At 41.7% G+C, this 106,534-nt stretch overlaps 3 protein-coding genes and 1 long non-coding RNA gene across 9 annotated transcripts; 2 read left to right on the top strand and 2 right to left on the bottom strand.

Moving 5' to 3' along the window:
• The first annotated feature begins 385 nt into the window (after positions 1-385).
• LOC308194705 lies at positions 386-4,395 on the top strand. The gene is made up of 3 exons (XR_013950819.1): positions 386-471; positions 2,392-2,473; positions 3,374-4,395. It is a non-coding gene; the product is annotated as an uncharacterized lncRNA (long non-coding RNA).
• Positions 4,396-10,185: 5,790 nt separating this feature from the next.
• Positions 10,186-11,913, top strand: SOD3 (superoxide dismutase 3). The gene is made up of 2 exons (XM_080590884.1): positions 10,186-10,567; positions 11,012-11,913. Exons 1-2 carry the CDS (start codon positions 10,365-10,367, stop codon positions 11,739-11,741), a joined length of 933 nt encoding a protein of 310 aa, XP_080447010.1. The 5' UTR covers positions 10,186-10,364; the 3' UTR covers positions 11,742-11,913.
• Positions 11,914-12,769: 856 nt separating this feature from the next.
• Positions 12,770-66,694, bottom strand: CCDC149 (coiled-coil domain containing 149). 4 transcript variants are annotated; one of them, XM_080590871.1, is made up of 13 exons: positions 66,234-66,694; positions 55,201-55,362; positions 54,627-54,665; positions 44,773-44,880; positions 38,847-38,963; positions 37,166-37,338; positions 35,760-35,832; positions 34,390-34,474; positions 33,024-33,168; positions 26,515-26,591; positions 21,131-21,238; positions 16,474-17,067; positions 12,770-15,835 (listed from the first exon to the last, which is right to left on the bottom strand). In XM_080590871.1, exons 1-12 carry the CDS (start codon positions 66,327-66,329, stop codon positions 16,475-16,477), a joined length of 1,776 nt encoding a protein of 591 aa, XP_080446997.1. In that variant the 5' UTR covers positions 66,330-66,694; the 3' UTR covers positions 12,770-15,835; position 16,474. The 4 variants fall into 4 exon arrangements, with proteins under 4 accessions (XP_080446997.1, XP_080446998.1, XP_080446999.1 ...); XM_080590872.1 differs by having other exon boundaries at positions 12,770-17,064; positions 66,234-66,692; XM_080590873.1 differs by lacking the exon at positions 66,234-66,694 and adding an exon at positions 63,507-63,665 and having other exon boundaries at positions 12,770-17,067.
• Positions 66,695-87,204: 20,510 nt separating this feature from the next.
• Positions 87,205-106,329, bottom strand: LGI2 (leucine rich repeat LGI family member 2). Of its 3 annotated transcripts, XM_080590876.1 has the most exons (9): positions 105,838-105,887; positions 102,625-104,634; positions 102,481-102,537; positions 102,313-102,384; positions 98,920-98,991; positions 98,296-98,367; positions 97,011-97,180; positions 93,021-93,185; positions 87,205-91,296 (listed from the first exon to the last, which is right to left on the bottom strand). In XM_080590876.1, the coding sequence occupies exons 3-9, from the start codon at positions 102,492-102,494 to the stop codon at positions 90,479-90,481; spliced, it is 1,383 nt and encodes a 460-aa protein (XP_080447002.1). In that variant the 5' UTR covers positions 102,495-102,537; positions 102,625-104,634; positions 105,838-105,887; the 3' UTR covers positions 87,205-90,478. The 3 variants fall into 3 exon arrangements, with proteins under 3 accessions (XP_080447002.1, XP_080447001.1, XP_080447003.1); XM_080590875.1 differs by lacking the exons at positions 102,481-102,537; positions 102,625-104,634 and adding an exon at positions 106,114-106,329 and having other exon boundaries at positions 105,838-105,909; XM_080590877.1 differs by lacking the exon at positions 102,625-104,634 and having other exon boundaries at positions 105,838-105,909.
• Between the last annotated feature and the right edge of the window lie 205 nt (positions 106,330-106,534).

Here is a 106,534-nt window from a genome sequence, read left to right as displayed (position 1 = left end):
AAAATTTCACGGAGGCTCATATCAAACTAAGGCTATATCAAGCGTAATAGCTAAAGTAGCTCAAGTTAAAATATCTCAAGTGGTACAAAATCACTAGGATTATACAAAAGAACCTGAAATTTGAGATGAACTTCCTCGAGTGAATCGCACATGTACAAGTTACGGTAAGAAATTTTTCCTGTCGTAATTATTTTCTTTTCATCTCCAAATCATTCCTTCCTAGAAATTACCGATGCAAATGTGCATGTCTAGTTATGCAAGCACAGGCACATGCAAATATATATTATTTGGACATGTTCTTTGTTACCACAACATGTGCTGCTGATGAGAATTAATTATTTTTCTATGTTTTACATTCTCAGGATCCCAAAGGACTTCCCAAGACCGACATTGGTCCCAGGGATGCTGACCTTGCTCTCACTAAAGCAAGAGAAGTTTCCCCACTGTCCTTATGGATAAGAGAATGGGCAGGTACTTTGCATTTTGCCTGATGATATTCAACTCGTACGTAGCATTGGCTATTCTAATCTTTTTTTACAGGGAAAGTAATACTGTTGGGGGCTGGAGATTTTCTATGTTTTTAGCAAAATGCCAGGGAATCTTTACCTTCCACCTGGACGGCCACCAGAGACAAACAGAAAGGACCTTGGGTTTAATGTCTCATCTAAAGGATATTATAATGTGTTGGCCTCATTATTCACAGCAGAAAAGGCCTTTGTCATGGTCAGATGGCTTTAATGTGTTTCGTATGCTACATAAATTCAAACTTGATGGCTCATTTATTTGTTGGATTGCAGCGTTATTCAACCTAAATGAAGCCTTGGTATTTACTAATAATTTGGGCTCTGGCTCTTGTTTATTTAGGTAAGCAGTGTCCACTGTCTCCTCTGTTGTCTGTATTAAGTTCGAACTCTACCAATTCAAGCAATATTATAGAGGGGGCCAAAAAAAATGCAGAGAAAATAGCTTTTCATTTGTGGACAATTATTTATCCAAGCCTTGCAAGATTAGTATTCCAATATTGCAGTTTCTGACATCAATTTTCTCAGGGTCAGAAACAACTTCTCAGACTTCAACTAAGCCTCAAAATACCCTCATGAGGAAGTGAGTCATTGTTATCATCACTTTGAAAAAGGGCAAACTGGAGGTAGTAGGGGGTTAGGCAGCTTGTTCTATGTCCAAAAAAAAAAAAAAAAAAAAGACACTGACTAAAATGCATCCAGAATCCAAATCTGCCTTTTAAACTTACGGCCATATTTCCTGTTGTGATGCGACAATGTTATGTTCTTTGATGAAACTACGTGCAGCAATTTTCAAACTATGTAGTCACACCAAATCTAAAAAAATCAGAACACAAAGATTCTCTTTTATTGTCTGAAAACAAGAATATATGGCTATAATAAGAAAAGTGTAACTAGTCAATTACTTAAAACGTATAGCCTTTATTCTATCTTATATAAAGACTTGCCTTCTAATGGGATGTTTTTTAAATCTGCATTTTTTGTTGAAATTTTAGCTGAACTTCCCCCCCCAGCTGATTTTAAAATCTGACCCCAGATGGATATTGTGAGAGCAATGTCAAAATTCAAAATTATCCATTAAATCAAAACAAAACTAAGAATCCATCCTATATCTAGACAGAAAGATGAATAAATATCCTTAACCATGGCAAAAGATACTCATCCTGCCTGCAGAAACATGCAACTGGATTTTAATGAACTGAATAACCACAAGAACACAAACTGGTGAATAGTTTCAGAGTAGGACAGGATCGTGACTGATTCACTGATAAGAAATATATACATATCACATAAATACCAAACATTCATTTATGGCACTAATTATACTTTTAAATTGTTTACACGGACCCCAAAATTTCCCTTTTCCCTGTTGATGCAAATAGGGAGTGACTTTAAAAAGGCACCTGCTGCATCTCTAGCCAGCTAATAATTTGCCACTCTACCAAATAAATATTTAAGGGATTTATTAAGCAATTAGGAATCTGCTTGGACAAATCAAATGGACTTTTGGATTTGTGACCAAAACTGTGCTGACAACACAACGATGTTTTGGCTGTTGCTGAGCGGTGTTCTCACAGTGTCAGGGGCTTCTCTGTGTCTCTCCGTATGCCCCAGTGAGGAGGCAGGGGTGGGCAAGAGGCTGCGAGGGGACACCCTGGGGACAGCTGACCTGGAGTGACCAAAGGGATGTTCCATGCTACATGATGCCACGCTCAGCAATAAAGCTGGGGGGAGTTTTCTTGCATAAGGGCCTAGCATTGTGTAGGCGTATGCAAGTTATAAAAAGCTACAAAAAGTGGTAGATCTTTTCAATGTATTTAAAACTGAAATGAAAGCACGTATCTCATATGCTGATTTTATTTTGTTGTAGCTTTGTTGTCTGTAATATGTCCCAGTAGTAGAAAAGGATTCTGAAGTGAACAAGAGACTAGGAGGATATCTGGCACTTTATGGTACGTAGATATTTTCTGCCATGGCCATGCCATTTTCTTCCAATGAAACCATTATATATTGTTTGTCAGTGGTCCAGCTTTACGCACCATGAGCATGAAGCACGGCTGGAGACTGGGACCTGGCTAAGGTGCAGCTCTACCTCTGCTCCAGGATCAGATGTTTCATAACCAGCACGGCAGAACTTCCACCAGAATAGTTCAAGCTCACTCCTGTTAACAAAGTTCAGTAATCCTCTAACAAAAACATCCAATCTGTATCTGGCTTCTACAACACACTTCATAACCTTATAATCCTCAGTTTTAATAACATCTGCAGGCTTTGAGAATAAAGCCTTGCAAGTGACAAAACAGATGATAGCTCATAGGAGGAAAACCTGGAAGCTGGAGATGGAAGGTAAATTTGTAACAAAATAAAAAAGGACAGCTTCAAAAAAATAAGAATTTTTTTTCCTTGCATCTGTTAGAGCCGTTTCTAATGCATCTGAAGAATGGCTTTCCCTTCAACAGGGCCACAGTGAAATATTTGCTGTGTTCTTATTCATTTACTACAGGCATCCTAACACTGAGAGTAGGAACAACATCCAACCCAAGGATTTCTCCATGTGCTCTAGAAAACAGCTGGTTATCCTATTTAACTGGAACTGAAACACTCCACATTCATAAAACAGCCCAGCAGGAGCCTTATTCTGTACAAATGTGTACCATCTTCCTGGGGGAAATCTGCACCACTATTCCCCATTATAGCTAATGGAATACTATTAAGAACTCCATGCCCTGCAAGTTGAAAACCTTTCTGAAAGCAGGTGGCATTCTCAGTCTTGTTTATTAATGCATACATTGGAGCTGGTAAAAATGCATTACCTTTATGTGCTTTGCCTTATACCAGCTCTATTTTTCTAGACCTGAACGTGTGGCTTCAGAGATACTTGAATCCCTTGTACTGCTGGGCTGGAACTAACGGGATCCACGGGGCTGAAACAGAACCAGCAGAAACACCTCACGTCTCTGCAGAGATCCCAAAATCTGACAGCATTTGGGGGAACTGGGTCCCTCTGCACAGTTCAGAGAAGGAAGAAGAAAGAAAATAAAAATAAACAGTACTGAGAGCATCTTCAGATGGAAGGGACCGTTCTTGCGTGCTCCCCCCAGGCATGGCCTCTGTCTTTAATTATTTGCTAAATGGGGAAGTAGTCTTCCCTGGGGAGGAAATCAGGTGCAAATATTTACTTCAGAGTGGGCAAAATATTTATGTTGGAATTCTTCAGGTGGGTCAATTAGAAACTTAGGTGCTTCTATTTATTTTTTCTAAAAATGGTTCACCCGTACTGTGGCCCATTAGACAGTTCAAGAAAACAATCTTAATGACTTACACCAAAATGTCAAAATGATTTTAAACAAGGTAAGAAAACTCTTGTGTTCATAATCCCTGAACATCTGATCTCAAAAAACATTCTCCACAGGAGAACTTAAATATGTGCACAGGCTTACGAAAGCCGCATGAAACTAAAAGATGTTAAGGTCAGATGAGGGACCTGGAACCTCTGAAATTTCAGAATGTAAATAGGATTTAGGATCCCATGTTTTCACTGAGACAACAAAAGTGGATATAATTAACACACACTGTTAAACTTCATTAGTCTCCCAGGGTTTCAGTTATGCTTACAAAATCAACCCACTAGAATAAATATGGCTAAAAAAGTGGGGAGCCACTTGACCATGGAAACAATTTTTACTCTGCAAAAAAATGCAAGTTTTTATTTTTTTCCCCCTACTAGTGTCAAAAATACAAACACAGTGGAATTACCACCAAATGTTTCAAAAGCACGCAAGTGTTCAGGCCGTGATCTACCTAGTACAATTTTCAAAGGAAACAGTTATCCAACAATAAGCCATGCTTTTCTTTTTTGCTCTTTCTCTAATAGCAACATACCACAAGGTCTGTAGTGAAAGGCCCACTTTGAAATAGCCCCCAGGAGTTCAGCCAGCTCCCCTGCACCTTGTAGCAGTCGTGGAGCAGGAACCTCCTCGGGAACCTGCTGGGTGCTGCTGGGCTCCGGCTTTGTCCCAGCCCAGGGCTGCTGCCCCTCACAGCTGCTGGCCAGTGCCTGCCCCTGCCCCATATCAAAGCCAGGTGGGCTTTTGTCTTCATAAAACGTGATTGCCTTCAGCTTCTGCTGAGCTCTAGTTTGCCCCTGTGCAAAGTAGAGCCTCTGGCTCCTGCAGGAGGAAGCAGGAATTTAAATCCTAGTGGGAGGCTTCTTGTTTGTGGCATGGGAACACCAGGATCCTCCTGAGTCTAGGAACAAATCCTTATTTTTTCTCTTTATCTAGAAACTTGACATGCACATACAATTCCACATTAGGATACAAACCCAGGAGTGGACACTGCTCCTCTGTTTGTGGTGGGTTGTGCCTTACTGGCAACTGTAAGAAGGTGGCGAGGAAGGTGGACAAGCTGGGAGGCTTTTACCTGCAGGTGCTGCTTACAGGAAATAAGAGGATCAAAAATGTGAACCTTTGGAAAAGTACTTAGTCTAGTTAGCATGAATTAACCCCATCTCTCCTTCCAAAGCTGATGTGACATTAAAATACAACAGGTCAGATTGACGGTTTTGGCAGAAGGGAGATAGCAATGTGAGGATGTGTGCACAAAAGGTGGCTTTGCACGAGCTGTGGATGCCTGAGGGCTCAAATACCACTTGGTATCAGGCAGCACTTCAAAGACACTACATAATAATATAATAATGATAATGCAGATATGTTGTGATAGGGCCAGTGAATGATTTTGGTTCCTGTGAACTCTGGAGATCCAGGGAGAATAGGAAAAGCACAATTCAGAAGTCACAGCCTCAGAAAAACCCTTAAAAGAAACAAACTTTTTGCATTCACCTGAAGGCCAAAAAGGGAAATAAGTAAAAGATATCAGGAAATATATTTATTTATTTATTTTATATAATGATATAAGAGAATAACAAGCATTGCATGTAGAAATGAAGTAGAAGTGAATCTTGACTTCAGGTACTACCTCACACGACATTCTTGCATACAAGCTAGGGAAAAAGAATGGTCTTGATCCCACTGCTACAAAGATGATGATGGTGGGAACTCTGCTCCCAGCCTGGTGACTTGTCGGTTCCCAGCGGGGAGGACAGCCTGCCTCGGATGCACAAGTTTGTCTTTGATTCGGCTTTATTCAACCCTTCTGTTAATGACTTGGATGACAGAACAAAAAAGTAAACTGATTAAATTCACAGCTGATACCAAGCTGGAAGGGCTGTAAATACACTGTAGGGAAGGATTAGAATTCAAAATGTTCGTGACAAGCTGGAGAAACAATAAGGGGTGGGGGAAATGAAATAAAAAGGAGGTAACTCAATTAGAACAAAGGTAAAATCCCATGCTTGGCAGGAATAGCAACCAGAGAAATGTAAAATGGAAACGATTGCATAGACAGCAGTTCTGCGGGCAAGGCTCAGGCAAATGCCATGTTATGATGTGGAGAGTAACAGAGCTTGCAGGACAAGTGCGTAGTCCATTTTGTCCGGCTGAGGTGCTGAGGTGGTTGTGCACCTCCCTTCCAGAAAGAGGTGCGCGCTCCATGGGCACAAGTGACACACTCACTACAGGAGCCTGAAGAAGTTGGGAGGAAAGCTTAAAAGGATTGGGACTGTTTGACCAGCTCCTGAGGACAGGGATGAGCCTAGGCCAGGACTGGGCCCCTTCCTGCAGGGAAGGACTGAGCTCCCCTGTTGGCCCTGGGAAGCCCTCAGGGCCCACAGGCCTCGAACCTGCCTCCTGCTTGGGTAGGAGGCCTCTGGCTCCAAGAAGGACCTGGCACCTGTTGGTACCCGCAAACCAAGCTCTCCTTAATGGAATAGTAGGACAGAAGGATCTGAAAATCGTGGTCTCCTCATCCATGATGACCTTAGTTAGTCTTCTGAGATGCGTAGCTGTCACACCATGCCATGGGACAGGGATCATTTAACTGCTCGTATGCGGCTGCTGCTCGTATGGCTGACCTGCTGGCCCAGCTGCCCCGTGGCTCCTGAGCTTTGACTGGGAGCCACACACAGACCTGCAGTTGTGCAAACATTCACATGTTGTGCAACATGCACGTTGAATCTAAAAAAAAAAAAAAAAAAACCAAGATCTTTCCATACATGGCCAGCGGCCACTGAGCTGGAGGGCAGTCTTGTGTTCGTTCCTTCCTCTCAGAGAGCAAAACCTTCTTCAGATTAATGCTGTGCAGCAGAAAGGATACATATTTAATAAAGGGTCAATAAATTAATACAAACACTAATAATAACCTAAATTATCTAATAGTTGGGTTCCATCCCTAATTTTTATGTTACATATTTATATTTTATATCCACATGTGGAGATGAAATTCTGTTAAATTAGGCTGACAGAACTAGAATGGGTTTCTGAGTGCAGCTTTGTCAAAAAGCTTACTTACAGTTCCTCTCACTCTCATAAAATGATTTCTTCTCAAGCTATTAAAGAGGAAGAATTTCAAGAATTTTTCAAATTGGCTGATGGAAACTAGTTTGACAGTTGCATGATCTTCTATTTTCAAGAGAAATTAGTCCCCATAGAGAACAGTGTTGTTTCCCTTTTGTGTATTTATCTAACTTGATTTTTTGTATGGGTAATGCCCTGAAAAGTTGGAAATGCACATAGCTCTTTTGCAAGAAGATTATAAATGGATGCTTATCTCAGGCACTAAATATCTTTATTTCTTTAAATAGAACCACCAAGACAAGGAATGGGAATAAACAGGAAGAGTAAGCCTCCACCAGTGGCAGACTGCCCCTGTGCTAGAGCAAGCTTTCTCATTCTCCTGTCATTTTTTTCACCTTACAGCAGTTGCAAAATGAGTTCCTCCACCTTGATTTCTGCAGGAGGAGGTGCTGCTTGCACCCCAGCACCAGCCCTGTACTGCACCACATGGGCAAAAACTGCTCACCGACACCCTGATGGCGTTTCTCCTCTTTAAATCCTAACTCGTCACCACTGCCTGTAGCTCCACAGATCCTGATCATCGCTGCAGGCTTACCTGCAGACCCGCAGGCAGGTGCCCGGGCACAGCAGACACCACGCGGGGCTGGTGATATGCTCGCAGGAGATTGCTGCGCAGGGCGCACACAGTACTATGCCATAGGCAATGCATGGAAAATCCGGTGCCCTGCAGTCACTCTACAGCAAGCACGAAACTCCTGCACAGCAGCACAAGTAGGGTTCAGACTGCTGCCTGATGACCTGCCAGCCTCACTGGCTCCCAGGCTGGGACCATGACTCAGAAATGGCAGGGAGCGCCCCGAACCGAAGGAGCACATTAGGTTTCCAATGATCTTGGCTCTGCTTCCCTCAGGCTACAAACATCCCTTTCTTTTAGCGGCTCCAGCCTCAGCCATACGTGGAGAAGAGCAGTCAGCTTCATTACCTGCAGCGGAAGACGTAAGACCTGCCTTCCCTGGGTGTCACTTTTATGGACAGCCATCCTGCCGTAAGCCCGCTGGGAGCCGAGCCGAGCTGCAGACAGAGGCAGGCCACTGCTGGCTACGATGGGTGCTCTCCCACGCAGCGCTTCTGCATCATGTTGAGTCTACACCGGGCAAGTCAAATGATGTCAGGTCACGCAGCGGTGTGGTGCAACAGGACAACGTCACCCCCAAACCAAGCGGCCAGCCCAAGGAGGTCACGGCATGGACTGAGATTTCCGTTTGTGTTGGGAGTTCGAGTTCCTCTGGCCATCAAGAGGTGACAGGGGAGCGAAATCCTGGGCCCTGAGGAACGCAGGCAAAAGCTCTGCCCTTGTGTGGAGCTTACAGCCCGGTGAATAACGGTGCCGGCTTGCTTGGACAGCTCTGGCTTGCAGAGCCCAGGAGATTCTAGGACATGGCCTGAAATTCAGTATACCCCAGGTCCTGTACACTGTGGCTTTAAAAAGAGAGGTTTATTTTGTAAACAGTGCACGGTCAGGTCATGGGGGCTTTCCTCCCACTGCCTGCTGTAAGGGCCATTAGCCCGTTATTCGTCGCCTCTTTTCAAATAGAAAAGTAAAACATGGACAGTGGGTAGCAACACGCTTTAACGATCCACCTGGTTATTGCTTAGCTACTTCCAGCGTTCAGAGCCGGAATGAATGCCAAACCACCCTGGCAATTGCATTTCTTGTAGTTATCAGTCCTTCTCCTCTTTAAAATACATCTTTCTGACAGCAGCCCACAGCTACTATTTCCTTTGCGTTCTTTGAAGTGCAGAGCACTACAAATACATCATTTAGCTTTGCTGCAGTCCTCTCTGTCCCTTTGATCATCTCCTTTACACCTGTCTGCATTTCTGCTTGGCTCCCGCGTGTGCAGTACATCAAAGAAGAGCTTTGCAGCAAGTACCCTGGGCTTTTCAGGGCTTCTCTTTTTTTTAGGGACAGAACCCCAGCTGGTGTAAAACAGCACAAACGCCACTCAAGCCAGCAGCATTACTGCATGTACAGCAGCCACGATTCTGACCCGAGTTCCTGCTGTAAAATGCATTACTGCCTTGTGAGGGTGCATTTCCCCAGCTTGGAGGCTGCCAGGAATGAACCTGGGGAAAGGCAGGGCAGGGGGAAGCGCTGGCTCAGCCTCACAGGGCTCCCAAGGGCACAGGGATGTGAACAGCTCGTAAATACCCCGAATAAAAGAAACATCAGTTGTCCTGTTTCGTCGATTAGGAACAGGAGCCCAGGGCTGAAGTACCATGTTCAGTATCGCAATATCCCAAGCAGAATTATCTGACCCTGTGTTTCCAGTGCCTGGCAAATGAGCCAGGCAGGAGGCACTCCTTTAGCTCTACTTGCCCTCATACCAAAAGAAAAAATAAATCAGCTTGCAAATAACTGAGTATCTTGGGTGTGATCTAGCGTGTGATACCCATAAGATAACGCACGCATTTCTACCATTCCAGAAGCTGACAGCCACATTCCTTTCCCAGCTGGCAGAAGACAGAAATTGGGAAAAAAGGCTTTTCTTCGCAATTTTCTTACGTTGAGAATTGTTCCCAAGTTACACGAGCTACTCCTCTCTCCCTACACAAATCCCAGCCTGCTAAATTGCCCTTGTGGTGGCTGAATCCACGTTTCAGGCACAGCTCTGCAAAGTGCCACAGCCAGGGCAATGCCCCCTGGAGTAGAGCAGGTTTCTCAGGTCGGAGGATGATGAAACGTGAACGCTGCGCGCGCCAGCCAGCTTCTGGGAAACGGTCTTGCTGTGCCTCCATCTGACGTCGCAGCGCCTTAGCGCTGCTCACTTCACCCTTCGGAAAGAAATCACTGATTTCTCAAAAAAAAAAAAAGAAAAGAAAAAAAAAGAAAAGAAAAAAAAAAGAAAAGGAAAAAAAAAGAAAAGGAAAAAAAAAGAAAAGGAAAAAGATAAAAAAAAGAAGAGAGAGAAACTTAGTGAAGCAGATAACTTGGCAAGTAAAGCAGCAGGCAGTAGCCCGAAAACTTTATAGAGAAGCATCACTAAATGTGCCTCAACATCTGAGAGTTCGGATTGTGCCTTCCGCGTTTTAAAACCACCAAAACTTTGGTACACGTCCATGTGCAACATTTTCTGTTGCTGAAGGACCAGTTTCAGTTTTGACGAATGAAGGAATGGAAATGCAAAACAACTCCATGACAACCAGCGCAGAAGTGACCGAGCCGTCCGACCGTGCCTTAGCAAAGCTGCTGCTCTCCTCGCTGCCCGTGGAAGGTCGCTCGTTTTAGATAAGCACACGAAGTCATCACCAGGCAAGTCACTTCAACCGCTTGGAAACTTTTTTTCCTTCTGTTGCGGGATGGTGGTGAGGACCGAGAGCCAGTTTCGCAGGCGAACAGAGCGGGGGCAAAGAGTTCGCCCTGCCTGAGATGAAAACACTGGAAACTTTTTCCCGTCCGTCCGTGCTGTCCCGCAGCCCTGCGGGTGACCCCTCCCCTGCGCAGCGTTACCCAGCTCTTACACAAGCACGCATCAGCCTCCAGCAGCTCAGCGCCGGGGGCTGGCCGCACTGCACTTGGTGGGAGCAGAGGCGAGGAGCTGCCACTGAGGGGTCCTGCAGCGACCGGGAAAGGTAATCCGCTCGCTGGCTCGTTGCTTTCCACTTGTAACGCACGGCTCGGGTGTGTGGAGGTGGACCAAAACAAGCCTTCTGGCAGACGGTCCTGCTGGAGTTTGTAGGAGGAGGAAAGTCTCAATGCAAACTCAAAAACAGATTAAGCAGCACTTCAGATTACTTGATGTCTACGGGGAAAGAGGCAGTTTTTAAGAGCAAGATCTGGTGCGAAATACTAAATCGCTGTTTTTTTAGTCGTGGGTGACAACTGTCTGTGTTTAAAGGGGCGCGTTTTGCTTTGGTTTCCATTAATCGCGTTAGCCAGATTTAGCAGCCCGCTGGGACCAGGCTGCAGCTGCTGTGTGTGCTCAGTGCCCCCACGGGCTGCGTGCTCCCCTCCCTCCCCAGCCACGCTGCTGCGAGGCGCCTCTCACTCCTGCTGGCTTCTTGTGCACTTCGCAGGCTCGGCATTGCCAGGATGCTTCTGCTGCTTGCTCTGCTCACTGGACTCGCCCTGTCTGCCTCTGGCGTCGCGGCAGAAGAAGAAACTGACCCAAGCAGAGAGACCCTTCAAGAAATACAGAAGAAAGTGAACGACCTCTGGCAGAATTTGCTCTACCCAGTAGTGGCCGGTAATGAGACCGACGGGATGACCTACGCCACTTGTGAGATGAAGCCCAGCTCCAGAATAGATGCCGACAAGCCACAGGTGACTGGACAGGTCTTGTTCAGACAGCATTACTCGCAGGGAAGACTGGAAGCGATTTTTCACTTGGATGGGTTTCCGCTGGATGACACCCAGTCTGGCAGAGCTATTCACATCCACGAGCTTGGGGATCTCAGCAACGGCTGCGACTCCACCGGAGGACACTACAACCCCTTCAGCGTCAACCACCCCCGCCACCCGGGGGATTTTGGGAACTTCTCTCCCAAAGATGGCAAAATCAGAAAATACAAACCGAATCTCTTCGCCACTTTGTTCGGCCCGTACTCCATCCTGGGCAGATCCGTCGTGATCCACGAGCAGGAAGACGACATGGGCAAGGGCAACAACAAGGCCAGTCTGGAAAATGGAAACGCAGGCAAACGCCTGGCTTGCTGCGTGATTGGGGTGTGCAACGGGAACTTGTGGGAAGAGAAACAGTTTGAGGCCGCAGACAAGAAGAAGAGATGGCTCAGAACCAGGCTTTAACGAAGGCCAGAAAATCACTGGGCAGCACCAAGTACCTTGGGCTGCGCCGTCGGCCACCACGACACATGGCAAAGGGATTCCCACCTCCATTCTCTTGCTTCTCTAACAAACGTGTATCACTTTGTAGAGCCGCCTTTCTGTAAGCTGGTCAATAAAAGCAGCATCAACTCAACGCCGTGATATGTTTTCTTGAAGATGAAAAGCTTCCCTTCTGTGCAGTTTGGGGGTGGAAGGCATGCCAGTAGGAGTGCTGAGTTACAGGGCTGATAAAGCCTGTAAAGGGGCTGCGCATCCTGAGGGGCTCTTACGGGACCAGAAGTCAGATACCAAAATTTACAAAAAATAATAAATATAAGTGAGGAATTGCCTCTGATTAGATGCTGTCCTTTATTTAACTGCAAATCCGAAAAGGTAAAAAGATCTCAATGCTTTCAACAGCTTTGAGTGTCGTGTTGTAAGACTTGGGTCATGGACTTCCCCTAAAAATAGGGGAAAGTACAGACATTTCTATTTCAAACGTTAGGTTCACTATGTTATTCTTGTTGTATTTTCAGGTTTTATTCTCAAACATGTTTGAGCTTCTGTTTGAGTTTAGGCTGTCTACACATGTGCCTATAGTTGAATACCACTGAAAGCAGACTTAAATATTCCAGCTTTCCTTTACCCCTCAGCAAAAACTCCTGAGCGCCTCCAGTTTGTGACTGGCGGTAACTGGGTTGTATACGGAAGATTTAATGCTGCTTGGACAACGATGATAGAATTAGCAGAGATTAATATTACTTTCAAAGCCAAAAAATACTGAGTGTGTTTCTTCACACAAAAATTTAGGAAGTAAATCACTCAACTGAGACAGGGAGATGTGACAGTGAAAACATTTCAGCCAGATAATGTTCAACAAACTTAGAGGTCTCGCTCTATAAAGCTTTATTTTTCTGTTTTAACACAACTCTGGAAATACTACAGCACTAACTCATGACTATCATTCATCTGATACTGAGCAAAGGAAATAAGCAGGTAGAAGAAGCGTATCAGGAAATGTATGGTTTTATTAAAGATGACAAAATATATTAATATAGTTGAACTATGTTGCGCAGTTAATCCAGGCAGCAACAAAAGAAAGGTTTGCAAATAAATTAAACTGCATCATTTAAAAAGTAAAACTACAAAACAGAGGCTGGTAAGCAAAATCCTATCTTTTAGAAACGCAGCAGACTTTCAACTTAATCTCGGTTAAGATTTTGAAATACATTCCTGAGCTCATATGGATTAAAGAAATTCCACTGTCTTTATTATACAAATTACCATATGCTTAAAAATAGTCTCACTTAGAAAAGACACAACATTCTAAAAGACGCTTCTTCAGCTGTCATTTTCACACAATTATTTTACAAATTCACTGAACGTTGTTTTTCAAATAACCACAGCGCAGTACTTTCAAATGAAATCCTTCTCACAGATAACGCATGGATTTGCTCTTAGGTGAGACAATGTGCTTAAAATCAATTTATGCAACGCATCTCATCCATCCCCTTCCCACAGCATTCCGCTTCCCAGTTTGCTTCCCCAGAGCCCAGCAGCAAAAGAGCTTACAGCAGGATGTAACTTCCCCATTCCTAAAGTCCTAGAAAAAGGGAACATGAGTCTAAAAGAAACCCAATAAAGTAGTGTTGACTCCACAACAAAACATGAACGAATTTACCCAAAAAATCACAGTCCTAATAACACAACAATACAAATTTAAACAACATCCAAGAAAGATGCTGACACGACTATTAAATTAGCTACCACGTAGTGCAGTCTGACTTCTACAAGCGTCCTGGAGTGGAAATCTTGTGTTCCTGAGAGAAGGCTAAACCTGCAGCTAGAATACACATTAACTCGGGCACAACGGACGGGACCAACATCGCAGTACGAATATAGCACTCTAAATGAGATTTCCAGAGATCTAGGTACCTTCCATGAACTTAATGGTTGCAAAGACCAGGAATTAGGAGGAAATTCTCCACGCAGAGGGTGGAGAGGCACTGGAACAGGATGCCCCATCCCTGGAGGTGTTCAAGGCCAGGCTGGATGAGGCCCTGAGCAACCTGATCTGGTGGGTGGTGTCCCTGCCTACGGGTTGGAGTTGATCTTTAAGGTCCCTTCCAACCCAAGCCATTCTGTGATTCTATGAAAGACACAAACATTGCATTTAAGGAGAGTTACCCCGATGACCTTGTTGATACGGAGTTGTACATCTCCGTTTTCTTCTCACAGAAAAAAGCACACCACAAAGAACCAGTGAGTGAGGCACTGAACAGCAACCGTTGGTCCAGCACTGCTTCCACCTGCTCCAGTTTCTGCACCAAGCTCTTCACTAATTAATACCATTAACTGGCTGTTGAGGGAACAACAGCAAACATCAACTCACACATTTGTGGGTCAGGGAAGATTTAGGACAAGGAAACAACGGCCGTAAAACACCCTGAACATTTCACCTGGACATTTCAGAGCTCGGCTACATGAAATCCTGCCCTTTTTACTGGCTTGCATCAGCTCTGACCGCATTGATATTTAGCTCTGTGCAGGATTAGTCTCTGAAAGATGGAGAAGAACGTATCTTGAATAAAATGGTACTTCATGCAACATTCAAGCATTACAGGAAAAAAAAAATCTGCCACATTCTCCCAGAGATTTCAGTTTCTGCAGCTATTTCTCTTCTGACTTGTCAGTACTGTCATATAAATGAGTCAATCGTGCAGTCAGTTACAATTAATGGCAACAGCACAACAATCTTTCAAATGCTTAAACTCTTCGTGGTTTTCAGGTTATGAGGAACTTAAATTGTTGTCAGGATAATGAAAGAAAAACTTTTTACTGCTTCATGTTCCTAACGCACTTAAATATACAGATGTTTTTTTCCCTAAGGGCTGCTGCTTAGCATCAGTGAAATGCTGCAGTGTCAAAGAACCTTTAAAGAGGAAGGAAACCCATCCCAGGAGCACCGTGACTATGGGTTTACTGCCTGCAGACAGACGCTGAAAGGGTTACACGAATGCACCTGGCAAGGAAAACACATGAGAACAGCGACAAGCCACATTTTTCACCTTCCCACTATCATTCCTTATATTTATATGTAATCATTTACATACAGCCCTTCTTCTGCTGAATACAAACTGCTCACGGACTCTGACACCTTGATTACGGCAGCACCTGCTAGCTCAGCTCCCATATACAGAAGAGTTTGTCAGTATTGCTAATATAAACTCTGTTTATTCAGTGGCTGACAAGTGGGCTGTAAAAATTTGCAGCTGGCAGTTATTTGTCAAAGGAGGATTCAATCTGGGAGGGATTTTCCTTTTTATTAGTAGTATTTTATTAAATTTGTTTTAATTCTCTCTGATTGGTTTCAAGTTCTAGGAGTGAGAAATGAACATTTACAGACAATTAGTTCCCAAGCCAGCAGAAAAATTGCCTTGACGGCTGCTGGCCCATAGAAGCTCCACAGCTGCAGAGACGATTCCTTATGCTACGAGCAGGAGAGGAAGGACGTGCCTCCCCTTCTCCAACAGCTGCTAACTTCACCGTTAAGCATTCCCTTGTTGCTGCCTTCCGAGGGGCAGAGTGGCACAGCTCCAGCTTCAGGAGCGAGCTGGGGAATGACACAGCAGCCTCCCTCTTCCAGTTGTTACAGGAAAGCTTTCCTATGACTGAACACCAACAAGGGAAGACGTTTAAGGAAGCAGTAACAGCGCAAATAAACCTACCACCAAGGAGTGGTGAAATGAGGAGGAAACATAAACACGATTTTTTTTTATGTTTTCCAAAACATAAAATATGAGACAGATTCTTTCAAAAAGGAAGGCACAAATAGAGTAGGCTGGCATCTACCACCCGTTATGGTCTGAGGGCTGTTGCAGCTCCTGGAGGCTGAGGGATGCAATTCCAGTAACCCAGAGCACCAAGCAGGCTGGCAGGGCGTAACTGGTTCTCCTCCTGCTGTTCTCCTTGCTTTGGAACAGCAATGCTGTTCCTCGCAAAAAGACTTCTGGCTCCTCTGATGTTTCTTCAGAGCATCATTAGTTTGGGTTCTTAGTGTCTGGTGAAGTAACTCCCTTTGTTTTCATGAGATGAACCGGGAGAGGGAAGTAAAAGATACAAAGATACAAAAGATACATTGAAATGAGAGAACAATACACACGCAGGGATGGTTCTCAGAAAGCATTCTGCTTCCCATTACTGAACAGCGGTCTTATTCTAAGGATGTACTCGCAGCCATTATGGACAGAGAAACAGCATGCAGTCTGAGAAACTGAGAAACCCTATGACCCTAAGGTACTTCCCAATTCATCATTCCAAATTTTCCATCACTGGAAGACACTTCTAACCATTAAAGCGAAGTCCAGCACTAAGACCCCACGCCCTCCAGAAGTCCAGTGACATGGTACAACGTTATCACTGGTCTCTTTGCTACACGGCTATAAATGACATCCATCTACATAGAAACCTCAAATCATTACAAAGAACCAAAATGATTAAACCTGAACAGCTTCAAGTTCTTCCCCTCAGATTATTTACATTTTTGGTATACTGCAGTCAAAACTAGCAGAAGAACACCATTATTAGACAAATATTAACAGACTCGTGTAAAAAAATCAGTCCTCTGACAAACTTTCGCTGGTCATAGTCACAGCAGCACAGACCCACTTGCAAGAGGATTACAGTGAGAAGCACAAGGGCACGGATGTCATACCTCAAGCCAAACTGTTATCCAAATATTCACAGTTTTCAGCATGATCAGACGGTTTCATGTTCTCAGATCCAGGGAGCTCCTCCAAGCTGCCATGTGTGCGTGCAGTCGTAACGCTGAGACCTCCGTGCCTTCTGGGGTCCTCAGCACCCACCGCATCCACGGTGATGCCGTTCCGATTCCCTCTTCGGTTTGTGATCTCACAGTCACTCTCAGAGGTTTCATCGCTGTCCTTCAGGGTCTCAGTTTCAGCTGTTGGCTCACTTTCCGAAGTTGAGGGATCTGTAGGGTTGGATGTGTCCGGGCTGGAGAACGGGAAATCTCCCTCCGACGAACCATTAAGCTCTGCCCCAACCACTGCGTTCTGCTCCCCAGCTGCATTTTCTGTTCTCTTCCCTTCCAGTTCTGAAACTGCCTGTTCTGTCAGTTTAATTATTTTGCTTTCAAGCTTGTTTATTTCTTTTTCCTCAGAAGGTAACTGGGGTAATGAAGGATAAAAATGTTTATTTTGGTTTCTGTTATTCAAGTTTCTTTCCTGTGGAGCCATGGACTCACTTGCAACAGCACGAGTTTCATTACGTTCTGCCTTCTGTTCTGCTGAAAAAGAAATGGAACAGCGACATGCCTCACGTGTTTGTATGTCTGACCCGGAGACCATCACAACAGTGTCACACCACAGAGACGTCTACCTCAGTAAGAAATTTCTACAGTGGTTCTCTGTCGCGCCCCCGGCCCATTTTTTACATTATAACTAGGAATATCAACTTTAAGCAAGGCACTTAACTGCAGAATTTTGGGGCACAGTTTAACATTAATCCCCACATTAGTACCACTTTCAGGGGTTAACACAAACTCCATTTTTTCTTTTCGCAGCCTCTCGTCCAATAATTCTGTTATTGATCCTGCAACATTTCTCCTAATGTAGAAGATTACTCTGATTTGGGTAGTGTCATAAAACAAAGCAGAAGAATATGAAATATACTATTACACCGAAAGCCAAACGCTGAATAAAGTGACAGAACAGAGAAAACAGTGATGTGTAAACAAACAGCTCTGTAAGAGAAAGAATTCGTCCTCGTCTCTGTTAAGGACAAAAGGCCTCACTGCAAATCAGCTTGTGAAGTCAAATAAGAAAAATTGAGGAGTGCCAGGAGTATGGCTGCTCTGACAGCTTCAAATGGCTCTTGCAGTGCATATGCATTACCTTTTAGTATAGGAGCACTTACTCGATTTCTCCCACAGGAATCCTGCCTTGCTCAATGCACGGAGCACACTGGCTGCGGGGCGGGATCTGAGCTACACAATACAGGAGCCTACTGTCTCTACCAGACCTGCCTCATTTGTAATTTGGGAGCTGCTGAGTGAGTGAGACGAGGGCTGGCACGAAGGGAACAGACAGTCTAACTACCATTAAGGAAGCTGGGAAAGTCACTCTGAAGAGCTGAGGTTTAAGTATGTGGAAAAGGCAGGGATAAATTAACTTTCAAAAGGTGATCACCCACTGGATCTAATCCTCATTATCTGAGTGCTCAGCTGGAAACTAGGAGCTTGATTTGCAGTACCGCTGTGCTCACATTATATATTTGAACACACATACTCTAAGAGCTCTAAAAATAGCTAAAACTTAGGCACGTCCAATTGGCACTCAAAATTAGAGGGGACTCTACATCACTCTCTGTGGTACGGTTTCCTCCTACAGAGGGGTAACACCATCCCATCATCTTGCTGCAGTTCTGTGAAGATAAATTGTTCATAGAAGAACAATTTGTGTGGAGAAAAGTTCATAGAAAAACAGTACTTTTGTCTTCAGAGAATGCTTGAAATGGAGCACAGGCAATACAACAGGAACAATGCATTCACCAGTGACGACAAAAAGAGAGCTGTTCATTAGCGGCTCTGATGTTCAAGTACAATCCATCACACAACACCATATACTGGGTGCGTTGGGTACAGTGAGGTTTTGTGGCAGGACAGTGTCTTTAATTCATGTGCCTGTACTATATCATTATGCATTTTCACACAGGAACTGCATAGTATATCCTACAGACTTCTACCATCCAGCCTAATTGAAACTGATAACATTTACAGGCTAAAACAGGGCTTGATGAGATCAGGGTAAGCAGATAGATTAGATCCAAAAAAGCCTGAAAAGGGGCTTCTAATTATCTGTTCATCTAGGTAGAGCAACATTTTATGTATTACAGAAGGTTCTGGTAAAAAATGTGTGTTAGCTCAAAGGATAAAAAGATTTTCTGGGCCAAACACTCACCAAATATCAATGGTAGTGTTTATAGGACCATGGTTGACTGACCTCAGGCCTAACATTTAAAGATATGCAAGAATTTCATTTCTATTCCACTTATCTGTTGTCATTCAACTGATCACTCAGCTAATAATAAAGTAAAAGTGGTTTTGTTTTTATTGCTGGAATACTTTTAAACTGAGATCATACTTGCTCGGTAAATAAAGGCTGATGAACACATTCCTGTACCCTTCTTAGTTGCCAAATTCCCCCAGACTGTGGAGGCAGGCTGTAGAGATCAAAAATTGCACTGTGGAGCAAATTCCTAAAACTCAACAACAGGCAGTCATCCTCTATGTAAAGCAGCACAAAAATTGACAGTATCACTCCCATAGAGCTGCTGACCGCAGAAGAGCTGTCAACTCTACGCAGGAGGAGACACCCTGCAGCTGAAAACACACTGCTTCTTTTCCAGGCTTCGAAGGGAAAATGGAAAGCACAAAATCCTCCAGAAAACGGATCTGGGACAATGGAAGAAGTTATTGCTCCATCTACTGCTAGAAGGTGTGGCTTCCCCAGCAGTTGGCAGACTGGTCTATGTTTGTGCTCATCTGTGTCACTGAAAAGTTGGCCTCATTTATTTAAACTGTCACAGAGGTGGATTTTAAGTTTGTCTGAGTTCTCACTGCAGGTTATCAGGTACACTGTGCCACATACAAATTAAAACCAAGCTGTTTGTGCAGGCAGAGCAGTAATTTCTTAATCCACTGCAGTTTAATCACGGGATTTCTCTGTTACACGGGATTTCTCTGTTCTCTATTACAGTTATGAAATGGGGATGGGTAAAGAGGGTGACCTACTGGGAGCCAATTTTTCTGATGACTGCCACAGGCCTAATCCTTGTCTGTCTTCTCTTCAAGGCTGTTTTCTTCCAGTGATCTCTTCCTGTTGAGATCTGTGCTCCTGCACAATATCTCTTTGTTTACCCAGTCCCTCCGTATACTCTGCCCACTTCTTATCCTCCTTTTAGCCTTTATCACCACATCTTGCTTTCAATGACAGAATTTGGATTCCTCAGTCCTGTGTTTAGAATGGGATGAAAAGTCCTGCCTACCTTCTCAGGGGTGGAAACCTTCTCCCCGTTTGCAAATTCCTTGTCTATTAATTATAGATATATTACATGTTTGCATGTTTTTTTATTTAAAAAAAAAAGTGGTTATCAGAATTAAAGACACAAAGAAGTTATTTGGCTGACATTAAAAAAAATCAGCTGAAGTAGAAAATACATCATGGAAAGCTTCAGTCCAGAGTGAATGTTTGGCAGTGCTACACAGCAACAGAAACAAGGTCTGATGAGATTTGACAGGCAGCTTTAATCAAAACTGTAATACCAACCTCACCTAGGACAGGAAAGGAAAGAACGTAATACCACCAAGTAAATACCTTCAGTAACTGCAGATTTAATTAAAAATCAATGATTAAGCAGGCAAAAAAATGAATATTTATGAGTTATTACTCACTGGAGAACTACTCGCTATAGTTTCGCTCCTTATTTTTAGCAAAAATATCAGCTGATCAAGATTATAAAAAATGATCAGTCCGGCTGTCAAGTTTTATCGGATGATGATATGGATAATAAAGTCAAAATTAAGCCACAATCTATTTAGTTTCAGGACTAACAAATAAATTGTTTATGATGCTTCATGGTTAGCTGAGTAAGATCGGGGCATACCAGAATATGATGTCCATTAAAGACCTTATCCAAATGCTGAGAAGCAAGCACAATAATTTATCTCCTGACCATTATGAAAAACTCAGGAAAAAACTGAGGTTATCAGGAAAACACTATCTTTTTGCTACTCTCACCTAAAGTTAGGCTTGACTTTGGAGAGATGTTAATGCTTGCTATTGGGAAAGTTTTGAACAAAACACATGCAAGACTATAAAAAAAAAAAAACAACACAATCAATTTATCCGGGAAAATGAGGGGGGCTTATTTCAATTTACTGGGTGCAATCAGGAAGCCTTTCATCTAGGTATCAGCTATAATGCAGCAAAGTGCTAAGCCAGTTCCACAGACTGCTCTCCTACTGCGCATTTTAACAGAGGGAAAAAGAGCAGGAGGCTAACACAGAAGGCATGAATAACTTTTCACAGTATCAAGTTATCTGGCATGAAAATTCCTGGAGGTGTACGACCTGATGCCTAGCACTGTGCAATCTCTTCAACAGTCATTTTTCAGTAGTTTCTTTGCTATTTGTACAGGGACCAGCTATCCATTTTACTCGTGGATGATTTATTCAATCTCAGTGACCACTGAAACTTTGCCTTCTGCTATCCCAGCATGAAAATTACATTTTATTTAGAAAGAAATGTGTGCTCAGCTCTCATCATGTTCCGTATGTTCCAGGTGCTCACCTTGTACTTCAGTTTGCTGTGGCTTATCAGTAAATGCTAACAACGGTGACCTAGACCGCTGTATAACAGGCAAGGTTGGGTCACTGAACGTTATGGTATCCTTTCCACCTGAAACAATGAAAGTGTTAGAACCATTAATTCGCTAATTACACTCATGGTTCACTAATGATATTCACACATATCCTACAACTTAACTCTTTTTTTTCCAGTGCCATGAAAAGAAGTACAGAACCAGAAAAGCATCTCAAATGATCAAATGATCCTTCTACAGCATGGAAATAAAGTATTTTATAGCAGAGCTGGAATATGTAAGTCAAATAAAGACAAATAACGAAAGGCTTTTTTTTTTTTTTTTTTTTTTACACACATTACAGAGCAAAGGACAACCTTTGAAAGAAGAGCAGGTGCTGTATTCAGCAAATTGTATTCACCATACAATTCAGAATATTACTAACCAGATCATACCAAAAGTTTTACAATAAGTAATTTGAGGTAAAGCTTTATGCTAATACATGGATCATTTGCATGCCATTGCCAGCAAGTGTTTGGCACTGACTCTGTACTCTTATCGCTCTGCCTCCTATCACCTATGTGATTTTACACTATAGGCTCACACATGTACTACAATGTTTCCTTAAAAAAGTAAAAATAAATTTAAAGATTAGCACAACTGTGAGGCAAGCCAGAGCTGAGGCAGCAAACCAGCAGACATTGCTAGGGAACAGGAGGGATTTTAACCTGAAAATTTCCCAAACCCTTCTGAGCATTTTTGTTTAAAGCCAAATGCACGAGGGCAATTTTCCAGCTCTTTTGCAGAGAAAATTGTGCAAGAAACTCTTCAGCTGAGGACTCTGCTGTAGATGCCTAGTCTTTACATACGTTAGCAATACAGAAAGCAGCACCTGCAGACTCTTTAGGAAGTCCTCCACTATTCAGGATGCTTATGTTCGTAGTGACTGACATTACCTTAAACCTAGAGGGGAGGTGGCAAGAAATTTGCAAGATCAGCTAAGCGTGGTGTTTGCGTGGCCTCCAGAACAACTGCCAACCGATAACTAATGGCTGGGAAGGTGGCAAGCTACTGCTCTATTTATCTCCATAAGAATGGACGTTTATGTAACAACCACTTCTCCCCTCTAAATCTGCTTGTACATTGCACCTTAAGGCAACATCCTAAATCTAATCACCCATCCAAGACAAGGACTTTTGAAAGGGCACCAGGTCAGGAGATACCCTGAATAAATCCTTCCCTGAGAAAGTTCTGGTACCTCCTGAGAAAGAGTGAAAGTCAAGCTGTTCTCTCAGCATCACACTGGGCTACCCCAGTCTCTAACTGCTTTGGAGAACGCTGTCTGTAAAGACCTTGATACTGAAGGTATTAATGACTTTTTAATATCCTCAGCATGTTGGGGTATATACTGCAGCAATACAAATGCAATGAATGCTTTAGAAACATTGAGCTTGTCAAGCTTTGATCCCACTGTCAAGTATGCATCAGAATTCTGCCTTCGCGATAGCAAGTATTAAAAAATAATAATTAACTAACAACAAAGTACAGCCCTTGCCCCAAGTGTAAGGCAAAATTAATTAAATTTAAAGGAAAAAAAAAGGCAAAACAAATCTGATGGCTATTTCAAAATGCAAAAGCCCCTAAAAGAATGCACTTCCCTGTAACACTGAAGGTATTTTTGCGTTGGAAGTAGAATTAAATCAAACAGGGAACTAGTAGTACAGAAATATCTTATATTCATATGCATGGTCAGAAGTAGCCAATGTCTAAAAGATCCAGAAGAATCCAACAGAAGAGGCCAAATTCAAAAAGATTATAAATAAAGAATTTGGGGGGAAACCACTCTTAACAGTGGAAAGCAGAGAATTATTTTTTTTGGTAGAATGAAAAAAAAAAAAGTAAAGCCTCAACTACAGACCCTTACAAGACAAGCTTCAAAAAAAGAAACTTCCTGACTTCCAGCCAGCATTTACACAGTAAACACATTCACTTTCACATTTTTCTCTGGAAACCAACTTGCTTACAGAAAATAGACCTAAGTTCAGTATCCACACAGCTTAGTAACAGATGTGGCCCAAAAAGCCCTATATATATTTATTTATTAACAGTGACTCACATCCACTCATGAAGGAGGGACGTGGCTGTTGCTGTACAATATTCCTTGCATCAAGATCTGAAGTTGGATTACACATGGGGAATTTTAATTAGCTGCCGTGGAAGCTCAATTTCATAACCCATACAGCTTCATGCAGAGTTGCTCTATTTAATGAATTTTAAAGGACTTTGGTGAAAAGCATACAGATCTCAAAATAGGCGGACAAACAGGTTTTCAATAGGAGTAAATTCATTTGCTTTCTTCTCCAGGAGAAATGGACTTCTCTACAAGATTCCCAGGCTTGGGGATCCACATATAACCTCTGCTCCACTCAAACAGCCCTCCAACACAGCAGCTGCTGAGCCTGTTAATTCTGCCTCGCCACTGCTCCTCGCTGATTACTGAAGAGCAAGAGGCAGCACAGAAACCTTCCTAATAACCCTGACAGGAAAAGGCTGAGTCATGGCCCAATCTTTCCTTTAGGCTTTTTTTTTTCAGTGGAAATCTGGAATTTTCAGGAACTGATACATTTTGAAAAATATAGAATTACTATAGAATTATTATATATATTTTATATATAGAACTATTATATAGAACTATTCTATTACTATAGAATTACTGAATATCTAGTGACATCTTATTGTAAGAGGACTAAGCTGGTGTTTAGTTCGTTTTAATGCTGAGTATACTTAACATATTACGTATGCATATTTGAATCAACCATAACGTATGTAAGACAAGGCAAAGAATCTAATGCTTCTGTGAACATCACATTCTCTGCCTCCTTCTCAAGACAAGTGGGCTCATAAAAAGAAAACAGAGTTAAATCTATGACCAAGATTGCTTTATTTTTAGCAATGAACCTCCTAAAAAATTCATTTAATTAAAGCCCATTTTCCAAACAGGGGAAGCTGAAGTTTGCAATAGGCAGAACTACGGAAACTGAACTTATGCTACCAGATTAACCATTTCAAAAATTAAAATATATGCTTCCTCTTGATTTAGCTTCCCCATAGTTGATTCATACATTGCACAAAAAGCAGATGACAAACACGTCACCTCACAAAAAAGTTAGAAGCAGTCAAGCTCTTTTTTTCAATAGGATGAAGTTTATTAACATCATTTATTAACAGCATTTGGGAGGTATTAATATCATGGTGACAATGGATGTTTTTAATGTTATATGGACAACGATGCCCAAGTGGGAACGTTGAGTTCAGATTAAAACCCTGCAATTTATAAAGTGCATTTCTTTCAGTGGTAGACTGAACATCAGCTTTCATCTGCATATTCTTCCAGAGACAGAAGTTCAATTCACAACCATATAATACTTCTCTTTGGATTTAAGACTGACTGGGTGGGATAGCCTCTATGTGCTGCCTCTCACCCAAGCTCACATTCAGCCGCAGAGTCCATTATGATAATTCCTACGCTATCTATTACATGCTGCAGTTTTATGGAGCAGAAGCTGTCCACACTCTGAAAAGAAACGTTGCAACCCACCAGTTGTTGCAAGGCTCTTTCTGACCACATTGGGACTACAGTGCATTTGGAAACAAAACTACGCTCTTGATTTAAAAGGGAGGCAGCAAATTAACAAACCAACCTTGGTGTTCAACAGAATTCATAAGCTACTGTAAAATTCATTTACAACTATTAAGGATCATCCTTTCTTACTATTTTCCTCAATTTAAACAAAGTGCTTGTAGAGCAGCCTCTGTTTCTCTTGTGGTCATCTAATTCACTTGACTGAACACCTTAACCTGACAGATATAAAAATGTTCAGATAACATTCCCATTTATTTACATGCAGTCATAATATTTAATGTACTGCTAGAATCAGTTACTAAAAATATATATGTCAAGCAGAACCTACTCCCAAATCCCACTGAGACATTGTAGCTCAGGCCTTCAGGCAGCAAAAGAAAAGAAGGAAAGAGACAGTTGTTATTGTATAAATATTAATTTGATGGCTTACCTACACAGACCAACAACGGAGCAATTAGTTCCCACTGTTTATTGTTCTTTTTAATACATTTTGTAAAGATTATAAACACTGCTTTTATTACTGTACTAATTTCATGGAACACAATTTTTTTGGGGAAAAAAACCACAACCAACCCTACAGCACATTAACCCAGCGAGCTTATGATACACATTTGTACTAATGTACAAAACTCTATCAGCAGGATCTTGACAAATATTTCACCTGCACTTTTTGGAGAATGTGGGGAGGGACAAATGCTCTCAGCACTGTATGTACGTTAGATGCCTAACTGAAAAGTAACCCATGGGAACAAATTTGGGACTTTCAGTTCTGGAAAACCCCAATGAAAGCCAGTTCCAGAAAGATGATTCAGAATGCCTGCAACAGGCAGAAATATACCACATTAGGCCACAATGCTTTTTCACTAGTTCTCTTCAGCTTTGTCAAATGTTTTCTTCTAGATTAAAAGCTTAGGTATATAAAAACAGAGCCAAAAACCCAGAAGCCTAAACCATACTAGCTCCCACCCCCACTGATAGGAAGCTGTAAACAACAATGCCTAATGGTGCAAACACCAACAATGGAGCAGCATAATTTACAGTGGTTAAAAAAGATACAATTAGGTGTAATGGGAAGAAAAGAAGCAAAAGGAAAATGTAAATTAAATATTGCCCATTTTCCTAACAGCAAGGTCTATTAGGAAGCAGATTAATCTCCCATTACGTGAGTAATTTAAACCAAATACAATGCTTAAGATGCTACAGGGAATAATCCTGTTCTGGAGAGAGGGACTAGAAAATTTCAGATCATTTACATTTCCAGTTTCTCAGAGATTATCATTCTACAGAAAAACATTATAAAATACAGCAATAAAAACCATGGAAGTTACAAAAAGTATAAAATTAATCAAAAAACCTGTTGAAAAACATCATGGCTAATATCCTACGTGTATCATTTTATATAACTGTTTAAATAAAATAGCTCAAAGTTTTTGCCTTTTTTTTTTTTCCTAACTTGCAAACTATGGAAACAATTTGATTATTTCCAATACTTACTTTGTAGTATTGATACTGGAAATATGGTTTAAAGAGCCTCGCGAGTTTTGGTTTCAACTTACTGTTTATTAGAGGTTTCTAATTTTGCAAATGCGCTTCACAAAATACTGTCATTCACAAAATACTGCACATTCATAAAATAACTGACATTTAAAAAATTATAGCCAAGCTTTTCTTAAATGCAAATATATCCATGAAAACTAAATAATTCAAGCTGTTCTCTTGAATTTTACTAACCTGGAAGACTCCACAAACCAGCAATTTCCAAAGTTCTTAACTTCTTTTCAAGTTCTGCCACTCGATTACCTAGAATTCTTTGGGAAAAAAAAAAAAAAAAAACAAGAACAAAACCCAGAAATACTCAGGTGAGATGAGATTCCTTGTTCTAGTAAGGTAACCAAAGCCTACTTGTTTACATGTCTGCAACTGAATTTTTAACTTGTTACTTAACTAGCGTAGTAAACCTGTTAACAATTACCGCTTTTTACTAATGCCAACAGACAGCCTCCCCCAGACTTTACCGAAAACGCAATATAGTTGTCTAACTTATCCCATGATTAAAAAAAAAGATTTAAAAAAGATCTAGGATGTACCAGACAGTCAACCTTTGCACATTACAGACCAAGAATAGCAGCTCACAGAATTTCTATTTCCCTTGTTTGCAAATCTCTCTTCCCAGTTCCTTTTACTTTCTCTGCAGCTAAAATTGGAAGGTAAGAGCTATGCGATCTAAATATGCAAAATTCAATACATAGATTGATTTTGAAGTTCTAGTCACAATTTTGGCCCACTCTTATTCGCAAAGGTTTGTCTGTCACTAAGATTGCTTATTGCAGGAACAAATTGCCTTGCTGCTACATCTCTCTTCTTTCACGTGCTGAACTCTTTTCTTCTTTAGTAAAAAGCTTCAAGCTGTTTAGTGCCTTCATCACCCACCCACTCTTAGTTTTCGCTGCATTTCTTGGGTCATCTCTTCTTTTCTATCTGATTCCTACATAAATACTACTTGCAGTTAGCTCTCCTGCAGGATTTAACTTTCAGTTTTAATTCTCTCCCAAGATCAAATGCGAGATTCCTATCTTGCAAAGAAAGCTCTTTTTTTTTTCTTTTTTTTTCCCCATGAATTTTTGAAAGTGCTTCTCTCACAGGCACAGCAAGTCTTCTAGAGTCGGAAGTCTTTAAATAAATCCCAAACAATACACAGAGTGAAAAACCTGAGTTTTTCACTCAGACAGCAATTCTAAACATGACAGCAGAGATAATGGACAGCAAGTTTTACTCATCAAATTACAGCAACAGGATAAGTCAGTTAAATTTGAACTGAATGCTGAGAAGCAGCACAACACAACACAGCAAGGCAACAATATCTTCCCAAGCTTGCCAGAGCCGTGTAATACTGCACTGCATGCTCTCCACCTAGGGTTTTATGCTGCAAACATCTGAGCAAACTGACAATGTCATTACTGACGAGATGACAGAGTCTGGAACATAAAGGACAGCAAAACCAGCAAATATTAAATGGGCTAGAAAAATCGATTAACAAAGACTAAGTATTTTTGAAATCTCTAATGTGAGGGCTCTGCAATGACAGAATGGAAGCCTGCAAGTATTTTAAAGACTGCAAAAATACCAGGATGAGACAGACTGTAAAAGAGAAAGCTCACATTGAACATCGAAGCAAGCACTGGGTGGTACAGGGGTATGTGACAATTAGAAAGCAAGCAGCCCGTCCTGTTTACTAGCAGAGGGGAGAGTGTGGCAGCAGTTATTTCTCCACTGAAATTCAGTAACCAACCAGACCACCAAGGTTATGATGGATCTAATACTGTTGTCACCAGTAACAATCAAAATTTTCCAAGTCTAGATTTTGCTTTCAGAGTGCTTCCTTCTGATACAAGGGACTCAGCCTTAACAACTCTATGTTCATATCCCGGTGTACTGCATTGCCCTAAGGGCCTGCTGAAGGTCAGCTGAAGGATATGGAGATCCCCTGGCTTAGGGGTAGGGAACAAAGAAATCATGCAAGATTCCTTCCAATACATGTTAACTCTGCCAGGGAGCCAACAAAACAAAGCTGATGTGGCTAACGATTATCACTACAAATGGGTCACACTTCATTATTTTAGTAAGTAGTTCACCAATAGTTCCAAGGCAGAAAGGGAGGAAAAGATACTGCCCTCCATGTCAGTTTCAGTCAGCCAACAAATTCCACTCTCTAGATTAAGTTCAGTTACTGTTACTGCTCTTGATATTCGGACAATACCAAAGTCACTCTTCTCTTGCTTCTCTTAAACTTTGTAATTCATTTTTTCTGCTGTATTACACTACTTCTAAAGATTCTGGAGCAAATCTATCCTGGTAATTCCTACTGGAGCCTCAGAAGAGACAACAAACTTTTTTTTTCAGCTTTGTTGCAGGTTTTCATGCATGAGGACCATCCTGCAGCTCTGAACACTGCTCAGCAGAAAGAGAGGACAATACTTAACGATGCTGCTTTCATTCAGGCACAGAGCAAAATACATTCCCTGTTGAGTATGATTCTAGTTCGCACCAAACCACATTATTTGAAGAGAGGTATGGGAGAAATTAATCCTACAAAAAGCTGTGAGTCTTAAATAAATGCTTATTGGAAACCCTGAAAACAGCACAGTTTGCCCCTTTCCACTATGATCATCCAAGTAATTTGGCACCTCCACATGTGCCGTGGAAAGACTGAGCTGTGGTGGCCTTGACCAGTAGGTATTTTGGAAGATGCTGCTTGGCTAGTATCTGATTAGCATCCCTAATCTATTTTCTATCTCCAGCCATAATGGACCAGATCCTTTGACTAAAACAGGACTGTGTCACTGACAAAGGTGCCTGTAGCTATTCCCGTTGCTCTCTGGTCATGCATCCAACACGACAAGGGAGGTTGTCTAAGCCTCCCTCCAGGATAAGGTTTTAGAGAAATCTGTTGGTCACGTAACTGCAGCAACGGTCCCACCTGAATACAGAAACTCCCTTCTAGCACTCCCAGCGCTTCCCAACGCACATGAGCATAGCCTCAAGGGAGCTGTGCTGATTTACAGCACCTGAGCTCTGTTCAACCTCACCTTCAACTTAGTTCTAGTTCTGGAAGGCATGTACGTTCCCAGAGACACAAGCACCCGAACACCTGTAAATACGGCCTACCACGGTCACATACCTGGCTCTACCTGTCACATGGAAACATTTACTCAGTTACAGGTTGGCACAATCCCTTCTGTACTTCTGGCCATGACCAAGCTTACCCAAGTAATGTTAAAATTAGTGCAACATGTCTAAGCAGGAGAGCAGTTTCTAAATTCATCTGGCTTGCATGAGTGCTGGCAATTTCATGAACAAATTGCACTAAGAAAGAACATATAACAAACCGTTTATTGCTGGTGGAAGCCAAAAAGATTTTTATCCATTTTCTAGGCAGGGTTAGGGCTGTTTATTTTCACATTTATGTAACTATTTAATCTAGCAACACATTACTGCATACAGAATTCATTTACAACTGCTTTTACAAATTAAGCTAATGTGCTTGAGAGGAAAAAGATAGGCTGTTACTTAAACTTGGCAGTAGTAGTTACCAATCACATAGGCAAACTGACCCATCTTCTTGCCATATACCTTTTTTTTCTTACATCATAGAACCACAGAACTTGGGTTGGAAGGGACCTTAAGGATCACACAGTTCCTGCCCATAGCAGGAACACCTCCCACCAGACCAGGTTGCTCAAAGCCCCATCCAGCCTGGCCTTAATACTTCCAGGGATGGAGCATCCACGGTTTCTCTGGACAACGTGTTCCAAAGCCTCACCACCCTCTGAGTGCACAATTTCTTCCAAATGTCTAATATAAATCTATCTTCTTTTACTTTAAAACCATTACCCCTTTGTCCTATTGCTACACTCCCTGATAAAGAATCCCTCTCCAGCTTTCCTGTAGGCCTTTATCTTGTAAAAATGGAGCTAAAAAATTACAGGCTGGATTTATCCCACTCATTTCTAGGCATATACTCCCACAGTTCCTTTTATCATGCCACATATTTAGAAAACCAGCAATAATGAAAGTGTGCCTGTTCCAAGAGCAAGTGGTAATAATGGATGTTTTTAACAACAGGATAACAGCAGAAAGTCAACTTCAACAGCACAGCCAAATTACAATCTAACTAAAAAAAAATAGTCTTGTTATTTCTTCATTTAATCAAAATGCAAATCTACTATCCTGTTATTTAAATTTACAGAGCTGTATTTCGATCTTCAAGCAACAAAACAGGTTTTGACTTTGGACTACACTAACTGTTGGGAGGGAAGTAAGTTCATATGGTCTCATAACAGAATCGCTAACAGATTAATCATCTATCAAATATCAAAAGTACAACTTCTTCCCTGAATGAAACAAACACTCCAAAAATCTCACTTTCTCTACCCAACTGAATCTCACCTTCTTCACATAACTATCTGAAAGATTAACTGTGTTCTCCAAACAAGCTCTTTGCACAGGACAAACAAGACAAGAGGGTTTTTATGTAAAACCTTCTGTCATTCCATTTCTCTCTAGCCCCACTTCCTTCTCCTCCTTTGAACAGTACGATGATGGATCTTCTACTCGTACCAGTTTTCTGTGGACCTGCCGGTTTCACCTGTGCAGTGACCTCAGTCTCACCTCCAACCTGCTCCAACAGGTGGCCAGTTTCTTACCCATTTTCAGAAAACATCAGCCTTTACTCCTCTAACTTTTTCCATGGTAATTAAGAGACCCCAACAACCACATACTGCACCTGAAATCAAGGATAGTTTTCCCTGATGTTCTACCTGCATGTCCCTTTTTCAATTTAACCCTTTTGTGACTCAGGTGCTTCTACATGAAGTAGTTCCCATTCTTCCTAGCTCCTTAAAAGCTTCCTTAATCCAACTAAAGCCAAAGGTGACAAAAAGAACAAGCATACTGCATGGGAGTGTTGCTGCTCTTCACTCAACCTTCCCAGGATTTATGATTCTGTTTTTTTTTCCCCCTGAAGCATCCTGAGCCGAATACAACACTGCAGTTCTGAGCACACTTTGTATTTTGGAGGGGGGTGGATTACCACCGCCCCCTAAGACCTCATCTTCTGTTGGGCACCACATATTCATTTTTGTGTATGTCCAACCTCTACTTCAATAGCTATAGATGACCAGTTTGGCGCACAGATAAAATAGTATCTGCTACTGAAGGCTTATCTCAAGAAAGCTCATACTCAATAGTTGAAAACAGGCACTGGCATCAGAAGGTAAAGCCATCACTACAATAATACATTTGAGAGATGCAAGAGACTGAAGAGATGTAAAATTAGAAATTTGCTACAGTTACAGGCAAGAATATGCAAATAATTACACGAGGTCATGACGCAGTATCAGGATGCAAAAGGCAAAGATCAATTATACCTGAGCTACCAAAAGTTACTTGCCAGATGTTTCTCAGCTGATGTTACACTAGCAGCAAGAAGGGGGTAAGCAGGTGTTAGCCCCTTCAGTAACACTGCTCAGTGCAGGAACTCCCCTTACACTTCATGACATACAAAAGGCATGAATTGACTGAGTTGCCATCAATTTGAGCTGAGCTACGTTCTCACTGCTTTAGTCTCCCTTTAGCTGATCAGGCATTTGCTTTCTCAACAGTATTTAAGAGCAGCTATAAACTGCTCCTCCACTTCTGTTGCCACATCACTAAGAATTATGCAATGGAGTCTGCCTAGTATCAGAGTTATGAATTTTCAAAATGAATCATCTATTCTAGTGCAATACAGTTCACTTCAGTACTACTCCTTCCTTTCCTGAAAGATGTCTGCCTGTCTCTGACATCTGGTCCTGATGTGCTTTTGAAAAGCCTGAATAACCTCTGATTACCAGTAGTGACTCAGTGTTGCAAACAACCCCTCCAAACAACCAAAAAAAGCCAGAAAGAAAAAAACAAACAACGAACTAAAAACCTGAGCGCAGCATCAAGGAACGCTTCCTAGCTCTGATTTTCATACACTGTATGAGGACAATAATATCAGAATGTCAGAAAATGTGTCAAAACCGATGATATTCTGCCATGATAGGTGCTGTGCAAGGTACAAAGAATTCTCCTGATGAGAACAGCTAAGGGTAAACAAATTCTCCTTGAAAGTTCAGTTCAGATTAAAAAAAAAATAAAATAAATCATATAGTAGCAATATAACTGCATTTATCTCCTAAAACTTTTGGCAAGTAACTACAGGAGCAACAGCTATCATCCATATGACACACAGGCTACTAGCCTGTGACAAATGTCACATTAAAACTTTTCAGACTCTTTCCTAGGTGCATCATTTACTATTCTCACCAGTGTTTGTTGTTAACAGCTGATTTATCACATATCTTCTCCGTTTCAAAGGTGTCCTTCCTCCTGGATGCTTTTCTTTGGCTCTCCCTACAGACTACCTGCTAGAAATGCCACTTCATTACTAGAAACCAAAAGGTTTCCTATGGTTTATCTTCAACCTGTAAACCAATCCTTGCGTAGCAGAAGCAGGCAGGTCTCTTTAAAATGTATTTTTTTCTCTAAACACATAGCTGATCTTTCAGTTCTAAAACCTGAAGAACCCACCTGTTAGCAACGACAATGAATTCTCTCTGAAAACAGACCTTCCTTTCCATTTCCCTGAAACTCCCCCAGAACTATGACTTTTCCATAGCTTGGTAAGTTCTATTTTACTTAGAAGTCATGCTACCTACTTGTTCGTTTGCCTTTGGTGTTGTATGACCATGTTTTTTTCATGGATCGTTTCCAACAATGCAGTGGCCAGTGATTTGAGATCTGAAATGGACTGTGGCGTGGCTGGAAGGCTACATCCATGATCCTCTGACAACAACTCTTGGACTATAATGTTAAAAACACAAATGAGTTTTGGCTTCTCATGCACAGAGATGTGACACAAACATTCACTTAACATCAAAGAATTATTACTTAAATGAATACATATGATTTTCTTTCAACTAACAAACAATGCCAAAAGACCAGAAATATAATACACAGCTGACAGAAAAACGGTGGCTTTTTGAGCTGACTGTTATCCCACAACAATTGCCAGAACAAGAATAGGCAGACACATTTTCTGTTCATTTAATTCTGCTTTTGGAAAATGACTTTTGTTCAGGAGGAAACAAACTCATTCTGCTAAACCATTGAGGCCTACAGATGGTAAAAATGGGGTATTTCTCTCTCACTTACATTAAAATATAAGCCCACAAGGAAGTTTTTATATTACTTTTTGTAAATCTTATATCCTTCAGGTTATTTAAGATTGATGTGAAAAAAGTCACCCGTGAACTTCCTCTGCAGCTTAGAGCCTGTTTACCTTTCAGTCACATCACGAAGTTCACTAGTTACTTCTGTAACTAGAATCTGGCTCTGCCTCTTCATACACAAGTATATGAAGGACACAAGAGGAGTCGAAAAATATTTTCAACCTACTACAACAAATACTACTGATCTCATGTGTGTGTGTATGAATGTACCTGCACCTCAACAGCAGGGTGGTACAGTGGTACACTGCTTGGCACAGTGAATTTTCTCTACTATTCTGCTTTCCCTTCTTTTGTAATCTTGATTTTTTGTTTGGAGGGGGAGATTATGCCATTTTGCTTCCCGAAAAGAACCATGGGACAAGAAAATTTTTTGCAAAACATCTGAATATAAGGAGCAGAAAATTTGACTTAGGGCCCCTCCTCTATCCCCCTGTATATTTTTCATTGGATTATGAATTGAGATTGTTGTTGTTAGCAGAGCAGAGAGAGACTGAATAAAGAAGTGATTTGTCAGGGTCAAAGTTGCAAACAGGCTTACAGTTAAGAAAGAATACATTTGATCCAGCTGACTGGGAAACGAATGGCAAAGGAATAACAAAAGGAGAAGCAATACTCAAGAGGCAAATTTTGTATCAAGTCAACTGAGAAAAGGATGAAAAAACAGCACGATAATAAACACAAAAGAAAAAAAAAGATTTCGTTCTTGTTGGTGAGGAAAGTGTTACTGAAATTATGAGGTAAGATCAGAGGAATTCAATGAGACATGCAACACCATGCTGCGTTTATGTAATACCTTGCTTTGCAGACAGGACTCCAGTCAGAGCACTGCTACTGGATCTGCCGTGAGTCTTTGAATTTTTTCGTCTCTCTAGTGCATTCTGAGGAAACAACAAATATCTTACTTACAAAAACAGCAGCCAAAAAGTTCTACTTTACTCCTTTCTCCCAGAACTTCCCCACAGGGCCTGACGCTACACTGATAGTATCCTATGGGGTAGTATCCTATGGAAGTGTGACCTTCCTGGAATATCACAGCACAAACAGTTTTTGCAATGTTAAAAGACTCATTCTGCCTCATTGCAATCGCTTTATTGTAGTCTCTCCAACCCCTTACCCTAACCCCATGCATTTTTAAGACCTGTCTATTTTTGAATAAACTGATGAGTGCCAGTGAAGATGCTGCAGTATTCTGTAGACAGTATCAGTCGGGAACAAAAGCAGACCTTCCCCAGCATTTCTCTAGATAGGGTTCAAACGGAAAACTCAAACTCCTCCTATCAGAACTTCTAGAAGTCCTTTCAGGAGGAAATACTGACTTTCAGGACTTAACAGCAGAATGATCCTTCTACAAAAGTCCAGCTCTTGCAAAACAACTACAGTTATGTGAAACCCCTGAGACCACCAAGATGTTCAGTTCTCACCCATGAACTAACTTAAACTCTGAGATACCATGTCATAAACGTGTACAGACACTGAAATGAACTTGGCAATACTTTCAGAATTTTTCATCACACGCAAAAAGCAATTAGTGCTACGACTGCTTCACAGTGACCTAAATGGTTAAGCACTCCTACTGATGGTCCTAAGACAACCATTCCCATGCCCTGACAAGCAGTCCTCTCCTCCCACTCTGCAAAATCACATGCAGAAGAGAATAAAAGTGCTTGACTTCACGAAAGAGCAAGAATATTTTGCCCTTGAGGTTCAGTCCTGAAGGGTTACTGCAAAACAATATAGAGCTTAACCCAGGAACGAAGGAACCATGAAGACTTAGCACTCATTGGGAACAAACAGTGGTACCATTAGGGAACAGGGAGGCAAGAACTGCTTGTGACAGGAATGCAGCTGCAGCCATTTCCCACACACTGTGTGACTTGCTACTTTTTACCTACCAGCCACAGAACCTAAAAATAAAATAAAATAAAAATTGCTTCACTTTTCCGAGTGCCCCTAATAGTTAACATGTCGTTCACCAGCTGAAAAGCCTACAAGATTACCGAGCATGTAATATGTATACATGCTAATATTGTCAAAATGTTAAAAGTGATTTTTCTTTGAAAGCATAATTTTGTTCTTTTAATGCATATAAACCCAAGAATGAACAATAACCTCCATGAACAACAAAGCACAGTTTAGATGACAGATTCACTGAGAGGATTTTACCTTATATTTAGTAATATTAGACTTAAGAAGGTTGACTTCCTCTTGAAGTTGCTTTAATCTCTCTTGAAGATACCTGAAAAAAAAAAGTCATCTTTTACATCATGTTAGATTCAGTATTGCCTCAAGTGCTCCTCTTTACTATGTGGAATGTCCTCTCTTTGAATTACTGAGAACTCTTTTCCCTCTACAGTTTTCAGAGGGATAAAATAACAAAATCTTAACTGCTCTTGACCCCATCAAAATTTAAGTAGGGAAACAAATTGTATCAGAAAAGTAGGGTGCCCTTCTGTTACATTTTTCAAGAATCTTGCACAACCATATTGTTTCTCAGGATTTTGGGGTCCTCTGTGCCTGAAAGCTTGTAAGATGGACACTTAAGATTTGTATATATGTCAACACAAGAGTCAACAATGCAGAGCTTTTGCATTGCAGTTATCACTCACTCACATGGCACTTCTCATTAGCAATCACAAAGCATAGATGGAAAATGGTTTACAGTAGCTAAAACAATACTATTCTTCCTTACAAAGTCTATGCACTTGGGTTAGACAGCTATGAAATATATTTTTGGGGTATAAAGGGTTTATATAATATCCTCTTTTGTAGTGCTATTGCAGCTGCATTAGGGTTAGTAACAATTTAAAAGAAAGACAAAAATTGACACTGACATCAGGAGCAGGGGGGCTTAAATTGATACAGAACTTGGTAGGCCATACAAAACAAAACAAAACACTGGAAATGCTGGGAGGAAGTAATGCCTTTGGTATTACACTTTCCTACCTGAAGTGTAAGTCTCTGTAAAGGGAAAGTGTCTTACAAGCTCTATGTCACTTTAACGTACTTGTTGACATTAAGGGAGGTACCTGCCATAGCTCTGCCAGCAACTCTTCTCTGTTGCCCTTAGCAGAGACCATAAAACACTTTTTTTTTTTCCACAGCAGAGACAAGAATATCTACATGAGTAAGTTCATAAGCAAAGCGCTGTTGGGAAATCGTTCCCTGTTGACAACCTCTCCCTGTGGTGAGATGTCCAAAATTGTTAACTACGAGTACTTGAAATCCATGTTTACAACTCAGGCTTAGCCCATTACAGCTCACTAGGAAGTTCTTAAAACACTGATTTTTAAAATTCTTGGTTTTGGTCCCATACAATGATGGGGATGAGAAGGCCTGCACTTCTCTTCCTTTTCCACATTTAGCAATATTTGGGAATATCACTTACATCTCTGTAGCCAAATAAAACATTAGTAATTTCCTGCAGCTTGACTTTCTCAATATTCTTTGATGGTTGGCTAGAGCAGAAACAAAATATACAAAACAAATAACCGAAATCTCTTAGCTATAATTCTAGGACGTATTTTTGTTACGGTTTTGTTGTGACTCAGTGAGCTTTGTCATGCGCTCACCTGTTCTCCATGCACAGAGCATCTATGTCGATGATACGATTCTCATGTCCTCCTAAGACATGATTAAGTTCTTGGTTTAGTCTATCAGACTTATCTTGGTAAAAAGAGCGTTCTTCTTTAACATCCTGTAACTCATCCAGTGCAGCTTGAAGATCATGTCTCAGAGTCTCGATCTGAAAAGAAAGGAACTGTATCACTGTTTTGAAGTCTATAAAAAATTGCATAGCGCACAAACTGAAAACAGCAACAAGCACTGTGTGTGTGTACAGGATTGATTTTGGACAGTCAAAAGTCTTTCCCCACATTATAATCCCCAGTATTTTTACCCTATTCCAGTATTATTTTGTTAATTTGAATTTAAATAACTTTAGCAATTAGACTTGTTTTACAAAATTTCTACAAAATGACTAAAACCTAACAGCAAAATAAACCTTAATTCATACACTAACTTTGCTAAGAACACATTAAGCTTGTTTTTGGACACAATTTCCAGGACTCCAAGGTTAAACTAAACAAAATTAGAATTTTGCAAATTTGGAGGATGAAATAATAAAAAAAAATCTGTAATTTTTTACAGGAAAAAATACAGAAAAAACAGTATGGGGCATTTGTACTAATTACAGAATTTTCAGCAATAAAGCTCCACAGAGTAAGAAAAGGAACTGAGAAAAGTACAAAATAAGCCAGCATGGAATTGGCAGAGTGAGCTTTGGTATTAAACAAAAGGGTGAAAGAGCCCAGTATAGAAAATACTCCGGGACAAAGAGCTTCAAACTTCCAAGGAGAGGAAACACTGAATGTTGAATAAAGCCTGCAAAGAGCTGAGAAGTCTCCATGTGCAGCTCAAAAAACTCTGATAAGCCAGAGAAAGACACCAGAAAAACAGGTGACAAAGCCACGTGCTGGACAGACAGAGAACTTGGGAACAGAGGTCACAGGGAGACTCAAATTGGGAAAAGAGCAAGTGCAGGCAACAGTCCTTCTGGTAAACTAGAGGAGTATTGCATTTGGAGTAAAAACTGAGAATAAGAAATTTGCACCTTCTCCTGGATCACAGAATGGCTCGTTGAGGGTGTCATTGGTAGGAATGAGCATGAATCAACAGAAAACATAAACCCTAAAACCGACTCAGAAAGCTATGAATCAGTATTAGGGAAAGGTGGGCTGGATAGTGCATGGTACATAATATTAATGCAGACCTGAGGTAGGAAGAAGAGAGGTCTTATTCAAGATTTTTTCCAAAGGGAGGAATGAATGGCTAAGACGTAGGAGGAAGAGCAAACAACCTTAAATCTCCTACTGAAAACTTGATTCAGAGGAGTTTGATTGAATTTGATTCATCGCCCACGACATATTGTGTTGAATACTATGCACAACAGCTTACACTAAGTCTCTTTCATCGACAATACTGTTCTCACAAGTTGTTGCTGTACACTACAAGAAGAGGATCATCGATAATCTTGAGAAGGAATTCCTGAGATCAGTAAATTCGGTAATTACCATGCATGCATGCTTAAATTAGTGCTCAATAAGAACAGTACCAGTAAAAAATCCCACCACCTTCACCACTATGTGCAGTGCTAATCAGCTACCAGCTCTCAAAACACAAAAGCAGCTGTCATTTACTTGCTATTACACAAGCTCTGTAAAACACGACAGGATGTGCCCATTTCGTTATTACTTGTTCTCGAGCCTTCTCCAACTGTTGAACAAGATCCTCACGTTCATGTGCTGCAAAGTGGCGAGCCCCAACTTCATCATCTCCAAGTCTTTGCTTTGCTATTGTCATTCGAAGGAGCTGTAATTACAAAGACAGATTCCATTAGCAAGAGAACACGGGCTGTATCATCAGAGTACACCTGTGTTAGAAAGTAAGGCTGTCAGATTTCATCTCTTACAGGGCAAACAGCTGGTATTTAAACCAGAGGGAATTTTCTGAGCCGAGGGCTCCATCCTTGTCTCAGTGAAAAATTCCAGACAAACACTCAAACATAACATGAGCTGCATTAGGCCCTGCAACAATAGTCACCAGAGCATACAAATGATGAAAGACCATGTAAACATGAAAATGCGGTCAATATTTTTTAGAAGTGACAGAACAAATTCTGGTCAAACAAAGGAGACAATTCTCAGAAAGCCATTTTCACAAATTTCATAAAACCTAAAAGGAGGCTATAGCAAGGTGGGGATCGGTCTCTTCTCCCAGGCACTAAGTGATAAGACAGGAGGAAATGGCCTTAAGTTGTGCTAGGGGAGGTTTAGGATTGTTATTAGGAAAAAAAAAAATCACTGAGAGTGTTGTGAAGTATTGGAACAGGCTGTCCAGGGAGGTAGTGGGGCCACCATCCCTAGAGGTCTTCAAAACACATGTAGATGTAGTGCTTAGTGGCATGGTTTAATGGCGGACTTGGCAGTGATAGGTTAAAGGCCGGGTCAGATGATCTCAGAAGTCTCTTTCAACCTAAATGATTCTATGATTCTACAAGCAGATCTTAAAATTATCTGCAGCAGAAAACAAGCAGTTAAGGAAAAAAGACACAAGCTAGCTTGCCCAGCTTCACTTTACCTATAGCACTTAAAATCCCTGCGCTATACCAGTGCAATTTGTATTAACACCTGCTTACCTGTTTATATAATTTGTTTGCGTGGTTTTTGATTACTCACAAAAGTTAATTCATGCTAAAAACAAACAAAAAAATGGGCCAACACAAATGTGTTGGCCCAGATGTGCAAACATCTAATGAACTCATCAGCTTTGTGCCTGCTGAAAACCTGACTTGAATTAATACATTTGCATGAAATATCTGAGGCAGACACCAACTACCTTTCAAGAATTGTGGAGCATTACAATAACAGTCTGTAAGGCACTCCACATTTTCAGTTATTTATACTGTGTACAACTAGGCAAAAGTGTTGCCTCCCCGTGGCCTAACTTGTAGGAGCTCCACAGAGACTAGAGCAACTCGCCATGATAACCAGCCTGACTTTCCCCATATTCGACTGCACCCAGGAATTAATGTACATCATTATACTGCAGAGTTAGAAAAAAATGAATCTTCTGAAGTAGAAGATTGTACATTAAAATCTATCTTTGGTATTTATGGGATGCCAGTCACTATAGCTGCAATGTGCCAATTAAAATCCTGCTGATGCAAGACAGACTACCAAAATCATCCTCCCCGCTTATTTCAGCTCCAGTTCAGTGCAGCTCAGTGAAGCCAGTACCACTTGATCTGATAAGCAGTTCACTTGCTCAGGGGAAGCAGTGCACCCCCACTTAACTCCTTTTGGCAAACTGCATTTCCCTCTCCCCGCAGAGAAGCTACAGCTCAGTCAGGAAGGCTGAATGGATCCTAGAAGATACAATTCCTATTAATTTTTTATCAAAACAAATAGCGAACTATTAACTCAAAAAGGCTGCTAGCAAATTCTGGAATGATTTTATAGCTATGGGATTATTTTTTTAAATGCTAAAAGGCTGATAAGCAAAAGGCATGGTAATGTGATTTAATTCAGTTAGATTAATTAAATTCCTATAATCTTTCTCCGAGATTATCAGCGACAAAGGTAGTTGGAAACAAATGTAGTAACATTTTAAGGGCTCAACCTTGCTCAGAAAAACTGGAAACAGGAAGAGGAAAAAAATCAGTTTACCAAGGCACTCGATGCCTGCAGCAGAGCAGAACTCTGTAATGCCAAGCACCAGGCTGGGAACTGTATCAGAGCTGTGACTCATGCACGAAGACTAACCCTCCTCCAGCCCGGGAGAGGGTGTGCATCAGGTGCAATTATATCCGCAAGCAATTATTACTTGCAAGGTCAAACAGTCTGCCAATAAAAGGAAAACTCTATTTACTAAGAACTTTGAGGGGAAAAAAAAAAGTATGAAGTCTTACAAAACGAATGCTTCAGAAACACAAATTTGGTCAGTAAAAGAAGCACTATAACCGTGCATAAGACAAAGTAAAATACCAATCCATAAAACGAGAGAGTGCTTCTTCCAGACAGTTGGCCAATCAGAGAGTTGACAGGGCAGAACAGGCCAAGTCCTCTAATTCTGCGTTGCGAATGTCTCATGAGGCAGCACCACCTGCTATAAAATTCTCCCCTTAAAACGCTGTGACCCAAAGAGACACTAAGTGTTATGCCAGAGGGTGAAGGGTTTATTTCATATTTTAGTGTTTTATCATAAATTTTATACACCTGCCCTCTGGCTGCTGTATTTTTATTTCTATCATTCAAAAATCACTGATGAAAGAACCAGTCAACTTCATTTTGCAGCCACGGAATAGGTTAACACTACCCCTCAGGAAGCTGTAAACAGTGTTCATGGCAGAGTGGATTTAAATTAATGGCACCTTACCAGAGGCAGCTCCTGTTTGTCAAGAACCAACGTATTGTTAACCAAACCAATCAGTGCTTCAAGCCATCAGTCTGTATTACTTAAATATTACACCTTTCTCTTAATCAGTGTCAGCTAAAATAATTATCCATGAAGTAGCAGCTCTGTAGCAGTAACACAATGCCCCAGACAGGCATCGCTGTGATAGCTGGTGTGCAGGCTAGGAGTCAAAAGACAATGCCCGTGCCAAAGTTTTTTGTTCTCGGTTATCAACAAAACATGCAGAAGAAAAAGGGAAACAAACACAAAGAGTAAATTCTTCGTGGAAGGCAGAAACCATCGTGTTTAGCCACAGTTGCTGACAGCAATTATCTTCACCACATTGCCTACAAAATCCTAAGGGGTTGACCACAACTATGCAAATTTGCAACATTAAGCCCCAGTTCTGCCCAAACATATGCAACACATTTAACATTTTGCACTGTTGCTGCCTTATAAGAAAGAACTGTCAGTAATACAGCAGCTATCGTTTTCCATGCATCTTCCTCTCACTTAGCACTGCCCTCGACAGCTTACAAAATAACTTCTTTCCATGGGTAGGAATACAAGTGAAGGCAACCGAGTCACCTAGTCTTCCAGAAGCCTCCAGTTTCTTTTGTGCCTTCCATTTTCTGCCCTTTATGAGAAAGAAAGAGATTTCGTAACTATCCTCCTCTAAGTTTCAGTAATTGTTCTCCAAGCATTGCTGCCAGAATGTTAGGAAAGACAGGATTTACAAATAACTGTATCATAAACATAGAATAGCTTTCATGTGTCAGAGCTGATAAGAGATTGTGATCAATCATACAAATAAATAGTCTTACATATCTGTTGCTGGAGTGCTGCAGTCTAACTACTGCTGTATTCCTGAAACTGCAGCAACAAATCCTTCCAGAGACTTCCTGGATAAGTTTTATTTCTGCCTATTTGACTCTAGTTGAAACTAAATGAAAAAATTAGTCCATTTAAGCCAAATGCAAGCAATTTGTCATTGCCTAACTGATGACGTACTTAACATGATTTCAAAAACACATAAACTATCGGCAGTTTAAGGTCTTCTTGCTAATCCAAGTGACTGTACCCTACTAGTAGCAAACATTAAAGCATAAAGCTTAAACAAGTCAAGCCTTCAAAACATTTTATTATCAACAGAGCTAATGTGTGATATTTAAAGAGTATTTTTTTCTTTTTTAGTCCTACAAAGCTCTTGCCATTCAGTGACAAAGCCTGCATGAGTCACCCCTGCTCAGACATAGGCAGAATTGTTCATCCATAAGCAGCTTCACTTGCTGCAAAAGCAGCTGTTTGTTCATCTCTTGCCAGAAGTAAGGTTGACGTAGACCAGCTGGGCAAGATGCCCTCCCTCACTTTGGAAAAAGCAAAGGGAAGAATGGAGGGGAAAAAATGTAAGAACAAGCAAATTATTATAGTTCTTTGTTTTGTTTTTATATATCCCATGCATTATCTGGACTTCAGCGCCTGAAGTAACCCAGCTGCCAGTACAGGAGAACTGATGAGCAGAACAGAATGGCTTCGGGAACAAGTGTAGAATTTTATCACCCAAGCTACAAGGCAGAAAAATCTGACACAGGAGGAAAGTGTTAAATCCCTCAGAGAGATGGCAATGCTTTTTTAGGCACTTCAAAAACCAGCAACCTGACTCTAAAATAAGCTCTATTTCTCCTTTACTAGAAAAGTGAAAAGTGTGTTCCAAAAATGAAAATCCTAGTCTAAATTAATCCGTCTCTGATGCAATCCATTCCTCCCCCTCTTTATTTAGTGATGCAGTATTTTGCACCTTCTGGACAGGGGCATGGTGGGTGGAATGACTCTTTTTATGTTCTTCCTTTCTTTATGAGAGTCACGAATTTAAATTCATGCCAAGAATACAGATATTACAAAGACAACCAGCTAGTACCAAGTTACCTTGCAAAGGCAGGTCTAAACAATGCCATTTTGATCACAAAGCAGCAGGCTCTGTGTTAACCAAGATGATGATGTTATAAAGAATTAGAACAGGTGCATAACCTCAATATTTAAATATGCTTTAATTGTACTACCTTTGTGTTCTGTTTGGATTAACAAATCCTTGTTACTTGTTCAGGACTGGTTTGGGAAAGGCTGTATAGTGTAACATTCATACCTGAGAACTGCAAGGCGCTGCCTTCTACGCTGTAGTATAGTTCAAACAATAATATATAAATAAAAAGAGCCCTAGGGAAGCTGGTCTCTGAAGACTTGAGGGAGTTACACAAAATGCTATGCATACTACAAATTCAGGTCTCATATGACCATTTCACCAACTCCCTCCACCCTTCCAGGGAAGACCTTTGTGACAAACAATGAGTAACACTGCATTATCACAACATGCTTATGTTTGAAATAAAATGAAAAGAAAAAACCCACCTGAACAAGGAAAATAAAACTATTTCTATTCACATTTTTAAATCCCTTAACATTAAAACAGTAGTTCAGGGAGGAAAAGTTACTGCTCAATGTTTGTCTCATTTTTTACTTTGTGAACCACCTCAACTGGTCTCAAATTCACCCTCTCACTAGTTTGATCTCTGAATGTACTTTTGCATACGCTCCAGCTGTGAATGTTACACACATTTGGCTTGAGTTTAAATATTTCAATTAACAGAGACAACAGGAGTTTGATTAATACCAAATGGCAGATTTTGAGCAATGTTCCACATAACTTGCTAAATTTAGCAATAAAATAAATTGTTTATGTAAGGGGAACAGGATGAGGGCTTAATACAAAGATAACTATATATATTGGTGATCACCTGCTCCATATTTTTGAACGGAAAAATTACGCCTCTCCTGGTTTTATCATCTACTAACATTTTGCATTTTCATTGCAGTGAAAAATATTACACAACAAAGATGAAATGCTTATGCGTATAAGGGGAAATATTACTAACAAAATATATTAAAAAAAAACAGCAACCCTGAGATCACTAAAGCACAATGCAGTATTTATAATTAAGGATAAGTGAGCAAAAGCAGAATACAAAAATATAAAATAAGCTGCACTTACTGGTATCCTACACATGCTTCTTTTGTTCTGCTGTTTTGAGCATTTACTGTAACCCAAATATTCTAGAAGTACTGTAACCCATTGTTTTAATTTACTTCTTTTTTCCTAAGAAGTAAATGTAAAACTCCAGCACAGTTTACATATTCCAGGCTATTTACTGATAAAGTAAGTTAGTAATACCTTATTGTCCCCTTGTACTTCTCCCAGTCTCTGCTGAAGCTCCCTAATCTCTTCTCCAAGATGCTTATTTCGATCTTGAGCCTCACTCAGTAGTTGAGTAAGATTTGCCTAGAAAAGAAGCAAGTATCAGTCAAAAGTTAGTGCCTATGGAGAAAAGTACAAGTGGCGACTGAAACAAAACACTAGATTTACTCTTCATCTGACAACAATTTTTATTGTTGTTGATACCCAGACTTCATACTTCATTAGAGAGAGAACAAAGGTCACCAGGGCGCCTTCATCTCTAACAGCAGAAAATACACACAGCATGTGTGCATTCACACTTCCAGAACAGCATACAAAACCCAAGCAAAACAAAGTGAAAATATCTATTCTAGTTCTGGTATCTTGGCTGGCACAAAGAACAAAACAGAGTGCTTTGACAGTATTTATATAAAGTTGCCAAAATTATAGTTTTAAACTTACATATAATTAGACAAATGGCATAGCTGAGAAATAATTATGATCTGATTATATTCTCTCATAGTGTTTCAAGCAGATTCCTATCCAGTAAGGCAGATGCCAGCCACAGTCCCTGTCCCAGTGTGGAGTTGTACCATGGATTATCCAGCGGCACAGAACTTCAGACATGGTGTGACTTGGAGTGTTAGGCAGTAAGGAACCCTCAGCAAAAACAGAAGTGAAAGCTAGAGGTGAATTCACTCAGGGAAGAAACAAACAAAAAAGCCCCCCAGGTAAGTCAAAAGTTATCATTCACGCTACCTTACGAAGTCGTAAGGTGAGAAGTCTGGTCTATACTTTTACAATTAAATTCCATCAGCTTGATCACTAACCAAAAAATAAGCACTACCTTCCTTTCCAATCTATGAAATCTGAAAAAGAACAAATACTACAAATAAATGCATTATATTTTCCCCTAAAAATATCCCAGAAATACACAAATATTGACTCAGCACAGGAAAAGCGCATCAAAATTACATCTCTTCTAAGAGCATTATAATAATCATGGTGGCTAATACACAGTCTTTCAAGACATTTCCTATGGTCAGGTAGGTATGTCATCCCCTGCCATAAGTCTGAAGGGTATAAAAAGAAATAGAAAAAGAATTTTCAGCTCTTCTAAGCATGACTTGGTAAAGCCCCATGAGGCAATATTTCTAGGTTAACCTTACACACAGTCCCTGGGTTTGAGGCCAATGCATCAGCTGACTGTTCCCAGTTCTCTCTTAATACCTGTGGTTCACTTTTAGTGCCCCTGTTTGGTGTTCTCCTCTTTCTACTCCCTCATTTCTCTATTTTGATCTCTTTTTCTTTTGCAGTCCTGCTTTTCTACCCTGTCATTCTCACTTGACAGTCTCATAGGATGTGTTTGTTGAGCTTTCTCTTTAAAACCCATACACCATCAAACCAACAAGGTATCTGACAGCCATTCCTGCAATCTGCTTGTTTACTAAATGTTATTTCCACATGTCTTGTTTTGTATTTGAGACAACTGTTAACATGAATATAGCTATGCATGCATCCAACCAATTGCAGGATCAGACTACTATACTACAATCAGCTGGAACTTTTGTACATCGATATATGAAGAAGCTGGCTCCAAACTCCAACTGGACCAGAAGAGGCGATAGTTTCAAACTTCTGAACAGGAAAAATAACTCAAGAAACTGATGCTTCCTACTAGATTCACTGTTTCAAGCCTGATTCACTGCTACAGTGTCTGTTCTTCTGGTGGTCTGAGATCAAAGGCTCAGAAGAAAGTAACTTTCCCACAGTTCTGGAAGAGATTAAAGCATTTTTTAAATTACCGATAAACCTAAAGACTACAAATAAAATAACTCGGGAGAAGACTGTAATAGCAAAAACTGTAAATATCCAAAAACTGCAGGGCCAAAATTACCTGCCTGTCATTTTGTTTTCAAGACAGCAACCACTTAAGCAATGTGAACAGTTCCTCAAGTGTGCTTTGGTAGAATTCATTTTTTTCTACACGTGAAATAAATGAGTAACAGTCATTTATACACCGAATGAACCAAGAAGCTTCAGAACACATTCAGTCAATGGTTCTGAGAGGTACTTCTTAATGGCTGTTTAAAAGAAATAAAACAAAAACCCCATGTTTGCAGGAAATTGCATTTAAGCTGAAGTATCTATGGCTAATGCTAGATGCAATTTACTTTGAAGAAAGCTTACTTTCAATCAAGGCCATCCAACAACCAGACTGAGCTAGTTGAAAGGAACACCATTTGCACAATCCTCTCCAAAAACCTTCTATTTATAAAGTCCTTTTTTATGATGAATCTGAACAACTCCTAACACTGCAATAGCACATGTAATTTCAACACCTGGGAAGAACTCAGTCTCACTAATCAGTGCTTACAGCTACAGCACCAGGATTCCAGCAGTCTGTAGTCAAAATCTGGCTCCCAGTAACTGCAGAAATGCATTACCATGCATATACTAAATCTTCCTGCTCAGATTTATTTCCTTTAAAACCATTTCTATGGGATTGCAATTCTATGCTGAATTTTATTTGTCAGTCATATAAATGACTTAACGTGACAAAAACCTCTATATTCGAGACAGGGATTTTGGAAGAAACTTTAAACGAAGAATTTTAGACACCAAAATAAAACAGCCTCATTTAAGTATGCTAAGAGCATTACAATGAGCTAAGTATAGACGTGCTCCTTAATGCAAAGCTTCGATTCTACTTCTGCTCGACCAAAACAACCGAGCGATGTCACAGAAGCAGTCTCCAGCAATTATTCATTTCCCTGCCTTAGAGGTTCCATACAACATGTAATTTAGATTGTTCCCAGTTTTAAAGGTTTTGGCAAGACCTCATTAAAGCTCTCGGTTAAGAGTAGATAGAAGGAGAAATATTTGATTTTCAGGTGCTCTGCTGGGCTTAAGGGAGCCAGCCAAGAAGATACTTTGAACGACACCTGGACTTGGTAGCACTACTTTGGCACATACAAGCAAACATACCATATGGTTGAAAGATGATAAAGCTAACAATGGAGGACTGGCTTCGTGAACCTCTAAGCGTGTATTTTTTGAAGAAAGGGGAGAAATCTATGCAAGGAGAAAGGTGATTCATTTTTCCACCTGGCAACTTCTCAATATTCATGGACCAAACACAGAATTCACTTAGAAATTCAAGACAAGTTACTTTAGCAGACAATAAAGTTCCTTTCATTTACCTGCGTAACGCAGAACAATTCTCAGAAAATTAGTCAAATTCAGTTCTCTGTATTCAGTTTCTCCAACAGTTTCTTTTGATTCTAGGTGAAAACTTAAAAAGACTCCTTTAACTGCCAGAGACTTCACTTCTTTCACTCATACCATTCAAAGCTTCATCTTCAAATGATGTGTAGAGATTTCTCACCTGGGCTTAAGGGAGGGAAAGATGCAGAGGTCTATACCCTTCTGCTGCCTCATCTCTTCTTGCCTCTGCGACAGTCCAAAACAGTGGAAACTGTCCGTGTCTCCTGCCTTCTCTCAACACAACCATTTGTAATAGTAATTAACAGATAGCGCTTCATTCAAGCATATCAGACAATCTCTCCAGAGCTCTGTCCACCTCTGGAGACTTTCAGTTTATGGTATTCTTGAGTTTCTGCAGCATGACAAGCAATTTCTTTTGTATGTCTGCCACAGGAAGCTTGCCTGTGCCATCTGAGCACAGTCCATCCCCCACTACCACACCAGACATAAGAAACTGTGCCCACATTGCTTTTTCCTCTGACCAAAAGCAAGAGAGACCACTGGCAAAGATCCCACTAGACGCTAGGAAGAAAGGAGAAAAAAGATTGATATGGGAGTGCCCAGTGGGAAGCACCTACCTTTACTAGGTAGGGGGAAAAAAAAGCAACATAAATCAGACCAGCCCACAGAGCAAAAGATTCAATCCTTCAGTGGGGTGGAATCACAGACCTGACCCTTTTCCACCTAGATTTTGTTAAAATTCTCAAGAACATTTCTAGGACTGAAGGTTGAGGAGAGACTTACTTTTAGCTGTGCATGAACATCTCAAACTACTGATGAAAATACCTATATTTATATATTAACGTAAGTCTGTAAATAGCTGTCAGACAGCAACAGATCTTTGCTCACTACTGACCCACAGAATTTGAACTGATGACCCAAAAAGAAAAAATAGAAATAAAATGTAACTCCAAATAGTCTCTGGCATTATGCACTACCCTTGTATTTGGCTCCTTTAACTATTTTGCAAATCTAGCCACACATACACAGTGTTATTTTTCTTCATACCACTTTAAAAATGATGGATAGTAACACATTCTTTAATATACTTCTCAATTCTCTTGCACATAAATCTTACCTGACATTTAAAAAAAAAAAGAAAAAAGGACTTTCTGCCTTTAGATACTGTGATACTGTCTGAAAAAGTAATTTGGAATGGAGAGAAGGGGAAACTTCAAATGCACCTCTACAGTTAAAATTTATTTTTAAATAAAACCAGGCATTTCTATACTGCAGTTTACAGTCTGTTTCTTTTAGCCACATCTTCAAACAAAGAACAGTGAATTATAGTGCAGATGGGAAAAAAAAAGTTTGATGAAACATTAAGCACACTTGATGGGTGCGACTGATAGTAAATTTAATTGTGGTTTCTCCTGTAATGTTTTCATATGAATGCAATGGCTGAATTAATACAGAAAAACCTGCTTTGCTTACCAACTACCACTGTTTACTCCAAGGCAGAAGAACAGATGACCCCTGCTAGCACTACAGGTTCCTTACTATAAAAAGTAAAAATTATTCTTCTTTTTAGGTTGAAAAACTGCATAGAGAAGACTTTTAAAATTACAGTCCTGGGCATATTAAACAAAATGCACTTAAAATGGGTCATATTTCCCCAGAGAAAAACAACAGCAAAAAGCAAAACCTTGCCAAGCAGTCAAAAAAAAAAAGAACTCTCTTCCTCTGAGTACCTGCACCTCTGAGAACCAGGCAGGAATCCCACCCCAGAAGCACACCAGTTAAAACCTGACAGGGATTTGCAAAACAAGAAAGACTTGCTTGCATTCACATACCTTCAAGATACTCAGCAATCCGAATTTTTATAGTCATTGAACAGAACCAACAAGCCATTCTATCACTAGACACTGTTCCCCTCCTTTACAACCAGTTTTCTGTGTGTTAGCTTAGCACAGTGCTCTGCAGGACCAAACACCCCCCAGCCAAACCTAGAGCATGTGCAGAAAGGTGACAAACAAAAAAAGGTTAGCATCAACTACAGACTCCAAGAGGCCAGTTTTTGCAGAGCAACTTGCTATCACAGGCAGCTGAGGGTGTTAGTATTAACCACCAAATACGCTTGTAGAAGCTGTTCTTGTTGCCTTTGAGATTCCTGGCCAGATTCAACTCCATTTGGGCTTTAGCTTTCCTACCTCCATCCCTGGCTGCTCTGACAGTATCCCTGTATTCCTCCTAGGTTAGCTGTCCTTGCTTCCACCCTCTGTAGGCTTCCTTTTTGTGTCTGAGTTTGGCCAGATATTCCTTGTTCATCCATGCAGGCCTCCTGGAATTTTTGCCTGACTTCCTCTTTGTTAGGATGCCTCACTTTTGAGCTTGGAGGAGGTGATCCTTATAAAGCCAGCTTTGTTGGGCCCCTCTTCCCTCCACGACTTCATCCCATGGTAGTCTACCACGCAGATCCTTAGAGAGAGCAAGGTCTGCTTTCCTGAAGTCCAGGGTTGTGAGCTTGCTGTGTGCCCTCCTCACTGCCCTTAAAGATCTTGAACTCCACCATTTCATGTTTGCTGCGGCCAAAGTTGCCTTTGACCCTCACGTTCCCAACAAGTCCCTCCTTGTAAGTGACAAAAAGGTCCAGCATAGCTCCTCTCCTCCAGCACAGCACCGTCCCTCTCAGATATCATGAGAGGTTAGTTGGCAGAAATTCCTTTAATGTAAAGGTTCAATAAGGTACTTCAGTCTCCCCATACTTCATATAGGTGAGAGTACTGCATCAGGTGTTTTTCTGGTGGCAGCAGATTAATGTATTCAAAAAGAAATTATTAAACTTTGCTTATACAAAGACTACTATACTAGGACAGAAGATTGTTTCATAGAATCACAGAATGGCTTGGGTTGGAAGAGACCTTAAAGATCACTCAGTTCCAACCCTCCTGCCATAGGCAGGGACACCACCCACTAGACCAGGCTGCTCAGGGCCTCATCTAACCTGGTCTTGAGCACCTCAGTAGCTTGTTTTAACAGAAATAGCTGCTTGCGGGTTTTAGGGACAATTTAAACTATGTTATAAAGCAAAAAAAAAAAAAAAAAAAAGAAAATCTCTTCAACATACTGTGTGCTGTGACTAATTAACAGAATATTTATCAAGAGTATTCAGGTGCATGGGTGTGGACTAGCATCTCTATTCCACCAAAGCAAGACACAACAACCAGAGGATAAGAGAATGTTTTAAGCATCTAGTCTGAACAGCACTCAGAATTTTGAAGTGGGACTGTCACATCTATTAGAATCAGCATTTCATCTCTCCTAGCCTCCTGTTTACTGCAGAAACTACATGTTGAAGAACAACAGTGTCATTTCATAAAACATAATTCACAGCGTGGCCAAGAAATTCTAAATTTTGCATACTGTCACCTGTTCCTATCAATGGAATGCCAAATTTCAGCATGCAGAAACCAAAAAGCTCTCCGGTGATGATGCTCTTGCATTTTGAAATCCATGGGAGTATTGTTCTCTGAAGTGTTGCAAGAGCAAACGATCTCACTGTTTTTGTCTGCTACCTCACACTATGGCAGTCAGACACACGCACCTACAAACCAGGGCAAAGCACACAGGTCTCAACTTGGCACATGCATAATGTTCTTCATCTCCAAACCCTCTGAACAAAAGAGGAAATCACATTAATCTTCACAGCACCCGTGTGAGATAAATACAAAATGATTGCTTACCCTGTACAGTGCTTTATCTGAAGATTTTATCTCACAAGACTCTGAATGCAGCTTTTGTGCCTCAGCACAAGGCTAGCAAAACTTCCTGAATTCATTAATTAACAAATAGTCACACTAGTCATTTTTTTTCTGATGATGTCAAAAACAGTCATAAGGTAATCCCTGAAGCTTGTTTCAAAACCGAACTGTGACAACTGAGTGTATTAAGCTAGAAGCCGGAAGCAGAAGTGAAAAGGATCGAGATGGGTCCATTTGCAGCATGTCACAACATATTGCCATCTGCAACCTCCAGCCTTTCAGATGTTCTGCTTGCCCCCAAATGCCACGCTCATGAATTTACAGAAGCCAAGCTGTTTGACGAAGACTTAGTGAGTGGTTAACGTGCTCCCATGATGTCAATTCCATGGTGAATTCCAACATCAAAATCAACTCTTCATTATCCTTACCTTCCTGAAACATTTCACCACTCCATTAGTTATCCAACAATTACCCCACACCTGGCACAACATGACGTGACATTCAGCTGCAGCATTTAATAGGGAGTATTTGGTATAAAAAGAGGCCAGAGAAGCATTTACTGCTCATAGGCTGTGCTAACAATACAAACAGCCAAAAAACTACTGCAGGAGATGAGATTACAGTAGCACAATTTCTCATTCCTGCTTCTGCTGGTTGGCAGAAGGTGTACACCTAGAGCGATCTTTGATTATGTCAGAGATGTGTACCACCGCACGCACAGCTTGGAGAGAGAAAACACTGCAGAGCACTGCACGTTAAGTTACCTTTTATATGAAAACAATTCTACACAAACACAGTCTGTAACTGCTTGCTGATTGATATTGCCCAGTTGCATGACATTTCCATCGAAAACAAGAAAACTCTGTGTTGTGAAACAGTGAGAGAAGGCATGTGATGGAAGAGAACATATTTTAATAAGTCACAAAGCATAACGAAGGTGAAAAATGAAGAGATGAAGGACAAGAAATCAGCAAATCCAACCCACACATTGCATTTAGGGCTGTAAATTTCAATTTCAACAATAATTTCTCATTTATAGTACAGAAATGTAAGGTACAGCAAATTGTTCAGCAGGTCACGTTTTCATCTGATTCCTGACCACAAGAACAGCACGTACATTTGTGTCACACGAAATTCATTACAGGATCAAGATCTCTGTTTTTATAAAGTGACTGTGAGGTAACAAATTTCTCTGAGCAGGCAGCTAGGTTTTTGAGCAAAAAGTGGATGGAAAAGTCCAAAAGAGCACAGAGAACTTAACTCCTTCTTAGATAAGAAAAAGCTCTCTAAGAAATGCATTTACGTGAATAATGGAAAAAATGTTCGAAACTTTATTTTATTATGCTTTGATGCACTTCTCAAATTAAAAGTATACTCTTCTTCGGAAAGGTTATCCTAACTACTCCAGATTATATAGCTTATACGCTATAGACATGCTTCAACGGGAAAATGAAAACTTACGAAGTGCACTAACAGCCTGTTAATGTCCAGCCTAAAATATATATTGTCCTTGGGGGAGACCTCTACCATGACGCCATTTGAGAACATTTTCTTTCTTTCTCTGTTATTCAGCATGAATGTATAACTTCCTCACAAAAAAATAAAAATAAAAAAATAATAATAAAAAAAAAAGACTCCTAGCTAAATTATTAAATGACTTTCCAAGCACTTAACACATTAAGATTTGCCAAAACGTAACTGCAACTCCTGAATTTCGACTAAATTCTGCCAATACTTTAGAAGCAAGCATCATATTTGTTTGTTTGAAATATGGGAGAGGAATGAGAACAACATCCACGGGATGGCAAATCTCCCTTCCTACTAATCTCTGCAATGATCCATATACTGCATTGCTGGGGGCTTTTTTCATTTCAATTGCATATTCTTCAGCTCCAATTTGAGTAGTCACAATGCACAAACCCTTATCTGGCCATAAACTTTTATTGGAACTCTGCTGAAATAACAGAATTTCAGATAAATTATGTGAAGTAACAAGCAAGTTAAATGATTCTATGCTGAGACACTGACTTCTTGGGCAGCTATTTAAGTGCATGAAGGTGTTAATATATTTCCTCCCTAAGTTTAGTTTAAAACCACCAAAACTCTGGGCCCCTAACAATTTAATAAAATAGCAAGAACTACATGCAAACTCCTAGGGAAAGGATGATCAGTAAAATTTCCGACCCATGTTTGAAGCAGTCCAAGAGTGAGACTTTCAAGACTAGCAATTACAGTAACAACTTTTGTCCTTTGGGTTCTCCTACCCTCCCTTCTCACACATTCTGCTTTGGGTTTTTTTTTGCTATTTTTTCTCTAGAAATTAAGATAATATCAGGCTGTGACAACCAACATCCTGCATTAGGGACACAGTTTGTGGTTCTCTGGAAAAAAAAGTGAGTAGGCAAAAAGATTTTCAGGGGAACCATAAAACGCAATTACTGTTCTTACCACTTATAACCCATAGAACCCAAATGACCTGGGAGAGTACCTAATGGAAAACAGCACTCACAACAATAAATTAACAACTATGGGATGCAGACAGTGCACTCCCAAACTGCTTCTGAAGTATGAGAAGTTCTGGCATGAAACCATTTTAGGACTCAAAACAATAAGGATAAACAACGAGGAAAAGAATCTCAAGTCTCTGTACACTGACCAATTTCATTATTAAGTGAACATAAAAGCAATAGCCATATATTCTAATTAATGATGGTTCAGATACTTCAGAATGAAATATATTTAGAAGAAAGCACGAGAAGTCTCAGTTCAACATCTGTGCACAGAAATGCTTGCTTTTTACCAGTTTTCATGGTTAATATTTTCACAGTTTTGCAAAAAACTTTTGTAGCAGAATAATACTGTCAACTGAAAAATAAATCCTACCTGTTTCCTCTTTTCAGGGGGAAGGGATGGATCCCCATCCTACAAATAAACAGACACACATTATTGGCAACTTATTTCTGAAGCCAGCATCTATATTAACTTTGCAGATCAAATTTTAAAACATGCATTTTAACTAAAATATTTTCAAAATTGTTTCTAAACTACTGCATCTTGATTAATACCAGTAATATTAATTTCACGTTAAAAATTTCTCTAAGGCTTAAGATTTGTTTACATTTCTAGAACAGCAGGTCATTACAAATTTACTTTGCACTGTTTTTCATAACGGTACATTAAGTTGCTGTGGAATAATAATACTGCAGTCAGTTTTTAAATGGAATTATGACTGCAACTAATTTTCTCAGAGCACAAACTGTCTTTCTGTGTCTTATATAACAGCCACTACCTCATCAATGCGGAACAAATGAGTAATAATATGATCAGGACTGTACAACTGCAGGGCTACTGTAAACAAGTACCCAAACGTTTTTTACAGCATGCATTATAGACTGCTTTTGATATTCAGGCTGATTCTTATCCCCCAGTTATACAGCATTTGTAAAGAACAACCTACAATCAGCTCCCGGTACTTCTTTTTCAAAGACTGGTGTCGTTCCCGCAACTGATTGGCCATGAGCTTGTACTGGTCTCTTTCCTGTTGACAAGTGTCCAGCTCTTTGGAAAGGATTAGCAACGCCTCCTTTTTACTTTCGAGCTTCCTCTTGCACACCAGATACTGCAGAAAAGGAAAAAGAAATAAAATAACTGTAGCGAGCCATTTGTACCCCAGCCAGTACTTGATTCAACACTCTCAAGTTTTAGACTGAGAAGACCGAAGACGATTCTCTGCATGGGATCAAACTCTGTCGCAAGTCTTCTTAGCTTACTGTTAATAACCACAGAAAAGAAATTTATTGTTTCAGAATCCTGAAATCCACTTGCAAGGCCACATGCTCTCCTGATTACTGTGCGTTAGAAAATTCATCAGTCCACATTTCTATTCTTTTCCCTCATATAACAGTATGAAAATGTCTAGTTGTCCCCACAATACAGCTCTGCAGCTCTGCTACTAACCGGCACTTCTCACCCCGTCCTCCCTTCCCTCCCCATTACCAGCGATGTCCTCTGGGCTCACTCTCCCCCCCAGCTAGTGCAAGAGGGCCATGCCATGGTAGAAAGGGTAGCGTGAGTGGCGACTGAAATGTACTTGAATCAGTTACAGTGTGATACCCTATAGGCACAGACAAAAGAAATGACTTTAGTCCCTCAGCGTGCTGTGATACTATACATGCTTGTTGAGCCAAAAGGATGTTAAAAATGCAGGAATACTGCAAGCATGTGAAGGGAGTGGGAAGACAGAAGTGAGCCTTCCCCTCCTGTCACCACCTCTTACGTGCAGGGCTCATGCACAAAGAGAAGCAGAGCTTGCAAATCTTAGCTCTTCTGCATTAGTCTGATCAGCTTCACTGCCCTTCCCTATTGAGAGGAAGAGAGAGTAATGTCGACATCATCCTTTCCTGCAGTGGCTGAATTTTACCTATCAGAAGTTTCAGGCAACTTTTTTTCACTTAACGTGGTGTTCAATCAACAGATTCTTCTGACCCATCACCTGACACTTCTCATTCTATGTATCTATATCTATTTCTGACGTTACTCACATGAGATGTGGCACTAAATACTTTCTCAATGTGCTCCGCAAGAGACCAAATATCACAGCACTCAGGAAAACAATTTATAGTTTCATTATGTACTCTGACAAGAATACTTTGTCATTATGGGCTCTTGCACAAAGCAAGAGCATCAGCACTTCCATACTGTTCTAGTCAGTGCCGTTCTTCGGGACAAAAATCATCACTCGTATGTACCACTTGCTCAGAACTGGCTTTGTTAACCTCAATTTCAGGTTAATGAGAAAGGGAAAAGGGAGTTTGGTATAGTAGTACAGCCAACATTTTCCAAAAATGGTAAATGCTTACTTGCAAAAAAGCCGGAAGGGGATGAGAAAAGCAATTCCAAGAAGGATTTGAACTCTCAAAAGGACACTTCCACCTTGGATTAATTTTATTTCTGGCACTACTGAAGTTGAAAACCTGCCATAAATTTACTGGATTATGATGCCTTGGCATCAACTTTACAAAGGCAACTGTACCTATGTACTTATGTCCTTACTGATACCTTACACAAATGTCAAGTCCCCTGATAAAACACTGAAAGGCATCAGAAGCTAAACTTTAATATTGTCAGCAAGAGATTATAGTGACATGGTAAACTGCTCTAAACTTGATAAAATCATTCTTTCACTTACAGTGAAGTACTTGTCTCTGATAATCCATTTCCTTCTTTTCCCTGTTTCATCTCATGCCTTATTCCATTGCAAAACACTAAACTCTTCACTAAGCTCTTTTTAAATACAAACGATCTGGCACATTAATTACAAACAAAACGGAGTAAAAGCAACCCCCCATCACTTCAAACCAACCCAAATAACCAGGCCTGCTCCTTTGACCACCAGACGAAGGAGCCGAGGCCTCGCTGGGGCACAGTGGGAGAGGAGCGGGGCAAACGCCTGAGCCCAGGAGGGGCGCAGCTTGGGCAGGCGCCATGCCACAAAATGGCGGCCCGCGAAATGGCACCCCACAAAATGGCGCCCCACAAAATGGCGCACAGCTGCCAGAAGCTGACCGGGGGCTGTAAAGAAGGCGACAAAAAACATCCTTACCAGGCAGGAAACACAGACCTGGCGCTACACAAAACCATGGACTTTCCCAAATAAATGGGATGAAAATAGTAATAATGTAGAGTAATTGGTTTCCACGGGTTTACGGTACAAGAAAGGATAGTCACGGCATTCTTGTGGGATTTGATTATTCAGCTGAGCAATGTTTCCAATTCCAATTGCCATTTTTGGAGGAAAAACAAATTATACAAAGAGGCACCTCAAAGAGTTTATTCAATATATATGCTTCAGAATGTTAAACAAACAAAAAAGGCATGAATAATGGCCACAAGTTTACTTAGCCACTGTATACCAGGAAAGGACTATACACAGGAAAATCCCTGAGTCCCACCAACAACCTCCCATGTATGAACAAATGAGTGCAGCAAAGTTGGTATACTGTCCAAAGGAACATAGGAGTTTAACGGTTTGTGGGTTTTTTTGAGCAATGCAAACAATAAGGAAAAATTTCCAATATAGTCTGAGAAAAGCTATTCAAGAGATGCTTCTGGCATTCATATAGAGGTTTCTTCCTCTGCACTTGAAGAAAAAAGGCTACATCTCACATAATGCCTATCAGTGAGACAAACAAGTGGATTCTGTTATCTACTGTAAGAATATGATATATTCTTATTATTTTTGTTTCTTTTCAATTGGCGTTTCAAAAGAATCTTTGAATTTAAAAAACAAAGTTAAACAAGAACCAGCTACTATGCCTTCAATCTAAAAGCTACTACATACAACTTTTCATATCTGCCTAGTGACTTTTATCTACCAATTCACTGTTATCTGCAATAAAGGAAATTATAATTGCTACAAGGAAGATCATAATAATTAAAGGAATATATATGACACCCTACATTACTGCCTGAACTGCTTTACAGCCAGATAACTACTTTAGTGAAACTGAGTAAAAAGAGACTGACATTACAGGAGAGTGGAACTGTTCCAAGGTGACCCTCTACATCAAACACTTACTATTTGTCCATTGCTATTTTTAGAGACAAATCTGGATAGATCTCATTAACGACGCCATAGACATGGTCTAATAATCAGATGAAGCTGGAACACTGTCAAGGTTTTAGACTTTCTTTTTTTAAACCAACAAACACACCAAATTCCTATCACAAAATAATTTATTTTAACTTTGTACAAATTACTGGCTTATACTCGGCTATTTTATGGCAATCAGTGCCAAGGAGGAAAATACCTAATTTCCTGAGGCTAAAAGTAAAGATATTTTCTCCAAGTTCTGCTTTGAAATCAATGTGGCTCATACCTTGTGTTCTCTTAATACTCCAGGACTTGGTGTCCTCCCAAATGACGATGGGCCACCAAGCTGTATGTGGACCTGGAAACCCATCATCCACCATGTTCTCAGAGAAACTGAATTCGATTCAATGTCTTTTGGACAAGAGATCCTACTACTTTTTAACTGCCTCAAATGTCATCAAATTTCTTCTCACTGCACTCTCGGAGGTAATTTTGCAAATAAACTGAAGAGTATCAAAACGCATTGCAATGTCACTATTTGGGGTCTTTGCTGACCATGTTTCAGTAAAGTTGCTTTCCTTGACTTCAGGTTAAAGTCTTCAGCTTATCTGGAAGAGACAAGCACTCGAACCCAGAGCGATATACAATTACTGGCCATTTGCATGCCATCTCATGTTCTCATCTCAAATAAATTCTGAAACAATGCAGTTTCTTTGGTTTTACCACATAGTACCAACTCTTGCTACTCCTTAACTGCTCAAACACGAACCAGGATGGTACCGTTCACTGAAATATGAAACATAATTCCCAAATGACAAAGCCATTATAATGCCAACAGTCACCCAGGGAACTCAGAGCACCCACTCCACTTTGTTCTTGCCTACGGTAACTGGCGTTTGCCCATATTTTGAAAAACCCTGAGACAAGTGGTCCCAAACCCTGTGTGGTCCCCTCAGATAGGTTTGGTTAATTACATTTCTCACCCTGTTTGAAAATGCAGATACACTGTAATTATGAAAATCTCACTAATTTTCCTTCCTTTTCTCTCCAGTTCATATTAAAAAAACGTGCAACCAATGGCAAAGGTGTGTTCTGCCAATTACAAACAGGTTAGGTTTCTCACTGTTATTCATAATTCATGTCTGGAGCATGTGGTTATTTCAACTAGAATTACTGCTCAATAGCTGCACGTTAGATAAATCATTCCCCTAAACTCTTTCTCCTAGTTTTAACTTGCCAGTTACTACAGAAGGGAGCTTGAGAGCACATCCATATCACTTCTCCCTGCAGTGCCCAAGACCACACACAGTTAATAATCAAGAAATAGCCTCTTGAGAATAACAAATTAAATGGAGACTAAATTTCTTCAAACTAATTTTAGGAAACACAGTCATATATGAGTAGCTGTAAATAGCATACAGTAAATGCTATAATATGTGGGAGGTGACAAGGAAAGTGAAGCATTTTGACATTGGATTTAATTCTAAAAATTGCCAAATCTGAGGGAGAAGCCAGCAGAAAGAACGGAGGACAGCCACTCTAGTCTATGGGTTTCCTAGGAAACCTTCCTGCTTCCAGTGTAAAACACTGCCAAAAGTACACGTTCTCCAAGCAGTATTAAATTAGGACTGGTGCCAACTCTCCGCGAAGTTAATGGAAGAACAGTCACTGACTTCAGTAGAAAGGAGACTGAACTCTTGAAGAAGTCAGCTCACTAAGGCAAGGACGGAGGTGGTCTTGCGCGCCATGCAAAAGTGGTTTTTTCCTACCACACATGATCTTCTGGTGCTGTTCAACTCACCCCACCACCCCAGGATCATGCTACCACTTACTCATTTCCCAATCACTAGTTCTATCATCATCCTTAGGTCATAAGATTCCAAGGTAGATTACATGGAATTCAGGCAAAAACTGAAATCACACCCTTCTCTAGAACAGAAAACACAGAACTGGAAGCTTCTACAACCTCTCAAAACAGAAATACCTCAACTACTCCCAAACAACACACATATATCATGGTTTTCACTCCTATTAACGGCATTTAGCTACATTTCATCTCTTCCACACAGAGAAGAAAATTGAGCCAGGAAGGAATTGACTCACACAAGTTGTATAAATTAACAGCTTAGCATAGCCATAAATATGTAAGTCAGACTAAAAAGTAAATATGTGTACTGACATTTATAAACACTTAAAAGCAAACAAACAAAACTCTACAGCCAAGATTTTGGTGACAAAATTATTTTCAATAATTCTATTCTCTTCAGTGAAGAGTGCCACATAACCACCTTATAGTATTTGCTTTCTAGCAGTGCACGCAGCAAAGCACCTACTATCTGTCATATTTTCCTTTTTTCATCCTCTTCCAGGTGGGAGAGGTATCTTGTTTGCATCAAGGATTTTATCTTTTTTTTGTTTATTATTTTTAAAAACACATTTAAATGGATGGGCCCTACTCTTGGGATAGTATTTTGAGATTTACATAATCATTTGTTTCTGAAGGATTTAGGCCACCATCTCAGTGGAGGCCTAAAGAAAGTTCTTGCCATGGCTCAGTTTCATTCATGTCAAACAAACAGTTAATAACTAGTTAATAACAGTTAATATCCTAATGCCTTACACTGGCTTTTAAATACCCTAAATATGGGCTATGCAGTGATGTAATGTAAGATAAAAATCTAGACCCCAAACAAAAATTATGTGGTAATCCAACAGAGTACTTCACTTTTTATATACATTCATCCACAACAGACACCTGAACTCAACACAAGAATGGACAAAATTTACGTGGATCTTGCAGCTTGTTCTCTTGTATTCAGTTTGCAAGGTTATCAGCGGAAATAATGACTCCTTCTGCTCTCAAATATTTACAAAGTTGGCTTTGTCCCAGTATTCCCCTTTCTACATCACCCTGTTCAGAGTTCGTACATGGTACACATGGCGCAAAGACTGTGGAGAGTACCAGGTGCACACTAAGCCTTGAAGGCTGTGGGATGAGTGGAAACCATATGTAAGCATGGAGGCAAAAGAACATGCAAGAAGCTGGTGATGAGCATAATAAAAGCAGAGAAAGAAATGTGAAAAGGTACAGAGCAAAAGGCACTGAAGTAGAAAAGAAAAAAGGAAAAATGAGTAAAAAGAACAAATCATAATAAATGTTTTTTTCTAATGAAGAATGAAAAACCCAACTACAGAAATATACAGCTGTGTGTACAAGTATTTGTATATGTATATATAAAGGACAAAAATACATATTACCATTCATCCTAACACCTGCAATACCAGACTTAAAAGTATTACAGTTGCTTCAACGGGTATTTCAATAGGAAATGGAAATACCTTTCAAATATGGAGAATTGAGCATGTGGAAATGAAACAAGTATGTGACCACTGATTTGAACCCACTGGCTTGTGCTCTTCTAGGTCAAGAATTTGAACCCCATTCTGTATTTTACCTGTTCAGCATCCACAACCTGAGAGTATTTATTTGGAGCTATGAAGTCTCTCCCTGTCTATGTTAAGTCTTCTGCTTTGACAGCACTTCAGAATGTTTACTAAATGTGTAGGGAACAAAAATTACCTAGCAGACACTGAAACTGAGAGGCCCAGATAAGTTCTATACCTTCCCCTGAAATTGCATGCTGAGGAATACAGTAAACTGGAAAAACGTAAGTTACTTCAGAAGTTAGAGCCACTTTCTCAAACCTATTACTATGGTGAAGATAATAGCTAAGTTGCACAAAGTTAATCACACCAGCCAAAGGAAGAGGAAAGAAGAAGAGGGAAGCCTATAGCCTGTCAGCGCATGCTACAGGCTTCACACAGAAAAACAGGCTGCACGCCTCCTGTGGGAACATGGAGAAAGGAAGGAAAAATGGAACATAAATCGCTATGCCTCTAGTTGTTCCTGAAAAAAATAAATTATATGTATGCTGAAGTATTTGCAAGAATGTAGCTGAGCAGCCATTAAACTTCACTACAATCAAGAAATCCCTAAACCAGAAAGAGTTCAATTCAAGATTGAGCTTTTAGGTTAAACCATATCAAAAGTCAGAAAGTTCTACAGGAACTCAAGTGAATGACTTTTTAAAGCCAATACCAGGGACATTTCCTTTGAATGCACCTTGTGAATTGTCTCTATTTCTTACCCTTCCCTGCCACGTAACACTACCCCGCCCACAAACAAAACTCCCATTTGGGAAATGAGATGTCAGGTGCAACACTGCACAAGCAGGACACTGGAAGTATGTTTTTCACTTTTTTTTCTGGATTGTTTTGTGTGTTTCAAAGTACCATGTGCACGGAAAGACTCAAGTTCTGGATGCACTGCACAGACCTGGACCCGCATACACTAACCGAGTTCACTGGAAGATGTGACAGTTTCAGGACTGAACCCATGCATACTTCTGAGAGGTGATGGCCTAAGGCTGTGCTCAGGCAATGTAACGGAGGCAAAGCCCTCCTGAAATCAGAGGAATTCACCTGTGTAAAGGCTACCCTACAACAGCAGGTTCAGTCAGGTGCTCATTGAGGCACATGCCTTTTGTGCAGTTTTGTCTGTAAACATAAAAATAGTATTTTAATGCTGAATAGCAATACAAAAATAAGAATGCCAAACTACCCCAAACATGTTTTTGCCTATTAAACGGGCTTAACACAGATGATATTCCTTTAAATTGTACAGGCCTCCAGTCGCTTTGAGTTTGGTAACTTAGATCTTACAACAAAACATGTACTCGTGGACATTACGGGTCTTTTAAGGCGGACACAGTAGGTACGTTTTATAATTTTGTTTTCTGAAAGCCTTCCCCTTTACCTGTTGACGCCCACAGTCCCTACGGCACCCCGGCATGAAACCCACCCACCCCTCTCCCGGGTCAGGTGCGCCAGGCGGGCGAGCCGCGCTGCGGCCGCCTTTCGGGGCCGCCTCTTTGGGGCCGCCCAAGGCCCGCAGCCTCTCTGCCAGCCTCCCCTCAGCACAACTGCTGGGGGTCTCGCCCCCAGGGGACACCTCCCGCCCCCAGCCCGCTGCAGCCCCGGGCACGGCGGCCCGGCGGCCCGCCCCTCCCCGCCGGCGGGCCGGATCCCGGTGGGCAGGCCGCCCCGCAGCAGGCCGGGCGCCGCGCTTGCCCCCCGGCCCGGCTCGGCTCGGCTCGTCCCGGCCGGCTCACCTCGCTCACCAGCCCCTGCCAGTCGCTCTCGCTGCGGTGGGCGCTCATGGCTCCGGCCGCCGGCTCCGCCCGCCCCGGCCCGCCGCCGAGCAGCCTGCGGGGAGAGGCGGGGCCTGGCGCCGGCCTGCTCGGCCCTGGCCGCGGCCGGCGGGTCGCAGCGGGGCCCCGGGGCCGCCTCCCCGCGGCCGTGGTGGTCCCGCAGAGCCCGGCAGGCCACGGCCGGCCTTGCACGGTGGTGTCACCTGGGAGGTGTTTCTCGCATCCTTACACCCCCCTCTAAGTAACATCCTCCGCCTAAGTACACCTTCATCCTAAATAACGTCGGGGCTCTGCTGCGGCCCCGGGCACTGAGCAGCCAGAGGTGCCCGCACAGCACCGTGAATAAAGGGATAGGCATCAGGGACTGTAGGGATTTTAATGTTATATGTATGCAACCAGCCCCCTGTGAATTGTCCACACGCTCGCATTGTATACATAAAGCCAGACACACAAAGAAAAAAAGTGAGGTAGGGAGCCATGTTCTCAAAGCGTGATGCTGGAACAACATGCACTTGAGGCACAGATCTGTGTGTCACTCAGTGTGCTGTCCCAGGACTTGGTCAGGCTTGTTTTTCAGTCCACTAGTGCAGACTGATCCATCAGCACCAAATCCCAAGCGTGACACCCATACGGTGCTGCATGCCCTCCTGCACACCTTCGTGGCTCAGCTGTACCCTTTGCAGTGCTGTGGCCACAGCTGCAGCACTGTATATCCTCACAGACAATATCCACCTGAGGAAAACCACCTCAGAAATATCTAAATTGGAAAACTGAGGTATAACGATGTGGGGGGAGATGGACCAAGGCCTTCACCTAAGACCAAATTAGGCAAGCATCATAGAATCATGGAATGGTTGGGGTTGGAAGGGACCTTAAAGATCACCCAGTTCCAGCCCCCCTGCCATGGGCAGGGACACCTCCCACTAGACCAAGTTGCCCAAAGCCCCATCCAGCCTGGCATTGAACACCTCCAGGGATGGGGCATCCACAGCTTCTCTGGGCAGACTGTTCCCATGCTTCGTCACCTTCACAGTGAAGAATTTCTTCCTTATATCTAATCTAAATCTACCCTCTTTTGGCTTAAAGCCATTACCCCTTGTGTTATCGCTATAGCCCCTGACAGAGTCCCTCCCCATCTTTCCTGTAGGTCCTCTTCAAATACTGGAAGACTACTAAAAGATCTCCCCAGAGCCTTTGCTTCTCTGGGCTGAACAACCCCAACTCTTTTAGCCTGTCTTCACAGCAGAGGTGCTCCAGCCCTCTGATCATCCTCGTGGCCCTCCTCTTTACCTGATATTTTTCTATTCCAGATGCTTAATTATCAGTTTATATGGGAAGAAAGGTAGGTCACATAAATCCAACAGGTACTCTCTTGAAATTAAAGTTATCAAGTTGAATAGATATCCATGGCTATCTGTATATAAGAAAAAAGACCAAAAGATCAGCTAGCTTTAATATGCAACTGTAGTTTGATAGGGTATATGCAGAGTTCATACATTTTACCTGCAAATTATAAATCAAACTTAGACATTTTCTCCAAATTATAGCCCATTTTCTTCTAAATTAGCTGTTCCTCAGCTCAGCACCCTGTAACTTTAGTGCTGTAGAGGGTACATTTATCTTTCCTCTTTGTTCATATTTTTCGGTGGTTTATGTTGTCATGTGTGCAATATATCACAGTCTTGCACATCCTCTCAGGCTTCTCAACAAACAGTTGCGGAAAAAAAAAAGTTTGCATGAAAAAGAACTATAATTTAAACCCTCTTGTTAAAAGAATTGTTAATGATATTAGAAACCCCATCATTTTCACAGTATTCTAATAGTTAAAGCTATACCACTGCTAGCATAGATGAACCAGACAATCTTCTTCCCAGTTTTTCTTCTCACTTGCAGAATTTCTCTCGTCTGTTTTCTTGGTCTTGGAGTACTCCAGGCTCAGAATGCTCTTGCAAAAAGAGCTCTGCTTATAAAAAAGATAACTCTCTAATAGCCCTCATTTTTTGAAGGATGTCACTCATTTTAATCCCAAAGCTGCTTACAGTTCCAACAAACAAAGTTTTCACTTTTATTGATGATAATTATTCAAATGAGAAGAAAATATTCATGAAAGAGAGGTTATTAAAACAAAAGGAACTCTAAATGTTTCCAGCTCTTTCGATTTTATCAAAGGTCTGATGAGAGCTAGTGTTTTTCAGAAAGCCCAAGCTCTTGGATGAGAATAACCAATTTCTTTTGAAGTAAAAGAAAGATTCAGGGGAATAAATAAAAATTAAGCTGAAGTATGCTTTGAGTGTGCTTGATAGGATCAGAAAGGAAATAAAAGAATCCAAATATGTATTTTTAAATAACCACTTCTAGTGCCTGATAGAAGCCTTTTGGCAACTTCTTCAGCTGTCCTGATCCTCTCTGTCTTACCAGGGGTTACTGCAATGCTGCTATGGAATGGACCTGGCCAGGACCAGGTTACTCTGCTGGGCTCTAGGCAGACATGCTGAGACATATCCTTCCTACCTTAACTCACACAAACAAAACAAAAAGATGACTGAAAATAAGTACTGTCAGCCCCATTTTATAAGTAAGAAACTGAAGAGAGAAGCCATTGTCTTGCCCAAGAAAAGCAAAAGTTTCAAACATATACATAACCAGGAAGCAGAATTGCAGATTTCAGGAGCCCAGTCTGCCACTTGCCTTGCAAAACTCGCATCTTGGTTCTTCTCCTACCTGCTGCAGGTACTGCTTTAGCACCATCACCTTGCCAACATCAGAATAATATGGTATTGTCATTGAACGTCAGATAAAAAGAAGTCAACTCTCAACCTTCTTCTTCAATTAACATCCTGTTATCTTTGTCTCTAGGTCTATAATCGTCTTTGCTTTCCTTCTCTATACATTCATTAGATAAACTTATCTGTTTTTAATGCTTCATCTCTCTTCTCTGCAATTCTGCTGTGTGATCAGACTTCCTTGGTATCTTGAGTTCATCTGTCTTTTCACTAGGTTGCCCTCCACTTCTCTAAACATTTTCTACGTTTTGTTCAGAAGGCTCTGGACTTTCTAAAAACCTTTTTTTTTTTTTTTTTTTTTTTGGGACAAATTACACATTCAGAATCAGGTCTGAGGTGCTCTAGCTTTTTAATGCAACTACCTAGGTAGGAGATTGAACCAACAGTTTTCACTTGCAGGAGATTTAATCAACAGGTTTAAAACACAGCTTTCAGTAATCAGTGTCTTTGTCAGACATTAAGAGAGAAAACAACCGTGTTTTATTTTGTGTGTGTGTGTGTTTGGTTGGTTTCTTCATTTGTCTGTTTGTTTTTACCATGGGTAAGCCAATGAATGGATCACTTCCAATTTTGCTGCTTATTTTTTGTCATTTATCTACCCCACTAACATGATCATTACATCCGTGTCCAACTCTAAAGAAATATATGATTAAAAAAACAGTGTAAATCCTTAAGATCTGGACAGGCTACATAATTGAAATGTAATGAAAACATGTAGTACTTGTCCCCTGAAGGATGATTCAATCTGACTCTCCACAGATGTTTCAGGGTTCCATTTAGTCAGGGTTTAAATACCTCTGAGTAAGGACCTAACCTATCATAGATAAAACATATCTTAGTACCTTTGGTAATTTATAGCAGCATTCGTCTGTTTCACATTTTTGTTAGTCTGATGCTAGATAAATACACACTAAACCCTCGTTTGTGTGTTTTGGAGGAAGCATCCTATGTTTGTGGGTGGTATTACCATCTTTAGCATTTACGTTGTTTTCTTTCCTTTGATTTTTTCCTTTCTTCATCAGAGGCTGCTTTTTTTGTCCATTTATATTCCAGCTGTGCCTTCTCAATTTTCTCAGGTTCATTGCTAGTTTCACTATCCTGTATCAGCTCTTCTACTTCACATGCATGATCTGTCAGCAGGACAATATGATCTGCAGATCAGAAGCAGTTTAGCAGTTATTCATTTACGTTGAATCCTTTTGTGCCCAGTCAAGTCCATGAAGGACAGACACATCTTAGGCAAACAACAAAGATTTTTAAAGTGATGGTGTTTCTTTTTTCTCCTCAATGTTTTTGGACCTTCAGTATATTATATCCTTTTGTGTTTTAGGGGCTGCATGTAACATTAAAATAGGAGAGTCTCTTTTTTCTGACTTTTTTTTTTCTTTTTCTTTCAGCCATTGTATGACTCTTAGCTGGAGTGACTGGATACTGGAGTCTAGTAGTGGCTGCCTGCTCTAGAGAGAGAATGAGTGAATTTGGGGGAAGAGGCAGGAGCTGACTGTGTGCAGGATGGCTTTAGGAAGGGGCTAGGCGGTGAGATCTGACCAAAGGAAAGAAGGGACACGAAGCAGCAGCCAAGAGGGAGGAGTGCAGGTATTGGGTACTCACTGAAAAAAAAAAAATGAGGGAAAAGCTGGAAGATGGTGGGACAGAGGAGAGATGGTAAGTTGGAAAACAAGCTGATTTTGAAAATCATTGAACACATACAAGCAAGAGAACAATGCTAACTCTGAGTTTTTCTGAGTGATTTAGAATCCAAATTCAACTGTGTTCTGTTGTGTAGATTTTATAGGAGTAATAAGCCATATATAACTTCATCTGGAAGTTCTTTGAACAGTTTTTGTTTTGTTTTAAAGGCTCATTTCTCCAAGGTCCTGTGATGTTGCAGTGTCTAACTCTTAGGCACACTTCTGTCAAAGAAATCTTGGACCTCGGGTAGTACACAAGGTTTTCTTGAAAAAGAGCTCTTTGGCTGCTTCCTATCTAGCTACGTCTGAAAGGCTCAGAAAATGGGTAGGATTGTGGGCATAGGTGTTTGAGCAGGTCACTGTCCCCTAGACGTTATCAGTAAACACACAGAACTGCTCAGTACTCAGCCTGACATGGACTTAGTGAAATCCCCCAGGAACACCACCCACCAGGCTGTGGATGAGCATCTGGAAGATGCTGGGGAGAGTTTGAATCCAACTCAGCCAAGAATGCTCCAAATTCAGAGCACATGTTAAATTAATTGATTAATAAACTAATTGATTGTTATACTAGTGATAGCAAATAACTGTGTAAGGATTATGAGTAAGTTATTTTATGTTTGCCATCAGAATTCATGGTCCTTCTTCCCTAGACATAAGAATAAGGAAAACTTAGTAGGAACTAGAATATAAAAGTAAAGAAAAAAGTATAAAATCTCAGAGCCTGTTTCAAGGCCTTGTCCTTATAATTGAGTATAGACTTAGTGTAAATGGATTCTGTTTTCCCAGAGGCATCAAACTCCTCCTGTCAAGACTCTCACTGCCCTCCTTCTGCATTGTTATTATTTCCCTTAAAATATCTTGCTACTGATGGAACTAGAAATGCAATATAAGATCAGAGAAAATATTTTGTCAAGTGCTTCAGATAGGCACAACCGACGGGTTCTGAGGAAACGTGTACTGCATTTTATGTTTGCCTAAGTGTGTTAAAAAATATAAGAAATAGTTCATTTTACTGAGAAATCCAGGTAGGGAGTTGAAGCTACTGTCTTTTACTATGAAATTGAAGAGTGACCTAGTGCTGTCATCAGATCTGACATATGAGTGGCTTTTCAGACTTGTAAGTTCATTTTTCAGCTGGTAGAGTATATCAAATCCTGGAAAGCTGTCTGACCATTTTAGAGACATTTATCGCTGCGACCACACCAGATTCTTTGGTGCAAAGACCCTCACTTTCCATATGTGGTCAATACTCAGCAGACTGTAAGCAAAGGAGGTGGACAGCCTGCCCTTCCTAGTCAATTTGGAGGGAATAAAGAAAGAAGGCTCAATGATAGAGGACATAAATATAAAAATGAAACAGAAATTGTTAAGAATATCACAGCAAAATAATTTTCCATTTGAAAATATGTCTGGAAAAAATAATATGTATCGGTTTTGGAATGCAATTTTTATGGAGTCATGAGGAATTTCATTTAAAACCTATACCATGTCTTTGGATGTGCAATAGTTCCCTACAGAGTCATTAAGCTGAAGTTTGCATGTTTTGTGTTCAAATTTTGCAGACCTCTGGAGCTTATTCTCTTTCAGTCTGTTCTAAGGGAAGTTTGTTGAGCATTCTTTTATCTCCCTAGAAGCTTTTCCAGCTGGTGAAAACAGGTAAATGTTAAGTGGAACAAAGAGCTGAATCTTGGGTTCCTACATTCCAGATAAGACCATAACTGTATGGAAATAACCTCCTTCTCTTCACATAAATATTTAGTTACAAAAATGCAAGAGCTTTAACAAAAGGAAATTAAAGGGTCTGCTTTTATGCTCCAGGTTTGAATCAGGTGGAAAGAAAATGAACCCTGTAATTCCCATGTCACGATACCCATTGGAGTGGATGCTGCCTCTTGTCTTTTCTCCTACTGCTTTCATGTGTTGGTCATGCAGAATCAAAGCACCAGACTAAGACCTGCTTCATTTTGTGTGTGATTTCTAATTGCTCAATGTTATAAAGCTTGTTATTACACCTAGTAGAACCAGGGGGCTTACAACCTCTTTTTAAGCATCCAATTCCCCTCAAACTATTCTGGACAAGATGTAGGTATTACGTAAAAGGTGCCAAGTTGTTCCAGAACTTCATTTGGCTTTTATATTTTACTAATGAGATTATGATCCTATTAAATTATCAGAGAGGAAATTATTATTTCAGTGAAAGTAGTCCTTTACCTTTAATTTATTTATTACTGCTTCTTTTACCTTTAAATTTCATACCTTTTTACTTTTGGTTCCTGTTTATTTTTTAAATGATCTCTTTTCTTTCACCAAGAAAGATTCTTTTTCTTTATGCTTTTTGGTTACTGAATCAATTCAAAATTTAATCTCCTGGTCCTAGTGAGAGGTCATACGTGGACTGTATTTTTATTTTTTTCACTCTGACAAACGGCGAAGGCACCAAGCAGTTAGTACCAAGCAGAATCCCACAGTACTATGTAAGATCAGGGCTGGGGGCTCTGGCTTGTATTCAGCGGCAGGCAGAAATCACAGGCTGAAGTGGGTACTCTCCCTGGCCATCGCCTTGTCCTCCAGAGGCAGCTTGGAGGGACAAATACGAATTATGACACAGCTACTGAATCATAATTTTAAGCCAAGCATACCAAAATAAATGAAAATGGATTTGAAATAATTTGCATATGCTGTGCAGATCTGTGGTACTTTCTTTAGCCATCTGTTTTATATCTGCCTTCTTTTGCAAGTAAGGTTCCCCAAACCTGCCAGTAGGGCACAAGGGGTGGCTTTGAGGGTCTGTACTAGCAATTTGGTGTGGTTAGCTCTATGGATAAGGAGCCGAAGACACACAGGCCTCTGCTCAACAGGTCAGGCCCTAAATGTTTTCTCCATCATGGACTTAAAAGATTTAGCTCAAGATTCTTGTTGACTAGAAATATTTTGCTCTATGGAAATGCATACATTTAAAGGCTGGTATAAATAAAATTAACTGGTGCTTTCACATGTGGTGGTAAGGCCTAGGGGACCACACCAGTCAAACAACTGTAGGGCTAGAAGATGGGGAGAGACCCATGGTGGAACTTCAAATGCTACGAGGAGCGTAATTCCCATCCAAACTTTAAGACATTAAGCCTTTCTGCTTTAAAAGAAGCAATAGCACTATTGTCTAAAGAAGTGTACTAAATAATGCAGCCGCTTGTTTTTTTCTGTGTTTTAGTATGACAGCAGACAACTCATACTCAAAGAATGAGTCTTTGGAGGAATATTGTCAGTTATTGGGGCCCCCAATGAGCTTGCAGTGCTTGCTCTCAGTCGTTCTCAGTTCTAGACCATTCTCAGTCTGTTCCTAAAATAAAGAGAAAAAATCCACACAGTAAGAAAAAAGTCAAAGCCTGGTTAGGGCACTTCCTTAGACATTTTGATGATGGAGAGTGCAGAGTGCCCTCAAATTCTTCACTATTTATGCATTTCACTAACGGCACAATGTCATTTTTTCTCAACTTCAGTGGTTGCACTGATTCTGACACACCAGGAAAATGTATCTGTTTCAATTTGGTATTTAACAAGGTGCACAGATGGTGTTAAAAAGCAGGTAGAAGTGGTTAATCACCTGTGAATTTTAGGCATTTTTCAGCTGTCTGCAGAGGACTTTAGAAGTGCATTTACTGCATGGATTTCTCCACAATGATTTGCATTTTTGTGGTTGTTTTCAAATCAATCACCCCAAAGGGTTTGCGACTCTTGTCATTCCAAAGCTATGAAGACCTACCCATGTCCACATTCCTAGCGCAACAAATGATTTGGGACCCGAATCTTGTGGTATTCAGTATTCGTGTTCAGGCATATCCGTACCTCGCTGCGCCCTGAATTGTTTCATTTTACTGACACCATCTGTTTCTTGTGCCTAAACCAATTTGTATTCCATTTCAGGAGTTGTCTCCTATGCTCTGCTTTCTGACCTTGTAAATCGATCTGCTGTACAGTCTGTAACAAATACTTTCCTGAAATCTGGATGAATTATGTCAACGATTTTGTCTTTATCAATTCAGCAGTGCAATGAAATGACCCTAATACATTTGTCATACATGATCTTCTTTTAACAGAACTATGCAGCTTTCCCCACACTAAATCACATCTCTAACTGAATTGTAATCTTCTCCCTTATAAATGTTTCCATTATCTTGCTCACTACTAAAGCCAATCTTACAAGTCTGTGTTTCCTTGGGTATTCCCAGTGTCTCTTTCTGACAGCTACTGAAGCCACTCAATAGTGAAGTGCGTTTCAGGTAAATATCATCAATATGCTCTGTAAAAGAAAAAAAAATTAAAAACCTAGTAAAACATACTCCTGGTGTTCAATAATAGTTTTAGAAATTCTCTGAAATGAATGGAGAATAAAGGGGGATTTCTTTATTGCTGGCAGTTAGTGGCATTGATGGATCATGGCATAGCCATTCACAGTATGGCCAAATAATTTCACTGTATAGAATTTTATATAGCTACAGCTAAAATTCAATGAACTGATTCAGGAGGTTCAATATAAACTATAACAATAAGTTAAGCCCTTAAATTGATTTGGTATTTTAAAACGATAGGGAGCAGCAAGATGCTTGCTCATGTCATCTTCCTTCACAGATGTAACTTTAACTGGAACTGTAAATCCAAAGCAGAATAGTGAGGGATAGGGGTATATAATGTGTGATTTAAGACCCATCCTGGAAATCAGCGAGGATTTGAGTACACCAACTCTAAAGCATAATCGGAGCGTTATAAGGGTTCATCCAGAAAGTTAGGAGGATATTTTTTTAGAAGAATAAAGATAAATTTCATATCTTAAGAGTCTATTTTTGAAGAGTGCCAGGCAAGATGAGAAAAGAAAATGACTGTGAAAGGAGCAGCAGGGCCATAGATAACCACTCATCCTACTATCCTCTCAAGATATGAGCTGGGATGATTTCTATCAACGACTTCCAAATATAACATTATTCAGCTCTCATTATGTTGTCAATCTAATTTGAATGCAAGTTATTCAGAGCACATGGCTGTTTTGCCTTTGTGTTTGCCTGTAAAGCACTGCACACCCCAAGTCAGGAAAAAAAGAGAAAATTCTTGGATTAGAGATAACGTCCTCACCATAAGTCCTGTGTGCAAGTGCTTGTTTTGTAATAACCTTTGTGAAACCTGCCCCTGCTGCACCACACAGAGCAATTCTTCTTTAAAAGAAGCAGCAGTCATAGCAGCTTATTTTATACTGACCCTGTACAGCCTTGCCACGAAGGGAGGGATGGGAGAAACTCCTGCCAACTTACATTAGTTTTTGGAAAACAGAACCCTCCTGAGCTCCCAAGATTTGGCTTTGGCTCATCACTCTAAGTTCACAGAGCTCTCAGTATTGAACAAGCTCCACGTTTGAGATGAAATCCTGACTTCATGCTGAAGTGAAATAGAATGTCTTTCATTGACATTAGAAAGGCCTCAGTTTCAATCCTTCATTTTAGGATATAAATTATAAAAGTTTTCACATGCTGTGGCATAATTACATCAGAATTGACAGCTGTAGAGATAACCCACAAGTAATGCAAATAATACTATTTCACTAGGGCTGAGACCTAATATACTCACCGTGACTGAAATAATAACCCCGTACATGCTGACAAGCCCATCTTCCTTCCCTTAACTCTAAATAAAAGCATGAAAATTTAACTGCAGACAGTTGGACTCAGAGCCTGAGAATATGCCTCTACCTGCCCTTGCTTAACCCACTGGGTCATCTTCTAGTTTACATCCTCCCTTTCCTTTTTTCCCTTTCTTTTTGATAAATCTACTTTAACTTTCCCTATTCTCATTGTGTTGGTTCTTTTTTCCTGTATTTTAGTTTCTTCTTGTTCCTGCCTTTTTGGTACAGGGTACACACATTAATAGCATGTGAAGAAATGAGAACCAACAGTCTTAAAACCCCACATGAAATCAAGCCACACAAATCAGATCCCAGTATAGATTTCAGGACCACGGTCTTGATCAGAGAGAATTTTTCTTCCCTAAATAAAGTTGTTAAAGGTGACCTCATATTAGGGTGCAACTTTCAAACTCATCTCCAAAAATGTCTGAAGTGCTTGGAGCAAAGTTTTTCATTTGGCTGTGCCTGTCACCGTATAAAACTGAAAGGTCTGCAAATATGGTTTATTTGGAGAGCGTAAGGAGGTTTGATTGATCCTAGAGCTCTTCTGGTATAGAGGCTTACCAATGTGTGCTTTCCAGGAAAACAGTTGACCGTTCAATGCTACCACCATAATGGCTAGCAAAATTCACCACAAAACTAACAACGCTTTGTCCACTGAGCTATGACCTTAAACAATATGTGAAATTGAACTGTGAGACAGAATACTTACCATAATTCTATTCCTGAATGTGTGTGAGTATCCAAATACTGAAAAAAATCCACAAATATTGCCCAGTGGAGAAGTAAAAAACAAAAATCAAAGTTTCAGTGATATAAAAAAATAATCATGATAAAGAGAAACTACTCTTGATATAAACACCATCAGCAATCCAAATATCTGGAACTTACCTGCTACCTTGTCATCTGCTCATCAGAGTCATGGCATTGGGTTTTTGTCTCCTTGTCTCTGAACAGAGTTTCACACTTTCAAGCTGTTTAGGGGCAATATTAAAGCAAGATGATGAAGAGAAAGGTTTTTGCCTGGTCACTTGAACCTTGGATTTGGACATCTAAATTACCAGCATAATGAGAGTGAATTATGATGTTTTGTCTGAAACAGAACAGCTTTCAGTCTACAACGGGCATGCTCTGCATCTCACAGGGGATGCATACTTCCATAGGAGAGGAATTCAAATTCAGCCCGTATCTGCATTAGCCATATTGGTACTCAGGTACCTTACCTTGCTTATCTGTCTTTAGAGGTCTTTGTTCAGCAAGAAAGCGTCACTTTAGTCTTTCTGCCGACTGTTATGTTGTTTACGAACCTACTCAGGCTGCTGTTGAAAATGCTTTTTTCCTCTTCCCAGTGGGAGAGTACAACATGCTGTTACTGTTTACAGCAAATAGACTAGCATGACTATGCAAGCTAAGGAGGAGCAATATATGTAGTGCTTTATCTGCTGTGATATTTTCACAGCAACTTAAATATGTGCATTTTAAAAATAGTTTTGGTATCAAAATGCATCATTTTGTAAAGTAAAATAAAAAAGCTCCAAACGAATTCGTGGAAAATATCATGGAAAACATAACTTGAAAATAGGACCTGCTGTTAATAACTTCTTAAGAATTGGCCTAATTTTAGTGACCTCTTAGAGGAACATAATACTATCTAGTGTAATAGAGGTAGCATATTTGTACCAGAAAATAAATAAATCCATTAAAAAGCTACATATTAATGCAAGCAGAAAGACTGAAAATGGCATTCTGGACAAATTATTTTCAACCTCATTTGTACTGATGCAGCTCAGACTGTGAGCCAATTGACAAAGAAGTGGTCCAACCTCTAAGGAACAGCCAGACTTTTAGAGCTCAAAATTCATCACTGAGACTCAGAGCAGGAGGTTGCTCTTTGAAATTACATGTAAATGTGTAAAGCCTACACGGTGCTTTTTGTCCTGCGCCTAGAACTCACTCTGCCCATTTCATCATTTGTGAATATATATGTGTGTGAATTAAAACATGTTGTTCCTCTTTGAAATATGAAAAACTTGTTAGTTAATGTGTCAAAAGGACTTTTGTATCCATCATAAAATCATAGGAAAATTTGAGGCTGAAGGGACCTCTGGAGGTCATTTGTTCCAACACCTTTCTCAAAGCAGGGCAAATGTCAAAGCTAGCTCCTGTCACCAAGCCTTGGTGCAGTCAAGTTCTGAATATCTCCAAGGACAGAGATCCCACAACCTCCCTGAGCAACGTGATGCAGTGCTTGGCCACACAGACTGATAAGAATTTCCTTTTTGTTATCTAACCATAATGTACCTTACAGCAACTTGTGTCTCTTGCTTCCTGCCCTTCTACTATGCAACACTTGAACTTAGAAGAAAAATTGTTCTCTGTCCCATCTACCTCTACACAGACCTACCCACTTTAGAAGGCAGGGAGAATGAAGGTATCTTCTTATTACAGTTCCTTTTTGCATGATGTCCTAAATTAAACTATACAGTCAGTTCTCCATTATCAGAAGGAAACGACTGAATTAAACATTTTCTAGTGGTGCATCACATTGGTATTGAAACCTAGGTCTTCAGCACCCTGACCTGAGGCTTAATCCTATAGATACCATGTTCCACCTACTTTATCACCCCCAGTTTCATATGCTGAAGTGGATGAGCTCCAGACGGCTTTCACAGCTTTAGTGCGGAAGAATTCATCCTGTACTCGCTAGAGGGAGCCCATGTGGTCCTAGCAATGCTGGTTTGGCAGCAAGAAATAAACTGCTCTAAAGGCAGATAGCGAGAGCTTTGCTCTTCTCCCAACTTGGTTCAAGATTACCACAGGTAATCTTAGTCCCTCTTTTACTTTTCTGGATCCGGGTATTTTATAACTGCAGTTAGGGAGGGAGACTTCTGGAGTATTATCTTCAGAGATTCTTGCATTTATTAAAAAAAGGTACATCAGGTACGAACATGGTCAGCTGTGCTCTGGTCAGAACAGTGCCGGCTGAGGTCAAACAGCATAAACACTGTCTAGGCGTTCACTTAAACATCGCCCTGACCAGGGTGACACTGCAGTGTTAACGTGCTCAGACACTCTTCTCTGACTGGGACTGAGGGCCCAAATCCCATTTACAGCGGTAATGAGGAGATGGCCTCCTCCTCAAGCTCCTACCTCACGCGGGCTAGAGGGGAAGAGCTCAGCCCTCTGGTGGAGATCCAGATTCACCACGCAAGCAATTAGGACAGACTTCAACTCCATTGTACCACATATTAATCTCATTAACTAGGAGGAGGTGCAGGACATACGTGGTCAAATATGCATCACAGCAGAGGAGGATTGAGTCCCATGGGGTCATTCCCACACCGGGCAGCCTGTACACCTACCACAAGGAACAAAAATGGGAGAACAAAATAAATCGGAGCTTCCTTGAGGACTTGGGCTTGCTGGCCGTGCAAAAGCCTACCGTTAGTGCCATTAGCTCTGGATTTCACTCATTTGCTTGGGCTCTTGCTATGCTTCCCTTTCCTGTTTGAAGAGCCTTGTTTAATTTTGCTAACGACTCTGAATGAAGATAAGGCCTGTGTGTGTAATAACAGACTAAAATTAAACTTCAAACAAATTATCTGTTAGGATTTAGAAGAATCTTATCTGGGGAGGAATTAATCCTCTCTGCTTGTTTTGGGGCTTTAGCAGGCCACTGGGGATTTGAAAGAGAACACTTTCTCAGCCTGGCGCGTACACAACAACTGGAGCAATGTACATAACTCTCTGGATATGCTAAAAAAAAAAAACTAAAACCCTCAAAAAATACCTCAGTGTCTGAAGTGTAGCCTGAACTGATTGCAAACCAAATGCAGCTGCTGTACATCATCGGCTGTCACTGTCAGAGCCCTGGTCTCCTTGTGACTAATGGCCCTGCTTCCTTCGTCACTGCTTATCGGGATAATTCTGTAAGCTGTCTCTGAAGCCCCCGTGCTCCACGCTGCATGGTTTGGAAACCAGCCATCACGCCGTCCCGGTGATGCGAGGTTGCTCTGTGAGGAGGAGGATGCTCAGTCCAGCCTATTCATCAAATTAGCAGAGCAGGGGCAGGGAGCGCCTGTGGGGTTTGTTTTGCTGAAAAACGCCAGCGTGGCTCCAAGTGAGTTTGGGAATGGGACCAGACCTGGGGCTGGCAGAGACTGGGGCAAGGTCAGCCCCATCTCAGTGCCACCACCTCATGGTGGTTTGAGGGTTTTAATCCCAGGAACGATTTCAGACTGTTTAGTTCTGCTTGGCTGACCTGGAAGTAATTCCCATGGCAGGCAAAGACAGCAAGACCTCTGGAAACACCTCCTTACCTCTTACCATAGAGATACCTCAAATTTCCATCAGAGATAAATTCCTGATGGATTTCTTTCATTATTTTTCCCTTCCTTCCATTTTTTTGTTCTTTCAGCTTAGCTGCCCACACTAACTGGAGGGTGAAAGAACAGCGGGAAGAGGGGAAAAGAGAGAAATAGGGGAGCTTTAATAGTCAGGAGGAGATAAATAGGTGCTCTTAGGAAGCATAGACTGGACTGGTAGTCAGGAAAATCACATGGGAAAAAACTCTCTAATGTTTACTAAATTTCATGGGATTTTAAAGTATATTTTTCTGGTAGTTCTGAGGGCATAGAGTGTGCTGGCTTCAGGGTAAAAAGCCCTCTGAGGACTGCCTAACAGTATGTGAACAGAAACTACCTGGAAACACTGTCTCAAATTTCCATTATCCTCAACCACACAATGGGATAAGATGCAAGTTTTAGTTGGAAATACGAGATGGCTGAGCTCCACAGGCATTTCCACTGAACCCATTGTGTATTGCACTGCTCTCCTGGGGATATTTAAATGCATTGCCTCGCTATCAGATGGTTAAGGTTCAGGGTTCTTTAAGCTACCTAAGGAGTAATAGGATGGGCTAAGGCTGCACCCTGAGACTCCAGAAAACCGAATGTACCCAGGGGAGGCAAGTCACTGCTCGGCCTCCCGTAACGATGCACTTTGTCAAGAGTTTAAGCAGACGAACACTCAGGGAAGCCCACTGTGCTCTGCTCCCTCCCCAGCCGGCAGCACCCCTCCCTGCAGAGGTACAGGCCTGTCGTTGCTCGGCCCATCTCCGGCTGGGGGCTGCATCGCGGAGAGGAACCGGGAAGGCTCAGTGCAGCAGCTCGTCTTCCTGCTTGGAAACCTCTCTGTGCCGGGACAGGGCACTTCCCCCCGGGCTACTCATGATCTCACGTCACTTATCATAAATCTCAGGTGTCAACAGAGGAATCGAGGCTAGGTGGACTGGGCGATGAAAGATCTTTGAAATAACCTTTTCATACCAAAGAGAGTCAGAAGCAAAAGGGAGGACTTCTGCTTCACTGCTTTGTGAGGGTGAAACCTCCACCATACCACTCTCTCACTCCCCCTTCTCAAAGGAAGAGGGGGAGAAAATAAAATGGAAAAGGGCTCACCAATCACTGTCACAGGTGAAACACGCTCAGTGTAAGGACAGTAATATAATTTACTGCCTATTAATAACAGGCTAGACCAATGAGAACTAAAAGCAAACTAAAAACACCAGCAGCAGGTCCCTTTTGGAGCAGCTGGAGCTGGCTCTGGGGCAGGTGCTGGGCTCTGCTCACAGGGCACCCCTGAAACTCCCTGCTACTAAAACCTTCCCACATAAGCCCTATACACCACTAAAGCTTCTGGCAAGGACAACAAATTTATAGCCTGTGAAGCACAGTAGCACATCTCCAATGAAGTGATAACTGTGCAGTGATCCCCAGCCCAATAAACCCCTGCACGGAGAAGTGACCTTACTTATGACATCTACCCGCCCAGAAAGGCTGTGTTTGTGCAGTACTTTGCCTCCACCACCTAACCCTGTCAGAAGACCGACCCTCCCTGCCCATCTATTCCTCCTAGTGCCCAGAAGTGCCACAACCACACCAACTGAATGTAGTGCTCTTAGTGTTTCTCTTATCTTACCTAGCCACCTGCTTAAAAGTAAACCAAACCGAGCTTGCATCACCTGAAGTCGTTCTTTCATGCTGTTTCTTGAAAGGCACTGAAGGACCTGCTGGTAATCACTACCTGCATGGTCTTTCTCAGTAGGCAGCCACGCAGGACAAGGCAGAGCTCCCCAGAGGTGCGAGGTCTGCTTCCAGTTCCACCTTTACATGGGCGGAGAGGCCACCACTGAGCAATCTCTAGTCCATGCAGAAGGAGTATGTTATCTTGGCAATACTTCAAAAGTCTTCCGACCTGAAGAACAAAACCAAAGACAAGAAGTTAAGTAGCTTGGTATGCTGAACACGTGGTATAAGAGCTCTTTATGCTTTTCTTGAATTTCCCTCTATGCCTCCTGCACAGTTCTTGACAATAAGTGTCATATGTTTTACTGTAATAGATATTACCAGCAAAAGGCAAATATATTTTCAAAGGATTGAATTTGTTGCCATGGGAGACAGTGCAAATAATTTGGGGTTAAATACAAAGAGACAAAAGAAAGCTCTTTTGTTAAAGTAAATACAATCTCATTGTTTTGTATTCAGTTTTAGAAGGTTTGTGAATATCCTTGTTTTCCATAACCTTACACATTATTGAAAAGATCTTTCATATACTCCTACTTTTTGCCATTTCCTTAGATATTCTATTTCCTTGCATCTGCTGAAACTGAGATGTTTCTTCTGTGCTTGACAAACCATCAACATCTGCATGTGAAAGATTTCGGACAGAAGAAATACACGCACAAAAAAAGGAACCTTTCATATTCATTTTGATTTTCAAACACTTGTGTAATAGGATGTGTCCAATAGTAGATTTTTCTGAAAATATATTTAAACTGAGAGAACTCAGATTTGATTTGTTGACACTAGAGAGCAAACTCAGGGAGAGAAGTAGTTTGTCTTGCTAAGAAACTGCCTCACACTGGAGCTGAATACTCCTCACGAGGAGAATACTTGTAGTCAGGGTCCTTTCTGGCCTCCTACACAAAATGGTTTGTAACTCTACGCTGCGTTTTGGTATCTTGGTGAAAATAATTATGAGTTTTTACCAAATAAGGGAAGGAAAGCCCCCAAACACATCCCTATGGATTGAAGCAAAACTCTTCCCAGTCTCTCTTGCTGAGTTGTTTGTGTAATACAGGTAATTCTGACTGAAACTAGCTTTGTAGAAAGAAGCTGCAGGAGCTGTTGCCCCCCATTGTGGCCTCTCCATGCAGGAAGAGCCGCTTCCATCCCCATTTTTCGTTGCTCAGAGCAATTCAAAGACTCTGCTTATAACACTCCACGTTTTGCCAAAAGATCTGCACGCCCTTGGGTGCTACTCGTGCCTCACAACCACGCGTCATTTCCAAGGCCTACTCTCATTTCCAAGAGTAGGCTCTGGGGAGCCCCAGGACTGGGATATCAGAGCCTGTCTCTTCTCAGGATAGGAGAGGCTTTCTTACCTCCCAAGCTCTTACAAATAAGAGAGGGCTCAGTAAGTATTCTCCTTCACCTGCCCCTGGGGAGAATTTATGACTTACTTCAGATGAGAGGGATTGCAGAAGACCCTTTTGTCATTGTTGTTATAACTCTAGATAATTTTACATAATTTACCTCAATGTCACAGTACTCGTGGATAACTACAGAGAGCTGGTCTTCTTGGGTTGAAAGGGAAGATCCTGAGCTAGTTAGTGTAGGCAAATGAAGGTGAAGTACAACAGGGAATAAAACTATGGATGGGCCTGAGTTGTTCTAGTAAAGACCAACTTAATGCCTTGGGCTGCAGTTGGGAGCAGTAGGAATGACTCACTCTCTTCCCTAAATTATACCACTGCATGGGGCACGCAGCAGACATTAGCTCCCAGTTATTCCAGAAGTTAGTATGCTGTGCCAACTCATTACTTCCTAAATAGCTTCGGTGTCAGTGCTAAGTGGTGCCTTAACTGACTGCTGACTACAAGGTCACCAAGCTAAGTCTATACTTAGGAACACTTTGTCACTGCAAATGACATGGAAGTGATTTCATCTGTACACATCTTGAGGAGGACAAGAGGAGCGGAGAATTAAATAGCCGTAGAATGGCTGGATTTTCTGTACCAGGGGTTATAAGCTGTGTATTTCTTCTTCACTCTCTTCCCATAGGAAGGGCTTGAACATAAGGAAAAAACAAACACCAGGCCGCACTTCTGTGCCGTGCGGGTGACGGAGCCCTGGCACAGGCTGCCCAGAGGCCGTGGGGCCTCCTCCTTGGAGACCTTCGGAGGCCGCCTGGACGTGGGCCTGGGCAGCCTGCGCTGGGTGGCCCTGCGTGAGCAGGGGCTGGGGCGGGTGGACCCTGAGGGCCCTGCCAGCCTCAACCATCCTGTGACTCTGACTTTTTCCATTTTGGCTCAGGTCATGTTCTGACAGCCTTTCTGTCACCTGAATACTCTGTCTTCTGATCCTTCCTATCACAGGCCTAACTAACACGGGCAGAATTGAAAAGAGGCTGGAACACGATTAATATTCAGCTCACCAAGCAGAAGTTGGAGAAGAAGTCTCAGAAAAGCAGATGTTAAAGACAGCAACAATAAGAAATGGAGTAACAGATGAAAAAGTGAACGTTCCTGCAACATTTCCTGAGCAGTCTAGCATGCCTCTACTGATAACTGCAGCAAATGTGCAGCATTTCTCACTACAGAGAGGTCACGTTTTGCATTGCTCTCTTCATGGTCTGCATAGTTCAAATGTATTCTTCCCTCCCTGTGCTCACTAAAGAGGATCTCACCAGAAGGGTAACTCTCTTCCCCTACAGCTATTAACACACCAGCAAGTAACCTGTTTCTGTCTGCACCCCTGCTCCTTGGAACCAAACCTCTAACTATCCTAAAGCTCCAGACATTTTAGAAACTCTTCCTGCAGCCAAATAACATCACAGATACCACCAGTACCATGTTCAAACCCTCAGTCACATTTGCTAAAATGATTCTGAGTAGAGCAGGACACTGAAGTCAATGACTTTTTAAAAGAGATTTATTTCTTCCTTACTTTCCTGGATTGATAGCTTAGCATTTCCCTCCACCCCCCTTCTATGGAGAAGCTCCTCTTTTCTGTGAGAGGAGAAGGGCCCAGAGCTGCCTGATGCCAAGCTACAAGATCTCTCTTGTTCTCTGCCCACCGTGCCAAAGGGCCAGGATTTGCACCAGTTGACCCTCACTGGTAATCCATTGGAAGTATGGAAAGGCAAATGATCCTCATCCAACCTGCATGTTGATAGGAGTCTCCCTACAACAGTGAAGGTAAATATCGCAGTTGTCATTTAAGTGAAAAGGGCTTATGGTTCTTAAAGTCTAATGATTCAGACATTATAATCTCCCAACTATTGGAAAGACAGAGACAAGTAGATTGGGGGCAAAGAGGAAAGAAATAGAATTGAAAAGATTTAAACTCTCTATTACCTTCCATTCTACCCCCAAATCTGTCTTGATTCATACCTTAGACAAGTAAAGGAACCAATCACCGTTTGTTACTAGCACAGCAACGTGAGAGAGATTGAGAAGTCTATCTATCTGCACACACGTATGCTCCATTTCACCCCAGGGTGGCCAGAAGGTGTCCAAGTGCCAGTTAGCTCCATATTTCACTTTGCCCTCCTGACTCAGGTCAGATACATCCTTAAGGCACGTCAGGAGGAGCCAAGCAGATGCTGGCGGCAGGAGCTCTGCTCTCTTGCCCGCTGTGGGCTGCCTTAGCGAAGGGTAACCCCACAAAACCTTCCTGTTATCCCTACAAACCTTAAGGTTTTCCTGTGCCATCGTTTCTTTTCACTGCTCTGCTAGCAAAAGAGTCCGGAGGATCAAGTCCAGTGGTACTCATGAACAGCAAGCCTAGGAGAGAAGGAGGCTCCTGCCCAGGGACATGGGCTCCCAATGTCCTGCAACAGGCTCATTCAGGCACATCAGCCAACTGCACTGCACACAAGTTGGACCAGAGTTCAGTGGACATGAGCAGAGCCTTCTCCACAGTCGTCACCCAGGATTTCCTTGTCATCAAGGCTACTTTCCAGACCAAAAAACAGAGTTTCACCCCCATACATACACCCATTTTCAGCCAGGAGCATGCTCCAAGCTCACCCAGTCTATGTTGTGATGCGGAATAGGAGCTGCTTAGGCTCCCAAAGTCCCAGCATTGTGGACTCTGATTTTGCAGAACAAAATTGGAACAGGAGGTTTCACTTCTTAAAAATTATAAAAGTCAGGTGGTAGCTATTCCTGTGTTGGAGGCAGATGCAGCAAGTTAGTGGGGAGTAACTGCAGGACTCTGTAGTTACTCACTTCATTAAGTCTTAATTGTAATGATTTCAAGGTGTAACCCCAGCACCGTAATCAGATCCTGAGGTGAGAGAGGCTCAGATAATTGTAATGAGCCTTCCTCCAGAATGAAAGTCCTGCAGTGTTCTCCCCAGACGCTAATGGTACAAAACAGAGTCAGAAAATGCTGCCAGCAGGAACCAAGAGAAGCTGGGGATCCAAGGAGACCCCCGGGCTATGGAGTTTAGAAACAAATTCTAGGCAGATGCCATTAACCAGATTTGCTGACTTAACTTCTGTTTCCCCGTTCTATTTCTGGCTTGCTCTCAGAAGCATCCCAAGTAAATCTCCACATTCAGGACCTCATTGGCACTTTGCTTTCTATAAAACTCTGGCAAACCCATTTACCATACTGGCGAGAGCAGAAGAGAAAGAGATGGCAGAGGGCGTAATCAACATGCGGAGAGCAGTGCCGCTCCCTCCTCCCCCATGCCAGCTCCAGCCCCACACTGACCCCACCAGCCCTGGGTGATGAGTACTTTCTTGACCCACTGACCTTTCATTCACTGGACTGAAATGGAGGAATAATTGTCAGGGCACACCTGCAGCTGGAGGATGAATCATCTCCAAGGGGACTGCTGAGTCAGAAGAACTGAAACAGCCACTGAAGCTAGAAAATGAACGCTCTTGTACAATCCTGCCCTAATGTCCAAGCAGGAAATAGAAATGGACTTTGGAATAAAAGTCAACAATTGCAACTGGACGAAAATGGAAGCAACGCTACCAGAAGCCCTTCATTCTGGTGATGTCATGGTTCCCAAATGCCCTTCAGAAATGCAAATTGCCTACAATGTAATAAAAAGGGCATTTTCTAGAGTGTGCAGAGCTTGCATAGTTTAATTAAGCATAAACTAGGGTGACTCTGAAAGGGAAAATGATGTGGATTGCATTCTCTGAGTGACCTTGGAAATGCACTTAGATACTTTCTCTACACAGCAATTAAGTAAATTCACACTTCACATTCCGTCATTCCCATCCCTTTCCTTTATTTAGAAACATATTTTTTGCTCTCTCTGATTCCCTGATCTCATACTGATATATCTCTGTGCTTGGAAAATGTGATTTGTTTTCCTCCAGATAACTAAACATTTGTCTACAGCCTCACCATCTCTAGTTTTCTAGTCTCTACTTCAATATCTCTTACACTAAACTTCTGCCACCTGCTTTTGTTGCTTTCCACCAATCTGTGACTAGGCTACTTCGCTGATGCATCAAAACTGGAATAAGGAGATGCCTTCAGAAATTTCTCATCCAGCCTTCCCAAGACCCGTATTATCTCTCTCAACCCATCTAGCAGACTGTAAAAAATCTCTTCCTTGTCTGTGAAACTGCATCACACCTCTCTGTGACTCTTTCCAGTGTGGCAATGTGCAGCTCCAGATGCTTCCCTTCAACATTTTCTTCACCTAATCCATGGTGTTAGAATCATAGGGTCATTCAGGTTGGAAAAGACCTCTAAGATCATCTAGTCCAATCTTTAACCTAGTACTGACAAGTCCACCACTAAACCATGCTACTAAGTTCTACATCTACACGTTTCTTGAAGGCCTCCAGGGACGGTGACTCAACCACTTCCCTGGGAAGCCTGCTCCAATGCTGCACAACCCTTTCAGTGAAGAAGTTTCTCCTAATATTCAACCTAAAACTTCTCTGGTGCAACTTGAGGCTATCTCCCCTCGTCTTATCACTTGTGACGCTTGGGAGAAGAGCCTGAGCTCTTCTCTCACAACCTCACTACAACCTCCTTTAAAGTACAAAAAGGCCTCCCCTGAGCCTTCTTTTCTCCAAGCTAAGCAACCCCAGCTCCCTCAGCTGCTCCTCCTAAGACTTGTTCTCTAGATACTAGAAAAACAAACAAACAAAAAAAGAACAGCAACAAAAAAATATTAGCAGCTGCAGCTCCATTTCTTCTGGGTTATGGTGTGAAAAAAGAGTGTTTCGGGTAGGCCCTACTCTGTCTTCCCCTTTAAATTTGGAGAGGAGCAACCATCCACGCTCTGCTTTTTGGGAAGGCTGGTATCTTGCTGTGACTTTCAAGGATGAATAGAAACTTTCAGAGGACGATCTGAAGAACGTGGTAAAGGGTGGGAAAAAAAACGTTAACCTGGCAAGGACAAAGAAACCGGGGGGCAGCTGGTGTGGTGCTGATCTGAAGCTGACGCTCAAACTATGATGGAGTTTCAGTGAACCACACCACAAAGGCTGCTGACTCCTCAGAAGGTGGAATACCCAAAAGGAAAGCAATGATCCCGGAGCAATTGCATCCCATTACGGTATGTCAGCCCTGCCTTTGATTGCACAAGCCTATAATTAGTTACAGAGAATTGTGTTATTTCTGAAGAAAGAGGAGGAAACAAAAAGAATTATTCCCTGCATTAATGACTCACCTGACCAGTGGATAATGCTCAAGGCTTGTTTCAAATGAAATGTATTCAGTGTTGATAGATTTATATTTATTTTTGCAATTTTGACGTAAATGCCAATGATTCAGTAAAATTTAATGAGGAGACTCCCCAGTGAAGATCAGAGTCTGTGGGTTAATTTTAGGGTTTGGTTCCTATCCACTCTGCATTTAAGAAACCTGCCTGAGTACCTTATATTTTGAAAATGTAGATATCTTTGGTTTGTGGTGAGAGGAGAAAAAAAAAAAAGAAAGAAGGAAAGAAAGAAAGGAAAGGAAACAAATGCCTTTAATCTGAACAGAAAAAAAAACTCGTAGCTGCATTACATAGTTGGTAACACTAGAGGGGGTGTAAGGAAAGAGTGAACGGGGAAACCAGAGAGCGGCAAGACTTTGGAGGTGCGAGTTACCCCAGACACAGAAACTTCGTCCAACATGGAAGAGCACGGCTCCCTTCAGGTCCAGGCTCTCAAAACCCCAAATCGATAAGAAATGGACAAAGAGCTGGGTCTGGTGGGGTCTTCTGGCCTGTGCTCGACCTCCACCTTCCAGGTGGTCAGATGTGCGGCAGAGCCCTGCGGACAGTCATCTTCTGGGATTTGTCGTGTGTGACCAGCGCTGGAAACCTCTTGTAGCTTCATGGACCATGAGGGGATCTCTTGTGCCTTCATGGCCCATGTGAGGCAGGTTCACAAGCCCCAAACCCCCAGCGTTTCTTTGAACTCCAGCTGGGACACGCTTCACAGCACGGCTATTTTAACACAGGCAAGGCAGCACTCTTAGTCTCATTAACTAGTTTTTATTTAGCAACTGAAAGAGTACATACATTTGTCAGTGGCATAGATTACACCATCTCTTTACTAAAAAAAAGCTAAATGTATATACAGCCTTAAAATGCTCCCACTGTAGCTAGCATACCGTATTAAACCTATGTTTATATAAACTACAGTTCTTTACATTATTGTATGTATTTTAGAATACAATAAAAATTACCAGGTGGCATGTTCTGTTATCCTTTCTCACCGTCCTGGTGTTCTCACGGCTGCAGTAAGGTCTGGATATGCATAGATTATTTGCTGCGTACAACAATTTCTAGTAGAGAATATAGGCCATGGAGGCAAAACCGTAGTTGCGTTTGGGAAGGCAGAGTTTTAGATGCTTGGTCACTGCACCCTGGAGCTCCTCCTTGGGAGCAGGGAGAGCAGAGCAAGGCTCTTTTTGAGACACTGCCTTCGTTAAATCCTGAGAAGTGTGCCGTAACCCCTTTTTTTTTTCATTAACAGGTCCTTTTTTGCCCTGCTTCTCGACTAACTCCGCCGCACAGGCAGCAGCTGCCGACCCAGCCTCCTCCCGAAGCCGGGACGGGGTGCTGAGCTCAGCTTTCCGACCAACCTCCACAGCTACTCGGCAGCGATGGCAACCTGCCCACGGAACTCATTTCCCTCGCTTTCTTCTTCTGGTCCCGTGTGAATGAGCGAGGCTCCCGCTGATCACTTTATCCTCTTTATTAAGCCCATCTCTGCAGAGACCATTTTAATTTAATTCAACCTGATAGCCAAGTCTCAAATCCCCGGGACTCTCTCGCAACAGTACCATTTCCTACTATTGGATACAAAAGCACTTTTGCACCATCCTCTTGCTTCCCTTCAAATCTAAAATACCAAGATCCAATTTCTCTAAATCAGCTTTTAGCTCTTGGACTTGTGCCCTTGCCAAGCATATGGTACTAGCAGTGAGCCCTAAAGAAAGTGCCGAGAATTGCCCCTCCTTGTCAGAATATGTGACTGCGTTCAAACATGCATGCTAGACAGGAAAGGACTAAAAAAATGCCTTCCCACAATACAATTTAAAGAAACATCGCTTGTCAGCCACATCTGCCATATCTGAAGTTAAAATTAACTAAAAACTTAAAAAGTTAACTAAGAAAATGGTTAAAGAAAATTTCATTCACTGGCAGATACGTGAATCATCTCTTAGTTTTGTGGGTTTGTTAGTTTAATCCAAGGAGAGATATTGCTAAAACCTACTGCTGACGGTGGTTTGCGAGGTGAAGGGAGAGCGCATCTATCTACCGGTCTGATTGAACCAACAGGACTGACACCATGTTAGGATTTGGAGGGCAGAGCATCAATGCTTCGGGCAGCTGGATGGGCTAAGTTGCCCATTTAATTAAAAATAAAAGCAGAATGAGCACCTATACAGGAAAAAAAGAGAAATTAACATGTAATTTAAAAACAGAATGAGTTATGTCTCTGACGGGCCAGTAGCAACTGTTATTTCACAGCAGCAAGGCAAACCTTGGAGAAGGCTGTGATATTCCAGGTCGTTGGTAGATTGCGACTCCTCACGGGAGTCCTTGTGCAGAATCCTCATCTGCATCGCTGTTCGCATCTGGATGTTGGAAAGCCTGTGAAAACATCCCTATTTTTGGTATTAGGTCATGTTTCATGTGTGTGTCCAGGACAAAAACATGAAACTCACTCAGCCCAGAGGCAGTGAGATACTCGAGCACGGAAAAAAACGACAGCTTTATTTGCTCCACTTGCTTTACACAAAGCCTTGCTATTAGCCCGTGTGGAAGCATAGCAGCAAGACTCGTGACAAAACAACCTAAAATGCTATGCAGTATGAAAACAAAGAAAATATTGTATACGTGAAAAAAACTAAACAAAACAAACAAGGCTTCTGCTATACAACTTTGTTGGGTAAATACGTTGGAGCCTTTCCAGGAGAACGGTCCCCAGCTGTTATCCTGCCAGAGGCTCTGTGCACACCAGGACTGCTGCCATATTTAAGATAAATGAACGCCTTATTCTGTAGCCACCCAAAACACCAATGAGACGTGGACTGTTCACATCCTGCTGCATAACCTGCGAGACTTCTGAAAGCTTGGCAACCCAGCAAAAGTCTGGGGCCACCAAGACAAAACTCTTCTTCTTGGAGCCAGGGTAAGCTCTAGCTTCGACAGCTCTAGCTGCCTCAGTTTCAAAAGACCTGGTGATGACAAAGTCCTGTTTGGTTCTCAGATTCCCCAAGTACAGCTTGTGATAACCAAAACGTGAATTTATTGCTTGTGAGCTGTGCTGGAGGGAGAACTCAGAAGAAAAAATCATCTCATTGTGTAAAGACAAGCCGCAGCATGAAGAACATGAATGTAGATACATGTTACAGACTAAATTTAAGCTGTGCCTTGTGGATGAATAAGACCTTGGTAAAACACCCCAGAATCTACTGGGATCATCAGGAACAGTGTGAATTAGCACAAAATGAGATGTATTTCTGGAATACCTATTAATCCACAAAGCAGACTGAATCTATAGTCAATGTACTAAGCAGACCTCTGTTATTTTCTGTCTGTATTAACTTGTTAAGATCTCACAGTCCAGAAGTGACATACCTTTATTTTCCTGGCCACCCAAGTACTCTGGGCTGGGCTCTTGGTTACGTACAATTTCTTGCTGAAATAGTGATTAATAGAAGAAAAATGGCAATAGATTTCGACTTTCCCTTTAAGCTACAATGACTTAAAATGACACCTTGGTCCTACTATAAACCACAAAGACAGATTTTGAAGACAGAGCTCAAGAAACCAAAATGAAGTGTATTCCGGAATGTTACTGTTTGCTTTTACAATTCATCAGCAAGCATAATGACCTGCTTCTAATCTTAAAATCTTAGTACTGAGATCTTAGCTAAAGAGTCAAAAGCATTTCTATGCCAAAGCACAGAAATGGTATGGCTTCCTTGTTGCTTTCATTATGAGATGTCCAATTTAAGGTAGTTTGCTGGGTAAAATTTAAATAGTTCTTAGATGTCAAAATTAATCCTAATGCACTGCACACTTGTCTGAATGGCTGCAGGTTGCAAAGTGTCTTTGAAAAAGGATAAAACGGACATGTCATGCAGCAACCGAGTAAATGCAATCCCTGATTAATATGCAAGTTTTAAAAGTTCAGAAAATGTCATCATACTCCATAGGTGCTCCCTGTTCTTGGAAAGGTCACTGTTTTGCTTGTGTATAAATGTCACTCTACATGAATTTCAATCCAGCAGCTTTTCATAAACTCAAGTCAATGATGATATGTTCAAATATTTGTGTGTTTCCTTTAAAACTGGAGGCAAAGAAAAAATCTCTTCGATCCGTTGACACAGCTGTGAAAGAACGTGGCGCTTGCACATAGATTTCTTTAAATAACCTAAAGAGCTTCTTTTCACCATCCCACTGGTATATCTGGGAGAATGTATAGTCACTTCCCAAGGCTAAGTAGTAATTATTCTTAAAGGAGAAAGGCTGCAGCGTCATGGCTCCTCGGGAGGGAAGAGCCTGTATCTCCACAAACTGCTTGCTGTTCCATTTCATAACTCTGGAGTCACCGATGAACCTCGTGAGCGTGATGTACAGGTTGTTTTGCATCCTGAAACTCTTCACAGCCAGGACATCTTCCATGTTGGGGATCTCACTGTGTGGGACAAACTTCTTTGAAGCTTTGTTCCACTGGAGTATAATGGGGACCTGTGAGCGGCTAGAGAGGATTAAATGGGATTTCCCATCTATATCAACAAACTCGGCGTCAGTGTCCCTGAACCACTCGTGAAGGGACTGGTATGAGTAAAACCCTTTGTTATTCCACTTGTACACTGTTGACAAACCTGCTTTAGAACTATCTGCTATGACAAAAAACATTTCACTGTCTATCTCAAAAAGCTCTATATCATTTGGCTTAGAAATGCGAGATACTTCGATATCCTGGAATTTGACAAACTTTGTCCAGCTTTCATCGTACTTGTAAATGTGCGAGCCACCGAAGAGCTGTGCCACCACCACAAAGACTTGGTCACCAACAAGAATGGCTTTACATCCCACTATGGACTGACCTATTGCCCAAAGAAAAGCACATATTAGCACAGTACAACGCACTCTTTAAATGACAGAAATACTATCAAATCTCCCCTCCCCTCTTGTAAATCTTTGTCATCTCATAATTTTGTCATCTCATAATTTTGTCTTTTACTACACACCAGAGCTTCTGTTCTTGCTTTCTTCTACCCAGTAACTGGAAAGTTGACTTCAAATTGGACCCCTCAAGGGTGCACCCTAAAATGCTCACTACTCTTTATCCAGAATACTTTCTCTGTCCAAATACTACCCAAAATAATTATTTGAGCCAGATTTTGTTACTCAGTAACAACAGTTGCTATCTTTTGACTCAGCAATAACCTGAAATTCTTTTATTCATGGGATGTCTATATTTCCAGTTTAACTAGAACAATGAAATATATTCTGTTTTTCTTGGTCCAAGAGGGCAGAGTCAGCTTTTTGCTACTGTAAGCAGAAGTACTGATGCATCTTGTGGATATTAGTACCTGACAGCAAGAAGAAAAAGATAAATCTAACCCTGTTGTTTCTGAATTTTTGGATTACATTAAACTTACAATATTTAGGACTACTGCAGTTGCCAGATTAAATCATATCAAGTTACGGTCCATTTTGACAATCTCAAGTCACTATACGAGATCCACATCAAAGGTAACAACTGAACTACTTATGGAAGGATTTGTTGCAAGAAAAGAAGTTGTCTCTGAAACAGTTTATGTAGAACTGAATCTGCACAGACTTCCCTGTGCTTGCTCTGTCGCTCAGCTGGCCCTCACCCCCACTGCTGCTTCACAGCTAGCCTGTGATGAACCATCATCCTTCCAGTGCCAGTAATGCAGGGATTCATCTCCAGTACCATAAGATATTTGCAGTGTAGACATGAATACTTGAGCTGATCATCCAGGCTCTTTCTGGTCTAAGTCAAAGAACACTCTAGGAAATAGTTTGCCTGTTTCTCTGCATGTTGAGTATAAAGGCAGTCTGGACAACTAGCTCAGGTCCATGAGCCCATATTGTAAAGGGCTAAACTCAGACACCTGAATGCCAAGCGTACAGTTAAAAATGAACCCCCTCACAAAGTGCATAGCCTGCTCCTAAGCTCTACAAAATGCACTTTAGGCTCCACAAAAAGCTCTTTACATGCCTGTAGTCTGCAACTCTCCCACATTTCAGAGTCCAGTGTTTAAGATGGGCTTTCTATGAATGCAGGACAGTCATTTGAGAAATGGGTCTCTGCACATGTGCCGGCTGTGGAGCTAGGGCACAGGTCTAGTGGACTTGTGGACTTGCAGACTGCCCACCCCACACGTACCCTTCAGGCCTATTTCTTTCTACATGCAGCAGAATATTTTTGTCTTCTATTTTGCAGGCACTTCGGTAACAGTGAGGACTCCTTTAACCTATCCTTTAACTTAGTGTGATTCAGGCAGGGAGTGGCTCAGCTGTGACATTCACATTAGTGTTTGCACCTTCAGAACAACTTACAAGTTCAGACTGAAAAAGTCTAGTTTGTGTGCTATAGCAAAGTTAGATGTGCACGTATGAACAAGATGCACTACTCAAATCATTCTTGTACAAATATTGTACACTTCAATCTGCCAGTTTCAATACAGATGTAGGACAAAAACCATCATCTGGTCCCATCTACGCATCTCTCCCTCACAATTTCTCCTTGTGAAATGCCAACAGTTCATCAACAACTGGAATCCCAGTGTTCATGTACCTGTGATGTTGTCGTAACTCCTGAAATTCATTTCAATGTGATCCCACTCCAGCACCATGCAGTTCTCCATGCTGGGCTGTGCAATGGCTACAAACACATCGTTCTTAGAGTTGAATGTATCCACTGACACTGACTGGTAGGGCAAAATCTGGTGAACAACAAAATCTAGGAACATACATTTACAAAAGTTAGGACAGATCCTTGCTGAAAACACAAAGTCGCTGACTATAAACACTAGAAAATGAGTGATATATTCTGAATCTTGTATAAGCCTAAGATGAAGGTGTCAGTGCTCATGAGAGGCATGCAGCAACAGGGGAAAGTGTCTCCTTGCTTTAAGCATCATGAACTGTCCTCTGGAAATACAGCTGCCAAGGAGATCAAATAGGTAAACAGTGGCAGAATTCAGATTTTGCAGCTAGGCTGGCTGGTATCCATGAAATCAGGATCATGTTCACACAGTCACATGCTGTCAAGGAAGTCTCTTTCCCCGCAGCTGGAAGTTGCTTTCCTGTCAAGTAAAATGGCCTTGCTAGAATCACTTTCAAGCTGAGAGACAGCAACTTCCAGCTCAAGTCCAATAACTTCTTAAGACATGCAAATTTAATCACTAGCAATTTGTGTTACGCTAAACCAGGCAGAAAGTGAAATTATATCTGAAGTTTGCCTGGGGATAACCCCATTTTAGCTAGACCATAGACAAAATGGTGTAATCAAAAACTCAGTTAACGTACCGTTTTACAGGGCATTGTAAAGTTGTTTAAGCATAAAATACAACCAACCTGCAAATTACTATCCAGTGGAAAACTTATTCTAGATGCTAAGACTGAGGAGTTGGAACAACCTGTAAAAGCTAGGAACATAACTCCAAAATTCAAGACTTCTGCTCAAAATCCAAGTGCCTGTACATTTAACTTAAAATCCACATTGGGGTAAGTCAGTAGCCAGCACAGAGCCGATTTGGGGAAAATGACGAAACTGGGTCTGAGTTTGATACTTGACCTGACAGCTTGTCAAGGTCATCATTATCAGACAAAGAAATCGATATAGCAGAGCTGACAGAAAGAAGCCAGCACTTCTAAGGTGCTTCCATCTAGAAGGTGGAAAAGGCAATAACTATTCCACGAAGTGTTTCTCTGCAGAAGCAGACAGCGCTCTGTTTTAAACTCTGTTTGCTATGTGCTTCCATCATTCACTCCTACTTTGGAAAGCCCTGAACATGCAGGGATTTTGGTGAAATACTAGTTAAGTCCTCACCCTGGTCCCTAACTTCGGTGTGTTATGAAATACATGTCTTCCAATGAAAAATTCATCTCTGCATGCTTGAAAGCTGAGAAGTTACACTTCTGGAGAATAAAGGCAGATGACTACTGTTACACAAACAGAACAGCTTCCACAGCTGCAACAGAAATGCCAGTCTCCATCCTTTGAGGGACTGTTACGGATAGAGCATGGGCTTGATTCATCAATGCAGGTGGGAAAACAAGAAAGTTACCTTCACTCCCACTGTGAAAATAAAAGGACTGGAGAAAACTGACAATGTAGGTTGCCGAAAGTAAAAGTAAGTGATAAATCATAAGAAGTAGTTAAGGATGGAACAGGAACAGATATAGTCACAGAAAGCTGAAATATTTTTAAAATCTTGAGAAGAAAAAAAACCCACAGATCTAACACTGAAAAAGACATCTTAACAGCTTTGAAACACTTTGAGGAAATCTGTGGGTTAAAACATACCAGTCTATGTGTTAAAATCCACTGCTCATTCAGAAATGATTCAGTGTTAACACAGCTATTTTTACTTGTACCTGTCCTTGGGCTCTTTATGGCACTGGACAACTGAAAATGGGTAACTATGTCAGCCATAATCAGTAAAATGCAACAAACCAGCTGGAAATACCAGACTAATGTGGAACAGAGTGACACAGTAAAGAGATGCTGCCACATCAGGCTTGCCAAAATTCTAGGCCTTAAGGGCGATGGAAGTGGAAGGCCTGTTTTCAAGTCTGAAAGCCAAGCACACATTCCCCTGCCGGGCTTATGACCAAAACACAGTGCCCTTGCACATGGTTGCGGCAGAAACACACACACAAAAAAAATGAAACGAGTTAACCTATTTGCACGATGCAAGCCATGAGAAATGGGAAAGACAATATACTACCACAAAAGAGTTAAAAGTACAGATCACTGACCCTGCCAATCACTTTCACTGTGAATAAGCGATCAAGAGTTTCGACTGTTGGCTTTTCCTTTAATTTGGCAGCACCTCTTTACATCTCCCCTTCTGTCATCACTGTGTCAGTTCAGCAAATGCAAAGAAGCGATGGAGCCTCCGAGATGCACGTTTTACCAAGCAAACTCCTTTGTTACCGCATGCTACACCCAGTCCTGCTCACAGAGCACCAGAGAGCAGAAACAATGAAAGTCTGATCAAGGCTGGCAAAGGAGGGAAGATGGTACTACAGGCTAATGTGAATGAGAGATTTGTAGGCTTTCCTCAGGGGAGCGTGTGCTAAGAGCACTGACCATCGGTGAGCAGGAAAGGAGAGTACGCCTAGAGGATATGTTGCTTTATTTCAAAATACAGTGCAGGTCTGAGCCTGTAATTAATCAGTCCTCAGGGAATTAATAAGGGCATATTTAGCCTCCCTTTAGATCTGGGTGAAGCAAGGGCAGAGAAGGAAAAGACAGCTGTGGGCTTAAGCCACAGGCCACCAGGCCCACTGGAGTGCTGCAGCACAGGAGGTTACATTTATGCTCGGTGTAATTTCACTTCCAGCAGGCAAAGGCACTAACATTAACACATGAATTTTGTCTGTAGCCACCTTATAGCTCAGTATCTAGATGCAAAGAGATGACAGAGCATAGGTAAGTCAGTTTAAATCTGACGACCAGGAAGATAAGGCTTGTTTTTGCGCACTGTCAGTGCTGTGCAATTTCTTAAACCAGACTGAAATGAAGCCTACTTTAACATTGTACTTCTGCATTTCTGTTTACAGACACAGTAACATAACTTGGGAGCAGTTCTAAGCAACATCATTCGCCTGTTTTTGACATCCTTTTATGTGGCACATTATCACTCCTTAACTCTGTAGCTTCTAACATATTTTTGAATTCCGAGTTCATTTTTTTTCACTTAACATATTGCCCTTGGATTACTTTTCTTACCCTGTCCAGAAACTTTATCTTATGTTACCAGTAATCTCTACTGTCTCCTAACAACGACTGACTTGATGGCAGATGAGAACTTGAATGCCTCTGACATTACTGTATAGAAAAAAGGCAAAATACTGACATTATGTACGTGAAACATGAAAACAATACTCGGAGCTCATATTCTCAGTTGTATGATGTGACTGCATTTAAATATAGGCAACGTCTGCTATTTAGTCATAAAATATAAGCATACCCACATGCAGGTTTCTCTTCACTTCCTTCTACATGCTTTACATTACCTAAAATAAAAGTCAAGATCCTGAACAAGACAGTACTTGAAATATTATTGGACATTTCTCTCCAATTTAATGGAGTCCCATAAAGAACTGCTGGCAGTATTGCTGCCACATTTGATGATATTATATTGTGGCCTATTGAATAAAAGTATCAGATATAGCCAAATCGTTTGAACTTCTCTTCATTGCTTTCTGTGAAATACAGAGATTTTGGGAAGCTCATCCGACATAACTATATGGCCTTATTCCAGAAAACAGAAAGCATTCTGTGATGAAAATTAAGTCACAAGTGAGTCATAATCAAGCCCTTTGGAACATGAATAGTCCCAACTCTTCTTCCATTATCACTTAATCCAAGTAAAAACTTTGTATTTCAGCTTCAAAATGGGACTTTCTCATTTTATGCTCGTTCTAGTACTTTGTAGGTAACCCTTTCCTCCCTTCATCCCCCCAGGTCATGCGCACAGAAGTGAAATGGTTTAGTCTACAGCTCTGATATTTAACCGTTTGTAGTGTGCTTAGAAATATGCATTCTGAATACCTGTAGTGGTGCATTCATAATCAAAACTTGTCACATCATTTAACTTCTTATCCTGATATTCTGCTGGACCAATACACAGGACATCAGAAACAGTGGAATTTGTCATCTTTAACCACAAAAACAACCACTTGGCTTTGCAGTCACACTCAAATTTATTTCCCCTTAAATCTCTAAAAAAACACACAGAAATAAACATATTTGAAAAATTTGATAGCAATATAAATACTACAGAACTGTTAGCACCTTGACATACTGAACTTAAAAATATGTGAGTACCTTTGAATTGTTTTTGAACTGAGAAGAGGAAAGACTCGATAAGTTTTATTCTGATGCTCTTTATATGTACACTCCTTCACGGAAGTATTGTCCTCGGAAAAACAGTTTCAGTCTAAGAAATAAGACCATGCATAACACTACTAATAAGAGCACTGTGATTCATGTGCAAAGTCACTCGTGTTTATACGTTTTCATAGGATTAGGACTACAGCATAATAAATCCTCACAGAGCGGCTGTCTGCTGCAAGTCTGCTTCCCATCATCTATTGCTGACACAGATAAACCCCATTCCTTCACCAAACTACCGCAGCACCAGTGGTTGACAGGGTGGGCCTGCTGGTATCATTTCTGCGCCACATTAAAAAACAGACCTAAGACTGGTAATTTTAGAGTCCCTGCTGATGTGGAGTCTAGTCGGTTTAACCTCCCCCCATTAACTTAGGTACAATTTCACATACTATGCCTGTTCTCCAATGCTTTGGCAATTTTGGGGGCTTACTTCCTTAGTTGAGAGTCAGGCCAAATATAAGGGATGCTGACTAGCAGCTTAGTTACACACACACACATAAAAAAAACAAAACACTGACAATAAGTCAGCAATGTGCTACAACTGCACAAAATCAGGAAAAAAAGCATATTTTTAATTAATACATTTCACTAAAATAATCTTAAGTAATACTTGCAACAGTAACGGGAAAAACTATGCAGAGAAATTGTAGTTTTAAAATTTGTTGTCTCCCTTTTGCTAAAAAATATAAATAAAACATTAGAAAGAAGTACAATAATGCAAGCTATGTACAGCACCATGAGAAGCAACAGTGATTTGAGAAACAGCAGTTACTCTAGAGGGGTCTACCAAGTAAACAATCTTAAAAAGAGAAAAGATAGAAGAACAAAATGCACATTTATTTTCTGCGCAGATATCAGACACCCACAAAAGCAGAACTTCATACACAGAGCAATAGAATCACAGAAGCAGGCAGTCAGTAGAAAGATTTTCATTACTTACAGTTCAATTAGAGAATCTAAGTCACTGAAGACATCCCTTGGCAGAAATTTAAGATGGTTATTGGCCAAAGAACTAGAAAAAAAAGTTAGAGCTTAATATCATTGTTATCTCTTGTCTCGATGACTCTTACAAAGTCTGAACTCACTTACAGAATGTTAATTATCGGATACTGTCCAGCCACTGGCATTGTTAACTACCAGAAACACGCACGCATTAATTATACTCATTCAAGAATGGTGATTGCTCAAAGAAAGAAAATGAAGCTGACGCAAAAGTAAAACATATAAAGCTTTTTTATTGTCATGTAACACAGAGAGCAATGACTGAACATGCTGAAAAGAAAGAGGAATGTTAACCACACGTAGACAGCACCACGGTGGCACCACTGGCAGCACCCACAGGCAACGGCTGCACCCCAGCACGACCTGTGAGCATGCACAGGCAGCTGAATGCGCCTGTGAATTTTTTTAAGGCCTTTTTTTAATTTGTGGAAGGCATGTTACTGACTGTTGAAGGCTGCTGAAAGCAAAGAGGTAAAGGGAGGTGTTAAATGTGGCTTGGAAGCCAGCTATCTGCAAGGAGAGTTTTGCTCGAGTACAAATTACTAAATGTTCAGTAACTTACAGGTGGGTTAGGTCTCGGAGGCCACGAAATGCATTTCTTGAAATGGTTTCAATTTTGTTTCCTTCAATGAATCTAGGCAAAAAAGAAAAGTATTTTCAAAGACTTTAATTAACACTATGCGCACCACCAGTGCTTTAGCCTATGTCCTCCAAACTCAGCAGGTTCCTGGGTAGCCCCTTCAGACTTAGAGGTGGGGAAGTCTTGGTGGAGTTGGTCATATTGCCTCATCACCTTGCCTCTGGTGTACCACAAGTAATGATGCAGGCACCAGGCCACAAATATCCGGCAGCAGAGGAACAAAACGGACAAAGCAAAAAACATTATTCCTTTGTAGTTAAATTCTCACGGAGCGTGTTGTGTGAGGAAAGAGACCTGGGTAAGAGACTTCTGAGATGGACTTTAGAAGCTCAAGTCCTACTTTCCTCTCAACGGCTGCCTGAATTGCGGAATCACAGGGCAGCATACAGCCAGGACTTCACAGGCTGCAGATGGACACTGCGCAAGGAGCCCACAGCCGAAGGAAGAGTGCCCACAGCCAGGTGGCTGTACACACAGTATCACCTCCGTACCCGCAGAGCTGGAGGGCTTCCAGCCCACTGTCTCTGCAACAACGTGAACTGCACCTACATACTGGTATCCCAAGCCCAAAGTCTGCCTAAATGGATAGACCACTGCCAGAGGCCTTGTTTGTCTTCTTGCTGCCACATTCCAGTGCTCTCCAGCTGGGACATCACCTCCGCAGGGCACCCAGCTGCACACGAGTCATGGCCCTGTGTACTGGGGGAACAACGGTGGTGATGTATCGATTGCTGGAGCATGCTGCTCATCCTGAACGCACATCAGCGTTTAAAGAAAGAGCTGATATTTGAGCATCCTGACCCCAGAGCACTTGAGGACACATCCATAAATATACCATCAGCACCGCAAAGTCGCTGCAGCCAGGTGGCCATCAAGATATTGCACGGTACAGCTGTATCTGTAGGAAGAAAACTGAACACCAACTTCAAAAACAGTTTTATGAGACAAAAGCGTCCCCCTTTTCCCTGTGCATCCTTGTTTGCCTTACAGGGAAATGGAGGAAAGAATATTATGAATCAAGGTTACTTCTTGAAAGAGTCAAGACTGCAGCTCCGAGTGGGATGTGAGATGACAAGAGCTCTGGGTTCCTGAGTTGAGACATAGCCAAAACCCTTCATGAAGTGACCGGGATCCTCACTGCGTGCAAAGGGTGCAGACCAAAGTATTGTGTCTGCACAGAGGATGTCAGTAAAGGGTCAACCATACTCCGTTACAAGGCAGCCTGGGGACATGAATTCAATCCGCAGAGCAGAGAGCCAAACTGCTCCCTGACACAGTACCCACGCACACCGCCAGCTCACCCTCAGTGCAAATAAACACGGCTTCGCTGAACACAGCGCAGAGGGATGATGGAAATTTGGGCTGGGACTCAGTAATTTGCTGGATTCCTTTGTGACCAAACCCAGCCTTGAAGGCTTGCTACCCTGGGAACACCAGCAAAGCTCCCGTCTTTATCAGACCTTTCTCATCCACACTGCGCAAACGTAGCCTGGTAGTTTTAGGGGTGCGGGTGCATGGAATACTGTTACCAGTTTTGCGAGTGCAGTGTGACACAGTGCTCCTGCTAGGGGATACAGAGGTAGCTGCTGCTCTTCCTTTGGAGACTTTGCGTGGTACACAAAGAAGCTTGTTCTTGTTCATCAGCAAGGTTTCCTTATTCTCTGTAACGTTTGATCATTGGCAATTGAGAGACACCAGTTATTACAATTGTAACGGTGTTACTGTCTGCAGAGACCCAAAAAATAAAAAGGCCAGTCACATCTAGTTCCCGAAAGGTAGTGGTGAGATTTGTTGGGAAGAGGAAGTGCCCTCAGGACTTGGCAAGGCAAGGAGAATGACCACAACCATTAATTGAGACCATTTGGTCAACTGTCACTAAAGGAAATTCAAAAACTGCACGGCTTTACCAGTCTTAATTGTGTTCCCTGGTTTGCAATTAGCAGCCAGAGACAGAAATTGTCCCTTTGATGAGCTGAGGAGGGGCAGGATTTTATTCTTTCTAACAGGGGTCTGGTTGCAGTCACCAATGCAATAGTTACTGTAGTGTATGCTACTGTGCCAAGCTCCATTTTAGACTCATCAGCTTTTCAAAGCCTGAGCAAGTCATCATGGAAACAACATAAAAATATTTGCAGGGTTGGGTTTTTGTTTTGTTTTTCTCCTTTTTACCAGCTTTCTGCAAATTACTTTTTTTTTTTCCTACAGACACTTGGAAAAGAGAATAATCAGATAACTTACTGTCACCCAAAAACCTAAATGTACCTCAATTGTGGATTTCAGCATATGCCATTTACGATTATCCTCCATTTCTTGGTCTGCTAATTCTACTGTTGACTGCTTCTCATGTATTAGACCATTAGTCCTGAATATATACCAACTTAATACCTACTTACCTGCAATTCCTTAGCAAGAATCAGTTTTATGAGCACTGGTCTTCCTTTAGACAATGACAGAAATGTTTTCCACAGCTACCTTTCAGCGCAGAAAGGTGGGTGGAAAGACGAATTTTTTTTTTCAGATTATATTCAGAGTTTAAAACATACCAGCTCATGTCCGGTAACACAGAGAAATGGCAGTCCTTTGCAGTAGAAGTGAGGACAACCTGGTACCAGGGCTAATACATTTTTAAAAGAAAAAAGGGTGACCTAAAAAAAGAAAAAAAAAAAGATCGGGAAATGAAAATAATGTAAAAATCAATGGAGACGTGAACTCAGTTAAGAGAAAGGAAAGTCAAATAAATTTAAATACTATAAATAATTACAATAATTATATGAAATATATGTTGATATATATCCATATATTCATAATTATTTATAATATGAAAATAAATGCCATGGGCATTAAATGAAATATCAGAACAAAGACAAAGTTGGAGAGAAAAGCTGGGGAAAGAGGGCCAGTCCGGTAATCAGGGCTGTTCTGGGCAGTACCCTGACACCCTGCAGCTCCTCTTCAGGCTGTCAGCAGGCCACGAGAGGCTTCACCACCTCTTTCCTGAGATCCAGAACTCCTTGAAAGTGATGGCACTGTTCTGTAAAGCCAGGACAAGCTCTTGTTCAACAACATTTTTTCAGTGTACTGTAATTACATAGAGCCACCTTGCACCCACGGCATATTTTAAAAATCCACTGCAACCTCTGGAAAATGGTGAGCAACCATAAAGGACGTTTGCACAGAAATGGAACATAAATCCTTCATCTCTCCTGCTCCTGGTAATCATAGCAAAGACTAAGACTTCACGGCAGGAGTCTTGGCAACTTATCAAAACATCTTGATTTATAAAGGACGGGGATATACATAAAATACCAGACTTACAAGTATTCTAGATGGAAGAGACCGGCGAAGGCATCATCTCGTATAACAGTAAAGGAGTTAGAGTTCAGCAAGCTGAAAACAGAGAGCAGGCATTAGGAAAGCACATTAAAACTTGACACACTGTGTTACGCCAGTTGTGTTTATTGACCGTGACCAAACCCATCTTACCGACTCAGGCCCATATTGCCCCATCAATGCAGCATACATAAAATACTGTGGAATGGTCTATAAAATAAATAAAAAGAAAAGGCATAATGTGATGCTAGTTAATGTCCACTACTCCCCAAGAAATATGTTCGCTGTACCATTCACCTTGGTTAAATACAGTCTGGTCCTAGATTGCTTTGTCCCCTAAGTAGGACAAGTTGTCCTTCCAGGGTAAGTCTGCTGAGCGTGGACCCCAGGTGCCCACAAACCTGGAGCCATGCTGAAAGTTTTCAAGAGACCATCTCAGCGCCTCTCCCAAGCTTGGAGAAGTAGGCAGCCCTTTTGCACAAGCACCAGCTTTCGTTTATGCAGTCTTGGTGGATCGGGGCTCGCTTGTTTTGAGCTCACAGGGGGGAATGCTCCAAGCCTGACCTGCAGATATGGGAGGAGAACATGCAGTTTGCACGACCTGTTTGTCAGCTGCAAATGCAGACGTGCCCAAACTGCCAGAGCCAGAAAGCCCTCCTGCCCCTGGAGAGCAGAACTCCACATCCAGGTGAATCGAGGAGAAGCAGCTCCGGGTGCTGCTTTGCCCTGCCTCGTGAACTTCAGGCACAAAATGCATTGGCGCTACCCCAAGTGGTTTTCATCTGAGCCAGGAGAATGCAGTTAGGAGAAGGAAGCCATGAAAAGGCTTGGCCAGCTAAGTTCCTCCTTTGCTCTATCAGAGCACAAAGGTAGACAGGGCTCCAGTGTTTATGTTCAAAGGCAAAGTCGGCCATCTCCTTTGAAGAAAATAGCAAAACTTCTTATTCAGTCTAAAAATCTCAAAAGAAATCATTTTTGTAAAATCTCAGAATTTTCAGCTATGAGTGAAGATGTTTGCACTCATCAGTTTACTAGAGTAACTTATTAACCTTCTTTTTGTATGGTTTTAGGCATTTTACTAAAATTAACTTATAAGACTAATGATGAACATGAAATGCAAGCTTTCCCTGTGACCCTAGGTTATTATGCTAATACCAGACAAATGCTCCTTAAATTATCCCATACAAATCTGAGAAAGATTCAGACTGCAATCAGAAAGAAATCCTTGCATTACTGCTTCATCATGGCTACTGTGACCGAAGATACAGTCCTGATGTACAACAGTGCTCCAATCAGTACTTTTTGTCATTTAATCCTTCCTTTTCTGCAGTTTGAAGGGCAAACTCCCCAGTTACATGGACCAATGAAATTTGTCAGGGTCCAAGGTGATGATGGTGGTGGTTACAAACCACTCTCACTCCAACAACATCTGATCTACCACATCAAATGAAACTTCTGACTTTCTCAACAGCTGACCCTGCCAGCCCAGCCAGCCCAACACTTCTTCCTGGAAACCTATTACTCCTATTGAGAAGGAATAACCTTCATCTGCTCTTCCTCCTCTTCCCACTACCACAAAAAAAAAAAAAAAAAAAAAAGCTTTGATTTGGGACTTAGCTTAAACACTGCAGGGTAAATCCTCTATTTCCCTAAGGAGATCACAGAAGGCATCGTAGGAACATGCTTGGCTTTTAGTCCTGATCTATGCTTTCTACAAAAGGGGACTTAGGACCACCAGTCTTTCCTTGAACAAGTAAGCCTTTCACATAAGAAAGATTAGAAAATGCTTCATATATTAGAAAAGCAAACAAAAACTTAGCACAACAGTAAATGTAATTTTCCATTAGCATACAACAGGACAGCTGTATTTAGAAACAAGGTGATTAATTATTTGCTTATCTTGCCTACTGTATCCTCTCACCCTAAAAAACAAAGTTGATCAACCTTCTCATCCCAGGCTGTGTTGCCTTGTGTTAGCAACGGTGAACGCCTCCATTGACCTCCTGACCAAAGATGAGTCACAACCTGTGAAGACTCAGACCCACGGGCCCTAGAATCATAGGTTTAGGTTGGAAAGACCTTCAAGATGATCAAGTCCAACCAGCAACCCAACCTACTGGGTCCCATCGCTAAACCGTGTCCCTTAGTATCATGTCCATACATCTTTTAAATGTCCCCCAGGGATGGGGACTCCACTACCTTTCGGGGAGTAGATTTCAATTCTGTGAAGAAATTCCTCCTAACTTCCAACCTCAAGCTCCCCTGGTGCAACTTGAGACCTTCTCGTCATATCTTATTGCTTGTCACCTGAGAAAAGAGACCAACATCATCCTCACTGAAGCCTCCTTTCAGGTAGCTGTAGAGAGCAATGAGGTCTCCCCTCAGGCTCCTCTTCTCCAGACCAAACAACCCCATTCCCTCAGTCATTCCCCGTAACTCGTTTTCTAGTTCCTTCACTGGTTCGTTGCTCTTCTCTGCACATGCTCGAGCAATTCGCTGTCCTTGCAGTGAGAGCCTCAAAACTGAATGCAATATTCAAGGAGTGGTCTCACCACTGCTGCGCACAAGGAAACAATCCTTCCCCGGTCCTGCTGGCCTCCATCCCTTGCCTTGCCCACTTCTCCCCGGTGTTTTCCGTGAGGTGCTGTCCCTCTCCCCAGACAGTGAGTGGGAGAATGACCGGGCAGGCCCCAGGAGGGGCAGCTGTCCATCGCACTACCAGATGCATCACACTACCTCTTCCCCCAGACCAATTTATGCTGATGGCTCTGCAGCAAGCACTCAGCCCGCATTTCTGTCAGGCCACGTATCTTTTTGTCCTATTTCTCTTCAGAACATGTCTCTACTTTGGGCAGAGCCCCACCAGGGCGAGGCACAGAGGGTTGGCCTGGCACAGGGAAGCGCAGCACCTCGCTGCAGTTGTGGGGAGCTGGACCACATGGCAGGGTCACCTCCTGCAACGGGGCGCATCCCACCCGTGGGACCCCTTCAGCCCTGGCCAGGCCAGGAGGCATCAGGGCAGCCACCGAACCACGGGGTCATGCTGCCGACAACACACGCGTTTTGGGCACAGAGCCCTTCCTGGAGGGGTGCGGGTGTCCTCCTGCCTTCCCACAGCTGCCTCCCGTGCCATGCCACATCTCCCCACAGCATCCCGAAATGCCACGACGTGAACCTGGCGTTCGCTGGCTCCACACGAGCGCGGTGAGAACGGGCACACGACTCGACGGGGAGGGGAACTCTGCCCTGAACTTAACGCTGAAACTCAAAAAAGAACTCAGGGCGTCAGAAAACACTTTCTTCCCTCCTTTGGGGAGTAAAAGCACGTTACACGAAGTGGCTCATGCTGCTGTAGGATGGGAGAGAACTGGCCCCTGGTCTCCGAAACGCTGGCCGCACACGCCGTGCCCTCACCCGCTATCGCTCCTGCCAAAAGCGCACCCGTAACTCTACTGAGGAGCAACGGGCGGCGTGCTGGGGACATGTGTCCTCTGCTCGTGCGGTACTTACAGCAGCTGCAGGGAGGGCAAATGGGAAAACATCCTGTCCTTCACCTCGGAGAAGGTCCCGTTTACCAGGCTCCTGCCGAAGGGAAAGAAGAGCCGCGGGTGAGCCCGGAGGCTCCCGGAGCCTCGATTTTTGCCGTTTCCCGCAGGGAAGGACGAGAGGGGGAGGCGGGCAGGGTTTAAGAAAACCGTGCTACAAAAAAAACCAAAAACAAAAACACGACCGCGATTCCTCGGGGCTACCCCGCTCCCCGGCCGCCCCCCGTCCCCGGGCACTCACAGGGAGCCGAGCCCGGCGGGGAGGCTCCGCGGCGCCCCGGCCGCCCCCACGCACAGCGCCGACTCCCGCCAGCAGCTGCAGGGCGGCCCGCAGCGAGGCGCCGGCGGCCTCCGGCTGCCGCAGGGCACCGCCACCGAGGCCACCAGCAGCCCGGCCACGGCAGCCCGGAGCGCCAGCAGCCGCCGCGACCCCGCCATGCCGCCGCCCGCTCCCCCCCGCGCCGCCGCCTCCCTCGGCCTGACATCAGCGCGGCGCCGCCCCGCGGCTGCGCGGCCCGCCCATGGGCCTGGCCCCGGCTCCCCTCAGCGCCTGCCCCGGGTGCCCCCCGGGTGGGCTGCGGCCGTGGCTGGGCGCCCCGAGGGTTATTTTGCCCTCGTGGAGCCGGGGCGTGCCGTGGGGCAGCGCGGGGATGCTGCCTCTC

The sequence above is a fragment of the Anser brachyrhynchus genome (assembly GCF_964034855.1).
Source record: "Anser brachyrhynchus genome assembly, chromosome: 4".
NCBI classification, from domain to species: Eukaryota; Metazoa; Chordata; class Aves; order Anseriformes; family Anatidae; genus Anser; species Anser brachyrhynchus.
Note: the sequence above shows the minus strand (reverse complement) of the source record. Positions and strands in the feature narration are given on the sequence as shown.

Excerpts from the sequence above, each read along its gene's own strand:
- SOD3 (XM_080590884.1), top strand. The coding sequence starts at position 10,365 with ATGAAAACACTGGAAACTTTTTCCCGTCCGTCCGTGCTGTCCCGCAGC. Across the intron at positions 10,568-11,011 it reads TCCTGCAGCGACCGGGAAAG|GCTCGGCATTGCCAGGATGC; the intron begins GTAATCCGCTCG and ends TGCACTTCGCAG.
- CCDC149 (XM_080590871.1), bottom strand. The coding sequence starts at position 66,329 with ATGACAATACCATATTATTCTGATGTTGGCAAGGTGATGGTGCTAAAG. Across the intron at positions 54,666-55,200 it reads AGAAGTACCGGGAGCTGATT|GATGGGGATCCATCCCTTCC; the intron begins GTAGGTTGTTCT and ends GTTTATTTGTAG. Across the intron at positions 26,592-33,023 it reads CACCAAAGGCAAACGAACAA|AATTCTAGGTAATCGAGTGG; the intron begins GTAGGTAGCATG and ends TTTTTCCCAAAG.
- LGI2 (XM_080590875.1), bottom strand. The coding sequence starts at position 106,310 with ATGGCGGGGTCGCGGCGGCTGCTGGCGCTCCGGGCTGCCGTGGCCGGG. Across the intron at positions 98,368-98,919 it reads CTCCGAGACCTAACCCACCT|TTCTTTGGCCAATAACCATC; the intron begins GTAAGTTACTGA and ends TTTTTTTTCTAG. Across the intron at positions 93,186-97,010 it reads TTATGAATGCACCACTACAG|ATTTTGTTGTTCACCAGATT; the intron begins GTATTCAGAATG and ends GTATGTTCCTAG.